Source organism: Clupea harengus, chromosome 9 (assembly GCF_900700415.2).
Source record: "Clupea harengus chromosome 9, Ch_v2.0.2, whole genome shotgun sequence".
In the NCBI taxonomy this organism is placed as follows: domain Eukaryota; kingdom Metazoa; phylum Chordata; class Actinopteri; order Clupeiformes; family Clupeidae; genus Clupea; species Clupea harengus.
The window spans coordinates 1367845-1512023 of record NC_045160.1 but is presented as its reverse complement, the minus strand read 5'-3'; the positions used below and the strand labels follow the sequence as shown (position 1 = coordinate 1512023).

General features: G+C 45.6%; 3 protein-coding genes across 4 annotated transcripts; 2 read left to right on the top strand and 1 right to left on the bottom strand.

The window, feature by feature from the left end:
* Positions 1-23539: 23539 nt before the first annotated feature.
* Positions 23540-62520, bottom strand: cog6 (component of oligomeric golgi complex 6). The gene is made up of 19 exons (XM_031573007.2): positions 62319-62520; positions 61769-61912; positions 60697-60768; positions 60510-60568; positions 46172-46283; positions 45484-45566; positions 44007-44077; positions 42782-42875; positions 39666-39794; positions 38481-38572; positions 38105-38169; positions 37711-37802; positions 35510-35627; positions 33272-33403; positions 32817-32984; positions 31616-31723; positions 27547-27600; positions 27082-27161; positions 23540-24562 (listed from the first exon to the last, which is right to left on the bottom strand). The coding sequence occupies exons 1-19, from the start codon at positions 62451-62453 to the stop codon at positions 24415-24417; spliced, it is 1956 nt and encodes a 651-aa protein (XP_031428867.1). The 5' UTR covers positions 62454-62520; the 3' UTR covers positions 23540-24414.
* Positions 62521-64801: 2281 nt separating this feature from the next.
* Positions 64802-119485, top strand: lhfpl6 (LHFPL tetraspan subfamily member 6). The gene is made up of 4 exons (XM_012830966.3): positions 64802-65552; positions 66255-66840; positions 114688-114786; positions 118434-119485. Exons 2-4 carry the CDS (start codon positions 66456-66458, stop codon positions 118550-118552), a joined length of 603 nt encoding a protein of 200 aa, XP_012686420.1. The 5' UTR covers positions 64802-65552; positions 66255-66455; the 3' UTR covers positions 118553-119485.
* Positions 119486-127419: 7934 nt separating this feature from the next.
* Positions 127420-139363, top strand: nek3 (NIMA related kinase 3). 2 transcript variants are annotated; one of them, XM_031573006.2, is made up of 14 exons: positions 127420-127518; positions 127873-128003; positions 128108-128204; positions 129230-129327; positions 129473-129556; positions 130006-130073; positions 130184-130270; positions 130470-130524; positions 130766-130966; positions 131449-131551; positions 133449-133610; positions 133939-134073; positions 138375-138489; positions 138749-139363. In XM_031573006.2, the coding sequence occupies exons 2-14, from the start codon at positions 127893-127895 to the stop codon at positions 138813-138815; spliced, it is 1383 nt and encodes a 460-aa protein (XP_031428866.1). In that variant the 5' UTR covers positions 127420-127518; positions 127873-127892; the 3' UTR covers positions 138816-139363. The 2 variants fall into 2 exon arrangements, with proteins under 2 accessions (XP_031428866.1, XP_012686385.2); XM_012830931.3 differs by having other exon boundaries at positions 127421-127518; positions 128111-128204.
* The last annotated feature ends 4816 nt before the right edge of the window (positions 139364-144179 follow it).

The following is a 144179-nucleotide window of genomic DNA, read 5'->3' as shown; positions in this document are numbered from 1 at the left end:
AAATGTTATTGTTGCAATCAGCAGATATGATAAATTGGTTGTGTGAGAGATTTAACATTGTTTACTACACTTCTTAGCATGATTTAACACGTCGTATTCATTCAGTATTTCTCTGAATATAGAGTCATGTGTGTCATTTTGTGGTGGAAACAACATCACTATGATTAACAAACAATTGGCACCTGTTTTAGCACCATATATTATAAACTGTGACATGTCTGTTGACTGCCAAGTGTTACAGAGAGAGTTTCAAATGCAGAGTTAGAGAAGTCATCAGCTATCAGTAATATTTGGTGAGAGATGCTCAGATGTAAAAGATCTATTTCATTAACAGACCTTTACAAACTGGAACCAAATCTCCATTTTTCAGTAAAGCTGATGTAAGTGATAATTACAGTCATGGCCAAAAGTTTTGGCAGTGACACAAATTTTGTGTTTCGCAAACTTTGCCACTTCAGTATGTTTTGATTATGTTTCTATGGAATACTGAAGAACAATTATAAGCATTTCATATACATATACATCAAATTTGTGAAAGAAGTCAATATTCACAGTGTTGACTGCAATTCGCTATGGCATGCTGGATATCAGCTTCTGGGCCAAATCTTGACTGATGGCGATCCATTCTTGCCTCATTAGTGCTCGGAGTTGATCACAATTTGTGGGCTTCTGCTTGTCCGCCCGCTTTTTGAGGATTGACCACAGGTTCTCGGTGGGATTAAGATCTGGGGAGTTTCCTGGCCACGGATGCAAAATGTAATGATCTCCGAGCCACTTCATTATCACTTTTGCCTTGTGACATGGTGCTCCATCATGCTGGAAAATGCACAGATCATCACCAAATTGCTCCCGGATCATTGGGAGAAGTTGCTCTTGGAGGATGTTTTGATACCATTCTTTATTCATGGCAGTGTTTTTGGACAGAATAGTGAGTGAGTCCACTCCCTTGGATGAGACGCAACCCCATGGATGATCTCAGGATGCTTCACTGTTGGCACGACATAAGACTCGTGGTAGCGTTAACCTTTTCTTCTCCGGACGATTCATTTTCCAGGTGTCCCAAACAGTCGGAAAGGGGCGTCATGCAAAGCGATTATGGTTGAACGTGTTTTCTTCTTTGGAGGTAACCATTGCTAACACAAGTAGACAATGATTTCAAGCACTTCTTCCATCCTTTTATAGCAATCAGTCTGCTCTTATAATCCAATCCGAATGACAGAGGGATTTCACCTGACTTCTCACGTTCTCTCTTCCTCTTGTTCACACTTCCCCCTGTGCTGATGATATGATTACTGAAATGACGATGGCTGGTCATTTTGTGCTAGGGTCAAAATACAGTGAAGGGTTTTCGTGATAAAGTTATTTTTATGGCAATGAAGCTCTTAATGAAAATGCATCTGATCACTCTGCACAATAATCTAGAAATAATGTGAATCACCACTTCGAAAACTGAATCAGCCGAGTTTGCTGACACTGACTAAACTTTTGTCCACGACTGTACACTAATCATCTCATAACTCATGAGGGTCTGTCATTTGCATCTAAAATGGCAACTGTCTGGCTGTCCCAACCAATCAGGAAGCCTCCGAGGAGACAGGCATCCCTGCATGCCAATTATTTAGAATGCACACATCACCTTTAATGGAAGGGGTGGACGCAGCAGTGTCCCAAGTGTGCAAAACCTTTAAACATCACTTAGGTGTTGTTCTTCTACGTTAATACAGTTTGTCTGGCATCAGAGCCTTCTCTAGGCTGCATCTATGTGTTATGTTTACTGTATCTGTTGTAAGTTCCTGTATGTGTTGTCCTGCCAAGCTTTAGCAGACTCTGGAGCAGCTCTAGCCCTGATCTGGGATCAGCGATCTCTCCTTCATCTCCTCAGCTGGTGGCAGTCGGGCCTAACCAAAAGGGCGTGGGCTGAATCCATAGGAGCTGCAGGCGGCGCATACCACAAGCCCCTCAGCTGGAGCCCCTGCTTGGCTTCCAGTCGGCAGGGTGGGCCGCACGGCCCATGTGTGTGTGTGTGTGTGTGTGTGTGTGCGCCGGTCCTCTGTCTCTCTCTCTGCACCCACCCACCCACCCCTAAAAGCACGGGCTGGCTTTCATTACTGAGATCTTATGTCATGCTGGCAGTCATTAGAATGCTGAGAAGAGAGCATCTTGGAGGGAGAGGAGAGGGAAACGTTTTCAGGGAGGACGAAAGAAGATAGAGAAAGAGCAGGGGAAAGACAGAGATAGAGAGAGACCGAGATAGAGAGAGAGAGAGAGAGAGAGAGAGAGAACAAAAGCAGGCAGAATGGCAGAAAAATGAGGTAGACTGAATAAGCACTTAACCTCTCTAAGGCTCTCTTGGTGGAGAGCACCAATTCTGTGAGTCAAGGCAGGAGTAATTAATATGCTGCACTGATAAAAACTCATTCAGTCATTCAGGTGTCTCAGCTGACAAAGGAGCAGACAAAATGGAAACGGACGGAGCAGGTTTTATGAAATATGGCTGAAGAGGGAGGCCAGCATGTACGAGCAAGAGCTCTAAATAATCAGTGAAGTCTATGCCATGCTATATATACTGTCTGTGTATGTGTGGATGTGTTTATTGGTCTTGTCAATCCATTGTTTTTTGCTTGTTTGTATGATCCGTCTGTTTAGATAATGTGAGATAAGAATGTGGGGATTAATTACTTTAGGCAACAAAATCTAATTTAGATGACATAATATGTCTGTGGAGAGTGTATTTACCCGTTTACAGGTTACATAGACTGCACAGTCACTGAGGAGCAAGGTCACCATGTTCAGAGTCATGCTCCACTGAGTTTTGGAGGAAGGTTTCCTTTCCTTCATTTTTAGACCTATAAAATGTCTGACTTGCCATTCACCCACCTTCTGTAGTACAAAATGCTCTGAGATGTAGTGAAGATTCAAAAAATGTATGTGTGTGCATATGCACGTGAGTGTCTGTGTCTGTGTCTGTGTCTGTGTCTGTGTCTGTGTCTGTGTCTGTGTCTGTGTCTGTGTCTGTGTCTGTGTCTGTGTCTGTGTCTGTGTAAAATAAAACACTCCGCCCACTCAGCAGGTAGTCTGCCAATGTGCGAATACCAAACAAAAGTATATTGAGAATAAAACAGTGCTCTTTTACTTGCACTTTCCCCCACCCCCCACCCCGTCCTTGATGCTTTGAGCTGTAATTGTCACTTCAGGGAAGCACTTTAATATGGTGTAAAGCTGTATGCAATTAGGAGTCAGAGCAGGAAATATGTTCTGCTTGAGTTGGAGTGACTTATCAGTGGGGCACGATGATTATACATGTTGGCAGGGGGGGGCGGTACTAAGAGAGGGCAAAGCTTGGCAATACCAGGAACCACGGGTATGTGTGTGTGTGTGTGTGCGTGTGTGTGTGTGTGAGTGAGAGAGAGAGAGGGACTGGCAACAAGACATGGCACACATGGAACCATGGGTGGTGCCCATGCATCTTGTGACTGTGTGCTATCTATTTTTAAACAAACTCGAGAGTTCTTCCTAAGTTTTGTGTGTGTGCGTGTGTGTGTGTGTATGTATGTGTGTGTGTGTGTGCGTGTGTGTGCGTGTTCTTGTGCATGTGTGCGTGTGCGTGTGGACTAGAAATGGACAAGACTAGCGCTTATTTTTCTCCACGTATGCTCAGAGTTGCGACTTCAAAGAGAGAAGAAAAGAGGAAGATAGAAAGACCAAGAGAAAGGCCAAGACAGGGAAAGAGAGTTAGGGGGAGAAAGAGAAAAAGAGGGAGAGGAAACAGGTAATTAGCCATCATAACCATTTGTTTCCTTCTCTCTGTCACTTACCCATCCGTTGAAAAAAAAAAGAAGAGACCTGTTTGTTTACGGGCTGTGGCTGACGTGGGTTCCTTGGATCAGTGTGTCTGCAGCTTCATATGGATGCGTCCCCCTGCAGTTATTAATGAGGGCATTAGATTCTGTTCCTGGCGCAGGTCAGCAGCGCGGGCCAGCACCCTGTGAGGCCGCTCGCCTCGCCACGCTTGTTTTTCTATTAATGATGAACACATGGAGGATACCTGAGCCGTGTTCTGACACATCAGCCCCTCCACGTAGGTGGCGTGGACCAAAAACAACAGCATGCCGAGGGCTCAGGGAAAACAACAATACTGGAGAAGAGTGTGTATCGCGCTCTCATTCTACCTTTCCCTCTCTCTCTCTCTATCTCTCTCTCTCCCACTCAAGCACACAAACACACGTATAAACTGTCACGAACACAAATACAAAGGCGAATACTCTCTCTCGCTCTCTCTCTTTCTCTCTCTCTGTTTGACTGTCTCTCTCTGTCCCTCACACATCCACACAAACACACATGTATAAACCATCTAATACACACACTGGCACAGAAACCCACTATATCTCTCGTTGTTTGGCTGTCTCCTCTCTCTCTCTCTCTCTCTCTCTCTCTCTCTCTCTCTCTCTCTCTCTCTCCAGCTCTCTCTCTCTGTTACACACGCATATGTTTGGCCCCATGCTTCCTTCCTTGCCTGTGTGTGTTTTTTCTCCCTCGCTCTGTTCCATTGAGTGGAAGAAAAGCCATCTCTTCAGCGAGCGATAACAACAGCAGCCAACAACAACTTCACTTGCTCATAACAGCAGACCCTTCTGTTAATAAACTGATTCATATTTTTCAGAGCCCTTATTGTCCTGAAAACCTTCATGGAAAATAAAGCACGTCCACACAGTGTTTCTTGTTTTTAGATTCCTGCTGAGCTTTCCAGTCCAACAGCCTTGTCAACAGTCCTCAAGTTACGTTGTTCTTGATGATTAATCTCACCTATTCTCTTCCGATCTATTCTTCTCTAGTCTAACTACAACACATCAGGCACAAACGGGCACAAGATGGCCTTAAGATGATTATGCCTGTTTTTGACTGCTGAATTAATGCAATGTGTGCCGTCGATACTCTGGAAAGTCAAATATCGGGTGAAACACAAAAAGGTTCTTAGGTGTTATTCTGAATCATTCCTTGTTTTATGTTTTTTAAACGAAGGAAAAGGAAAAAACTTGCCTGGAACAAAGAAACTACACTCAAAGACTGGGAAGGAATACTATCATACCTTAAGGATGACATTGTTTTTGTATATACATAAAACATCATGTCGAGGCATTTCTGTTTTTGTCAAGCAAAATGTATTATTTTCATTTACAGCCACTGTTCACAACCAGAATGTTGCTATTCAATAGAAGCCCCCTGATCACAGCGGATATATGGGAATTGCAAAAGTAAAGTTCAACCAAGCATTCATTCCTAGGATGTTTTGTTTTCCTGGGCATAGTCATCCCCTTGGTTGTGAGGACAATTCATCATCATTTATCGTGTACCACCTCCAAAATCTGAGGTGCTACATTAGAGCTGTTAAAATGGCCTGCTTGGAATACTCAGTCTCTACAATGGCTTTACTTCAGCTGTGGTTAATCCCTGAAACTTCTATATGCCAGACGTAACAAGAGGTACACTATGAATCATTTTCACATTTATCGCAATCCTTGGAGTTGTGAGGTTTATACAGTTATTCCGTGTAAGCCCCTGTGCTTCAGGGCAGAGGACAAGGATGGTACAGTATTTAAGTGCCGATGCTCTAGAAGTTGAAGAGTATGAGATGGGTGGAAAGACAGCAGGGGAACTGCCCCATTAGACGTTCTCTGAAATATGCTTTGCTGGGATGCAGTCAGCCCATCTGTTAAGGGAAAGTTTGCCATCTCAGCAGATTTTGCTCGTGAGGGGAAAGAGGAAGCTTTAGCCGAGTTCACCAGAGATTCGCCTGAAAAACAGGCACAGGTGTCTCCCAGGAGGAATGGACTGCGTATGTGGGACACAACTTTTTGATAGCGGTTATCAGTTTCGGAGGTTGAAACTGCGTGAAATTCAGTTTCAATCTATTCCCAAAATCTGTGGTTCAGTGTCTATGTGATGGAAGTGCTCCTTCTTGTTACAGTAAAAATGAGAGTAGGCCTACTATAAGCTCTGCTGTCTAAGAGAATTACTGAAGTAGATGTGGTCAGACAGTGCTGGTTACGATATGCACAGATACCTCTCCAAACCGAAGCAACTTACACTAAAACCAGCGGCTTTTACTGTCGACTGTTGGGAAAGACAATCAGTTACTGTGTCTACAAAGAGATACATATGCATACAAAGGCCCAGACGCAAAAAAACAACACATCCTGCTTATGAGCCATAAGTGATGCTCAGCCACCTTGCGTTCAGTGCGCTGAACGGCCACTAAATGGTCCAGCGTATTGACACAGGCCTTAGCTGTGAACCTGTGTCGATCAGCACGCCTCGCGGCGCAGGTTGCCCAGCGGGAGGGGGGTCTGTGGGTAATTTACGGGATAGAAGGAGGCATCCTGCCAGGGAATTAGAGAGCTGGGCTGTGGGGGACATTTTAATTTGTGCTGCCATGTGCAAAGGCATGTACCCCCAAGTCTGGGTCTGCTCTGATGATTAGCAGCAGCCTGGCGTATTCTTAGAACAGGGCCATGGGTAGAACAACACAACATACCAGGGGGATTTGGATCGATTGACTTCACATCGGTTGGCCAGCCGCTGTGATGCTAGTGCCGAGGAAAAAACTGTAAAGAATATGGAACACAGAGTTTAGAACATACTGGTGCTGAAATGGTGGGAGAAACTTGTTGATGGGTTACAGTTTGAATCAATAACCAGCATCTTGAGGATAAGACCAGGAGACAATGGGAAGAACCCAAACAAAGCCGTAGTTGTAGTATACAAGTGGCCAATGTGTTGTCTGAAATGAAGGTGAATGTCTGGGTGTCCATGGATGTTTGTTTTAGTGGACAACATAACAGTATTTGTACTGCTGCCAACATGCGCTTTCACTATAAACCAGCGACAAAAACAGACAATATTTTATTGACTTAGACTAAGCCGTGGAAAGTGACTCAATCATTTGTTACATTAAGCATATCTACTGTTTCAGCATGCCAGGCTGCAAAGGAGGAAGTTGACTTAAGCGGAGGATGAGGAAACAAAATGAAACAATCAGCCCAAATCATTTTACCCGGAAATGACAGGCGGACAAAGCAAAATAGGGTACATGTTCAAGAAAAGACAGGCAAACTAGATAAGATATATTAACTAACACACAGATAACATCCTTTAGAAAAAAACACAGATTTGAGACATAATATTGTGGTTATGCTGTGAAATGGATTTGAAGAAAATAATTAGAAAAAAACATTAAAAAACATTGCTGTATTATAAATAGTTAGAGAAAATAAACACAGGCCTTTCAAGGGGAAGGTGGTCATTTTAAATTGAATAACCGTCACAACTATTACCCTTAATTTCCAAAATAAGAATGTTTTATTTAAAAGTAGATTGCTTAGCTGGAGAATATGGCTTCTCATTAGAAGCCTCGGTGCAATCTTTACTCTATGGGATCCACTTTAGAACAGACTCTGTTACTTGGCTGTCATTGGGAATAGGGTTGCACAGTGACTGATTCCCATGAAAGAGGAACCGCCATTCCTCTAAGCTGACTGCGGCATCATATGAGCGTGTGGTGTGCACTGCACAGATCATGCCCGTAAAAACCATGCGTTGAAAAAAGGAGAAGAACCCACAGCCACAATTCACCTGTGAAGTTGACTTGTCTTCTCTCCATCTTGTACTAAGCATGAACATATGTGTCCAAAAGCTTTGTTCTGATTTAAAAGTAACTTGAGTATAATAATAATGGTCCTCAATCAACCCAGGGAAAATATATTTCACATGGTTCTCGCGCTTTAATTAGCTTAGAGTAAAGTCTTTTTTACAATGTCATTACTTTCCAATCACCAAGCTTGAAAGCATTTATGAACAAAGACCAACAGCAATGCGTGAGAACACAAAGAAGAAGTGAGATGACAAAACAGCATCATCTCTTGATTCAAAGTCTAACTCCACATCACACACGCGCACACACACACACACACACACACACACACACACACACACACACACACACACACACACACACACACAGCATAACCCATCTCGGTTCACTCTCACGGCTCCATCCTCTATCTCCTATTGGCCTCAGGACATTTCATTCTGCGTTTCCACGGTGAGGAGTTCTGTCAGGTGCTGTGGCAGCACCTTGGAAAGTGTGGAGAGAAGGGGAGAAGGCCTGAGGCCCTAATTAGTGAACAGGGGAAAAGATGGCAATTAGCATTGAGAGGACCCCAAGGGAGGGGAGAGCCAGGACGCTCACTGGGACTTGTTAAGCACGAGGTGGGGAGCAGGAGGAGGAGGAGGAGGAGGAGGAGGAAGAGAAGGAGAGAGAGAAGGAGGCGCAGAGTCCCTGGTAATCACATGGTAATCACAGAAGAACTGTCTTGGAGTGGGAGCACCAGTTGAGTGACACACACACACACACACACACACACACACACACACACACACACACACACACACACACTGTGACACACAAGGGGTCATCTTACAACCTGTGATAAGTAGCCAGTCAACTGGATCATCTGAGGAGCCCATGTGCTGTTGTGCTGTGAATGAGTGTAAACTGAACATCTTACTTCAAACTAGAGTTTACACATTATCTTACATATTCCACGCTTATTGAAACAAATGACAAGGCTATGAAATGGTCTTAGGGGCATTAAAGGGAAGGTTACAACACTGACTAACAGCTGTGCCAGTAGTAGTCACATTTGGAGGGCGCAGTATCTAATGCTTAAAGGGGATTTTGGTGCCATGCAGCTTTGAGTCATTGGTTTTGCCACATAAATAAAAGATGAGCTCTTAATGGATGCTTAAGCTTGTGAACAGTTTCTTCAGTATTTTAAAACACAGGTAATGCGCACCACAAAAACTGCTGACGAACACCAGTTCTGTTAGCAAGAAACTCAAGCGGGCATTTCTCTAGCATGCTTGCATAAGGACTTCCCCATGACTTTCCTCTCTTCTGCAATGCTGAATTTGAGGCGAGCATATGAGACAGCAATTTCACCACAAGTGTGATGGTGAATCACACTGCATTTCCGGTGATGACGCCACATGCATTTGGGTTGAGCTCAGGCATTTTTCATGGATAATTATCACATTGCCAAAGCATGGGATCAATTCCCAACACCAGAGGAGATGGGCTCGGCGCTGGATAATTTGGCGTGTGGTTTTTAGCCACTGGAGATGTATTTGTACCCCCCCCCCTCCCCCTCCCCCCCCAAGCCCCTGATGTCAACAGAACCTTGTTCAGTATCATGCTGCTCTACCTCTACACAAAGCCACCCCTCCTACTTCTCAAACACATTAAAAAAACAGATAAGTAGCTGTGATTGTAAATTGATAAAGACAGGGTGAGACTCAGTTAATTTCTTTGTGCATATGTGTATGTGTGTTAGTATGTGTGTATGTGTGTGTGTGTGTGTGTGTGTGTGTGTGTGTGTGTGTGTGTGTGTTGTGTGATTTGACAGCGAGACAGAGATAAAGAAGGCTGAGGGATGGAGGGGGAGAAGGGAGGGGGGTTTGAGCATTGCTAATGTCTGCGTTCCCAGGGGTCTAATCAAAGATTTGTACACCTAATTGCTGTCAAGTCAGCGCTTGCCACCTGCCCTGTCTTACCACACATGTGCTCTCCCCCTCTCTAGGACCCATTCCAGATCCATCTATCATTCCTGGCTGAGAGGAGAGACAACACAACCTGCCGGGCAACCTGCAGATAATGTTCCAGTCGGCCTCATGCACACACACACATTCATGTATATACAAATATACACTGATATACGGACACATGTATAGACACACACGGGCAGACAAAAATGTGTGTATACATACAGATATAGATATATACAGACTCATATTTTTGGCAACACACATCTGACACGATCTTAGAGTAGCCTCCACATCAGTGCCCGTGAATTGCAACTAAAAAATTATTGAAATTAGCCACCTCCACACTCTAAGCACGAGTGACTTTGGGTGTTAGGAAAAACATGGTACAGAAGTCCCCATTTCCCGACACCTCACTGTACGGTGCGGTCCCTTTTGTGTAGAAAGCAGGTCAGCGTATCTCATTTCACCTCACAACCAGCCTTTCATGCCAAACTCCCACAGTCCCTCTCAGAGGAGGGCCACAGGGCTGCCACGAGAGCCCTTCAGCGGTCATTCACGCTACCTGAGTCTGTCTCTCTCTATGGGGAGGTGGCAGGCCCTTTGTCCCCAGGGCTCTCTGTCCTCTCCTGTGGCTAACCCCTCGCTTGTCAGACCCCTGATCAAAGGGTAGCTGTAAACATGGGATAATCAGTGCTGGACTGGACGCTTGCAGAGGTCCCAGGATTTATTAAATGAGATCTGATGTTTTTATTAATGTTATGTTGTGTTTTAATTTTTTCAGATTTAATGTGATAGCTAGAATGCATGTAACATTATATGGATTTTTTTCAGAAGGAGAGAATTGGTGAGTAAGCTACTCCACTGTGTCCATGCATGTGTGCCTATGTGAGTGCGTGCGTGTGTATTTCTCTCCTGCTTGACGCAATTAACTGTGTATTGCTGAAGCACATTGACCGGATATTCTTGCAGTCAATAATTGTCATGGAAACGACAAACATATCCTCCTCCAAACGAGGTCCAGCAACAACAACAAAACACAGCAAAAAAAAAAGACCTTCCATATTTGAAAGCCAGTGTCACAGCGAGGTCAGTCTAGACAAACTGGCACATTGAAAATGGTTTTAACTGCTCAGTGAGCAAATTCAATATGACAATGACTTCCGCAGAATAATTATATTAGCAATTACGCTAGCAGTCAAATATGACTTTCTGACCTTGGCACAGCCTACAAAGACACAGTAGGTATGACTTTTTGTTAAATACTTTTTGTAAAATCCTTCACTTTGACATGTTCTGGATCACCCAGCGCAACGTTCTATTTAGCCGTCATGCTGCAAAGCTTTCGCCGATATATAATTTAGGTGACGTACTGAGTCTACAGCTCTGGGTGACAGCATCTGCTCCAGCAAACATGTATCATCTGCCGCAATTTAAAATCTGTACTCATTAGACGTTACTTAACAACTTACTCTTGATTTCATCATAAACTTTAATTAAATGAAATACAGATTAGCTCCACAGGGAATGTACACCTGGCACACAGACACACACACACACACACACCTTCAGTTGTGAGCATTAGCCCCTGTTTTCAACCAATGAGCTTGGGAGAAAGTTTCACAGAAAGGAAAAAAAAGAACTGAGTCTAACAATAACACATGAGACGACACTGTTACTCCACCACTAATGGGAGGGGAGTCCAATCGCGCTACCAGACTCAATTAGTCCAACTAAAAACAGGCCCGACCTCTCACAGGGGAGTTGGCTCCACTGAACCCCGACAAGTCTAGGCAAGGCCCGATTGCTGCTGCTGCTGCTGCTGCTGCTGTAGGCCTCTGGGGGTCGAAGGCCTCAGTGGCCAGCAGAGAGAGAGAGAGAGAGCAGGTGGATGGTGGGTGGGTGGATGGATGGGTTCACTGAGCTCCAGTGGCAGAGTGGATCAGGAGTTTGGGGGGTGGGGAAGGAGCAGGTGCACTTCTTTATTCCAGGCTGTAGCTGAATTCCTTTCACATTTGCTCTCCTTTGTGCGAGGACATTAGGAGATATTGAAGTGCACTGAAGTGGCAGGTGGATGGACTGTGTGTGGGGAAAAAGACTCTGTGAGCAGAGAGGAAAAGACAGGCTCACCTAATTGCGACTGTCTCTTGGATTGGGTGTCAGAGCCAGAACTATAAAGTCGCAACCACGGTTACTACCTGGGTTGCTATATGCTCACCATGCAGCAAGTTTCCATCTAGCCTTGATCCAATGTCTGCCTTGATTTGCGTTGAGGGACAGATTGGACGTCTCCTTATGTCAAACATCAGCCTTGTAAACTGCATGGAGCGGAAATCTGCGAAAGAGTGTGGAGTAGGAAGAGCGGTGGTAGAAACCAGTGCTAAAATCAGATTAACTCCAACCCCAAATAGAGTTGGAGTATACAGTTTGTATACAGGACAGAGATGCACTAGAGTAAACCCAACAGTCATACAGCTGTCATGGTAACAGAGAAATTAAGGCAGTATCCATTATAGCAACAATCAAGCAAAATGGCTCTGATATTTTCTGCTTTTGTCTTGCTCTCTCCTTCTCTCTTTTTCTGTGGTGATAGATTATGTGAGAGCTTTGCGAGACTGACTCACATGTTCTGGCCATCACACTGAAGACCAAGCTGTGCTAAAATCATACTCTGTTTCCACGACGACCATCTAAAGCCCTAATGTTAATTAAGATGTCTTTTTTCTGTCCTCGTTCTTTTCACTTACCAAAAGTAAGCAGGAAATGTGAGATATGTGCCCACATGTCGAATATTCATGTAAAAATACAGCCCAGCATGGAACCTGTTAGTCTTTTAGTTGCAACTGCTGCTTGTATAACATTCTAATATGGACTTTTACCCAAGCTTTAGGTTCTAATAGGGTTCTTTTCCTGGTAGGACATAATGGCAGTTCTAGTGATGTATGTTTTAAAAACATGAAATAGGCTATGAATCTTACAGAACAACAGGTCATACTAACTTTTAATATGTCAAATCTGCCAGTTATACTGAACTTCATTCAACTCCCAAGATTCCTCCAGATTAACAGCGCAACAGTGTCAATCGCCATCTGATTCCACCGGACCCAGATCGTGTGGAGATTCCCTGGGTCATATTCCATCTGGATTGACAATTACACTGAAGCAGCGCTGTTGTGGTAGGATATGAATCAGTGATGGCTCAGGCGGAGTGTTAAAATGTTGACATGTGATGGCCAAGTGCACAGTCGGATACGCCGATCTTTGAAGGCAAATGGCTCACGATTAAAGAACTATACTGCTCCAGGGTAGCAAAACATGCAGACGATGGGTGGATGGTTTCAAACACATCAATCATTTTAAGTGCAGCACGCAAACTGCTAAGCAAGAGTGTGGAAAAGGTCTGAATAAGCACTACAGTCAGGCTTTTAATGCACCAGCTTTACCCAATTTCCTATTATGATCTTCCATAATTAGCTCAACACATAGCAGTGCTATTGTGTGTTTTCTTTTTTTGCTGCTCCAGATCGTTTACAAAACCAACTTGAGGTCCCTTTCACAGCCAAAAAATCTCTCTGAAAGAAAGTCGAGAGCCCCTTCGGCTGAATGACGGGAAATGACCTTAGGGAGAGTTTATCCGAGGGACGAATTACTTGAAACAATACGTGGCGTTTCTTGGCTGTGTATGTCGTTGTTTTCACGGCCGCTTTGCCTCTTGTAACGTGATTATTTTTGAGCCGCTTTGGAACACTGTTGCACTTGCTTTTGATTATGGGTTGGAGTCAATGGCGAAGTTGCACACAACGAAAAAAAAAACGTACATTTGCCCACGCACCAGGACAAGCCCATTGAAAATATCCCCCACCCCCTTTTCATCCAGCCCGGTGTGAAGCTGGAACTCCTGCGTGTTGAGACAGCTGCCCAAAAGACTTCGCTTCTCTGCGGGTCGCATGATTCATACGGTGAGTAAACATCCACAACTGGACGCACAGAGGGCATGACTCACGACAGACGGCTGCGTTCTGCCTTTGCTTTCCATCCCGGTCCGACATGCGAGCAACAGAGAGAGAAGCAGACGAAGGCGGGAGTCACACTCCAGACGGCTATTGCGGCAACTAGCGCTCATTTTCGCTGCAATTGTGTAGTGTGTCGATTGAGAAGACCGTGGGTCAGTGTAGCTCATTGAGAAACATTTTGGGTTAAGGGGAATGATGATGAGAACTGTCCCGCTGCCACTTTCCATTACTAATGGGCCTGTGGTATAGTTATAATTCCAGAACTTAATCTAAATTGCTGGCCTCAGTATGAAACCACAGGAACTGACCGCTAAAGGAATGGCTCCAAGAATGTCTTTAATCTATGATAGGTTTCACTGACAGCATTAGTAAGATCGAGACTGTCAGTCTGTGTACCACATTTAAGCATATTCTACACCCATACAAAATTATTGTTGGCCCTACACTATAATGAACCAATCTTTTGTGCATCACATGGTGTGAGATGTTTTCCTAATCAAGGTCTAGTATCACCACTGCAGGAAAACAGCACCCTGTAAACTTCAATTAGTGGTGCCAAAGACGAGACAGTTTGGTGCAGTCAGGCTGTGCCATTGATAATGAGTTCTGCTAGCTGGCCATCAAGGGGAGACAAAATGTTTGCATCTTTACTTTTTTACCCAGCTCATTTACAGTCAGATATGACCTACCTAAAAACGTTCTGAAAAGGTGTCTGAACTCAGAGACATATCACAAACATTCTTTACATTAAGAGTCATCCTCCAAGAGCCATATTTCCCACTGAGTCAGTCCAGCAGGTATTGTTTTAATGAATGGATAATGGATATGGTTTAGCCACTACACCACTACATTCCCCATACACAGACTCATTCATGACTAAACTAATTTTATTATCTTTCGATCCCCTTACCAAGGGACCCTTGCCAAGCTAGATCAACGCTCTTGAGTTTCATTAAAAAGGGGGCAATCCTTCTTTATGATGATAGTACAGAAAGGTCTCGTTCAAGAGCAAGATGAAGTTGAGAAAGCTTGGGCCTTGTTTTCCTGAGAGAGTGAGTGTGAGAGAGCACAGTATGTGGCTGCTGCTGTGCTGTCTTGACGGCCAACATCCCATACCGGTCACGCCCTTCCCAACCTCACGGCAACTGAGGGAGGTTTACGCTGGGGTCGGACCGGATCGGTCTGGTTCTCCTCTGCAACTAGGCCTGAATTAGCACAGCATCTTTCACCACCTCCTTTGCCAGTCTGGACATGTGTGAGAGTGCGTGTGCGAGAGTGAGAGGGTGTGTGCGTGTGTGTGAGAGAGAGTGTGTGTGTGTGTGTTTTAAGCCATGTGGGATTAGTGGTGATGTCATACTGGGTGCAGTTTTTTTTTTTTGTCGCAGCACAGACTGCCTTTCCCATACTCTTCACGAGTCACTGAAGGCTCTCTAGGTCTGCCACCTCCGCCATCCCCTCTGAGGCCTGCCACAATCTCCAGTACCGTAGGCTTCTCGTGCTCTGACTCTGGGCCGGGCTCATACCAGATCTGGGCCAGATCTGTTCCAGAGAATTCTACCACCTGGGAGTGAAGTAACCCACATAGATTTCAGGTATTATGTGGTTCTGTGTTGTCCTGTATGATCTCAGAACCAGCTCCCCTTTAATCTCTCATCTTACGAAATACACCTTTGAGTCACTCACAGCACAACTCCAAGGTTGGATGGGGACACGCAGGTCTGTATAAGGTAACATCGTGGCCCATAATCAGCAGAAATGATCTCAATTCTAATTGCTTCTGCATTCCCCCCGAGGAGGTTTCAGTCTCTCTATGACGCACCGACTCTCAGTTTGTAGCTGTAGGATGAAGAAAAAACGCTAACCCTCGTTTTCTTTTAAATACCATTTCCTGCTTGTCTTGAGTCTGCTGTGTTGGTTCTCCGTGGTGTGTAAGTTCTGAGTTGAATTTACATGTGAGTTCAGAGATATGGTGCGGAGGTGTCAGTTTGTGTATTTGTGTGTGTGTGTGTGTATGTGAGTGTGTGTGTATGTGAGTGTGTGTGCGTGTTTCCGTCTACTATGTGGGTGGGTGTTTGTCTATATGAGTTTATATAAACAAGAGTCAGTGTCTGTGTCTATGTGTACAGTACAGAAAAAGAGGCTTCAGTGTCTTTGAATGTGTGAGTTTTGTGTGTGTGCAGCCTTTTGGCGGGGTGTCAGTGTATGTATGTGAGCGGTGTGGTGTGGTGTGTTCGATGTGTGTGTGTGTGAGCAGCACAGCGAGGGGTGTCAGCGTGCAGCCGTTCTTCACGTGGTCCTGGAGGTGAGGGGGGTATTAGGGGAAAGGTGAGTGGCGAGCCTGTTGCCCTGGGTTACTGAGTAACCAGAGTGCTTGCTTGCTTTTTCTCTCCTCTCCTCTCATCGGCAAAGCCTCTTCTGCTCTGCTACCCCTCACCACCAGCCCCCCCTCCCCATCCCCCTTCTTATCTTCTTCCTCTCCTCATCTTCATCAGTGCTGACGCTCTCGACTGTGTTGCTCAGCACCGCGCGGAGTGGCCCGGCTCTCGCTCGGCCGAGGGGGGAAAAAACAATCTGATCAAACATGTGGGGGAGAGGTCAGCCTGTGGACCACGGCATGGCCCGCCACTCTCTCTCTGCAGAGCAGCCGGTTCTGGGAACTCAGAGTCATCACATTTCCTCCGCCGCCTGGGAGAAGGCCCTCCAACACCCTCAAAGCAGAGGGGAAGAGTCACTGGCAGATTTGATCAAGAGATTCAAGACGGTTTTTTTCATGTTCATGTGGATTGGGTTTTCTGTGAAAGTACAAGAATCGTGCGTAACTTAATACACTACTATTGGCATGGATACCATTTTCTTTATGCTTACCTGTGCAATTTGTCCTTCAGTTGTGATCTAGACTGAAGAGCGTAAGCACGACTTGACAATATTTAGTTTAATTTTTTCCTTTATTCCCATATAAAGTTTAAGTTTGGCCATTTGTTTCCATCAGATACAATTCTGAATTTTGTTATGGTTTGACATGAAAATGTAAAACTAACCATATTGAAAATATACTACAATTGAACAAAGTGATTTAGCCACAATAAGTTCAATTCTTTTTTGGGATTAATAAAGCTGTGTGTGGTGAGTACCTCATACTCAGTCAGGTTACATTGTTTACACCATACATCATCCCTGCACAGTGCTGCATCCACCTCTCTGGCACGTGATGCGAGAAGTCCAGTCCGGGGCAGATCCGGTGACCTCTGTGGGGCACTTTCTTCCCCCGCACTGACTGACTGACTGTCTGTCTGTTTACCAGGTGGCCTTGAAAGTGCTGGAGCCCAACAAAGACCGGTGAGCAGGCCCCCTCGGCCGTGACCCTGGGTGAAACTCTCTCCCCCCCTCTCTGTTCCTCGAAATCAAAACAAACTTGAGAAAAAAACGCCATGACTCACCACTCAAACTTACCAGGCCTGGCTGACTGACCTCTTGCTTTCTGGAAGACCTGGATCTGCCTCCCGATGTAGAGAACCCGAGGTGTAATGACCGACAGCAGCAGAATTATCTATAGGATGGCCCAATCAAGGCCAGTGACAATGGACAGTGGGAGGATGAGTGAAGGGGAATTTCACACTTCAGAGCTGCTTCATTTTATGGTGGGGGGAATTCCGTGTAAGAACATCCACTTTTGTATTGCCACGAACCTCCACCTGTACAATTTTGACACGTGAAACCACTTCACGCGTACATAAATACACGTGAACCTGGCTTAGAAAGTACCCAAAGAAGGAAGTAAGTCAACGCTAAAATATCCTAGTAACTTTCTACACTGACCAGGGATCTTTTTTTTATGGGCTCATAATAGCTGTAGGTCAGTATTATAAAAGCAATGGAGGTCAGTCATGTTCCCAAAGCACTGACCTACTAAACTGTCTAAGGCCTACTTGCCTCTAAAAAGTTGGGGCCTGCTGTTCATTTTAAGAGCTGGTACTGCTTCCAAAAACGTCCTCTCCCTCCCTCCCTCCCTCCCTCACACGCACGCACGCACACACGCACACACGCACACACACACACACACACACACACACACACCACTAAAACCAATCAAAACAATAAGTATGTCTCTGGCCAGCCACAGCAAGGGGGAGCTGGAGTTTAGAGTGGCACTGTTTGGAAATGATGTAACCTATTTTGTGTATGTTCCAGGAATCAGTACAAAGTGTTCACATTAGCAAAGCAAACACTTTTCTGCAGAGTTGGGGGGGGGGAGGCTTGCACAATAGGCATCACAGCCACACGCAATACTGTACTCGCTTACGAGGCTACTGAGAAGGAGGGAGGACTGGCCTAATGCTAACCGCCTCGATCAGCCGGCCGACGTACTAGCTTGTTTACATCCAGATACACGTAAACACAGGGGCAGCTATGTTTGTGATGTGACCACCTGACCTGCTGAATTGTACAAGTGTTGAATGACCATGAATAAAAATGGGGGTAAAAAGAAATCCCACACACACCCGTTTGAATTTTTAGATGTTTGTCACACGACACGTGGGTTACTACGGACACCATTTGAGTATCATGGCCGTCCCAGTGTTCTTGGATTGCTGACAAATTGATGAATACTCTGATAGCGGAGCCAGAGGAAGCTGCACTGCTCCAAGGGGCCAAATAACAGCCTTTCTGTTTTCAGTGCGCTCTGTCAACAGCACAAAATGTCCCCTTTTCAACGCATTAGATAATCTTCTCCAGTTACCATTAAACGACTCATCAAACATGCCTGGTTACAAATAGATTTCATGCTGTGTGCTTCAGTGGTGGATTAAACACTTTTTTTTCTTCTTCAGTGAGCCACATTTGTGGACAGCGAATTATAATGCAATTTACAACTCCTGTGGACCCCATTTCAAAAACCCATTTTAATAACTAATTTTGAAGTAAAACGACCTTTATCAATGAACAGCAAAGTCTATCCAAATCTGCTGTTCAGTTTTCCCCATGTACCAATCTGCTCTGAGGGGGCCGACGTGGGAAATGGCCACTTATCTAAAGCATGAGCACCAGTTTGGCACTTGGGGCCCCAGCAAGTCAAGCGGTCTAAATCCCGCTCCCGCAGACACATTGTAAGGCATCATTAAGAGGCCCGAGCCCACGGGGTGAACTGCAGTAAGCGGTAGCATGCCCGCGCCTTTTATTCTAATAGGATCTGAATCCGAGAGGAGAGGTAACGGGTGGGTTTGGGGGTGGGAGGGACGAAAGCAACGAGATTAGCAGAACAAAAGTGGTCTAAGAATTTGTCCAATGTGCTGAATTCCAGGAGACTGGGGCCCCCTCAATCCAGCGGGTTAGTGAGGTATGTTGGGAAATCCACCGAGCCGCAAAAGATTATGCTCGATTACCTTATCGCCGCTAAAATCAGAGACAGGGCTGAGCACTTCGCATCTCTTATATACGTCAGCACTAGGAAAACATTGATATAGAGACAAAAAAATAAATGAAAAGACGTCAAACTTGACAGATGTGACTCACCCCAGTTTTCCACTGCAATGAAGATCAGAGGGTAAGGTGAATATGAGGAGCCAAAGATGGGTGGAGTCACTGCATCACAAATGGGGGTCCCAAAGTCCAGCCACAGTGGTCATTAGTGAATTTATGGGCACTTCCTATCATGGCTGCTTTTACCACAAGTATGGTAAAGAGTGACTGAAGTCACTACACATAAATCATCACACACACACACAGTAGGTATGACCCCTGGCCTATGACCTGAGACCTGTGCAGTGCCATGGATGATTCAGTGAATGTCTCACTTATGTCACCCCCTTACCCTGTAACTTCAACTTCAAGGTCAGGATTCTTCACTGGGTAGGTGGGGGCCAGTCAGGGCAGGGTGGAGACTTATCTTGACCCGTTTACATCACCAGAAAGAAAACCACCTCAGACTATAACTTAAAGATAGATTAAAGGGTATACTTACACAACAACTCACCTTTGGACCTAGGTCAGCGTTTACCTTGTTGGTGATTCCAGTTGTTAAGACTGCCGTTAAACCGCAGGGCAGTCGTATAGTGTTTATATATATACTTTTCCTTACATTTTGTTTGTTTGTTGATGCTGATGTTTTTCACCGATTATTTGGTCGACCATATATACTTAAATATCACCCATCCACAAGAAACTTGGCATGATTGTAGCCCCAAATGGCTGATACGGAATATAAGGTTTGTGTCCCTCTGTGCTAGAACCCCCTGCAGTGTGGTGGGCTCAAAGCGCTTTTTGCAGCAAGTTGGCCTCTAGGAGGCACATGACCTTAACTAATCACGACTCATTTGTGGAATAGCGCCACCTAGTGAATAATGTTTCATGTAAAAGCTAGCGCTTAGCTAACCATTATCTTGGTTCAAAGTTCACGAAATTGGACACTCTGCAACGCTTAACACAATTGCTAGATTCTATTATGAATTATATCCAGGCTATTGCTTCATTGTAGTGTTGAAGCTTTTAGATGAAAATGAATTTCAGGCTCTATTGAAGATTCTATTTGGGCTATTGCTCTATGGTCCTTTATTCGGTGTTCCAAAAGAAATGAACAGTCAGGTGTACTCCCACAATGTTTTTCTATTTTATGTACTTTGTATGTTCTTTTAATTATGTTATTTACTTTCACTTGTCTTAATATTTCCTTTTGCCCTTTATGTCAAGAACACTGAATTGCCTGTGTATGAAATTCATGAATTTTGTCCATAACTGACACATTTCAATATCTCAATAAAAATTTGGTATGGTTATATTCTGCTACATTCTTTAGATGCTCGCCAAATTTCGTGACACTTCAGTTCAGTTTTAATTCAATTCCATTTGGCTTGCTTAACAAAATGGCCACCAACAGCCAATAAAAAATAAGCAGCCAATACATACCTGTGTGAGTGGCCAATTGTTTGTAGGCTCATTCATATTGGCATATAGGAGCTATTTACCCAATTTCAAACACATTAGCCATGAGATGTCACTACAACAAGCTAAAAAATGTTTATCTTCTTTTTAATTGTTTCACTTTACTCTTATTTTTTTTATTCTTTATTGTCTTTATATGTAAAGCACATTGAGATGCACATGTGTATGAAATACGTTATATAAATAAATTGCCTTGCCTTCTTCTGTTCCTCTCATGGTTTGGTCCATAAACTCATCTAGTCTTTAAATTCTTACGTATCATTTACAAAATTCAAATGGTCCTTTTTCACTTCTTGAAGCGGCAAACCATTCAACCTTTCACTACTTGGGGCAGTATGCACATTCTGCTTGGACCCACATGATTGCTGCTACATTTAAACGTATTATGATCGTGAAACATATTCTTGCCTTCACAAAATACTCACATTTACGACAAGAATAAATCTATTAAAGTCATACCCATCCTCATATTCACTAGACAGGTCTCAAAACCGCAGAACGTAACTCACACCCTATCAGTGTGCAGCCACCACGTCCAAACTAATGTTCCCTACATTTTCACTCGGAATAAGATATACAACAAACGTTTTAGTCTATTTCTACAAAAATGTAATCATTAAATCAGTCATTCAAAGTAATTTAGTCTATTATCAGAAATGTAATCATTCAATCATTCAGATTCAAGAAGATCCCTCAAAAAATGTCTTAATTCTATCACTTTCTGCGGTGGTCATATTACGCACTGCTATGCATTATGTCTTGTTTCCTAAACATAAGAAAGTAGTTCGAGTGAACTACTACCATTTTTCTAGCCTTGTTTTTCAAGGGTATCATCATGTACATGACACAATTATCTATTGCAAAATGCATGTTTGAAAAACAATCAGCACAGGTATATTTGGTGACGAATACGTCTAAAATAAAAAAATAAAAAAGGCAAAACCAGTACCACACCCATATGAAGCAACCCCAGAATACATACCAGACAATTACACAGTTCAGATCTTTATCTGTCATCCTCTTTCTGCTCACGCCTGAGGCCATCTATCTACTAATCTCTACCTGGCCCATAGAGGTCAAATGCGTCTGCAACAGTTTTGTAACACAACAGCATTCAATGGTATTCAGCCTGAGGGGTTGTATGATGACACAGTGTTGGTTCACTCCGGGGGGGGGGGGGGGGGATCTGGTTCTGGTTCTGGTTCTAGGGCCGAGCAGATGCTGGCGTTACCTGCGCAATGCCTGGGTGGGACCAGCAGCCCTTCACACACAGCCAGTGGACTGAAAGGGTCTTCAGAGCGTCTGTTTCTTTTTTTTCTCCAGCAATTGGTCAACTGAACAGATTTACTGTGATTCACAATCAGCCACCATGCAGTCCATGAGCCCTAATTTGAATGCTCTTTTGTTCCATTTAGTGACTGGGGCTGAGGTCAAATGGTTAAATTGCAGAACAGTGTTGTGCTAATCCAAAACCACACATGCAAAAGTCTAAAAGTGCATTCCTAGAAAGTGACCTTTAGACATTACTTATTGAAGCACGTCTCAGGGCAATTCAATTGTACAATGATTTTTTTACGCAAAATGGTCTATAATGTATTTATTGCAACTCATTTAATTAATGTATTGGTCCATGAGAGCAAAGACGGACATTGCACCAAACATTCTTTTACAGGACAAAGCCTTAATGGGTAAAATTTGTTATGATCAATTGAGAATGATCTGCAATGATAACCATTAAAGCAAAAAAGCCTAAAATGGCACTAAAATGGAAATGAAAATTGCATTCCTAATAATACAGGGCATCACTGCAGCAGTCAGGACTGAATGTCCTGAGCAGTGACATCTGAGCTACATCCAGTTAAGCGTAGGGCAATCCTGGGCTGCCAGCCCATGGAGCCAGGCCCTATTCCAGCAGGCCTTCTAGGATCCAGAGCCATGATGTCATCCAAGATTCCAGAGGAGAGAGGCAAATGCTGCCTCTCGTAAATGGGATACACAAAGCGAAGTCACCTCATTGGTCAGTTCGGCTGTCACTTTCACGTTTGGAGCAGTCATTTGGTACACACCTTCCATGTTTAATGACACATAAATAAGACAAACTCAAACACAGGACACTGGACTGGCCCCAGACCTGGCAATACACATACAGTCGGAAACTTACAGTCAACCGGCTTTCCAGATGTAGCCCTACTTAAAACACTCACTGCATACTGTGGCAAGGCTTCAAACAGTAGGGCCAGTTTGCTTTCTGGAGCAGAGAGCAGGGAGAACGGAGCTGGCTTTCGCTCACGAGTGCTCTATGTGGGCCAGTGGGGGTGGGGGGGTGGGGGGGTGGAGGCCCTGTCTGGAGTAGGACTGTCACACTTGTGGGCATGGCCGTGGGTGATTTCACACGCCTGAAAGAACCCAATGTGATCCATGTGAGGGGAGCTACGGGGGGCGGCTCGGGAGAGTCCCCTTACTAGAGGCATGTGACAGGCTCAAAATATTTCCCCCGGGGGGCTCAAAAGGCTGCGTCCGCCTGCACCACGTCAACACATTCAGCAGCCTGTGCTCTCGTCTCCACTACGCCCACACTCAGTGTCGGCCCCTCGCTCTGCTCAGTGTGGATAAGAAGAATCACAGTTTGGAGTGTTTTTTTTTTTTCCTTCTTTTTTTCCCCCCTTATTCTCTTTAACTCTAAATAGCTATTAAAGGCCCGGTGAGTGGCAATACTCTGTTTTTCATCTCTCCCCCGTGTTTTTTTTTTCCCCTCTCTCATTGTGAGCCCCAAATATAGCTGACGAACGAGGGCTGGCAGGCATTTTTTTCCCCCGCAATTAAAAGATGGCGTGACTGGCCATCGGGCCGATGACATGAAAGCGCCATTGTCTGCGAGAAAAGCATCCAGCCGCTCCGCGATTAGCCCTCGTCTTGGGCGGCCGCGAAATTGGGCTTAACCATCTCTTGCTCTTCAAAAGGGGGAGATGGAGAAGGAGTCACAGACACATCAGCACATTTGGGTGTCTTTTAATGGAGTTGAAGAAACTTAACTGAGAGAACGAAAGAGAGAAAGAGGGGAAAGACAGATGAGAGAGGAAAAAGATTTAACAAGAAGAAAGACGGAGCTGTTTCTGATTATGGGTTGGACTGGAGTCAGACCCTAGTGTGTGTGTCTGAGGGTGTGTGTGTGCCTGAATGAGTGTGTGTGTGTGTGTGTGGGCCTGAGTGAGTGTGTGTGTATGTGCGTGCGTGAGTGAGTGAGAGTTAGATAAAAAGGAAAAGCGATCTGAGGGTCAATATCTTGCTCTTTTCCTTGCCTACTTGTGGGAATCTCTTGTTCATGTGGAGAGAGAAAAAATAAATATCTCTTTTTCTTGTTCTTTTACCCCCCCCCCCCCCCCAACCCCAAAGTGCTAGCAGTTCTCTCCAGCCCTGGCAAACAGCAGCCGCCATGCAGAGATGTTGGAGCTGGAGAGACACACACACACACACACTCTCACACACACACACACACACACACACACACACACACACCGGTTCAAACACACACATATACACAACCCTCCTCTTGATTTAACTTGCAGCCACTCTGCTCTTCTTCGTGTACCCCAGCAAACAAACAGAAGAGTACCCAATCCCATTCAATAAAAAAAACTTCTCCCAGCACCAAGGCAGTCACTCAGTCAGTCAGTCAGTAACACAGTGTGGTCCTATTAACCACATGCGTTTTTGTTTTTCTCTCTCACTCTTCTTCCTGCAGGGGCCAAACGTGGTCTCCAGAGGCCGCAGACACCTGGGCCTGTGTGTGCGGGGGCTCCGGTGCGGGGCCCCGTCGCGGCGCTGATGGTCTGTGGTTAGGCCTCTGGCGGCCTGGGCTGGAGGCCCCTCAAGACAGCAGGCTCTGCACCTGCTGTGGGGAGCGAAGCAGCAGGCTCTCGGGCTCCTTGTAGCCGTTGGCGGGGTTGGTCACGGCCGAGTGCACCTCCACGTAGGCCCGGCACACCAGCTCCGTGGACTGCCTGAAGATCTGCTCCCTGATGGAGGGTAAAGACAGGGGGGGAGGAGGAGAGAGATGAGACCCCCAAATCAACTGACGAAAACGGTAGACGAGGGGGAAGTGCAAATACGGATATGAAAACGCGAAACAACAGCTTTATATGTCCCCATGGGGTTATTCAGTTATGCGAAATGATGATGCACACAACATAAACATATAAGACAATATTCGAGCCATAAGGGAGAAGCACATGGTGTGAAATGTTAACACTGATGCCACATCTTACAGATGCAGACAAAACACACGGTCTCTCTCAGACACAAACACACAATATCAATATTTCTTAACGAAACAAATAAATAGATATAAGATGCTCTGCTTTGGGATCTCTGGACCATTCTGCAGGTTATTCACACCTTCAATGTGAAATAGGGTGCAGTGATATGAAACCCACTCCAATCATATCTGTCAGATTAAGTTTAAATTTAAAGAACATATGAAAACCCAAAAAATGCCTCATGGGTACGAGCAGGCCTGCAGACTGCAGCCCACAGCGCCATCTACAGGTGCAGTTCCTCCAGCACAACAACATCTCCCAGCAACTCTACTACGCATGTGCCCTCGTAGTAAACACTGTGGCCAGAAGGAGTCACGCATGCAATCCTAGGGGCATGTCAACATTTATGTCCCTCTGTAGAAAGAGCACACCCTCCCAGCCATTTATGAAGTTATGTTGAAATAACACATACGTTTGTATGGGACCGCAGAACAGTACAAAGTATTTGATTGCCATAGTTGTCTGTCTGTTAATATACATATGAGTGTGTGGTTGTGTTTATGTGTGACTGGATCAAACTCTGATTGCCTCCAAGGAGAGCTTCCAAATAGAATTAAATATTCAAGCTTTTTACAATCAAACATTCCACGATCAAGCAAACGCATTTTGAACTGACTTGTTGCCCTTTGATGCTTCTTTATCAGCAGACACAGCCTTCACATAATTAGCCTGAACGCTCACAGTTAGCTACTTACCAGGCAGGCTTTGTTCCTAATTCCAGACCGTTTTACCGTATTTTGGCTTACTCGGTGAAGACATCTCAAAAATATGCGTACATGGCCACAAGTGACAGTATAAAATAATCGTATTCTTTCCTTCCTTTGATCTATGATAGAAAACTCGTGTATGGATATATGTCACTTTCCCTCACTGTCAGCCCCTTGCTCCAGGTCTGTGGTAAACATTACCTTAACAGTAGTTGGTTAAAAGTTGCTGTTTTTTTGGGACAAACACCTGCTTTGGATATTGGATGGGATGTGTCCCACTCGTCACCCCCATGAAAAACGCATATGTATCAAGGCATATACATGCGTGTTTTTGTGGATACATGAGAGTGAGTGAGTGTGTGCGTGTGCGTGTGCGTGCGCGTGCGCGTGAGAGTGTGTGTGTGCGTGTGCGTGCGCGTGCGTGTGTGTGTGCGTGTGCGTGTGTGTGTGTTTGTGTGTGTGCGTGTGTGTGTGTGTGTGTTTGTGTGTGTGCGTGTGTGTGTGTGTGTGTTTCTGTGTGTGTGTGTGTGTGTGTGCGTGTGTGTGTGTGCGTGTGTGCGTGTGTGCGTGTGTGTGTGTGCGTGTGTGTGCATGTTTATGGGGCTGGTGGAGAGTTTTCCCATCAAGCGGGCCACGTGTGTTTATTCGTCTTGAGTGGCGAGGCGGGAAGGGACTCACGTGTTGCTTGTGTTTATGTGTGGGAGCGAGAGAGAGAGAGAGAGAGAGAGAGTGAGAGAAAGAGAGAGAGAGAGAGAGAGAGAGGAGCAGTACACAAAGACAGAGGGAGGGAGAGGGTACTGGCTGGAGAGATGATGATGATGATGATGAGAGAAGGGGAGTGAAAGAGGTGGAGAGACAGAAATAGGCAGAGTGTGAGGAAGAGTGAGTGAGTGAGTGGTAGAGAAATCGAGCAGGAGCTAATTAATGGCGTCGTGCACATGAGCCGCAGCCTCGTCTCCATTAACGGGAGGGGGGGAACATTAACCTGAGGTACAGCGAGTACAGCTTCTCATGATGGCTCCACTTCCCGTAAATGTGACTCACCCCAAAACCCCTCCTCCCTCCCTCCATCTCCCTCTCTCCCATCTCCCTCTCTCCCATCCCCCTCTCCTCTCCTCTGCTCCACTCCCATCACTACTGCCTAAAAGCACCTGCATGTACATGTTCCTTTCTCATCCTCCTAATGCGTCAACAGTGTGTGGAATTTAAGTGCAGCCTCCGACTGGCACACGGATGTGTGCCAAAGCCTTTAGGCCTGTGTCACGCAGCAGTGAGAACAGAAACCGCCAAAGAGCCTTAATGGAGAAGCCGCTGAAGGAATGATGGGAAATGTAAGTGGACAAGTGTGAGTGTGTCGAGGGTTGGGGTCTTTTAAAAAATAAAATAATAATAATAATTATCTTAAACTTTTGGAGAGCTTTTGGTGAGTCTCTCTTTATGTGGGGCATGAATGGACACTAATAGGAAGGTGCGTGTGGGGGTGGACACGAGTGTGTCACGTGGTGGACTTACTTGATGGCCGCACTGAGGAGGAAGTTGAGCTGCGGCATCATCAGGGTGTCTGGTGAAGACAGGTAGCGGTCAAACTGCACCTGAATGGGAAAGACGAGGGGGCAACAGATCACTTCAGTTCAATATCATTAACGTCAGTCCTGTTTCATTCAATTCTGCTTACTCTTCAGGTTCAATTATAAACCACCTGTGAGGTAAGTGAAACTGGGGGATAATTAAGAAAACATAAGGAAACTGAATTTACACTGAATGCTACCAATAGCTGACTTTATTTTTTTTTTTTTAAACTTGACAAATTGAAATATGCCAACATACCACCTCCATAGTCAAACCTACTCAAGCTTTTCATCTCTGACAGATGGACCAGGCCTCCACCGTTAGCAGATGTGCACAAGAGTGGCTGAACATGTTTGTGTTGCTGCACACTCGCACACCTGCTTCCTGAGTGAGAGAAAGGGAACTCACCATCGAGCCTTTGACTGAGGAACTGTCCATGCTGGGGAGATTCGCCAAAGGACCCTGAAACGTGAGCAAGAGACGCATGAATGAGAGAATGAGAGAGACAGACAGACAGACAGACAGACAGACAGACAGACAGACAGATGGATAGAGAGAGAATCAGACGATATAAAAGAGGAGCAGGGTAGAAAGAGACAGAGAGAAAGGGTATGAGAGACAGACAGACAGGCAGTCAGACAGACAGAGAAAAGGTATGAGAGACAAACAGACAGAGCGAAAAGGCATGAGAGAAAGACAGACAGACAGACAGAAAATGCATGAGAGAGACAGACAGACAGACAGACAGACAGACAGGCAAACAGAGAAAAGGCATGAGAGACAGACAGAGAGAGAAAAGGCATGAGAGAAAGACAGACAGAGAGAAAATGCATGAGAGAGACAGACAGACAGAGAGACGGAGAAAAGGCATGGCAGACAGACAGAAAGACAGACAGACGGGCAGACCGACCGAGAAAAGGCATGAGAGACAGACAGACAGACAGACCGAGATAGACAGATAGAGAGAAAAAGCATGAGAGACAGACAGAGAGAGACAGAGAGAGAGAGAAAAGGCAGGAGAGACAGATATTTTGAGTCTCCTTTTGATGCTAGTGTAGTTATTAATGGCGTTGAGTCATTAAGTGGGGTATTGGGTCTCATAATGCCGATGCCAGGAATGGAAACCGCACACTACGAATGGGTCTCCGACAGACCAACTCGCTCTGGCTCGTGCCCTAGGGGAGCCGTTTCCAAGTGTGCCTCCATCATCTCCCATCACCCATGTCAATTAAAAGCCATCCCAGCACGCAGTTGTGGCTCTTTCGGCGTCTAAAGACAGAGTCCTGCTCTCAGGGTGTGCTGCTCACTAACCTCCGCCTCTCTGGAGGTCAAAGTCGAACTCTTGCTGCGTGCCCCGCAACCGGGGGCAAATTACAGAGGTGGCACGGAGATGGCAAAGGGATGGCACGCCAGCACGGCCAAAAAATAAATAAAGAAAACACATGGGAAGCATCAGCGGCTTGAAATAAAGAGGAGGAAAATGAGGAGAAAAGGAGAAGAAAATGAGAAGAAAATGAGTAGCTTTCACGGTGTTGAGACCTTAGCTTCTCTAGACGTGACCAAGAGGCTCCACACTGACAGACCGACCCAGAAGAGACTGGACGAGATAAGGAATGTCACAACAATTTTAACACATCTTGTGTCCAGAAATCGGCTAAATACTTCAGGTCTTCAAACTTAGCACAAGTTCTGGTCTGACGTACTTATGGTTGAGGTGGTCACCATACTGCGGCCACAAAATGTGACAGAGGGTTTTGTTGTGCTGTGACAAAAATGTAGAACACTTTCTAAAAATAAAGCAATCTCCTTGACCCACAAGGCACCATTCCACTGATGATCTAGCCAATATCCTTGAGCTTTCGAACTTAACGGACAACAACAAACGCAGGCAGCCGTGGCACACTTTTCAGAGGCGTCTCAGAGGTCGCGCTGGGGAGAGCGAGGGCACTGGAGGCCAAGTCTGGGTCTGTTTAGAGTTCAACACAAGCAGCCGCGGGTGGCCTTCAGCTCTTACTCATGCCCACAAACACTAAACACTTGTGAGAAGAGAGCAGAGGAGATAAAGGAGGGAGGGGGGGGGAGGGGGACGGCAAGAGAGAGATGAGATTGTACCCCCCCCCCCCAGCAGCTGTCTCTTAGTTTGACGATAACTGTGCTGAGCAGTCCTTTATGGTGCCAGTGCGGTTAGTACGTAATTTCCTGTTCATTTATCTCTGGCAAAATCTGTGTCTTTTTATGTTTTGTAACTTGTAAAATGTATTTATTTAACATTAATGTACCATTTATTTATTTACTTATCTGTGTCTCTTTACAAGTGTTTGTAATCCCCCCCCAGCAGCTTAGTTTGACGATGACCGTGCTGAGTAGTCCTTTACGGTGCCAGTGCGGTTAGTACATTTATTTTATTTTATTTATTTATCTCTTGAAAATCTGTGTGTTTTTTTTACAAGTGTTTGTAACCCCCCCCCTTTTCTTTCCTACTGTGAGGCGCATTGTGTTACTTCCTTGTATGAAATGCGCCGTACAAATAAAGTTTGATTTGATTTGATTTGAGAGAATGAGAGGGAATAATTAAAAGAAAGGGGGTAAAAAAAAGGACAGGAAAAAAACGAATAGAGGCTATACGGAGAGCAGCTCTAGGCATAGCAGAGAGAGTAGAGAAGAAAGAAAGAATAGGGGATTGATTTTGAGATAGAGATGATGAGAAGACACAGGGCAGGGGAGTAGAGAGGAGTGAAAGGAGGGAGGTAGGGTGGCATGAAAAGAATGCCAAAGCCCAGAGTGCCCAGCTATGCCCACAAGCCGCTCACCACACCAGAGGAGTCAGGAAAGTCACACACACATTATAAACAAGACCTCACACACCCCGTTCCCTCACACACATTATAAACAAGACCTAACACACCCTACATCCTACTCATGACCTGAATACCTAACTTTCTTTCCCAATTTCTTTTTTCTTTGTAAAGTTTAAAAACGGAAAATACTGAATTTGTGTTTTGACTTTGACATTGACTTTTTTTTGGTTCAGGCCTGCGATGACTAACCGGGGGAGTACTGATGGACTTGAAAAGCCCTCAGTCTTCACCAGGCCAATTTATTAATGAAAGTCTAACCACAGGCGTTACCATGGTGACCACAGCTCTCATAAACAATGGAGGCTATTCTTGTGATATGAAAAGTGAGCTATTAGTGTAGGGATGAGCAAGTCTATAGTGCAATCTGTAATAGGCATAAAAGCACCTTGGCTATACAAAAATACCCCCCCCCCCCCCCCAACCCTTAAAAACAGCGAGTTCTCTTTGGCCACTCAAAAGCCCTAAGCACATGACTGCTTTCTTTCATCCATCTCTCTTACTTTTGAGAAGACGAAGACGTAAGTGCTCTTCTTTTGTTTTCTATAGGTCTTCGCTTAACAAAGGACTCGCGGAAGGCACATCGGCTTAAAAATACCCTCAAAAACATATTCTATATATTACACATAATTGATGGGAGACAGTGCTACCGCTACCACCACCACACAATGGTGTTCATTCCTCCTGGGCACAGTCAGTGAGTCAGTGTTCAGGTTTGCCTGAATTAATGCGAACCATCTGTGGAGAGTAGAATCCAAAAACATCTTCTCCTGAAAGTGTGTTGGCAAAAAAAATAATTCACTTTCTTGTTTGGATTAACCATATATTTAGCCCAGACGGTCAGGATGCCAGGACAGGTTCCCAGAATTACGTCTTTGCTCTTCAGCTTGTGCCCCAGTGGGTCTGTCTCTGCACGGCTACGATTAGCTGGTTCTGGTGTTTGTCTATTGCAGTGGTCATCACTAATTACACTGATGTAGGTGTGAATGGAGCACCGCACGTTATGTTGCTATGTAAATGTGATTGCTTTCAGACAACGTCTGCCAAGCTAATATTAATCCATAACAATGGCCTCCATTAATCTCTTCTGACATCTATCTTATCGTACCCCCTGCTGTTCCATTATTCGGCCCTAGTGATATCTATTTGCTTCTGATTGCTCCACGTGTATTCCCGAGGCTCACTCCAGTACCACCATGGTTAAAGGCTTATAGGCTAAAATCACCGATACTGGTTAAACAACTTCCTTCTCTGTCAGTTTATATTCAAAAAGTATCTCCAGTCACGTTTTAGACTGCTATCGTAACGGTGTTAATTATAGGACGGTAGTGTCATGTGTTATGTGTTATCGGCAAACGTACGCGTTGTCATATTAACCCATTATTAAACTGAGCATATCGATTGTTGATCCATTATTAAACTTAGCATTTTTTATTGTTTATCAGAATGGCCGATGTTTGACACTGTTCGATAACTGACATAGCTACACTACTTATACTGTGTCCTAAAGAACCTTAAGTGTTGAGAGTTGGCGCGTGTTCACGTTTCATGTAGTTTTTAGGCTGACTAGTTTTCGCTGTGATGTGTGTGTGTGTGTGTGTGAGTGTGAGCTGGGGTCTCACCTGCTCGGGGCTGTGCTGCTGAAGGGTGCTGTACAGGTAGCTCAGGCCGGCCCTGGTCAGCACGTAAGACGCCTGCTCGTTGATCAGGGTGTCCAGGTGAGCCTCAATCTGAGGTGACGGAGTTACAACAGACAATCAAACACATAAACAAACACCTGGTGGAGGTGGGGGATATCTGACAGAAGGGATAAACAAAGACCACTACAGTTAGCGTCAAAACAGGAAAAGTGTTAAGTGCTTTCCGTCTGACAAAGACATTCTCCTGGTACTTGTGCGAGGAACTGAGGCAGCCTTCGCTGTACTTTTCAGGATCACTCGTTGAGAGCCACCGTTTCCTCCCTCCGTGTGAATACAGGCCTCCATAATGCACGGGGCGCGTCTACGGGGCCGAGCGGCTTCATCCAACAGTGATGAATAATAAAGCTCCATTTACAGCAGCAGATTGATTTTGCGTTTGTCTATCGGTAATGTTTATTCCTCTACATCCGCCAAGAGATATTTCTCAAACAGAGTGACATTTATTTTTTTCATTACAGACAAGAGCTGTAGCACTGGTGTACATAAAAGCTAGTGTAGCTGAAGAGAGCAGTTTAATTCTCTCTGCCAAAGGTGAAGGCTACACAGTGGAGACATGATGCACTGTATTGACAGAGGATGTCTGCAGGCTGGTGTTATATCGTTTCTAACAGCTTGTTGGTGGCAGAAAGAGGATTTAATTGAATTTAGTCTCCGCAGAACAAGCTGTTAGACACAAGAGCAACTGTGGATTTCTGAAAAATAGCCCCAGAAAGGTAAAAACAGAGGGAAGTGTGTGTTGTTTGGTGCCACCATACTCCGTCACGGCTGAGGTAGCAGATCAACGGTAAAAGTGTTTTGCATGCCAGTCTGACCGCATGCTATTCTTTACAAAGAGGGGGGGGGGGGGGGGGGGGGGGGGGGGGGGGGGGGGGATGATGAGGCATTCAGGTCTCTGGCAGAACAAGAACATTGAGGAACCACAGAAACCTTAAAAATCAATCCACAAAGAGAACAATGCCTCGTCACTGACAGGCCTCCCCATTAAACATAGATTCCAAAGTAATGCATTACATTAGGTTTCCCTTAATTAACTAACTATTCAGAGCATGACATTATATCATACATATCAGCGACTCAAAGACCATGTGACTGCCAGAATGACCCGAGAAGAAACCCAACTTGCCTGGAACTCCAGCATCTCCAGACGTTTGTCTGTGAACTCAAACAGAGCCAGGGAGGTCTTCATCATGTACAGGCAGTTCACCATGTAGGTGGCCATGTCTGCGGTACCCAGGTTACTGGCTGACACCGTGCACAGCTGCAGCAGAGGGTCCAGGATACAGGACAACACCTGAAACAACAGGACACTTGGGCATCAGACACAGTGCGCTGATACAAGACAGCAGAATACTGTCCATTTTACTGTTCATTTAACAGGAAGTCTAGGAAAAAGTTGTTTTTGTTGTTTCGTTCTTTTGGGAGAGGATTGACGAATGAGACAACAAAAGACAGATCCTGACTAAGACAGAAAGAAAAGAAAGAGATACATTAGAGTTCAATAGTGACAGTTTTCAACGGACAGACAAATGCCCGGTCTGCTAGGCAGACACTGACAGTACGACAAAACCGATATTTCACCTGGGCAAAATCGGCCTGCCGGGCGTCGAGCGGGACCACTGAAGAGTCGTGGGAGGCCAGCACCTCCCGGAGCAGGGACAGCGTCTGGGTGAGCGAGGAGGTGGGGCCCAGGTCTGGAGGGGGCAGCTCCACCTGCCAGCACAGGAGAGAGAGCCATCAATACCGGATCAATACTCCGGCTGGATCCTCATTACGGACAGGTGAGAGGCAGAGAGGAAAAACAAACGCCGCCTGTCTCTCTGTGTCTTTCACAAAGAGACTGATTGGGCGATCCTTGGGTTAAGGCAGGCTGTCTCTCTGTGTCTTTCACAAAGAGACTGATTGGGCGATCCTTGGGTTAAGGCAGGCTGTCGATACAGTGGGGACAGGGGGGATGGAGAGCAGGGGCTGCCAGCGCTTCAGTCAGCTCACAGAGAGAGAGAGAGAGAGAGAGAGAGAGAGAGAGAGAGAGAGAGAGAGAGTGTTTACTATACTTCTACTATTCTGTGCTAGCTGATAGAGTACACCTGCTGGGGGGGAGAGAAAGTGGCGGTCACTCACACACACACAAGTGGCGGTCACTCACACACACACAAGTGGCGGTCACTCACACACACACACACACACACACACACTCACACTCACACTCACACTCACACTCACACACACACACACACACACACACACACACACACACACACACACACACACACACACACACACACACTGACCAGGGAGGTGAGCTGATGTGTGGTCCGGTCAGGGTGGCACGTGTAAAGCATCAGCACGATGGCCGTCTAATGAAGGTGATTAGAGGAAGCTCGAATTTCAGGCATCGACTGCGCTGCTCCGTGGTGATAAGCAACGTCTCTAAACCCTGGGCAATTTGATTAGCTTGCCGCTAAGGGGATAATTCCCTCTCGAGTGGAGTGTTGGCGAGAGAGACAGCGAGGGGGAAAAGGGGGGGGGGGGGGGTCGTGCTACCGCCCCCCTCCGCTTATATCGACCGGCCCCTCAACGAGACAGGACCTCCGTGTCCAGGGATATTTTGGATTCAATTTGCAGGTTCCCGAGAAGCACGGATGATGTTTTGGAAGGCCGGGTCCCCGCCTCGCAGCCACTAGGAACGGGCGCACAGAGTTCCCAGAGTGTTTACAAGGCACTTGGCCTTGGGGTAATAGCCTTGTTGATGTTAACAGATTCACTGAATGCATGGGGGAGGGGGGGGAGGTAGCGCGAAGGGTCTTAGAACATATCAGGAGGTCCTTAACAGGATCTGTTCCCAATAAAAGGGCACGGTGTCCTGACCGAATGTGTAAAGAGGCTGTAACAGTTGGTTCCCTATAGCTTGGCTAGTTGTTCATGCTGTTGGCACGGCCGGGGTCGGAGAGGGTCAGAGAGCCCACATGCTAGAAAAATTTGGAAAATCTCATTATTTATTGAGCCGCGACTAGCATACACGGACTGCGAGACATTAGCCGCTCTGGCGCAAAACATGCTACACATTTTTAATAAGTAACACTGTGCAGTAACCAACTTGGTTACAGGCTCCCAGCCCTTAAAAAGTGTTAAATGTTAATACCGCGGGTCGTGACAGAGGGGGTTGTGCTTCGCGGCCTGATTGTATGTGGCCTCCAGCAAGCTGCCAGTGCTAAAAGAGCTCATTGTAAGGGAGGCCTCCAAAGGGACATTTTCCTCATATTTTCATATTTCTTTTCTTTTTTTTTCTCTTCTCTTCCCTTCACACCCACAAATCTTTTGTTTTTCGGCTCACAAGATAACCAAAGATATCTCCGGTTCCAACTCTGGCAAAAGTAACAGCTACTTATCTAGCAGACGGTTTTAGCCCAGGAATGCGCTTCAAAACACTCAGCGGAATGAGCAGTTCCCATTGTCAGTGTGAGAAACCTCAGCACTTCTGTGCTACTTCTGTTTAAAGTGCTGCATATCTGATGCCGGCTAATCCAGTGTTATTGGCCACTATTTAATAGCAACAAACTGAAGATCAGATTCACTAAACAACATTGATAACTTTAGTGAAAAACAAGAACATGCTTAGCTTAGCATTCAGAAGTTATTTAAAAAAAGTGTCCTTCATCTCTTAGAAGGCCTTGCCCTATGTCCTAGCTTGACAACCTACCCAACCATATGCTATCTCACCCCAGTGTTGACACACTGTTGTCACAAATCTGGTGTCAAGTTTAGAGAAGCTTAGCCTCATGTTCAAAGGGCACAACGTGAACAACCTCTTGGTCTCACCTTGTCCATGAGTCTGCTGGCGTGGAGACTGAGGCTGTTGAAGAACATCTTCTTGCTGAGGATGTGCATCTCCTCCATGGTCATCAGGAGGGCAGCTACGCTGGTGCCCACGATGACACTGAGAAGGGAACACGACACGCAGGAGGCTGAGCTAGTGCAGCTACTGCAGAACATATCAAACACCATTAAAGGTCACCAGCCCCGTGTGTGGATATTAAGATTGTCATTTATGAGGCTCTATGGTAAAAGGGTTAGATCTGTTGGTGTTGGTGGGTTAAATAAACATTTGGGTCACAGCAGGGGTTGTCATACCACAAAGCCTCGAAAGTACCACAGAACTTCCCCTACACTTCAGTGTGTATCAGGGATGCAAACACATGTATGGTCAAAAAAGAGAGAGGTAATTGAAGCCCTCGCCCCGCGGCAAATATCCATATACTTACATTGCCACCAACCCCCCGACATCCCCGGCCCACCCCTATAGGCACATAGAGTCAAATGAAATTCTGAAAATTCTTCTTCCTCTTCTTCCTGGCCACCTCGTGCAACGTATCCATGGCCTTCTGTCTGGCTGCATTCATTTTCTTACCATGTTTGAGACGTGTCTGCCTCTCTTTGGCCAGAGCAGTAGTCTTGGCCTTCTCGGCACTTTCACATGTAGCACTGCAGCCATACTCCACCTGCCTCTTCTGCTTTGCCTCCGTCCTCTTCCCTCTGTCGGTCTTGTCCCTTCTCCCTCCCTGCAGCCCTAATGTTCTGGCAGAGAGTTTTATCAACTGGCCCCATGTTGATGTCATCTCTTTTAAACATGCCAATGCCAGTCTTGCCCCTAGAACTCAGCACATATTTCACAGTCTGCACTGCATCAAAGGTGGAGATCTTCATGTTAGATCTTTTAGTGCCAGTTAGATCTTTTAGTGTCAATCACATCTCCCATGAGACTAAAGGAGGACTCTACCAGTGGCCCATGAAAGATGGAGAGGGCACCTCTGATAACCTGGCTGAGAGCTGGATATTTCCCCAAACTCATGACATGGGCCCACCACTTCACAATGCAGTCCCCCCAGGATTTTGCGGGCCTTTTTTGTGATAGTTGCGGCCTAAAATTCATGATTTCGCAGGAGCTTTTCCAAAAAGTTGAGGTATTGTTTAGGTGTTTGTTGCGATGCAAGTGGAAGTTGCGTAGAGTTGCGAATTTCCCTCTTTGTAATTATAATTGAGTTATTTGTTGAAAAATAAGTTATTAATAAACAAACATTCATTAAGGAACAAAACCATTGAGAAATGGTCCTCTAAATAACCTTACCAACATGCCAAACAAAAGAATAACGGGACTACAAAAATGTAGCAAAATAGGCTGTTCTGCCCTCTGCTTATTCAGGTCAGCAAATGTATATTGCTTGTATTGTTGTTATGGAAACGAACACAGTATAGTATTGGACTTTTACTTTGACATCATTCAAATGTTCGTCTTGTGGGAATGGCAACAGCTGTTATCTAGAAATATAGTTATGCTATGTTATGCTAAACACGTAGTGAGAACAGTACATAGGCTTTACTTATCCACAACGAAGTGCACCTGTTGGTATTACAAAAGGACCACCAGTAAGACTGAATAAAATGTTATGAGTATCTCAGCATTCACATAAAACAAACAAAAAAAAAAACAGCCGGTGTCACTGATCTGTCTCGTCGTCTGACGTCCTGCCTGCCTTTCTGCCATTCTATGCTTATCAATCGGTTTTGCTATCCTTGTTGATTTATTTGATCTGTATAGGTGTTTATGTTGTTCAATTTCATATATTAATTTAAAGTCATCCAATTTCAAGTAACCCATTCTTCAACACTATCTGCTACCTTATCTTCAAACAGAAACGTTAAATCTCCATTGCAACAGCTTTCGAGGGTTTGGGAAATAATCGCTGCTGATTTGCTTATTTTTTATTTACTTGTTTGGTGGAGGCAATCCAGAATTACTGTTGACAAAATTATAATCAGCCCCCCCCCCCCCCCCCCCCTTAAAAAAATAACTCTTCGGATCTGCACGATTCACACAAGTCACCCAAACTGACGTGAAAAAAGCGGGAGGCGCCGAAAAGCGCGCTGTTTGCATCCCTGGTGTATGCATCACTTCTTTTTTTAATAACCCATAACCCAATAACCCATGGTTTTTGGTGACCGTATTTAGTGTTTAATGTTACCTAATTGTGTGATGGTAGAATTTCAGCAGGTTGGAGAGCTTATAGAGCAGCACGGATCCTGGCTCTGCAACAATCACCTGCTCAATACGCATCTGAAAAATCAGCCACACACACACATACGCGCGCACGCACACACACACACACACGCACGCGCACGCGCACACGCACACGCACACGCACACACACACACACACACAGACACAGACACAGACAATTTAAGTTAGTTCCACAGAGGCAAATGTACTTTCAAATGTCTCAAAGTGTGACAGACACATGCAAGTTGAAGGGAGTGCTTTGTATTTCAAATGTAGGCAAACGCAGACCAGCCATTACAAGATCAAGACAAAGCAATGCCTGATCAGTGCTTTTGCCTCCTTCTCTCCTCTCCTCTCACCTTGAGCGGCCTGCAGACCCCCTCAGTGATGTGACCCACCACCTCCTGCATGTTCTCCTCCACCCCTACACACACACACACACACACACACACACACACACACACACACAATTAACATTTGAGAGACAGTGAGAATTTCATTGTTTTTATGAACTGCTTTCCAACACACATGCAGAAACAGAGCGTCACAAACATCAAAAACTATGACACCAGTAACTCAGAATAATAAATCATTTGTTTTTAACCAAAAGCCAACATCTCCTAAAAAAAAACCAGACTGTGTCATAACACAATGTATACAATCCTCTTAAGAAGGTACTACTCCAGAGTGAGATACCAGAGTGGGTAACATACTGCACCTGCCATCTTCACCCACCTTGAATGGTGACCTGCTTCAGTAAGGCTTCCATGTGCTCCTTCTCTGATGCTGTAGCTTGGTGGAGCCAGGCCAACATGTCCCCTACATACCTGAAGGACACACAGGGTCACATTACAGATGCCAACCCAAGAACTCACTTCTGGCCATTGGAAACAGGTAGCACCAGGATCCTGCACGCCCACAGGTCAAAAATAATAAGCCTTTGCGAGATGAAGAGAAATCAATCGTGACCACCGTGTTCAAAAGAGGAAGAAGCAAGACAAGCCAATGATGCAACATTTGAGTGTTAGCCTAGTTAAAGTACACGGAAGGAGACTGACAGAAATAGAATATTGAGATGGACAGATAGAGGGAGTTACAGAATGGAGGAAAAGAGCAGAGCAGAAGTAAAACGGGGTCCGGGAAGGGAACAGGTGAACAAGTGATGAACACAATCACTACACACACACACACACACACAATTACTACACACACACTACACACACACACACTACACACTGTCCCCAGCTGGGCATCATCCACACCAAATATTCCTAGAACCTCTAGCAGCCACAGTGCGGGGAAAAGGTGCTTAACGACACACACACACACACACACACAGAGTCCCTAGAACCCCCCTCACCCCGCCCTTTCCCTGAACCTGCTCTCACCCGTTCCCTGGAGCGAAAAGATTCCCTGAAAAGAGAGAGATAGAGAGAGAGAGATAGAAGAAAGAGAAGCTCCCTATTTAATAAGTCTAGGAGCGTAATTTGGTTTTTGGAGGCCCTTAAAGCCCGAAGCAGGAAGGACAAGGGGAGATTTACAGTATGGCCATTGTGTCCAGGCCACGCCAAGAGACAGCTGTTAGGGGCTGATGCGTTTAGCTCTGTGGCTGGTGGTAATGGGTGCTATAGCTGCTCATGTCTGGGTGTGTGGAGGGTGAGGGGATGGGTGAGTGGGTGGGTGCATGAGTGACTAAGTCGGAATCAGTGAGTATGTGGGTGTGAGTGAAAGCATGTGTCTGTATTTATGAGTGACATTGGAGTGGAAGGAAAGATAGGGTTAATGGCCGAATGAATCAGTGTGAATCTGACTGTATGAGCATCACCGAGTGTCTCTGTGTGTGTGTGTGTGTGTGTGTGTGTGTGTGTGTGTGTGTGTGTGTCTTTGTGTGCTTGTGTGCGTGAGTGAATGAGCTGGTACCTCATGGGATCATGAGAGTGCATCTCGATGGGGCGCGGTGTGCCTCCAGATCCTCCTCGTGTAAGAGCATCAATAAAGCCCCGCACCACTGCACTCCTCCTCGCTGTGCCAAACTCATCCAAAGTGTACCTGAGAGAGAGAGAGAGAGAGAGAGAGAGAGAGAGAGAGAGAAAGAGAGAGAGAGAGAGGGAGGGAGGGAGGGAGAGGGAGAGAGAGGGAGGGAGGGAGAGGGAGAGAGAGGGAGAGAGAGGGAGAGAGAGAGAGAGAGAGGGAATTGCATAGAAAAGAGAGGGAGAAAGAAACAAACCATAAGAGACAGACGAGAGAAAAAGAGGTAGAGAAGGTAGAGTTAGAGAAGAGAGGATGAGGGAACACAAGGTAAAAAGGGACAGCAACTCAATCAGTATGACCTGAACTTAAAGTTCTTCAATACATTTTTTTTTTTTTTTTTTTAAACCTCTGCGTGCATGTGTGCGAAAGTGAGGACAGAAACAAAGACAGGCAGACACGCAGACACGCACACGCATATACACACACACAAGCACAAAAACAATAGTGGCCGTCCAAGAAGCGAGGAAGTCCCGTCTTGGTCTGTTTTTGAGTCATTGGCTGTGAATGACCTGTGTCAGACTAAACACCAGCCTCCAGTGGCGGGCAAGGAGGGGGCAGGAACCCAGCAGGATCACAGCTGCACCAAAGCCAACAACAAGCCCCCCCCCCCCTCGCCAAAACCCCCTTTCTTCACCTTGAGTTCCTAAATGACCTTGGGCTACCTACTGCTAGTAGATAAGGGAAACAAAGGATGAATAAAGGGGAGAAAGGAAGCGGTGTGGAGAGAAAGAAATGGAAAGAGAAGGATAGAAGATCTCTGCACCAGTGGATGGGGTGCAAACATTAGACTAGCTTCCTTACAAACACATATGACACACAGACACACAGACACACAGACACACAGACACACACACACACACACAAACACACACACACACACACAGTGCATTCCCAATGCGAAAAATTCCAAGCATACAAAAAAGTTTGGGTATTTTTTGAAGGAAGGAAGACTGAAAAGGAAAGAGAGAGAAAGAGAGAGTGAAAAAACCCAAATACTCTCTCGTTTCCCATAAACGCAGCAGTAGACAGGAATGTTCTGTATGGCAACTTCTGATAACAGCTGCGGCTATCTGCTGCCCACACAATAACCTTACAATAACGTCTTCACTCAGCCAAAACTATAGACTGTATCTCCACAGACGGGCGCACAAGCAGACAGCCCTCCAGTTGCACAAACAAATAGTGAACCGGCTCTCACAAGCCCAACTGGAGATGCCTGATAAGTGTCTGATAATCGACCTGAGGCAATGTGCTTGTATGGCAACTGATCATAGGTTAGGGGTGCCCCCTTGTGATGATATCCGGGAAGTGCCCTAAATGTGTCAGATATATTCTGTGTCAAGAATTTAAATGTTTAGGTTTGTGTGTGATTTTATGAACCAGATATTTGTGTGTGGGGGATTTACTACAGTGCTGAGATCAGTTTTTCAGTCGTGGGGTAGAGAGAGCCGCATGGAGATTGTGTGTGTGATGTTACTCGCCAGAGAATGTGCAGGTGCTGCAAGGTTACCCGTTTCAGAGACGACAGACCCATGTCAGAGTTAAATTCAATTCCATTCCATTCCATTTTATTTATATAGCACCAAAACAATAAAATTGTGTCAAGGCGCTTTACAGAGCCCAGTGCCTGAACCCCCTTAGAGCAAGCACACACACACACACACACACACACACACACACACACACACACACACACACACACACACACACACACACACACACACACACACACACACACACACACACACACACACACACACACTTTACAGAGCCCAGTGCCTGAACCCCCTTAGAGCAAGCACACACACACACACACACACACACACACACACACACTTTACAGAGCCCAGTGCCTGAACCCCCTTAGAGTAAGCACAATGGCGACAGGGGCCAGGAAAAACTCCCTGTTAATCAGGAAGGAACCTTAAGCAGAACCACAGCACATAAGGGGGGACCCATCTGCTTTGAGGCCGGAAAGTTGAGTGCAATGTGTATGTATATGTAATGCATACTACTAAACACATTCAGTCTGATTCAGTCTTCGGAACGAGGTGAGAGACCAAGTTCCAACAATGAGCACAACCATGCCTATATTCTCTGACTACACAATCCCAAAAGTGATGTTGCTTTCCCACAACACATATTCAAGCTCTTGAATAAAAAAAAAAAACGCATTTGAAGTTAAATGTTTTTGTACATGTCTCTGAGCCACACAAACTGAACGAACAGAAACAGCAATAATGTGTTCAAAAACTAAAAAGTTGGATTCATGCAATACACACAAATTATGCTCAAGGAAGTAACTGTTTGATAACACGTGTGTGTGTGTGTGTGTGTGTGTGTGTGTGTGTGTGATTGTGTGTGATTGTGTGTGTATGTGTGTGTATGTGTGTGTATGTGTGTGTGTGTGTGTGTGTGTGTGTGTGTGTGTGATTGTGTGTGATTGTGTGTGATTGTGTGTGTATGTGTGTGTGTGTGTGTGTGTGTGTGTGTGTGATTGTGTGTGATTGTGTGTGTATGTGTGTGTATGTGTGTGTATGTGTGTGTATGTGTGTGTATGTGTGTGTGTTTGTAGTATGTAATGTGAGGTATGGCTGGGGGGTAGGGGACATCAGTGGATGGATGCATGTGTAGTTACTCACTTGCAAAGGACAGGCCTGTGTCAGAGTATGTGCTTGGTTCTGTGAGCGATCGAGTGTGTGTGTGTGTGTGTGTGTGTGTGTGTGTGTGTGTGTGTGTGTGTGTCTTTGCTTGGTTACTCACTTGCAAAGGACAGGCCTGTGTCAGAGTGTGTGCTTGGTTCTGTGAGCGATCGAGTGATTTAGAGATTGAGTGGTTGTGCGTGTGTGAGTGCTAGTCTGGTTACTCACTTGTAAGCACGGGCCTGTGTCAGAGTATGTGCATGGTACTGTGAGTGACGTGTGTGTGTGTGTGTGTGTGTGTGTGTGTGTGTGTGTGTGTGTGTGCGTGTGTGCGTGTGTGTGTGTCTTTGCTTGGTTACTCACTTGTAAAGGACAGGCCGGTCCTGCAGCGCTTCCATGGCCTGACTCAGCACAGGGGTGATGTCACATGTCTCCTGGGTCAAGCCTCTGCACTCATCTACGGGGACGGATGGATGGATGGATGGAGGGATGGAGGGACAGAGAGAGTAAGAGACAGTGAGGGGGGAGGGAGAACGAGTGAAAGGGGGAATTAAGAGGACAGAGGTAGGGGGGTGGTGAGGGAGAGAGATGGTGAGGAGAGGAGTGGAGAGGGAAAATGAGAGCAAATGCTTTTCTAATGTTCAATCTGCAGTAAGACATCAGTATTCAGTGTGTGTCAATGTTCACTATTCCTCTACACTCCTATGCCCCCCCCCCCCCCCCCCCCCTCCACTCACTATCATGCTGACCCATACATTTCTATACGACAAAGAAATCTACGTTTATCTCTTTAGAATGGCACAGAAGCCAACAATGCACACTATATGAAAAAAAAGAATTTGCAAGAATGTTTCATGCTTTTGGCAACAGATATTTTAATCCATTTCGTTTTGGCATGTATGGTTTGATCACATGCATCCACAGTGAATTACATTTGAATATATTTTTGTATTGGATTGGAATTCTATGGATGAATTGTGTGCTGACACATAAATACATTGTTTTAATTCATCTTATATTTACTCTTTTATATAATCTCTATATACTCTCAGATTGAAGGAAAAATATAGTCTGGTGTATAGTATCAATACTACACTACCCATAAGCACTGTGAAGATAATATTTCACCCACATAAAGCTGTGAGTGATGCAACTCCTCCTCTGTAGGAGAGAACCAACAACAATCTGCCTGTTAAGATCGGGAAAACCTCTCCTCCGATGTTCCCATTAAATCTGACATATCAAATGTAAATTCTGGTGCTCATCATGATCTTGGAAGTTTCCCCGTTCCAAGAATAATCTATAAAGCTACAAATTAGTATCCTCTAATTTCATCACGTCCTCTCACAAAAAAGCTGCTATGATCTAACTACGTGTTTGCATCCTTATCTCTATCATGAGAGAACAGTGCTGCTTCTAAATGAGTGTGTGACAGCATGTGTATTATGAACACGGGTGTGTGTGGGAGTGCGAGTAGGCGTGTGGACGTTACTGCATACGTGTGTGGGAGTGAGCAGGTTCGTGAGAGTGTGTGTGAGTGTATGGAGTGAGTGTGTGTGTGTGTGTGTGTGTGTCTATCGGTTCTCACTCTGTGCCCAGCGGTAGAGCTGTTCGTAGGATGCCTCCTGCAACACTGCCATCTGTTCCATGATCTCCAGTCTGCACACACAGCACAGCAACACTAAACACCCAATACACACACCACTTCACACTTTTTCACGAAACATACAGTATAACAACGCCACAATTACAATACACACATCACTGTCAACTCTACCAAACTATATACAGCACACAACACTCACAACACACAGAGCACAACGATAAAAATATGCATAATAACACTATGAAAACAATACTATAACACAACACATACAGCACTTTATACTTCAACATTATACACATAAAGCAACAACACTACACTCCCAATATAAAATGCAATAGCACTTCACACTTCAACAAAGCAAATGACCTAACAATGCAAACCTCACAGAAAAACACAACAAAGCTTAGGTAATAGAAAAAGAAAAGAGAAAGGTGTTGACAACGTGAAAAATGGTGTGAAGAAATAAATGAAGCTAAATAGTGGAACAATGGGTTCATTTCATCAAATAAGCTTGCAATTCTTCATATTTAGATTGATGAAAGACTATTATACATGTGACAATAAAGTGTTCATGAACACCATTTTTACTGCAATGGGTTAGGGTCATGTTTGATTTCAAGACTAACTGAACGTTAGGTTTCTTTGTACCATATCATCATTTTGATATTCATTTTTGGTTCATCGTTATATATAACATGGTGGGCATTGAAGCTAGAATTCTGGTATTATGACAGCATGGCCAAAATCAAGCATTCATCTCTAATTCTGCCTATAATTCACAACACCTACGCCATGTTTTCCTTTGCAACGCTTCCTTATAAAAACATGAAGGACACCCATCCATTTGTTTTGTTGCTTTAATACCACCTAACTCAATGTGATTGATCCTTTCATACAGGCATCTCTCTCCAGGCGGGGGTTTCTGTGGCAGACTGACATCCTCTGAATGGGAAAAGCGCGCCTCTCACCTAATTGTGCCTAATATACAGTTCCATCACATACCGCGAGCTGTCACGCATATCGAGGACGGACGCCACGCAAAAAAACATTGAGAGATGATTGAAAATCATCAAAATTCACTAAAAGCAACCTGACGGTGAGAGTGACGCACAGCTGTAGGAGTGCATAATGGATTTGGGTGAATGTGTTGTGCTTACTTTGTGGCCATGTGAGTGCGAGCATGAGTGTGTGTGTGTTTGTGTGTGTGTGTGTGTGTGTGTGTGTTTGTGTTTGTGTCTGTGTGTGTGAGTGCGAGCATGAGTGTGTGTGTGTGTGTGTGTGTGTGTGTGTGTGTGTGTGTGTGTGTGTGTGTGTGTGTGTGTGTGCGTTTGTGTCTGTGTTTGTAAATGCGAGCATGAGTATGTGTGTTTGTGTCTGTGAGTGTTTGTGCTTGTGTGTGTGTGAATGAGTGTGAGCATGAGCATGAGCGTGTGTGTTTGTGTCTGTGTCTGTGTCTCACCCTGCTGTCTGCTGGTTGGTCCGCAGGAGGACTTTGACATCTTCGTGGATTTGCTTCACCCGATTCAACGCCTTGAAAAAGTCCTGAAAGAAAAATAGATATAATAAATAACTATTGATGAAACTATAAAAGCACTGTGATTTCAGCTGATTTCCTCATTAAAACTCACTGAATGAGAGTGAGGGGTCGCACAGACATCACAGTGCAACCCCACACTCCATTAAGGCCCACTGTAATAGTGCCTCTAATGGATTTCGCTCTTCATCTTGCGCTGTGAACGTAGGTGGGCGAATGCCACGATTTGGAGTCGTGTTACACAGTCATACACAGAGATGCTACAGTAGGACGTTTTGTTCTCTTTTTTCGGGGGGGGGGGGGGGGGGGATTTGAAAGCATGATGCTGGATGAGGAATGGGTTTGTAATTTGGTCATGATGAATGATGTTTGGTAGAAATGTGGGAGGATGTGGGATGAAACGGGAGTAACTGGCATCTAATGTTTGACATGTTTGTTAGTGTTTGTGTTTATCTTTGTTTCCTTGGTGGTTGTGGTGGTGGCGGTGGAGGTTAAATCCTATAGGGGGCGACGAGCAATTTGATCAGGGTCTGAAAGGTGACTGTGGTCTGATAAACTGAGGAGTTAAATAAATGTAGTGATGGTGGTAGTGATGTAGTGTGTTAACAGCTACCTCAGTGACAGGTCCGTCTCTGGCCGTGCGGAGGGTCGCCATCTCCTCGCTGGACAGCTGGAACTTGCCGAGGAAGGCCTGCGCCACATGGGCCCGCACCTCCAGACGATGACTAGAGAGAGAGAGAGAGAGAGAGAGAGAGAGAGAGAGAGAGAGAGAGAAATATGAAGACATTATTTATCTGTGAGCTTCCACATTTGAAACACACATACAGTCACTGGACCAGGAAGACCTTCAGGAAGTGAACTGGTGAGAAAAAGAATGGGTTAACAGCAATAATAATGCACATTTGTGTGAGAGTGGGTTTGATAATGGTGAACAATGCACTTTGTGAATATAAATGTGTGTGCATTGGTGTAGGTGTTTGTGTGAGTGTGTGCGCACATTCACAAGTCACTAGGTGGCAGCCACGCTCCCCTGCCATGCTTGAGTTGGCCACATTTAGATTCTGTGCACTTCCTGAGTAAACTGGAGATTATAATGTTCAGAGCGGGATATCAGTCACACAGAGGAGAACGAGAGAAAGAGAGGCAAGAGAAACCAAGGAAAGAGAGAGAGAGCGAGAGAAAGAGAAAAAGAACATATAAATCAACAGCGCCAGAGAGAGGTGCATCAAACGAGAAAAAAAAAAACTAAAAGAGAAAAAGAGAGAGGAGATAAAGAGAGAGGAGGGAAGGCAAAAAAGGACAGACAAAAAAAAGATAAGAGGAGAAAGAAAGGGAGAGGGGAAGAAAAAGGAGAGGAGGATAGAAAGAATGTGCTGTATACAAGCAAGAGCCAGAACAAGAGCAAGGGGCCTCTGGAACCTCCCGAGATAGAAGCACATCTGTCACCACCTCCATCAGCCGCTGCCTCACCACCACAATAGTGGCCATGGCAACAGCACTCCTCCGGGGGAGAACTCACAGTGCGGCCCCTGAAAAAAGTACCACACAGGGAGGGGCCCCTTCCTTTCACTTCTATGGTTCTTTCTACCCAATTCTCTCTTAATCCATACTTTCCATTCGTCCCAACTCCCTGCTGTATGATCTCTATGGTTCAGGAGTGAGGGTTCAGTGCTGAGCCTGGGTCTCAGCACGTGGCTCCCTCAAGCAAAAGCACGAGACGCTTGAAGGTTTCCCACACCTGGGTGTCTGTGTCTTGTCTTGGGGCAGAAAGGAACCGCCCATAAGTTGTTGAGAAGATGGAGAAGGCCACGTTTCTCTTGTGTGAGGAACCCTCAGATGTGTACCTGCCTGTCTGCCTGTCTGCCTGTCTGTCTGCCTGCCTGTCTGCCTGCCTGTCTGTTTGCCTGCCTGTCTACCTGCCTGTCTGCTTGCCTGTCTGCTTGCCTGTCTGCTTGCCTGTCTGTTTGCCTGCCTGCCTGTCTGCCTGCCTGTCTGCCTGTTTGCCTGCCTGTCTGTCTGTCTGCCTGCCTGTCTGCCTGCCTGCCTGTCTGACTGGGCTTTTCCTTCTGTTCATGCGTTTCGTTCCCTGGCCCTCGGACGCACGGCTGAAAGCCATCTGGTCCCATAGATACGAACCCCGTCATGGAGACTGGACCGGTGACTCGTGCGAACAACTCACTCCTCACCGGTAGATGTGGCCGAACTGTGTCCGCCCACTCATGCACTTCTTAGCCCTTCCTTTTAACCTCTGTGTGATTCACTCACCACAGGACATGAGGGAGACCTAAGGGGAGACGCCAACTCCGCCACAGCATCACACACAGCACGTGCTATCATCTGCACATCATTACAACGTATGACGCATCAAGCTGCTGCGCCTCTGTAGAGAAGAGTGTGAGAGTGTGTCTCACAGGATGTACTATGCAAGAGGGCATACATCTGTCTGTGGTTTTTGTATGTGTGCGTGTGCGTGTCTTTTGTGTGTGTGTGCGTGTGCGTGTGTTTTGTGTGTGTGTGCGTGTTTGTGTGTGCGTGTTTGTGTATGTTTTGTGTGTGTGTGCGTGTGCGTGTGTTTTGTGTGTGTGTGCGTGTTTACATGCCTGTCTCCATATTGCTGGTTCACTTAAGTTGGACGTGATGCAATTTACGCCACAGCCCATCAGGCCATTAAGGGATTTCTAAGTGAAACTGATAAGGGAAACAGCCTGACTAACATAGCTATATAGGAGCCTGTACTACCTCACAAGTCATTACAGTGTGCTGTTCAATTAGCCCTCAGGCAGTTCCCATGAGCATGCAGTCCAAACGTCCAACTTAAATAGGCTCCGTCAGCCTCGTTGGAATTCCCCTCACACTCTCGCCGTGTGTTGGCGATGACTAAACTTACAGCCCAATGCGCTTGCACGCCATTATCAGTAGATTGTCTAGTTGGGGTGGGGGGATGGATGGAAGAGGCTATCCGTTTGTGTGGCATGCTACTCTTTTGTTTGTCAGAAATGTTTCCATTCTCTTCAACACTTGAGGGGGGGGGGGGGGGGGGGGAGTGTGTGCGCACGTGTTGTGAGTGTGTGTGAGTGTGTGTGAGTATATGTGTGTTCACATGTTTAGGGGGAAGGATAGGGGCGTGTTCATGTAGTTAATCTTTTGTTCCCTGACACATGGCCTAGTGTCTTGTGTTTCAGGATGCATTCTTCTCCAAGGGGGTCATATGGTGGGTAATGAAAATCTGGAGGATGCAGCAGGCACAATCTAGTGAACACACACACTCACACACACCCTCTCACACACACCCTCTCTCACACACACACACACACACACACACACACACTCCTCCTCGGCTCTCCTGACACTCCATATCACCTGAGGTCATCTGAGTAACAACCGGTTCCTCTATGCACGAGTATTGTATATACACCCAAACGCTCCCTTCTTCCATGGAAAGGGCCTCTGGCGTCGAGGCCTGATGCTGGATCAGTTTGGCTTCACCTCATCAAGACTCTTTCCCATGTGCAGCCACCTGTGGATGCTGACTCCAAGAGTCATGTTAGAGCTGATAAATAACTAATCTCCCCAGGTTGAAGAGGGAGAGGGAGGAAGTCTCACACCGTTGAAGGTAAATCAAGGCTCGAGAGACAGTTCCCATTTACCATCTGTAAAGTGTGTGTGTGTGTGTGTGTGTGTGTGTGTGTGTGTGTGTGTGTGTGTGTGTGTGTGTGTGTGTGTAAGTAAGTCTGAGTAAGACTGTACGCCTCAGGTGTATGAGAACACTCTCACACCACCACGTGTTTAGGTGGAGGAACAAACGAAAAGCAACCTTTTCTGGTACGATATCGAAATAGCTGACTGAGACCACGTCAGGAAGCAAAATTACCCTCTGACAAGTCCATTTTCAAAACCCAAACAAAGACAAATGAGCTACTGCCCGCCTTAATTATATTTTGCTTATAAACATAAGGGTGCCTTTGATCACATTACAAATTGCACTCGCCTCGAGTATATTATCGGCACGTCACTTAATCCAAAAAAAAAATACTTCTGACTCCGAAATGATGAGCTATTTGCCAACAGCACAGGCCGACCACGATTAGCCACAGCATACGGAGCTTGTCAAGGGCTGTTTGGGTGTGGCCTAATGAAAACATATGGGAGTGTGCGAGAGGGCCTGATCAGCATGTTAGGGGGCTTTAAACTTGCCTTCTCCATTTGGCATGTTCCATGTCTGTCTGATGAGAGGAAACCACACTCGGTGTGCAATGATATTAAGGTTACCTTCATGATACAGTCTTTTGACTCTGTATTGCTGTGTATTGACCGGCCTAATTTCTGATGCAGCTCCATGCCCATAGAGGACTCATATTATTCATATCACCATCCGTTTCTTGCGCACATAAATTCAACAAGTCATCAAGTAGCTTTAATGGCTTTGTGAATTACAAGAGGATTTATGGCAAGGGAGGGAATCGTCCCATCTCAATCACCTCAAGGGAATCATCTCATTTCTGGATAAACACTGAAAAACATAAAAAAAAAAAACATCCACAATATTTATATACATCTATTTTCTAATCTGAAACCTTCTCGCCCCAATCACATCACAGCGCCACAAATCAGACCTGTGCGCAATTCCAGCCAATGAGAGGGAGGAAGGTTAATCAACTCGTGTACCTGTAAAATCAAACTCAAGAGCATTTGAATCGAATAGACTGGGGCATTCTAAAGTCCTTAATCAACGACTGTCAATTATAACGGTGGATGTATTGCTGTACAAGTGTGTGTGTGTGTGTGTGTGTGTGTGTGTGTGTTTCACATAGCTTTGAGGTCCCAACCTAATTAACAGCAACAGATAACGTGAGGCTGCGTGCTTCCCCATACTGAGAGCCTGACTAATGTTCAGTTCCCCAGACACCGCTCCCAATATGGGACTCTGGCTCGGTTCTGGCCCTTATCTGAAGCCGCCACATCTGGGTCACATCAGGGCCAAACCTGGCTATCGCTATCTAGCCAGGCTCCTTATCTCCATGTGTGAGTAGACTTCACAGGCTGGCGGATAAACACATCATCGCCTCCCATGCTACAGTTTTTTTTTCATTTGGCTCTGGCTTTAAAAAAAAAATAAATACAAAAAAACACCATTTGGACACAGACTGGCAAAATCTTTTTTGGCTGTCGGGGAACTGTGGTAGCAGAGATAGGCCCAGCCGCTCCCTGTAAAAATTGCACAAAGCACATTCTGTGCGAAAAAATTTAAATCCAAATGGAAACATGTTGGGGGCCTGAGGGGAGAGCAGCACGTCAGTCTTAAAAAACTTCATACAACAGAATCTTTAAAAAAATCCCATACAGCAGAACCAAATCCTCTTCTACTGTCTGTCCTCCTCTACACAAGTGTCCACAGAGCCCATTAATGTCCATTCACTGGGTCTGCTGAGGAAACCTGGCGTTTGTTAAACGATTGGTTAGCCATGTGTGCAGCCAGCATATTTTCTCTCCTGCTTCCTCGTCTCTTTGAAGAGCATCAGACAAAGGCTCATCCAGAGAGATGCTCTGTGGTTCTGAACAAGTCGAGTCTTTTTGTTTGTTTCTACTCTGGCCTAGTTATTAATTGAGATCTGAAGGCTTGGCAATATTTTTAGAAGTCTCGTTAATGACGCTTTCCTGCTAATCTGAACTGCGGTTGAACTTTTGAGGACTGTCAAAGAGGAAATTAGGGGGAAGGGAAAGAGACAGAGAGAGAACAACAACTGCAGTAAGAGAATGCTAGACAAAGATACAGAGAGAGAGAGAGAGGGAGAGAGAGGGAGAGGGAGAGGGAGAGGGAGAGGGAGAGGGAGAGAGAGAGCGCAAAACAGAGGGAAAATGACCCCAAACTAAACAACAGCGGGCAATTAAAAGTCCATGGCTTTGTCGAGTCCTTCGGTGCGCTCTGCTGAACACTGCACTTTCCCCTGACTCCGGCGCTGCCCTGCTGAACGGACGGACGCCTGGCTGGATGGAGAGAGCAGCAGCAAGGCACCCTGGGATAGCGGGCAAGACCCCGGTATGCATTTCCACTCCCCTCTTCATGCCTCGCTGACTTGAACCCTTTGGTGTACCCCCCCAAACTGTCTCCGACTCCCCCACACTACATGTCGAGCGCTGTCGCTCAGGGACCTGGCTTGGCCATTCCCCCTTAAAAAGCATGATGAAATTGGCCCCGAAGCACTCATCCCTGCACTGAACAAACGTATCCTCCCGCAAACAGTGTTTTTTTCTCTCTCTCACACACACACATGCACGCAGACACACAGACACACAGACACACACACACACACACACACACACACACACTTGTCACTTCTTCCCTATAATTTGCCTGACAAGCCTAAGCACGTCCCTGATGGAATCCTCATACTATGTGTCGGTAAAGAGTTGGCCGAGCCTCTAACAGGTTCAGAGACCTGTTTGACCACTATGGGAGAGTGGGAAATGACAGAAAGAAAGAGAAGAGATCAAAAGAGTCTAATAATCCTGGAAAATTCCAAAAGAGAGAAAAAGGGAGAGAGAGAGAAAGATAGCATCAGTATTTGTCACATATCCCTTGCAGGCTGAGTTATACACACCTATTGTGGCATTCTGAGCAGAGAGCAGAGAGGAGAGGGATCTCAACTGAGCATGCTCCCGTGAGGCCCTGGGGGGCTGCAGCCCTTAGTGCCCAGCATACAGATCAGGGCCAGCTGTACAGTGTCACCTTTCCAACGCACACACACACACAAACCACACACACACACAAAAAACGCACACGCACACACACGCGCACGCACACACACACACACACACACACACACACACACACACACACACACACACGCACACGCACACGCACAAACCACACACACACACAAACACACGCACACGCACACACACACAAACACAGAAACACACACACACACATTAACACACACACATTAACACCCACACACAAACACCCACACACAAACACCCACACACAGACACACACAAAAGGAGCGACACTTCTAATTTTCTGTTGCCGACAATTCCTGTCCTCCAGTCGGTAGGGGCCGAGCCCACGTGTTTCCCCCCCCAAAACAAAAGCTGAAAAGGGGAAGGGCAGACGACAGGGAGAGCTGGACAAACACAGCCGCTCCCAGACCTAGTTTGTTTGTGTCACGGTGACATTTGCGTGTCGTGCTCATCCCTTTTGTCGAGCTCTTCACTCGAGACTTGCTGTTTACCTTTCCAGAGCGCTGGCGTCAATGTTAGCAAACCTCGCCGGGGAGACACTGACACATTGATGGATGGATGGATGAATGGATGGATGGATGGGATGGAGGGAAAAAAACTGATCAGAGAGCAGAGTGATTTGAACCTGTCAGCAGGGCAGACGATTGGTTCTCATCAAATTCTTGGGGGCGTCTGAGGAGCGCTCGTGGACGGGCGAGCGAAACTGACAGGGCGCTTCTTTCCCCTTCAAGGGGGGGAAATAGCTTCTGACACATGAGGCTTTCGCAACTAATGCGCTCTAAATGTCTGAGAGGAGCCGGTGCTGCCGTCATCATAAAAAAAGTAATGGCATCAAAAAGTAGGCTGATCGAGATTTCATTACCTCCGGCGCTGCAGCGAGGCTGCACCCAGACATCCTGACAACAATAATATCTTAAGTTGTAACAATGACGGGCATTTCAGAAAATTAGATCTTGACATATCCAATGGTAAAACTGCTTTGAAACTTACATCCAAACATCCACTTTCACACATACATTTAACAACTTTGATGCTAAACTATATCCTCTTGAATTTTCCCCTCAGTTTTATCACAATAAGGTAACAGCTACAGTATTTGACTAGAACCTTCTACTAGTAACCTTATGCCTTATATTAGTATAAATGAGCAGAAGCCCCCCCATAACTAATTCATTCCACCAAAGGTCATCGTTGTATCCTTCTCAACACAGTAATACATCGCAAATTGTTAGTAGAGAGTGGTCCTGACTGAACGAAACAATTTATAACCACAATGACTGAAAGCGCTCCAGACATACCACTACGTTCTACCTCCATAAACCGACTAATAAATGACAGATGATGTCTTCCCTGTTCTTCTATGACGGTCACTGTAGCTTTGACTACACAGTCACCTTAGTTGAAACGTAACCCTGCCGTCCCATTGCTGGTCTCAGCGGTCGCCCCGTGTGTTTGCCAGAGCGGCTCCAGCCTGATGGTGTGTTATGTCTGAGTGTGACAGCGAGAGCCAGCATGGCCGACCCCAAGGGGTCGTGGCGACAGAGAACTGTCTCAGAGAGAGAGAGAGAGAGCGGCAGCTGCCGGCTGTTAATATTTAAGAGGCCGGGGACCTGCAGCAGGGAGGCGCTGAGAGTGGAGGCCGCGACCTGCACTGGAGAGGCTCCTCTGGGACTGAAGAGGAGGTATGGAGGGGTCAGAGCCAAGACAGAGAGAGAGAGCAGGGGGAGGAGAGAGGGAAGAGAAAGCACTGAGGCAGTAGAGAGAGAGAGAGAGAGAGAGAGAGAGAGAGATAGATAGAGACAGGGAGGGAATGAGCGGTAGAGAGACAAAATGACACAAGGAGGGAGGTGGAGAGAAAGAGGGACATACAGAGACAGAAGGAGGGAGAGAGAAAGAGGGAGGGAGGGAGGGTGTGTGTGACAGGAACAGAGGTCGTACTGCCATCTGGCCAGAAGCATGAGTCTACTTGATGCTGATGAAATTGTCACCTGTGAGGTGAGACTCCCTGATGTGACATACAAAATTCACGAGGGCAGGGGAGGCGTAAACTCCCCACCCCTGCGACACACACGGACACACGGACACACACACACACACACACAGGTCAAGGACTGGCGAGCAGAAGCACATATGACCAAAATGGCCAGTGCCAAGTCAGCACACTTGGCGTGGTTTCTGTCCGCAACATTAGCTCTCTGTGCCACCTCCTGCATTCATATACTCACTATGCCCTCCCATGCTCTCAGACACAGACACACAGACACACAGACACACAGACACACACACACACACACACACACACACACACGCACACACACACACACACACGCGCACACACGCACACACCCTCCCATGCTCTCAGACACAGACAGACACACACACAACTGTTCGCCATTTGTCAACATGAAAAGGTGACTGTAACAGCAGTAAGGCCAGTTCAATGGACTGTGTGAGGTCCTAGTTCCTGATGTTGTTTCTCCTCCATAAGGATCCCACCCTTTCTCTCGCTCTCTCTTTTTCCCTCACACTCTCTCTCACACACACACACACACACACACACACTTCAAATGCACACACGCCATTGCCAACCCCTCTGTCGATGTCACCTTCTCTAGTAGCAGGGTCTGTGCGTTGGTGCCAGTGGAGCATGGAATTGCCAACTGTACATCACAGCTGTCAGCCTCGCCCTTGTGCCAGCTCTTACACCTCCCTCATGCTCGCACACACACACACAAGCGCGTGCACTCACACACACAACCTGCCGCCCGCCCGCCACAACCCCCCCCCCCCCCCCCCCCCCCCTTCCTTCTCTCCGGCTCTGCCAAGGTCACAGCGCTGACGAACCCCTACTGCTCAAACAAGCAGAGCAAGATCCCCAATCAGTCTTTCACTAAATCTTCCGAACGTTCTCTCCATCTCCCTGCCTTTCTGTCCCTTCCTCTCCTCTTCATTCACTTTTTCCAACTCCTCTCCTTCCAACACCTCTCTCTCTCTCTGTTCTCTTTCTCTGTGCACTCTCTCTCTCTCTCTCTTTTCCCATCACTTCATCCAGCACCTTTCCCTCTTCCTTTTCTCATCTCCCTCCTTTCCTCGATCACTTCATAATGAAATCACTCTCTTGCATTTCTTATGGCCCTCTAGTCTGTCTTCTCTGTATTTCAATCGCTTTCCTGTCCTCTCCGTTTCTCAGCCTCTGCTTTCCTTGCGTGTCAGCGGTGCATCGCTGCTGTCACCTCCTCGTCACTGGCCCTCGCCAATCAATTCCGCCCAGATGACTTTTATTGGCATTCTCTCAATGGTCATAAACAACAATGAGCCACCAACCAGAGCTGTAAAAAGCCAGACTCCCGTGTGGCGCACCGGCGAGTGGAGACGGAGAGAGAGGGAGAGAGAGAGAGACACTGCGAGTGTGTGTGAGTGTGTGTGTCTGTGTGTGTGTGTGTGTGTGTGTGTGTGTGTGTGCGTGTGTGTGTGTGTGTGAGTGTGCGTGTGCATGCGTGCAAGCCGGAGAGGAATCAATTCATCACTCGGTGCTTTTGTGCCCCTTTTGTGTCTGTACTCCTGGCGGGAGGCCTCCTCCCACCACCGATTGGGAGTGTCATAATCAAGTGCATCGACTCACTGCCTACGACTTCAAACAGCCTCTCTTTTCATTCCCTTCTTATTCTCAGGCAAGACTCAAGCGCCACCTGACACCGCCAGTCTGTATCTGGGACTCGCCTTTGTTCGCAATCTTGACTTGGCCGCCGCCCGACTTACAAATGAGTGGAAATGTGAAGGCATTAATTAGGACGACACCTCTCTTTGGTGACGTGCAAAAGAAAGGAATGGATAACCTGCGCTTTTCATGCACAGGGTAGTGAGAGAGGAAGAGCCAGAAGTCTAAGGCCAAAACCCCTCTTTATTATTATTATTATTATTATTATTCAACAGAAATTGCGGCTAGCGAAAAAAAAAAAAAAAACACACAGCTTGGGTTAAGCTCATTTCACACTGCCTTTAAATGGCGTCTCACATGGAAGAGGTAAATGAGGTTATATAAAACTGCCCTCTTTCACTTCTTCATTCCCTTTGATTATTTATTCAATATAAAGACATTTTGATGCCGAATATTTAAGAAAGAAAAACACCACTACGTGTGATGTATATTTAAAGATTCAGTTCCACTATTTAAATCACTGCAATGATTCATTTAGAGAAACAAGTTGTTCTGTTTGACTCCAACCACTTCCCTTTTGAGTTCAATATCAAACCTTTGGGCAGAGCTCCTCAGACAAAGAAAGAAGAAGAAAGAAGAATGAAGAAGTTAGGGCTGCATTCTACAAGGATCCATTTCAATTTGGATCTTGGTCTTTAAGAGAAAACCGGAAGTTTGAGAGCTAAAAGAAAGGAACTAAAGGAGAATTTTCAACTGGTACATAGTGACAATCAGAAGCATGTGGAACTCATTTTACCAGTTGGCCTCCTCCACTTGGCCCAAGCGGTTGTGCATTGTGCAAGGGCTGCATCTGCATCTGGCCCTAAGGGGGTACCTGATGCTTTGAGGTTTAGGGTGATTGTATGTAAAAAAAGGAACAATTCCAAGGGTGTGGTGTCGAAGGAGAGATCTTCTTGGTAGCAAGGAGGTTGATAGATATTTCTGTGCAGAAAGCAGGAATCCCAGGATTATCTGAATGTTTGGAACAGTCAGATGCATCAAATACAGGCAGCAAGGAGAGAAGTCAGAGACCTCCATGTGACATTTTTGGACGAAGGTTGGGGAAGGTATTCAGGTACTTTCAGGACCCTGTGAATAGTTCAGCGTTGGTCAAAGCATTGTTTTGAAGATATTCAGTTGTGCTTCACCTACACCACATCCTGGCAGCATTTGGAGATTAGCATCATGGCTGGATGCACCATTTCACCGTTGCCTTTCACCATAGCAATGGAGGTTATTATAAAGACATCTAAATGGATTGTTGGTGGTGAGAGGTCCATTCTACACTGATGTACCCGTCGGCTGTTAGCCAAGTTGAATTAACTTGGCTAACTTGGCTGTTAGCCAATCTGAAATTGACAAAGACGAAAGGCAAACCTAGCAAATGTAAATGGTATCTATCAGTAAGGGAAACTGGTGGAAGAGAGGTTTTATATTGATGGGGAAGTGATTCCTTTTATTGTAAATAAACCTGTGAAGAGTTTAGGCAAGTGGTACAATTCCACATTGAATAACCGAGGACAGGTTGAAGAGCTTGTTATCATGGCTACCAATACCATTGATAAGCATACATTTAATTTATAAGTGCCTGCAGTTTGGGCTTTTGTCACACATATGGTGGCCGTTGACTGTGTATGAAGTTGAATTTCAGAGGTGGAGAAATTTGAGAGGATCATGTATAAGCTAGCAAGAAAATGGCTTGGGGTGCCATGTTGTACTAAGTACCGTAGCTTTGTATGGAAAGGGAATTTTGGAGTTGCCAATGACTAGCTTGGTAGAGAAGTTCAAATGTGCCAGACCAGCTTGGAGATGACTTTGTTAGTCCAAGGATCCAGCAGTCAAGAACACTGCTCCAACGGTGAAAACAGAGAAGTGGATTCCACGAGAAGCGGCTCAACATGCACAAGGCACATTACAGCACAGGGATATCACTTGGCAGTACAGAGTGGAAGATCAGGGTTTTGGGTTTGGGGTTGGGTTTGGGTTTGGGTTGGAAAGCATGGGGTAAGGCTACATTGTTGAAGATTGTTGAGGAGGAGGCAGATGGTAACCAGCTTGATTTACAAGTAAGAAGAGGAATCTAGATGAGCAGCAGTGGCTTCACAGGCAAGGCAATGGCAATGGATGAACTGGCACAAAGTTGAGAAGAGGAATCAGCTGGAGAGAATAATGCACTGCTATGAGACCAGACATGATGTTGTATTCTAAATGTGAGTGCATTGTTTACTTTATTGAGTTAACGATTCCCTTTGAAGATGCAACTGAGGAAACCTTTGAAAGGAAGAATCTAAAGTATGTACAACTTGTAGCGAAAGCGTGAACAAGGTTGGTAAGGACACACAAAGTCAATGGAAACAGGAGTTAGAGCAGTGGTTCTTAACCTTATTGGAGGTACTGAACCCTGCGAGCTTCATCAGTGCATTCACCGAACCCTTCGTAATTGGAAAAATAAAATATGATTTCTTCAAAACATAGGTATGTATAAAAACGGCCTGACATTGCTAGTGTGAACCGGGCTATACTGTGTGTGTCTTGACCCCTGCCGAACCCCTGAGAGTGACTCAACGAACCCCTGGGGTTCGATCGAACCCAGGTTAAGAACCACTGAGTTAGAGGCTTTGTAGCTAAAGCAACCACAGCGCTTCTGCTGGATTCTGTTTTTTGAGGACGGTCAAATGAGCCAGAGGCTGCTGAAAAGCGAGCCAGTGGTTACGGCTGAGGCTCTCACAGACTACTTTGGGACAACCCTGTTTGTATCCAATTCCTACCCTCACCCTTACCTGGGTTCTTACTACCCAGGGGGCCTAATTAATAATAAGCTAAACACTGACGAAGGAAGGTGCCCAATTGACAACCCCAGTGAAAACAGTTCCTGTTGTTTGTTGTTAAAGCCCCATTATGCGAGAATTTGTATTTTTTGCTACTAAGCACCACCTAAAGTTGTGGAGTGTAGTTCACTTTTACACCACTGCCGTAAATCGAACTTTGAGACCACCTAAAAGACAGTGGTACACATATATTTGTTGACAAGCTGAAGGATATGGAACCAGCAAAGATAACGCCAGAAGCCAAAGAAGCATGTCAACTGACAAGGTAGAGTAATATTACGAGGTTTTAAACAAATATGACTTCGCAGTTTAATTTATTGTGACATTGGAGATGAACGCTAACATAACTAAAATTTGTCGATTTTTGGTTTTCCTGAAATACTGCTCAAATTTTCAGCCTATACACATTGTTTTTATAAGCGTTTGAATGTGGCGTATGTGTAATCTAATAAAATGTTGTTGGTGACATGATAAAGGCACATTTTGTGCACAACATACTTTGGACAGTGTAATGTATTACAAGCTACTTGAGTTATGTTTTCAAGGTTGCAAACTTCCAAGGCTTATTTGGTCTGAGATAGACGAAGACTGATCAAACTTTTTGGCTCGAGATCAATTCATTTGAAAGCTAGCCTGAGAGGGGACTGTGGTCGATGACTACAAATCATCACATTCTTTCATAAATAAAATTGGCAGGGATATTTATGATGAAAAACTAGCGAGTCAACAACTTTCCAAACACAGCCAAACATCAAGCAAGCGCAACACAAGACATAGTTAGTCCAACAGAAAGAAGGCCAGGTCGGCATCTGACTTGCATCCTTTTGTCTATTTTAGCTCTCGCCAATGAGGCCCTTGCTTGACTACTCTCTCTTTTTCTCTTCCTCACTTCCACCAACAACGTCTTCCTCAGTTTCTTCATCACCTCTGTCATGATGTCCATACAGAGAAGACTGCACTCACTTCTTCTTATAGCTAGCAGGATGGTCTAGTTGTTGTTGTGTAAGATGGTGCCATAAAGCATTATATAGTTCTTGCAAGAGGTGTCACACCCTGTCCACCAAGGTTACATACTGCAATACCAGGCGTGCTGTGGCAGTGGCACAGACGCCATTTTCCATATACAAGTCAGTGTACCACCAAAATGATTTTGAAACTGTTATTTTAAGGTAAAATTGTTAAATAATGTAGCTATAAGTATTACTAAGTATCGGTATGATGGTTGTAGTGCACCCTGTTGTGTTATATTTCTTGGGCAGGATTGTTAGGTAGGAGTGCTTGCATATGACAGTGAGAAGTTTGGCCTCTGTGGGAAGTCCCCATACATAGCACAAGGAATTTAACATCTTTTCCTGTGTAGTATAACCAAAACGAAACATCTCTTCTGGAATTCTGAAGATTGCTGCAGTTCACAGCAAAAACTTTCTAAGTCAGAAGAGAGCATAAAGCTGCTAATGTAATCTAAAGAATAACCTGGCCAACAATTTTGCCATTTCAAATTATTCATCAAGTCTTTTAGTGTGTGGCTAAAGTTCCAGTTGATTAATAAATCAAAATCCTGAATCTGACAAAACCTCACTTGACCTCAGAGTAATTATGTAACAATCAATACACTCTCCACAGTTTCCGTCTTGAAACACAACCTTGCAGTGCACTCTGCACATACACTCCAATAATTCACTCACTTTTCGCCCTGGAGCGCGTTGGTTTTCACAATCAGGTCCTGAGTTTGCTCCTTAGCAGCCTAGAAGCAAACAGGAAGAGAACCACGGCATGATTCAAACCAGAATAATAGGAAGGTTGGAGAAGGAAAGGAATGCCCCTAGTGAATATGACTGGAGGTGTTGATGTGTCAAGTGAATTAAAGCTTACCTTCAATCTGTTGGTCATTTCATCACAGCAGGTACTCATAGCATGAACATCTTCATGCACACTCTCAAGCTCCTATATGAGGCGAAAAGGAACAACAGGTTGCAATGACCATGAGCACAAAAGTCTGCATTCTAAAAAACAACTGATACCAATGGGAGTAAAACATTAGCGAACATATTATTGCTCTGTAGCGTATCTATACTGAGAGTACATTCCTTAGCTAAAAGAAACAAGCAGTTTTTTCTTAAACAATGTGCCTATATAAAACATAGATACACCAACATATTTTGCATATGCATAAGACACACAACTTATGTAATCATATGTCATCATGGGATGGCTTTCTTTTGCTTCTCTTAAAGGTAGGGTCAGTGATTTTAAAAACACTCTCTTAATTCCTTTGTCTAGAGTTACTCATATGATCAAATAGATGTTAGACAGTCTTCTATGACTGACCCATGCTTGCATTATTTTCTATGCAATCTAGGCCTAGTTCCAAATGTCTTTTCATTGAGTTTAAAGCAAGCCTTTCAAAAAGCAGAACTGCTGGATTATCTGGTTATACAAACTGAATAAAACCGGAAAAGATCCATTTAATTTGACTGCAAGAGATATATTTGAGTAGTAATATTTGGTGGCTCAGCAAATAGGTACATAGCCTAATGTTTTCTCTTCGAATATGTTTATTCTTATCTGCTCTGAACTCTTACACTGTATCTATGAAGTTATCGTCTTGTCCTGAAAAACAGTACATTTGAGCCTTGTGGTATTTTTGTTTAAGAACTAACAGATCATTCTTACTTCTAAATATAACATGTTTCCTAGACAATGTGTCCATCTGACTCGGACCTCTTTTGTATAACGCTGTTTACTGTAATAATCCTAAATATTTCTGGGGGCATTTAAGACTTGAAGTTACTTGTTAAGTTGTCGACCTGGTTCCTGACGTCAGAACACCTGTAATAGTCATGATGAGCGACCCACTCCAATAAGGTGCAGACAGACAGACGCAAAATGTCAGAGACAAGAACACTTGCCTCTTGCTTATGACCAATGGTTTAAGTTGTCTCACCTCTTTAACGTCTTTAAATATACGGACAAATTCCTCGTTAATTGACAAGCTGCGCCGCTCTATGTCCCCGCGTAGATTTCTTCGTGTCCGTAGACTGTTTTCCGTGAAGAACACCGACAGCGCCTTCAAAGCTTCCAGCATCTCCTGCCAATCAAAACGGTGTTTTCGAAATTGTGATGTAATGTGCATCTCAGCATAATCAAGTTGTGCCACTGTGTAACAGCACCTATAGAGCAAAAGCTCCAGGGTCGGAAACGATGAAATTGCTATAAGCCTAACTATGTAGTCTAGTCTCCCTGCAAGTTTACTGGCTAGCTGGGTAAGCTAGTAGGCTAAGGTGTGCTAGCTCGGTTCGCCAGTATCTTTATTCATATCTAAGTATTCCAAGGGGTAGACAGCAGAACAAATAATGCATAATCATCAAAACTTCCCATGCATTATGATTAACTGTCTGTCTACAAATCTGTCAAGCGTCCCTTAGCTGCCGAGATAGATATATAGCTAGCTAGCTGCTTTCGAATAGAGATCATACTTTGAAGAAAAACTGTACCTTGTCATTGTCCAACCTGGTTTCCAAAATTTTATTAAGCTTCCTTGACAAAGGGTTATTGGGCTGGTGAGCGACATTGCTACTGTTTTGAACTAGAGGGCTGTCACCTGCTAGCTCTACCTTAGTGTCTGCCATCCTAGTTGGCTTACCACCAACACGTCAACGTCAACAAGGAAGCTTCCAGTGCGTCTACAAAAATGCCCCCAGTGAAACAAGGGTTGAATAGTTATGGTTCTACAATGGAATCGGTGGTCGTATACTATACTACATACTATACTATAGTAGCCATAATCGATATAGTCTTAAAATAGTAGATACCATATTATTTAGATATTTTTTGGAATAAACTAACATTTACGAATGTGCATGACAATATGTCCACTTATTGAACATTTAAAGACATGCTTCAAAATTACTGCCAGGCAGTGCCAGCAATACATTTAGCAAAGTGGCAGAAAGAGAACAGACAGATTTTTAAATCAGTTTACAGGATGGGTGCATGATGCTCTGGTGTGTGGGAGTTAGGTTACTGGCAGTGGCTTGAGGCAGCAATAATATATAATTCTCAGTATTTGAGAGCTGAAAATTGGCTGAAGATTACAACTTTGTGTGTGTGTGTGTGTGTGTGTGTGTGTGTGTGTGTGTGTGTGTGTGTGTGTGTGTGTGTGTGTGTGTGTGTGTGTGTTTGTCTGTCTGTCTCTGTGTTATTTTTTAGGGAGCTGTTTAAGAGTTTGAGTCACGCTGTCAAGAGGAGAAGCTTTCATGTTGAGAACAAACAAGACGTGTATGTGGTATTTGCATAATGATCAGCATTTCGGTATAATGAAACTAGTGTTCCTGTCTCAATTTTATTGTTTTACCAAGAATGTGATAGTGGCTTAAGTTTGTTCTGAAGACTTAGTGAAGGAGATGGATTGTAATATCAAATTGTATTACCATTTATAAATCAAAAAGATGCTGAAAAACTGATTAATGCCTTTATTTCAAGCCGGCTCGATTATTGTAATCCAATTCTAACTGGCCTCCTGAAAAAAAACACTGAGAGACTTCAGCTCATTCAAAACTCTGCAGCTCGGCTATTAACCAGAACCAAAAGGAGAGAGCACATTAGTCCAGTTTTAGCTGCTCTGCACTGGCTTCCAGTAATATTTAGAATTGATTTTAAGGTCCTTCTCCTTATATACAAACCCCTTAATTGGCTAGGACCAAGTTATATTGCAAACTCCCTAGTCAAATACTTGCCCCCTAGAACACTGCGATCTTCAAATGCTGGTTTATTGGAGGTCCCCAGCAACAGCCAAAAGAAAATCGGCGATGCAGTCTTTCTCAATTACGCCTCAAAGCTATGAACACAATGCCTTTAGATATCAAGCTAGCTCGATAAACATTTTTAAAAGAAAGCTAAAAACTCATCTCTTCACCTTAATCTTTAACTAGATACAACGATATAATGTGATATTAAGGGGATAGATAAACTATATCTCTGCAGTTCTATTCATTTTCTGTCTTATGTTATGCAATTTATTAATTCTAGCTTTGCACTCCATCCCTGTTTTTATCTTTATCTTTATGTTTTTATGTTAACTTTATGTATCTATTTATGTTTATGCACTTTATCCCAGTTTGTATGTTGATGTTTCATGTTTAATGTTTATTTTATGTGGATCACTGTATATGTAATTTCTCTACACGTAATTTCTTTGCTGTTAAGCACTTTGAGCTACATTGTTTTGTATGAAAGGTGCTATACAAATGAAGTTTATTATTAAATTAAAGCTCATCAAAATGACACTTGACAAATCACACTTTGACTATACCTTGAGGGGGGAGTGTGACAAAACACATTAGGCCTATGTGTTTAGAAGATAACGTTACAATAGCCTAATGTTCCCTATTTGTGAACTCTTACCAACCTGATGTTTTTAATAGAAACAGCAACTCTGTTCTAAGCTTCATGGCCTGACTGTAACCAGATAGAACAACGCGCTAGCCTCTGCACCTACAGCTGTGACCTTGTGACTGGGAATGTCAGCTAGGCTAGGCTACATTGACAGTGAATAATATCACCCCCGGTTATTATTGCATCACACAAGAAGGGAAGGCTACAGGGATGGTGGAAAGGAGAGAAAAAAAAAACAATTGAATTCAGAACCCTTAATCCACCCGTGGGGACAGATGGCAGAGGGGAACCACAAGGTTATGCCTTCCTCTTGTATTCCCCACCACGAAGTGTGTGTGAATAATTCACAAACGTGATCTCTGGGTAAACTTTACTCTGCCGCGCACTTTCCCCTATTCTTTATCTAAGGTGTCTTGACTAACAGAAGGCACCTCCTTCTATGTACTGTTGGTTTTCCCCTCCCAGACACAATTGGGCGGCGTGGGAGTGGGACTCACCGGCAGTTTAGGTGGTCCACAAGGGGGCAAAACACAGTGACAGGGAGAAGGGGGGGTTGCAGGTTATAGCCTAGTTGTGATTTAGTGCAGTGCTGATAGCTCCACGGGAAGAAATGAAGAAGAAACCATGTGCCAATGGAGCATGGGTGTTTTCCAAATAACCACATCCCCAGAGCGGTGAGCTATTTGGTAGTTATTACATGACATTGTCAAATGGGTAAAAATGATTGCACGTATAGGGATTTGAAAATAGCACACAAACTTAAATATCCCGGAAACATTAGGTAACCCTAGGTAAAATGGTAGCCTGTTTATTAAAATGTGTCAGTTGATAGCGGTGATGAGACATGAACTTAAAGGAGAGAGAGAGAGAGAGAGGAGAGAGAGTGAGATTATGCTGTGGCACTGTGATAGCGGAGTAGAGAGTCCAACCCCTGGGTGGAGATTTGTGTGATTGATGGTCCCCCTGTGCGCTCACTCGCACACTCTCGCCCCCTGCAACCTTCCCAATTTCACCAGCACAACCAGGAATGTGGATGCACAGCTGGTCCCGTCGCTGAGCGGATTGGGAAGTCTCTCATTCGCGACAATAGACTCATACCGAAGCACTGATTTCGTGAACGCCGGAGTCAACTTCTATTCCAGCGTCCGCTACCGTGGGACTGAAGTCACTGCATTCCCTGCACATTCTTTCCACAGAAGGCGATCCTCCTTCAGAGAACGTGGACCCACCGTCGGCTCAACCGAAAAGTTTCGCTTTTGACCAATACATCGGACCACAATGCAAAACATCAGATGGAGATTACACAAATAACACAACAGGAGGCGAATGATCACGTAAGTCTAAATGTAATGCTCTTACACAGTATGAATTTCTGTACTGAGTGACATAGTTCCTCCGTATGAGGTTGCGATGCCCGCTTGACTTGTCCCCGCTTGTCTGTCTGCCCCTAGGTTTCTCAGCCTCTAACAGCGGACACTGAGCCGTGCATTTTCTGTGCCGACGCTCCTCTAAAACCAACGTTATTTATTCATAGCCCTACATATTTTGCCATCATGAAAGACAAGTTTGTCATCATAAAACCTAGTGATGCAGAAACAATATTCCCGTACTATTTTAAGCCTCCTAATCTGTGCTGTAAGAAACCTGGGCTGCGATTCTCTGTGGTGATTTTGTGCTTGCTCTAACATAACTTTTGTTGCGTGATTTTATGTGATTAATTTAATCTGTAATAGGCTTACAGCTGTGGTAATAAAAACCCTCCTTTGTTCCATGGTAGTGTTATTTACGGTTAATAATATCTCTCGTTATAAAAAAAATCCCTAGGCGTTCCAGACTTCATTTACTTGGGTGCATTTGCACTTCATCGGGCAATAACGTTATTTTGCTATATTCACTATTCTGCTATCACCCCGAGTGAATATATTCTATAGTCTTCACAAAACCCTCATTAAAAAGCTCTTTGTTTTGTATTTTTCATATCCCAAATCCAACTAGTTTCATGCAATCTAAAACTTCCTTTCTCTTTCTCTTCCCAGGGCACGAGAGACAGCATGGAGGAGGCAATCACTAGCGACCTGTAACTCTGTGAATCACAATTAATTTGGAGTTCAAAGATCCCAGTTCGGATACTTCACAGTCACATTTGTTCCAGGAGGGGGGCAAAAAAAAAAACCTCCCAACCACAATTCACACACATCCTTCTGTGTAAAGTGGGCCAGAAGATTGCCCATCCCAGCATGGCGTCCAGCCTGACGTGTGTGGGGCTGCTGTGGGCCTTCCTGTCGCTGCTCAGCGCCGCCGCCTCCTGCGTGGGCTTCTTCATGCCCTACTGGCTGTTGGGCCAGCAGATGGACAAGCCAGTGTCGTTCGGCACGTTCCGCCGCTGCTCGTACCCAGTGCGCGATGAGGAGCGGCAGGCCACAGTGATGGTGGAGCAGTGCGGCCGGTACGCGTCCTTCCAGGGCATCCCTAGCCTGGAGTGGCGCATCTGCACGGTGGTGACGGGCGTGGGCTGCGGCCTGCTGCTGCTGGTGGGGCTCACGGCGCTCATGGGCTGCTGCATCTCCGAGCTCATCTCCCGCACCATTGGACGGGTGGCCGGGGGCATCCAATTCGTGGGAGGTGAGTTGGGCCAGACAGGCCAATGCTGGGGATCTGGGGGTGGGGGTGGGGGTGGGGAAAAGGGGGGTGATGTATGGATTCTGAAGTGATTCAGGGGTATGTTGAGGTGGATTCAAGTCTGGCAGTGCTGCTACTGCTGCTGGGGGTGTGCGTGTGCAGATGGTCAGAAGGGTGGAGGTATGATCACATTTAGTTTGTCCAAGGTGATTTGAAACTGGGCTGTGCACAGTGGAGCTGATCAGTGTGTGTGTGTGTGTGTGTGTGTGTGTGTGTGTGTGTGTGTGTGTGTGTGTGTGTGTACGGTTCAGGTTTACAGACATCTTTCCTGTCTATTGTCCTCTGAAACTCTCCTCTAACTTTGTTGGGGTTTTTGAGGCGCCGCCTGGGTTTGGAGTAATTCAGGATGCCCTTCTGTGTGGATCCGCCAGATCGGATTAAGACAATGCAATTGTGTGTGTGTGTGTTGGGGGGGGGCTGGTTCAAATGAAGCACTGGCACCGGAGAGATCTGTAAATAGAGCCAGGTTTAATACATTCCTGCCCTTCAGGGTGGCGCAGATGCCTTTATTCTGATGTTCGTCTACCCAGCGGTTGTTTGGAGCTTTGCCACGCTGACAGCACAGGGTGTCTGGGTAAATGGGAAGGAGGAGGAGGGGAAGGGGAAGGGGAAATGGAGGGGGGCTGGCCATCACTCCTTTGCCTGCCAGCAGTGGACGTGCCTGGGAAAAAGGAGCTGGAGTTTGCCAGCCTGCTTCACAGGGGGCCTTTGCTGAAGGAGGACAGCGGGACGCGATGTGTAAGCGCAAGTGCGGGCTACGCGCAGTAGCCCCATGTAAAGTTTGCAAAACTTGTGATCTCACCGCTCCCTCATTAACTTGAGACTTGCAGTGCACACACACACACACACACACACACACACACACACACACACACACACACACACACACACACACACACACACACACACACACACACTCGCTGTGGTTCACCACTCTGCTATTAAGCAGTCACTGTACACTGTGTGAAGCAGAGGCAAATGGGTGCTGACAGCCCCCTGCTCTATCTGCGGGCCGCTAAGGGCTGCTTTTCGAACTTTAATCTGCTCGTATGATTATTCTGGCAGTGTCCTGGCAGGACAGGGTGTATCTAAAGTGAGTTGGCGAGTTGATTGCACCTGCAGTAGACTCCACAGCATCGCATCTTAGCGAGGGTGCTGAATAGGATCTGACACTGTGGCGGAGGTGCAGGAAGGGTTTGTCCAGCAAAGGATGTTGATCTCACCGAGGACAAGACACTCTGTCCTAGCGTAGTGATAGAACTGCTTCTTTATCATGGAAAAGCGCAGCGACTGACATGTTGGATGGCAACTTGGCAGATGTAAGGAAATGTTATCTGGCTGTGAAGGTGCACAATATGCATTTTTAACTGGTAACAAATGGTTTGATGAGAGCACCTGCTGGGGTTGCTTTGACACATGCTGGTTTTTGGACGTGTCTCCGCTATGTTTGGAAGCCTTTTTTGTCGCCACTTTGAAGCCCGTGAAATAAAATGATTTTGAGAAGTAGAAAAAAAAAGCAAGTTCTTTCCATGCACAGAAGGGCACACACAGATGCACGGTCATGCACACACTCACACACACACACACACACACACACACACACACAGACCGAGGTGCTGTCTTGTCTGTGATGTTTTCAACCCAAAGGACGAAGATCTCTGCAGACACGCGTACGCCAAAGTAATTGGGAATGACCCAGTCGCGTGGCCCCCGTGCGCATTGCAGTGAGCTTCTCTTGTCAATTGAACTTTCTCCAGGGAATGGACGAGAGGAGAGCGGGAGAGACAAAGTGGACGAACAAATGACAAAAGTAAATGTACTTAGAGGGAGGACAGGGGAAAGATGGAGAGACAGGCACCGCCGCTGAATGTCAAAGACAACTCGAGCTTTGGGCATGAGAAGGGGGAGTGGGGGAAAGGTTGTGAAGGAGAAGCAGTGGGGGTGGATAGGCTGGAAATCTTTAAAGGACTCCTAATTACATGGACATTGATGCGGTATGGGCCATAGGCTCCCGAACAGAGAGAAGCGTGGAGAGCGAGAGATGAGCTCAGTCATGCAGAGAGTGAGGGAGGTTAAAAAAAGAGGGAAAAGGTGGTGGTGTGGGGAGGTAGTAATGGAAAGCAGGAGAGCGATAGCGAGCAGGGGCAGGGGAGAGAGAGGGGGAAAGTGAGAGAGGCTCGAAGGAAAGAATAAATAGACAGAGAGAGAGAGAGTGAGGGGTAGAATGAGGGGAAGAGAGAGTTGGCCCCAGCGCTCCCTCGTCTGAACGCCTGTGTCCTCCTCCATTGTGCCGAAGCTCATTTCCATTGTTGAGCCGTAATGAGGGCTGTCTGGTTAGTGGGGGCCCGGCTGCCTCCGGGTCTCTTGGCGCTGAAAAGAGACTCCCCCAGATCAACCATTCATGGATCTGGCCCTCATTTGGCTCCATAATGACTCCGATAACTCCATGCGAAAAAAGAAAGTTGGCCGCTCGCGTGACTGCCAGGCACCTCCTGAGCTTTAAAGGTCACTTGTTTCTCTCTCTCTCTCTCTCTCTCTCTCTCTCTCTCTCTCTCTCTTTTCTGGAGGGGGGGGGGGACTTTTTTTCATTTGCTACTGTTCGTTCCATCCCTGACAGGCGCGGAGTGGTCGATCACATGTGGTGTGCTGGAGATAAATTGCGCTGCTCTTTCGCGACAACACAATTTCCGTGTCGCTCGTTTTAAGAATTAATCAGGCCCCTTCTTTCTTGGACTGTGTACCCCCATCCCCCCCCCCTAAAAAAAATAATGCTGCTGCCTCCAGACCAGGCTGTACATTCTGGCCATGTGCATAAATCACATGTGGAATGCTGCTCTGCTTTACTGTGGACCATGATATTCAACCTGAGGCTGACTTGCAGAAAGGTACACTATCCTCCTGGAGAAGCATGATGCTTCAGCCCTTGGCTTTTGTTTATGCTACTATTTTGTGTGTTTGAGGCACTATTCTGTGTTTGTGTGTGTGTGTGTGTGTGTGTGTGTGTGTGTGTGTGTGTGTGTGTGTGTGTGTGTGTGTGTGTGTGTGTTTACGAGAACGTATGTGTGTCTGTGTGAGTGCACATATGTATATTTTGTGCTCTCTTGCCAGTTGGACTTGGCCCAACACTGCAAAAATAGGATTCCAGTCCCCTTTTAGCCACAGGAACCATTTTGCTGAAGTGCCTGAACTTGGGATGAGATCCATTTTAATCCTGCTTCCCACACATAGCAAGGGACCCTTGAAATAAAGTGCTCTCCGAAAGTCTAAACCCCACCCCTCATCCTTGCACTGTTCTCCAAGGCTAAGTGTTGCGTTGCCCTTGCCTGTGACTGTTTTTTCCCCTTATGTTGCAAAAGAACAAAAGCACAACATCAACAACAACAACAACAAAAAGCTGCTTCGGGAGCCAGGCTGGAACGCTCTCTGTGTTTCCACTCAATAAGAGACACAGATCAGAGTGACTTCCGGTGCTTACTTGTATTGATCGTCACATACTGTATTCCACTGCTGCCGTGGATCGATAAAGGTTGTCAGTACACCGTGCTACTTAAGGACAGACGCTTTATCACCACTAATTACATATTTCTCGCTGATTAGTGATTGGCTGGTGATTAGTGCTCGCTTTTAATTGCACCCTTCGCTGTCGAAAACAGTTATTAGCCCCTAGCTAGTCACAGTGTTGTATTTTTCATTACCCCGGTGGCACCCGGTGGCCTGTATTTTGACAGCTGTGTCGCGTGTCGGCGGCTGTGTGAAACTTTCTGAGCTTATTCTCAGCCGCTCCGATTTCCTCGCTGAATTATTCATTGGTGACCCGTCATGTCGTGAATGGCACGGATCTAAGAGTCTGCAAATCCTTCTGCTAGTTTTGAGGGATTCGCTTCAACTTAACCGGCTGTCTCTGTGTTTGTAATCTGAGGATGGCTCAGTACCCCCCTCCCATCCCCTCCATCCCCAGTATCCATGAGCCCATGGGCCCTGATCTGTCCCTGAGCTGGTATGGACCCTGAAGGAGTACTTTGTTCCTCAGATGGAGCTCCATTGTCTAGACTACCCCGGACATTTCATGTGAAATCAATGAAATCCAACCTGAAGCCATATGTTTGTGAGCAATTCGATTGGACTGGGTTAGTATGATGGAGCCCCATCCGGGGGCTGAGGATCCGTCTTGCTGTCCTGTTGCTCCAGGCGCTGGGGGTGAGCGGAAGGCTTGGCTCTGGTCTGGTCTGCTGCAATGATCACATGAGATTACTATGCAGTAGAGGCACTCACTTTATGTGCTTATTTTGGCTGTCAGCTGTTTTCACAAGGTGAAGAGAGAGCATTAATAAGTCTCTCAACACATGATTGCACACACACACAAACACACACACACACACACACACACACACACAAACACACGCTCTCTCACCCACACACATATGCGCACACACCCTGACACATCTTCAGGCCCTATTTGGGTAGCAACCTCAAACCAATCTTTCCACACATGAATTTCAGAAATAATCTTGAAACGGGATAGGCTGTCATTTCAGCTGGTGTACAGGGTGTCTTTACTGGAGAAGAGAGTGAATCCAACACTCGCACAGTCCCAAACCGTCTCCATGGGCACAGTCCCAAACCGTCTCCATGGGCACAGTCCCAAACCGTCTCCATGGGCACACTCCCAAACCGTCTCCATGGGCACAGTCCCAACCCGTCTCCATGGGCACAGTCCCAAACCGTCTCCATGGGTTGTTTACTCTTTTTTCTCACCTTCTCCTTCTTCCCTCCTCTATTATTTTGTGTTAGTAGGGGTGTTATTGCTGTCTGTCTTAATCTGACCCTCTCTATTTTAGTTTGGCTGGCTTCACCTTTCCCCCACTTTACTTCTCCGCTCAGGCTCTCTCTCTCTCTCTCACTCTCTCACTCTCTCTCTCTCTCTTCACGTCCTCCTCCTCCTCCTTGCTCTGCTCTTGGGCTGCATTGCTGTCCGCTGAGAGAATAGAAACTCAGCGGGCCAGTGCTCAGTGACCCGAGGGTCGGGTCTGCCAGACAGGAAAGGGAGGGAGGAAGGGAAAAAAGAGAGAAAAAGTGTGTGTGAGCAAAGGAGAGTGGGTGAAAGAGAGAGAGCGGGAGCGAAAGTGCGAGATGCGAGAGAAAGAGAAAGAGAAAGAGAGAGAGAGGAGAGAAAAAAGAAAGAGTAAGCACGAGGGGGCGGAAAGCCTGGCTTCAGCAGGGATTTATCCCTAGCCAAACAGGAAGTCTGGAGAGCAAAAGGGACAGACAGGAAGTGTTGTTTCAGTCTGTTGAGCTGTTAAGTCTGTGTTATTACTGCAGCCACACGGGTCCGGCACGCTATAGAGCCGCACCTCACCAAACTGGACCAGGAGTGCGCCTAAACACAACCTCAAAGACAACCCCACGAAGAGTCTCCTCAGTTTGTCTGCTATTTTAATGAAGTAGGCCTGCTCTCTCTATCTAAAACCAACATTGCCAGCAGGGGCAAGACATTTTTGCCGATTCACCCCCCATTTTTCCCTCATTATTGTTGATATTGGGGTTAAGTAATGGGAATTATTAAGCAGCCAGACTGTGTACCGAGAGGGGATTTCTGGGAGGCGGATAATGTCTGGGTGGCTGGTGGTGGCTGTGCTTGCTCCTCCGTCTGCAAGTTGCTTGAGTTGTCTGGGGGTATTTGGTTGGAGTGGAGGGAGTGCGAACAGAAGTGTGTGTGAATCATTAAACATCCTGTGGCATTTCTGCTGACTTAGGGTTCAACACCATTTATTCTGCATCATAAAAAAAAAACGAAATAAGAAAAGAAGTAAAAAAAAAACTGTGGGAGTCATGACAGTGGGTGTGGGATGACTTGACATTTATGCAGATACCGAGTTGGGTGGGCCGGTTGGCATGGTGTGGGCACAAGCAGGCGTTCACAACAACACCAACGTGGCCATATTGCAGGTATTTCCTTGCTGACACAGATACAACCTGGTGCCTTGAGTCTATTACACACACACACACACACACACACACACACACACACATATATAAACGTAGGCTATGATAAAATACGGTGCTGTCAGCTGAGTTGGCTGGAGATCTCCTGCCGGTCTGTCAGTTGTCACCCATCTCGCTGCTTTATTGTGGCAGCCTCTGCCTGTCTGTACTTCGCTATCTCCCTCTCCTCTCTCTCCTCTCTCTTTCTCTCTCTCTCTCTCTCTTTCTCTCTCTCCCTCTCCTCTCTCTCCCTCTCTTTCCCTCTCTCACTCTCTCTCTCTTTCTCTCTCCTCTCTCTCCCTCTCTCTCTCTCTCTCTCTTTCTCTCTCTCCTCTCTCTCCCTCCCAGCAGCCATGGCCCTCTGGGCAAACACTCACCGGCTGACTCACAGCCATGCCTCAGCAAACAATAGACAAAACGAACTTATTATTCAACTGAAAACAAAGAAGCCAGCAACAATAAATTGTGTCTTTTTTGCAGTGAGTGTGTAAAGAATGATAACTTGTTGTTTTATTTTATTGTTATGTCTTCTGTCAAGAGACCTGTGGACAGGTTTTGGTGATAAATGAGAGCCTTGTCTTTGATCTGCTGTGAGGATTGGTTCAGTGATGGGGGAAGTGTGGTGTTGGTGTCATTCGTTTAGCAGTCATTAGAGCGGGGCTGGAGGACGTGCTGCTGTGTGTCCAGACGGCCAAACAGTGGAGAGCAGAGGAGAGGAGAGCAGTGGAGAGCAGTGGAGAGCAGAGGAGAGGAGAGGAGATGAGAGCAGAGGAGACGAGAGGAGGGCAGTGGAGAGCAGAGGAGAGGAGAGGAGAGGAGTGGAGGGGAGAGGAGAGGAGAGGAAAGGAGGAGAGAGGAGAGCAGAGGAGTCGGGGGGTCTGGGATGCAGCTGTATTTGGCCAGAGCCCAGCTGTTCCGTCACCCCCGTCCGCCGCACTAATTGTCCCTTTGGCCAGGGAGTGCCAGACTGGGTGTGTGTGTTTGTGTGTGTGTGTGTGTGTGTGTGTGTGTGTGTGTGTGTGTGTGTGTATGTGTGTATGTGTGTGTGAGAGAGAGAGAGAGAGAGAGAGAATCAGGTGAACAAACAAATGAAGGCTTGCTGAGAGCCCACTCTTGGAGACTAAGCCAAGAGGGCCCTGTTGGCAGTCCTACTCACCCCCACTCCAATGACCTAGAGAGAGGGATTTCTCTTCTCTCCATCCCCTTTTTTTTCTGTCTGTGTAATCCCTTTCTCTGACGCACCTCTGTTTCATTCCCCCTCTCTCTCCTCCCCCACCCCCCTCTTTATTTTCTTTGGAGCTTTTCTTCACCTAGATATCATTCTGGCATACTCTATGCATATTAGAGCTGCAAACTCTGGTAACATTGTGAATTATTTGTAAACATTATGCTGTTCCTGTTTATGGTGGTGAATGTGTATGTGTGCGTTTGTTTGTGTGTCAAACACTGAAAAAATTCCTTCCTATCCCCAAAACACATGCACACACACACACACACACACACACACACACACACACACACACACACACAAACACACACACTTTCTTGAGATATTAACTTGTCATCAGCCATTCAGAACACGGAGGCAATGCCAGTTCCCAACGATCTGCCCTGCCAACAAGGCTCCTTTACCATGAGTAACGATGTATGGGATTGAGTTTGGCATAAATTTTCCAAGCCGAGAGCTGCGTCGACAGTTGGATCCTTCTGGGAGAGGGGATGGGGTGCGGTGGGATGGGATGGGATGTGTGTGTGTGTGGTGGTGGGGGGGGGGGGGGGGGTTCATAAACACACAGCGTACAGCACTCCCATCTGCCTTGGGTAAGGATGCGTGGAATTCAATTGGACATGTGTGTGTGTGGGCATGCGTATGTGTGTGTGTGTGTGGGGGGCGTCGCTGAGGTTTTGCTGTTGATGTCTTCACCGGGGTGGAGTGGCTGGAAACGTCCCCAGGGTTTGTGACACTGTGCTGAAACGTGTGTGTGTGGTGCCCGTTTTTAAGTGACCCTTAGTGACCCGCTCCCTCAGTGTGTGTGTGTGTGTGTGTGTTGGTGTGTGTGTGTGTGTGTGTAGTGGTTTGGGTTAGAGCTGGAGCCACGGTTCAGGCTGAGGTGCAGGAATAGGCGGATGAGAGGGAACAGCTGCTGCACAGATTTAAAAACAGTGTTTCGTTTGCTGTGCTCTGGGCTAGGGATTTTACACACACTCCTGCTGGATGTATGTGTGTAAATGAGTGTGCGTGCATGTGTGTGTGTGTCTGCGTAGCTGTGCAGTAATATGCGTGCAAACGTGTGCCTTTGTACACTACTGCCACACTGTGTACGGTCTCACCAATGGCGTAATCATACATGACATGTGTGCATGTCAACTCTCTGGGCCCTGGCGCAGTGTGTCAGGGGGGCTAAGTCATCTGTCTCTAGCATCAGCATGCTGGGAGTTTTGAATGATTCATGGAGTCAGCCGGGTGTTCAGATCAACTGCCTTCCCCACAGCCTCAGTACTTCTTTGCATAATAAAGCCTGTGTTTTGCCGAGCTGACATCAAACGCCCTTCGTTGTTTGCTCAAACCTCACCCTAAATAAGAATAGACTCTTCTGTGAGAAGTGGTGAGGTATTCAACCCCACCCCACCCCACCTGTCATACCATCAGCTTTGAAGGTATGGAGGCTGTGTGGATGAATTTTCAGTGGATGCAGTCAAAAGCGCTGCCGTGACCTTACGTTTTCACGCTTGCAGACACCTCTCGCACGAGTCAGTCGGGTTTGAATGACAGGATGCTGAGTTATTTCACGACCAGTCTGTGAAATGAAAGTCTCTGAAAAATTGGTTAGCTGCCCTTGCCCCCTCTGTGTCCTTTGGCATACGTTTCTGTGATGAAAGGACTTTCCGTGTGTTCTAGCAACACTTTACTGCCTTGAGGGTGTGTAGGCAAGGACACTGCAAGTACCGTCTTGCTTTCATTTGTTCCAGGGGATGAATCCGAATGTGCGGTGCCGGTGTGTGGTGTTGATGAAACTGGTCTCTACAAATGGCAGCTGCCAGCGGTCTCCTCTAAGTCATCATGAATCCCTGTTAAAATACACACTGCATAGATTTCTACTCACACATGATTGACTGCTGCCTACCATTTAATGGCCAGGCTGTGATTATTGTATAAATCATGGCTGCCTAATCTCCGCCATGTGAAAGATATTGTTCCTTCAAATTTATTTCAGCCACCCAGTGGAACTTGGTGCCGATGTGGACACGGCTATTCAATTTCTCACTATCCTTTGGGAGAGCCATTTGACTGAGTCAAGCTAAAAAATATATATTGATATCTCCCTGCTAATCCCTTCCATAAATGGCTACAGTGTGACTTGGTTGTGTGCAGTATAATGTCTTTTTCTCACGCTTCCCTGTTCTTATTTATTTATTTGCTTTCCCTTGCTGCAAGCTCTCCAACTTCTAATCACACTTGGACAGCAGTTGGGTGGGCTTCTGGGTATTACTGGATGCCGTTTCCAAGGCAGCAGGGGAGCCAGGTCCTTGGTGGGGTGTGCAACAGTTGTGGTCGGGCTAAGGCTTAGCGTGATCCAGCATGGTAGTCGTGGCAGTCATGGGCCTGGGTTTGATATCGCCTCCCCGCCCCCTGCCTCTCTCTCTGGGTTTAAGGGTTTTTCAAATACAGCCAGCTTCCAGCCCACCGCTATCTAAGTGTAGCAGACCAGCATTCTCTCTCATCCGAAGATGGTTCCAGGCTCCAGATATTACATGAAATGAAAATGTGGTGTTGAAACTGTGAGTTATTTCCACCTGCATATCAGATGAGTGTAGGAGGAGGTCTTATCAAGAACATCTTTCCCAATGCAGTTCCCACCTCAGGGATTGGGGGAAATGAATGCTATAAACCAAACGAATATAAACCATGACAAACCTGAGAATGTTCAGAGCGGTGACCGACGGGGAGGAGAGATAAAAGGGAAACAAGGAGGAAGGAAGGAAAAATCCACCGATGAAAAGCTTAAAATGTGTCAGGGGACTGAGAAGCGAGAAGCGGAGGAAGTTGGTTAATAGTGGAGGAGAGGTGTGAGTGTGTGTGCACGTGTGTGAGTGTGTGTGCACGTGTGTGAGTTGGAGGGGCTGTTTGGTTGAGAAGAACAAAGACTCAGAGCCTTTTGCATTTGCTGTGCCTGTGGTAGGTAAAATCCAGAGCTCCTCTCCCTGAGATCAGGAGGGATTTCTTTCTTTCCCCGACTCATCTTCCTCCCAGCCGCACGGGGATCAGCCCTCATTGACCCCAAGCTGCGGCCACCCATTGAGACGGGCAGATGGGTATTTAGTGCTGGCGGTGAGCGGGCATATATATCTCAACAGCCACCTTTCAGCGAGACCGGCCCAAATGTAACGCAAGCCTCATGGAATGCACTGGGGGGGGGGGGGTTGGCCTGGCCGTAGAGAGAGGATCTATAAACAAGGACACAGTGGGTTTTGAGCTCTCACCGTTCAGTCATGCTTGTGTTTAGATATCTCTGTTTATACTGTACATCTCCACTGTCAGCTCCACAGCCCATCTCCATGTATAGCAAAAGAAAGAAAGAAAGAAAAACACTACAAGAGAAGCATCAGCACAAGCATCCCTTTCAAAGCAGAAATGGAGGCACAGAGGCAGCTTGCCGAAGAGAACTTCATATGACAGTCTTCGGCTGTGGATTCCCCCCAACTCCATCCCACCCTCCCCATATATTCCATATCCTCTCTGGCTTTGATATGCTAATGAAGCTGGCCCCGTTCCCACATGGCGGTCTCATGTTGCTCTTTCCCTCTGCTTTTTTTCTTTCTTATACATTACACGCTCTGCATCATAGTCTGACACATAGCCTCCATAAGGGATGGTAAATTATAGCTGCATAATTTATGCATATTAATTAAAATATATGAAAACACATAATGTATTGAATATTATGCTAACGTGATGAGACGTCGCTCATGAGGTTCTAATTTGAACATTGATATGACCTAGATGATGAAATGGGACATCACCAGTTTCAAATTGTTGGCGCAATTTGCTCCTCATCAGCTTTTGTGCTGACAGTTTGTGTGAATATTGAAAAAATACTTTCCCCCCAACCTGCAACACACTCTTCTCTCAGGAACTCAAAGATTGAGGGAGCTGAATTGATTCAGTCGTTAAAAGTTTCAACTTTACTTCAGATAGTTTCCATCCACCCTCCTCTCTCTCTCTTTCTTTCTTTCTTTCTTTCTGTGAGATTCCTCTCTTCTATGAATTTCTGCCCTTATTTCCTCTGTCCCCAAACTGCATAGATCAAATGCTTTGAGTCTCTCTTTCACTAGCACTACCATGAAGCATTCCTTTACTCCACTCTGCTGGAATCTCTCCCTCCCCCCCCCCTCTGGTTGAGAGTCAGCTGACAGAGTTTCTGCATTTTTGCATAGATAAAAAGGCCGAGATGCAGAGTCATTAAGAGGGTGAGAGGGGGGAGAGAACAAAGGAAGGCGTTGTGGAAAGAGTGAGAGCAAAGAACGGAGAGAGAGAGAAATAGAGAGGGAGGCATTTCAGAAGCTCCTTGTGGGCCAAGGCCCTGCCGACTCTCTTCTCATGTCCTGCTGGGTTGCTACGGGCAACCCAATGGGAGGCAGAACTTTTGAAAATGTGTAATCCAACTTTGTCTAAATTCTAAAATTGAAACTCTCTCTTTTTAGTTTTTTTTTTCGACTCAGAAATTTGTGCCCTGGGTATTTTTGTCTCCTTGGCTGACCTCAGTTATACATCAAGTACAGCCCTTCTGAACAGATCAAACATTACTCCTCCTCAAACAAAGTGTCAAGAGCCCTCGGAGACATGAAGCCTCCGTAGTGTGCTGTTTTTTTTCAGGACGGAACAATTACAAGGCTTCTTTTTTTTGTCTGCTTGAAGTGCATCTCAATAGAGCGCTTCAAACAAACGCTTGATTGGCTCCTACAATACCGCTGCATAATTCGCTAAGACTTGTTTGCACAGCGCCCATTTGCGTGGCCTTCCAGCAGCTGCTTTGGAGGTCTTGACAGCTCCTTCACGTTGAGCTTTCGTGTGTCTTTTAATATGCGCTCCTTTGTCTTGTCTCATGCCAATCGAAATAGAAAACAGCAGCTTTGAATTTGTTACTTCATTGAAGATGAACGGGAGGGGGGGGAAAACTGGCAAACTGGTGGGCTCTCTGCGTGTCTGCTGTGGGCTGGCTGGAAGTGGAGGCGCTTAGATTTTGCGTTTGTAATTTAAAGCTGCTTTATATTATGTATATTACAATCGTATCATTAAAGTTGTGTGTATTTACAGCCCTGGGGAACCTCAGTGTGAGCGCAAGCCATTCTATCCACATTCTGTCGCACCCACCTACCAACTACTGCCTGCATTTCCACACTGCTATCTCTATCCCCGAGTTACTATGTGGATGACACCACCAGCGCCCAGAAATAGCGCACGTCTTTTAACTTACAGGGGAGGGGTTGTGGGGGGTGGAGGGGGGGTGGGGGGGTCAGAAAATAGCTGACTCTGTGATGACAAGGAGGGAAGTTGGAGGAGTGGGGGAAGGGGAAGAGTGTCCCACGCAAGGTGAAGTGCAATGGTATAATTACCAAGTCGTTAGCTACAGAGATGAGCCTGCTGATAGAGTGGGGACGTGGAGACGCCATTGCACTGGTGTCAGCATGCTTTCTCACTTAACTCTCTGTCCTTCTGTCTGGCTTTATTTCACTAACCATCCCCCTATTTTTCTGTCAGCATCTCTTTCTCTCCCTATCTATCACTAACATTCTCTCGCTTTTTCATTCTCATTAACACCCTTTCAATCACCTCCCTTCCTCCCAGCTCACTAAGTCTTACTCTTAGGATTTTGTCCTCTCTGTCCCCCTGTTTCTCTCCTCTTCTCCCTCTCTTTTTACTCTCTCCGTCCTATTCTCTCATCCGCCCCTCCTCTCCATCATTAGCCAGGCTGCCTCTGTGATGAGCACCCATTAGGGGGCTGCGTTAGCTCCGCTCGTTTGGCATTCCGATCAGGCCCCGGTGTTCCCACTGTCCTCTGCTCCCAGCCACAGGCACTCCCATCCATCATCTGACCGAAGGGCGACGACGTTCCCACAAGGAGGCGGAGACCAAGCCGGGATCAGAACGGTTGTTGAAGAAGGCAAGGCAATGTTTTCTGACCTGATTTTCAATTGAGAAGTGAATAAGGCCATTGTGATCTAACCCGTCAAACGAAAAGGTTGTGGAAAGGAGCCACGACAAGACACCTTTCATTTGTCAGTGTTCAAGCTCATTTGGAGTGGGAGGGGGATGAACTGTCGCTTATGTTTTCTTAAGAAGCCATAACTGTTTTTATCAGGGAGCTGCGACATGACAAGCAACGAATTTTCATTGACCGTTATGACAAAGTGCTATTTAAGCACCTTCATAACTCCACCGCCGGCTTGGTTCATCTAATGCATTCCTCTGCTGTCACTACAGCTATGATTGGTATTCTCCGGGAGGGGCAAGTGGAAGTTGGTAAATGTGCGAGTCGTCCCCATAATGAGTTGCTTCATCGGTGCCAGTGTGCACATGTTTTGGTGACAATGTCATCTGATGTGGTGCCAGCATCTCGCACAGGCTGCGAATTAGGATAAAGTGGCGGAGCGATGCACTTGAAGACAAGGCGGCTGGTGTAATTTATGGCAGGCAAGAAAGAAATAAATTTTCAGGCAAATGTATATACGTGCCATGGTGCTTAGACCACGGCTGTGTGTGATGTGAATCCCAATGCGAGCAATCTCCATCGTCGATGAGAGGAGAAATGCTTAGTTCCCCCATCAACCAACAGATGCACCATAAAAGCTCCATTGCATATTATTAAATTACGCACCGCATACATAATCAGTAACAGACACACGTACGATTTACCGACAACATATCTGATTGGATTCATTCTGTCTTTGTAGTTCTGTCTAATTTGTAACGTGAATGCAAAAATTCTAGGCTATATTAAAACCACCTCCGTTGCCTTTCTCTCCGTTTTGGGGACTGCTCGGACATCTTTTTTGAGGTCATCCGAGGACACAAACGGTTGACCATGATTGCTTCAGTGTGACCATGTGTACCACTGTCCACCCATGCATATTATGGCTTTGTGTTTGCACTGATCTCCATGGAGCTTCCCCTTGGTAGCAGGGCACACCTTCTGACAACAGTAGATAAGCACAGGCTGGGAGCCACCGGCCAGAACAGGGGCCAGAGGCTCTTACTAGGCAGTGAAAACCCCTCTCACCCACCCTTCTCCTCCTCTACCCAAACCACCATCCACTTCACCACCACACACTCTCTCAGCAATGGACAGTTTAATGGCTAACAGTGTGCTAAGAGCCCGATAATGAGCACTAAGGCGGCACTCTGGATCTGGGACCGTTGATAGCGCTCGGGTTTGGCCTCTTGGGCTCGGCAACGGCAAATCGTCTCATTATGGGATGGGGTGGGTGGAGGGTTGGGTGGCGGGGACCTGTAACCCTTTGCCCCCCCCCCCCCCCCCCCATACACTATTCTGAATTCAAGAGCAGCCAAGAGCTCTACAGCTCTGTAGGAGTCATTGAATCGCCCCTCCAAATAGCCCGTTTCCACCTTGTTTTCTATTCATAGGAAAGCAGGGTTATGGTTTTCATTTCTCCACTAAATGGGCTGTATTTACCAGCCCTTTGCCATAGTAAACATGTGTGCATCATGCTCAGCGACTTGGAAATAGATGCGTTCAGCAAACTGCCATGATTTTTGCTGGCAGCCAGTCCTCTGGTTTGAGCCTGTCGACCCCCACTCACTCTGAAGGCATTAAAACGGGCAAGGAGAAGGACATTTTTGCATGAGGCTGCATATAAATTACCACAAGGCATATTTAGGCTGGTGCTATCTCAGCATGCATGCCTCTGTGTGTGTGTGTGTGTGTGTGTGTGTGTGTGTGTGTGTGTGTGTGTGTGTGGGTGTGGGTGTGGGTGTGGGTGTGGGTGTGTGAGAGTTGAAGCTTGTGAGTGAGAGAGGGATGGGCTCCAGTTGGATGGCATGTACAGCAGACCCTCTATCTCCCCCAGGGGGCATGTGCAAACGGGCTGTAAATACCTGTATCTGAAAGCCTCCACATAGTCTGGCCTCCCAAGCTCTGCCTCTCCTCTTTTCTTCCTCTTCCTCTATCTCCCTCTCCTCCCGACCTCTACCTCTCTCTTTCAAAGCACTCTGCTAGGAAAGAGTCGTCATCCATTATTGAGTTTGTCCCAAAGAGCAGAATGCTGGAGAACAGAACAAGACAAGAGAGAAAGAGTGAGAGAAGCCTTGTGGAGGTAAAGAATGTTTCCCTCTTTCGAGGCTGGCATTTCTTCGGTTACGTCCGTTTCTTTAAGACCACATCCTTAGCTCTTGAATAACAGTTCTAGAATCGCATTACCTCTCCACCCACCTCTCGTCTTTCGTCCTCTTAGTAGATGTAAACAGTACGATAGCAACGTGATTTATGTGGTGCAGTGCCGTCGTTGACTAATGAGGGGAAGCATTGATATGACTCATTTTAAGAATTAATGCGACCTTTCCGGGCCTACAGTTTCCACTTTCAGAAGTGATCTGTGATTTAATGAGTGAGAGAGAGAAAGAGAGCGAGGAAGATGAAAGGAACAAAACACAAATGAAATGTCAAAGGATTCATGGGGGGAGTGTGACAGGCTTATTATTTCAAAGGCTCCCACCCCTTGTAGTCAAGAGCTGCAATGGTACCACTGCTCTTGCTCAAGGATTCTTGTCATTCTTTCAGACTTGAGCAAGCACTGGTGTAATCAGAGGTGACTGAGCTATTCCTTCCAACCTGTTTCAATACTCTGTTTAAAATGCGCGACTGTTGGACCCCCACATTCCTATTTGGTGTGTGTGTGTGTGTGTGTGTGTGTGTGTGTGTGTGTGTTTTTACATTCCCTTCAGGGACTCATAACTCCCTGTGCATTTAACCAGCGGTCCAGGGATATGAGTTTGCCAGTTCTGAACAATCACTCCCTTTGTTCATTGTGGTCACATTAGAGCACGGAGTCCACCAGCGGCCGGAAAGAGGGAGAAATGAGAGACGGGAAGGAGCGGAACGCCTTTGACTGCACTTATTTCCCCAGTGTTTCCACGTTTGATTTGAGCAAAATACACCTATCTGGGCGTGTGCGCCAGCAAAACAAAAAAAAAAAAAGAAGAAAGATCTGATTTGTTTCTTCGACATCGGCCATTTGGGAGATGCAACCGAATAGGTCGAGCTGGTCTGTAGCTAGCCGTACAAAACCCGAATGCGAAGCCAAAGTATGCTGATGACAAGACCAGATGCTGTGCAGGAGGATTTGTGGTGAGAGGTGTGGTTGTATATAGGCTCCTATGGGCATCTCAGCTATGCAATGGGTTTTCCTTTTTGCGAGGCAGGACGCTGGTAGGTGCCCATTATGGGTTTGCAGTGGGGAAAGCCAACCATCCATTTTGATTAACGTGATTAGAAGCTGTACCGATCGGGACACAAATAGTTTTTTAAAATGGTCTCTCAGACAGAGTGTGTTTAAGTGGCAGGGTTCAGCTTCCTTCCTACGTACCTCGAATAGAAACGGCTTAGCCGTCAGTTGTTCCTTGGCCGTTCACAGTGAATGAATACTTGAGTGAAGGCAGAGTAGACTTGGTCGTGTAGGACTGAGGCAGAGCCAGTGTTGAAACACTCCCTGAGTGTCTGTCACCATAGGGTTTCAGTCACACGCTGTTGTCTTGGATAAGGGAGACTCCCATATAGGCTTAGGGCTTTGAAAAAGGACACATTGTGGGATCCAGAAGACTGGCGGTCTTTGATAGTGATTACATAACCCGGCATTGACACGCCCGGGTGCTTTGATCGCTCGCCGGTCTTACCTGCAGGCACCCCTGGGGACGATCAATGGCTAGGATCCCCCGGGTTTGGAAACACAAAGACACAGTCCTTTGTCCCAGCTCTCTCCATGTGATGCTGGAAGTAAATGCATTTTCAGGGTCCACTAATCTTTGGAGAAAAGGATATACATCCAAGGCTAAGTCCTGGACACTGTCCATTTGTCAAGCCCTGGTTCTCCACACCCTCGCTCAGAGGAGAACATTGGTAAGTTATTCTCCCGACCACTTGCAGTGCTGCGATACCCACTTCCTCCATCCTTATGAGGCATAGCCTGAAACCCTCTCATCGAAATTCAGGGTGTCAAGCAACACCACAACCTCTCACCCACCCTTAATGTTCGTGCCGTTGTTTACGTGCAGGTGCATTGTTTGGGCTTGTTTTTTTTGTCCTCCTTTCCTGGCACCTTACACAGCCAATTAATCTCTCTCCTGCCACCACCACACACTGACTGCTCAACCTTCCCAGCCACCTAATTGGCCCGCCCGCGTCCTTAACCTCAATCGATTAGCTAAGAGCAACATGTCGCGGGACAGACAATGCGTTACACGCTGCGGACCACGCTGTTTTTATGACAGGGTCCTTGGGGCCAATTAACAACGTTGTCGGCCACTTCTAGCCCAAGAGCTTTTTCTCGGGGGGTGGGTCAAGGGCATAAAGTCATCTGTAAATCAGGGCCATGATTTACCATTGTGCAGCTGAGTGGTTTAGCTGTGTTGAACGGGGGAGGAGGTGGACCATTGGATCGAATCTATGAAGGTGGAAAATATCTAATGGTATATCAGTTAGAAAGATAATAGGGTTGGGTTCAAGGGTAATGTGAAACGTTGCGAAGAGAGAAGAAAGGTGATGCTATTCAATACCATCTAATATGGAGCTGAGCTAACCGGTGGAGACTGATGCATCAAGAAAGCGGCACCAGCTGTGTTTTTTTTGGTGGGTGGTAGATATCTGCACGGTGCCGTGTGGTTCGGAAATGAAAACTTAGCCCAGGCAATTTTTAGGCCCCTTCTATTTATTCCAGTCAGATCTCTGACACCCAGCCAAGTCACTAGGTGGGGGAGGTGGGGGGGCAGTGAAGGTGTTTGATTGCATATGGTACCGGGTTTCCCCCCACCTCAATTTCGGGTGGAGATGGTGCTCCCCCCCCCTCACCATCCTCTGGGATGTCAACTGTGATCCACCCCTAATCCACCAGCCTCGTGCCCAGGGTCCCCAAGGAGGTTGGCGGGCAGTGTGGCCCCCTTTAGATACCACCCCATTACCATTTATCTCTGCTGGGGAAACAGGGGGGATAAAGGGGGCGGGGGTGGAGTGCTGTAGGGAGCAATGGCCCCAATCATGTCGAAGTCTCCTTTATCCTCCCCAGGGGGTGTTCGGCGGTGGGGCTCCTGTTCAGCAGGTGGAGGCCGAGTGGAAACACAGATGGGCGCTCCTCAGAAGGAGAACTAGCAAGGTGTGTGTGTCGGGGGGGGGGGGGGGGGGGGCAGGGCAGTGGTCGCGGTCACTGTCATGTTATTTTTTTTAAGAATTTCTCTTTCTGTCTCTCCTTTGCTAGGTCTTGCACTCTGTCTTGCTGTGTGTCTGTCTAATGTCTCTCAAGGTCTCCCTCTCTACTGTTAAACTGTGTTCTCTTTTTCTCTCTTTCTCTCTCTCTCTGTCTTCCTTCTTCAGTCTTTGTGTCTTTCCTGATTACTGCCGACTGTGGCCCAGATCTGGGCCAGAGCGTCTAGGTTAGACCTCCTCCTTCATCTCCCCTTTCACTCTCTCTCAAAGCCTGCTATGGCAGTCCTTCGAGTGTGGTTTTGGCCCACTCATTCTGTCTGTGTTTCCTCTATGCCTCTTTCCCTCTGTCAGTCTTTGTAGACTTTTCCCGCTTGGCGTTCAATAATGTATGATAGCAAGTTATTCTATTTTATGAGGTCTAATATTTCTCTCACTCCCCCCGCCTCCTGCTAAATTCAATAGCGTCTGATTCAATAGCGTCACACTCTGTGTTCTATTTATTTGTGTAGTCTCTCTCTCTTTTTCTCTCTCTCTGTCTCACTCTCACACACACACACACACACACACACACCTGTCCCCTGTTTGCAGCTGTCTGGGTGTGGGCTGTCATCCTGAGTAATGACAGTCCTATGTGTCTGGTTGGCCCTGTGGAAGACTCACAACCAAACTGAGGCAGGCCTTCCCCATCTGTTTGTTATCCATTATGGTGGGGGGGTGTGGGAAGAAAGTCTATTAGGCAGACTGTTTACTCACATCACTGTGCTTGTTTGTGTGTGTGTGTCTCTGTGTGTGTGTGTTTGTGTGTGTGTGTGTGTGTGTGTGTGTGTGTGTGTGTGAGAGAGTTTGTGTGTGAGTGTGTGTGTGTGTGTGTGTGTGTGTGTGTTTGTGTGTGCACGCGTGTATGGCTTTGCATACTCTTACACACAATAGCATGTTCTAGACCCCATTGTGGTCAAATGGTTTTATCAGAACTTTGGTCACATCAGAAATCCTTTGCTAGCAAAAATGGTTCTTTTAAACTGAAAGGTTCTCTTTCAGGCTGAAAATAACTACAAAGGTGAATGCATCAAAAAGGATTGTATGAAGAACCTAGTTCCTAACTCCATAGGCATTCTCTGTGGGGACAAGATGATTGGATCTTTGGAGAGTATATGTGACAGATGTTCATCTTTTGTCACATGGAAGCTTTATTTAACGGTGACCTAAGTCAAACCCAAACAGCGCCTGAATACCCATGACGCGGAACACAAGGATCTGATAATTTTGTTAATTTTTTTTTGCCATTACGGTTGAGAAGCTCGGCATCTGCACTCCTCAGCCCCTTGCCCTGAAAGCACACAGCTCTGGTGCTGGTGTTTGTGCTTTAGCAAGCTGTTTAAACTGCTGGCACTCTGTCAGGTCTGATGAACTGATTAATAATTTCTGCCGGCTCAACTTTGCAGGGTAGAAAGTTTTTTAGTTTGTGGTCACCTCAGTGCAGTTCTGATTTATTGTTTTGGTCCGAGAGAAACACTGAGAGCGAGAGAGGAAATGCACAGAAATGCACACTCAGGCACACACACACACACACACACACACACAGATTACACACTCATAGATAAAGCACACACAGTCACATACCATGGTTTTCAGCTTAACACACACTTAGACACACACACACAGATTACAAACTCACAGGTAAAGCACACACACTCAGTCCCACATGACCATACCTTTTCACCTATACACACACACTCTCAGTGAACTAAACTGTCGACACACACACACACATACACACACAAATGCACACACAGTGACCTGCACTCACACACACACACACACACACAGAGACCTGCACTCACACACACACACACACAGACACACACACACACACACACACACACACACAGAGGCCCATGTGGCTGGCCGTTTGCCAAGCAAGTATGCTCAGAGGGTCTTGTGTTAGTGACAAATGAATGACACGTTCCCTGAGATGGACTGCGGGCCTGTTTATTCCTGTAGAGAAAAGCTGTGTCAACCACTAGAGCGAGGTCATCCTTCACTGAGGGGCTGAGAACAAGATGGAGTGCCCTATCTGATTGAATGATAGAGAGGGAGACAGAGAGAGAGAGAGAGGGATAGAGAAGGAGAGGAAAGAGGGAGAGCAAAGAGAAAAGGGAGAAGAGTGAGACAGAACCAGGTCATAGCTAAGCACACACATGAAGAAAGCCCCCCTCACTGAGTACTGGACAGGCCTCACACCAACTCCCTCACACCATAAACCATTTAGCAACTCTGTCTCTTACCGTTATCTTTAATATTTCATGTCCATCTGTCTGCACAAGGGCGCCCCATTTGTGTCAATGAAGGTCAGTGCCACAGAGTATCCCCCTCCAGCACAGCAGGGCCAGGGTGCTGCAGCGGGACTTTGTGAGTGTGAGCAGGGAAATAGGGTGGCTAATCTTCAGTGGGCCAGGACAGAGGAGGTCATGAGCTGGTCCCCCCCCCCCAGAGCCACAGCTAATCATCCCTCCAAATGAAAGACTCCTGGGGGTGTGGGGGTGTGAGTCCTGCTGGCTGGCTGGGTTCCCACTCATCTCCTCCTGAGTGCAGGCACTCACACAAGCCCCCTGTGCTCAGGCAGGCATGCACACCCGTGGAAACACATGCACACAAACGCATACATATGTATATCATCACTCGGTGGAAGGCAAAACTGCACACACTCAAACACACACACACATACAGATAATATTCCCACTCTGAGGGGAAGGCATAAACACACACACTCACACATACTGGGGCTGGGAAGAAAATTCAGCCCTGGTCATTTTTGTCTGGACAGGCCCCTTTTTTCCCCAACGTACACTCCGCAGTATCAGGATATTTATAACATTATAGGCTAAACAGTGGATATTAAGGCTGTGTTCACATGTACCGTCAGAGCACTTTTTCATTTAGAATAATGCAGCATCTTTTGTTACCATAACAATTTAGGCTAATCTAGAGTTAACTTAGTTAACAGGCTAATTTTGCTATCGACTGCAATAAACAAATACTAACCAGAAACTTTTGGAAGCTGTTGTTTCAGACCTATGGACCATCTTCTTGACAAGTGTATTTTTTTGTGTTCTGGTTTGTATGATATTTTAAAATGTGTTTGGTTTTGGGCTTGCATAATAGTTCATGGCAGGCTACGTTTGATATACCCCCTCTGGCCTAGCTCCATCAACACTGTCACTTCATGTAGCGTCACCTGCGAGGGTGTCATGTCGCTTGTCTTCAGCAGCGGCCTCCTCTACTTGCCCCTGCTCTCCACTGGAATCACACCATGTTCAGACTCTGTCCTCCTCCTCTTCATTTAGCACCGGTGGACTGTTAACACTACTGTTAACGTTTACGTTTTGCCTGACACTGGCATCGATAACTATATTTTTTTGTTTTAAACCTTTCTGTTCCACCTTTCTTTTCTTGGGACCTTTATCCATTTGTACCAGCGGGTCAAATGTTTTTCCCACTATTTCTTGCCTCCATATTACTGGTGGCCTTTGCTGGCATTTGCCAGATTGCCAATCCGCGCCTACACACATCATTCCTCTCTCTCTCACTTCCCTTCCCTGTCTCTCCCCACCCCCAACTGCAGACAGAGGGAAGAATGCATTTAGAGAAATGAGGTAATTGTGGGGCAAGACAAGCCCAGAAAATCTGAATTAAATGTCAATGCCTTCTAAACGCAGTGCTGATAAATGATGTCGTGACCTGACAGCTGTGAAAGGTCAAGCGGGCAACGGTGACAAGACAGGACGCCTTCAACTCTTTAAATCACTGCAATTTTCCTTCTAGCCCTGTGGCCGTTTGCTTCTTTCCCTCCCTTTACTTTCACAGATAGGTCATTCATAACTGGGTTTGACGCAAGGTGCAAACAAAATAAATGTTTTCCTGACTACCCCTGCTGGCACTCATCTGAAATCACAGTACACAGTCGCAATGACGGCTTGTTCTCATGCCAAATAGAGTGCGTAAGCGTCAGGCGTCATTTTGTATGCTGCAGACTGGCATGTTTGCAAGTTCAGGTATGTCAAAAAAATATCTATGAGAAAATGAATGGGGTAGCTAGCTTAACCGATCAGGGGGTCACAACCACACAGTTAACTTAAGTAAACACATCGATTACCTATGGATTTGATACAAGGGCGTAACCACGCATTCTTTGGGGGGGGGTCGTGTCCCCCCCAATATTGAGAAAGTACCAACCTGTCCCCCCCAATATACAGCAGAAAATATGTAAAATATATGTTCTCCTTTTATGAACCCTGTCAATGGATCGGTCTCTTGTCATGTCTTATTTATTTTCAATTTATTTCCGTTTGTCAAGAAAAACATAAGTGTGTGAATCCCCCCTCCTAATTGTACACTTGTGTGGTTTCGTTTGAAACCACTTCGCGTCGTTCTGCGTTGGCATGGTTTACCTAACACTTTTTCGTCAGTCAGTTGAGCGCAAAGAAAGTAAGGTAGAGTAATGGAGGCTTTGAGGTTACCTAAAAAGCAGAGAAAACTGGACCAGCAGCCAAGCATACGCGGTTTTTTTCAGACAGTAAGTAACTTGATACCGAGCTAAATGTGTAAGCAAATAAAACGAGTTTGTTATTGTTGTCAATATGCCTTTGAAGCTCCGTGAGTTTTTGTCCGAGTGTCATAAAAAGAACATCCCCAGAAACATTGAATCTTCTTCTTTAAAGATATATACAGTTCGAAAAATAATAATAATTAGCACTTTGTAAGGAGAATGTTAAATGCATGGTAAAGAAGGCGGTGATGACAAACGTATCCACTTTGAGCTGGTTGCTATGGTTACCTAGTTATGCTAGCTAACAACTAGCTAGCTAAGGAAACTTGTAATAAACTTAAACGATTTAAATGGAAGAGTTCCATTTACATGAAATGTTATAGTCTCCTCGATTTAACTGATCAAATTATAATAGGAAAAGGTAGAAACCCTCAGGGTGCCTGTGCAACTTTGTATGAACGAGTTCATATTCATGAGTTCATATTCATGAGTTCATATTCATAAGAGTTCAGCGCATGTAATTGGTAGGTGTGTTTAAGGTCAGTAAACAGTAAGTAACTCACCAAAACAAAGTGGAGGGGCAGTCACTGTCTCGGAGAAAAGGTCAATGTAGTCCTCAAAACTATGTTCTAAATCTGCAAATTTTCATATATAAATATATATATATATAAAAAATTGGACCCCCCCCCCCAATGTCTAAACCATGGTTACGCCCTTGATTTGATAGCTGTAAGCTGTTGCATAGAATAAGTCATATGTTTTAGGCACTAGAACTGTAGCGTTAAGTTTCATAAGAAACCGCGGGGAGTGAGTTAGGAGTTGTCTGTAACCATGGATACCACTCTAGAGTCCCACATGCTGCTTAAAGCAAGCAACATGATGTAGTCCGTCTTTTTCTGTTTTAGCATATTGGTAGCCACATCTTTATTTTCATGAGGTAGGACAACAGTTAGTTAGTTACAAAACACTGACTACATTTTAACTCACCAAATGGTTTACCGAGGTTTTCTACTGGCATTGTTTCGCTTACACCTTTTTTTCGCCGATTTTGCGAAAACCCATACATTTTTCCATGGGTTTTTTCTTCTTTGGAACCAGGAAGTGTTAAAATGCTAACACTAAAAACCAGTGGCGGCTGGTGATTTATTTTTTTGGGGGGGGGCGCAATCATAGACATATATATAGACTATGGGCGCAGTTGGGCAGTGCGGTTTAAATAGCACTCCACAATGAGAAAACAAAAACACAAGAGAGGTTTTGAGTAGAATATATTAAAAAACAAAGATTTATTTCATGAAAACACAGTGCTCAACACTGTCCACTAACAACTCTCAACAAACTGTAAAATTGGGCATGAGAGGTTTAGAGCAGAATGGTTTAAGAAACATTGGGTTGGGTTCCAGAGGTTTAAATATTGGGTAGTAGAGGTTTAGAGTAGACTAGATTCAGAAACATTGTGTACAAGAAGTTTAAAACAGACTAGATAATTATTTTTTTTTCAAACACAGGGTGTAGAGGTTTAGAGCAGAATAGAGTGAGAAAGACTGAATGATACCAGTAGTTTAGAGCAGAATAGATTCAGAAATACTTGATTATACTAGAGGTTTAGAGCAGAATAGATTCAGAAACACTGGATGATACTACATGTTTTCGAATGCCAATTCGGTACCCTTCGTCCAACTGCTCTGCAATACTCAGTCTTCCAAAGAGGCTTAGCTTCAGGCTGTTAGTTAGATGGCTGCGGCAAGATTCGTGCTTCTTACATTTATCGTTGAAGTGCTTTAGATCCCTCATCCCCGTTGCAGTCCAGATTGTTTCAGTCCCAGGACTTTGTAACAACAGGCAGGGAAAACAAAAATCGCATCACTCACTGAACAACCAGCTAACCAGCTCCGGTTAGCATACAGGCTTGAGGAGAAGCTACGGGTGTATGTCCTCCCGTGGTCGATGCTCTGCTGCTGCATTTTCAAATCCGGACGTTCGGGTCCCATGTCTTTCAGTCTCTTCTTATCGACATCTGATCGTCGATTCGAAAGTTTTCAGTCGGCATACTCACAGAATCAAAGTCTCTGCTAGCTATGTTGCTCTCGTAGATACGTGAGATTTATATGGGATGTGAGGGAATGATAAAGGTCTCTGATTCGACGAATAGTCCAGTCGCGTTGAAATAAGAAACGATGTCATTGGTCAGGGCGCAAAATTTTGCACCCCAGGATCGAACTTTCATCCGCCAATGAGAAGCTGTCCTTGCTCAAATGTTTCAGAAAAGTATGAGAGCTCCCATTGACTTCCATTTGGCCGGCGCCCCTCCAGGGAGGAGGGGCTTATCTCAGTGATAACGAATGGCAATATATTATATTTGGTCACATTTAAGTGGTTGTTGACAGGGGCTTACGGGCTCCCACACACATTTAACGCGTTAACACAGTAAATTTCCTATTTTAATTGTTTGGTATATAATGTTTTTTTACTTTTTTTTTTTTTTCCATCTCAAAATTTTAGGAGGGGCGGCGCCCTTGCGCCCTGTATTGACGCACCGCCACTGCTAAAAACTACAAACCTCCAGTCGACTTGCATTATCTATATTGTTCTTTTCCACGCGCTATGGTAACTCCCTGCAAAGATGAAAGGGGTATAAAGTGGCCCGTAGCCTGCGGGTGTGGAGGTGATTTTAATTAACCCTCATACACTCCCACCCTGCCGAAGCAGAAAAGTGTCTCCTCCTAACCGCTCCTTCACCACTGCATTGTCTGGCAAGCAGCATGCCTGCTGAGATGCAATAAAGACAAGACACTTCTGGAACTGTACAATACCTTTGAAGGGCTCTTCACTTCTGAAATCGCCCAACCTTTCATTGCCTTACACCCTAGAAAGATTCAACTTTGGAGCGGAACTTCAACGCTTCATCAGAAGGCACATGATGGGTCTCTTGTCTCTAACTGGAGATAAGCCACAAGACCCTTATAGTGATGCAGAAGTTTGTTTTATGCAGATTATGGCTGTGAAACAAATAGATGTTAGTGGAGTAGAGCAAGAACATCTCTGTTGTCCCTGAAGCAGTGCCAGCAGCTACTGAGATCGGTCACACATGGACTTAAATCAAGGTTAGGAACACATAAATCGTAATGTTTTTCTAGGAACACGGAGGAGTGTATGTCTCCATTCAAGCAGATTGTCAGATTGCCTTGCTCTAGATATTTTATAAGCACAGTTTGGGCGTGGGTGGGTAGGTGGCTGGCTGGCTGGAGGGGGGGGGGGGTCCTTTTTAAGTATTTTTTCGCGCCTACCACACATGCAGGCAGAGACGCTCATGTGCGTTTAAATCGCTGCGTTAATTGAACCGTGTCTGCCATCCTGTCTGAAATAGCCTGCCAGACAAGGGGCTTTCAACCAACTCTCTCTCACTCTTTGTCTCTTTCTCTTCCTCTGAGTCCCTCTTTCGGTCTCTTTTTCTCTGTCTGCCTCTCTCCCTCACTCTTTCTGCTTCAGGCTCTCAAACACATGTCTGTAGCTTGTTCACTTAAAACACACATGAATACACACTCATGCCAGCCAGCTTGTGTGCAGGCAAGATTGGAAGGGAGCAGTGACACTCGGCTATATCCCTTTATCTTCTGGGACTGAGGCGGGAGGGAGGGAAGGAGGGAGGGAGTGAAAGCACAGGAGAGAAGGGAAAAGGACAGAGAGAGAGCGAGAGAGAGAGAGAGAGGGAGTGAAAGCACAGGAGAGAAGGGAAAAGGACAGAGAGAGAGCGAGAGAGAGAGAGAGAGAGGGAGTGAAAGCACAGGAGAGAAGGGAAAAGGACATGTGCTCGTGCCCACTGAGAGAGGGACCAGATGGACCGATTCTAAATGAGGCTCCCGAGTTATAAATATGCCGGGAAAAACATACGGAAGAAAGCGTGAAAACTGGAAAAAGAGCTACGCAGACATGCACACTCTGGCCAAAGGCCGCGGCCGAGCACAAGCGAGACATTCCACCGCACTTTGCATTTCGGCTCCGATGTCAAGTGTGAAAACAGCATAAAAAAAAGAAATAAAAGAGAGGAAAACCAGCACACATATTAAAAAAAACACGTGCAGACTCTTTTTTAGCACTCGTTACCGCGGCTTCTTCTTGAGCCGGACGACAACACCAGTGTTATTTAACAGTCTCACACCAAAGAGAGGCAATAAGAAGTGCATGAAATGGAAAAGAATGAAGGGAAGCAGAGAAGAGAAGAGAAGAGAAGAGAAGAGAAGAGAAGAGAAGAGAAGAGAATAAGGCCAGTGGGGGAGTTGAGTTGAGTTGTGCACCCACGCGCCGGTGATTGAGTGCCGAATAGACACACAAGGGTGGACCACGTTATTGCTTTGTTGGGCTTATCAGCAGATGAAATCTCTTTAATGAAACGAATCGTTTTTCACCGGCCCGAGAGGGGTCTCTTCCTCATGGCACCGGCCCCTCGACACGACCAGTCGCCGGTGTCAGCCGGTTGGGGGGAGGGGGGAGGGGGTGAAGATCAATTAAGGCGTCAGGAGAGAAGCGCTAAAAAGACGTGTAATGGAGAGACAGGGTCCCGGAGGGGAAGGGCGTTTAATTTATCACTCGGCCTGCTGCACCCCAATTTATCACCGACACATTAAGAACCCTTATCAGTCAGCCATGCTCGGAGTCCTCCCCAAACTCACACACACTCCACAGGCACAGAGGGGAAGAGGCCAGGACAGGCGTATAACAGCCACATTCAGTATACAGTCATACAGTGAAGGTAAACATGCATGTGGTTTCACACACGATTACAAACAAAACGTGTATACATTTGGATGTGCTCACAAACAAAAAAAAAACCTTGTTTACCCGAAGTCTTAGATGAGCATCTAGAAACACAGAATCTTGCTCACATAATCCACACCCTCCTAAGCTCAAACGTGCACAAAGACTTTATCATCTGCACAAGCTCAAATGTACACATGCCGGCAGACACACACACACACACACACTAACGCACACACACAGTGAAACACCCCTAAGCATTTTACACATGTACCGCAGGAGACTGCGTGCCTCGCAGAGTCGCTCTGAGCCAGCGCTGACAGTTCAAAGCATTCTCTCTCTCTCTCTCTCTCTCTCTCTTTCTCTCTCTGTCTGTCTGGAGCTGCTGTTCTTCCTCCCTCTCTCTCAGCATGACAGAGTGGCTGTGGTCGTGTCAGTTACACCTGCTCATCGGGGATGGAGGCCGGGAGGAGAGAGAGAGAGAGAGAGAGGCGGGGGGGTGAGCGGGAAGGGAAGCCGAGGTGATTTGTCGTGCCGAAATGAGAGCGTTGGCACACCAAGCACCCGTACTGGCAGAAGGACAGCCGCGTCAGATCTGGAAAGGCTCCCAGATGCCAACATGCCCTCTACCACGTTGCTCACCCACCCCCTCCTCTACCTCCCCCGAGCACTTTTACTGTAGCTGGAGCGGAGGATGAGGGGCAGGAGGGGGTGTGAAACACACAAAAGAGAGAGGGAAAACAGGAAGGATGATGGATGTGATTGCTGTGCAGTTGAGGGAAGAGGGCTAAAGACTAGGGAGGGAGAACAGGAGACGGTGTACAGTGAAAGAGAAAGAGAGAGCAAAAGAGGTTATGTGAAGTACAGTGAGGTATGGAGAGAGAAAGGTAGAGAGAGAGAGAGAGAGAGAGAGAGAGAGAGAGGTAGAGGGAAAGTAAATGTAAGCAAAAGCTCCTGGGAGCCTGGCGGAGCTGGGTGGACTGCAGCCATGCCATATGGCAGCAGGTAGCCTTGCCAGGGCCCGAGGGGGGCACAGCCTTATGGTGGCAGGAAATGTTCTGACATGGCACAACGTCAAAACAGAGAGACCAGCACTGTAGGCCCGGGGACAGACGGAAAAAAAAGAGGAGAGGAGGAGGAGGAGGAGGAGGAGAGCAGCCCTCTTATAAAAGAATGAGTTCAGGGAGAAGAGGAGAGGAGAGGCGAACAGGAGGGAAGGAGCGGGGGGAGGTGGGTGTGGCGCTACAAGGACGAGTATGACCTTCAAGTGTAAATTACAACCATCATAACGTTTCCACTGACCGCTGCCTTTCTCCAGACAAATGGCCTCACATTTCATCCCCCCCACCCCACCCTCCCCTGCCAGCCACCCCCACATCCCCCCTCCTCACTCACCCCCTGCGTGGGTGGCATTTTCAGCTCTCTCCACCCCCCACCTCCCCCACCTTTGATGTAGAGTCCTCACAAAAAGACAGGAATGATAACATCTATTTCCCTCCCCACCCCCACCCCCACACACCCTGCGCTACAAGCATCTTATTGAATTCCGTCTTGTGCCGACACCGCTGCAAAATGATGCCGGCAGCGCCTAACCTGGTTAGACACTCCCCCTCTCAAGCCTCCTCAACGCTCTCTTCTGATAACACACTCTCTCCATCACGAGGTGTACGCAATGAAATATAACAGTTTAGAGATGTTCGATAAAGCGCGGCACTGGTTGCAGGCCGAGAGATGGAGAGGAGAAAGCAGGTTGTCATGGAAGATTCTGGAATATTAAAGAGGCGCCCGAGGACGGGCCGGGGCCTTGCGCTTTGGAATGTGCCCTTTAGCCGGGCACCCAGAGGACCGCGGTGCCATCTGTGCCCAGAGGGTGCCGCTAATCCCCCTGTCACCACACTCAGCAGTAATTGGTGCCCACAACTTGGCAGCACTCCAGAATGCACACACAAACTACACACACCATAAACACACACACCATAAACACACACACAAACTACACACATCAAACACACGCACAAGCTACACACCACACACACACACACACCATAAACACACACACAAACTACACACACCATAAACACACACACCATAAACACACACACACCGGCTACACACATCAAACACACGCACAAGCTACACACCACATACACACACACACACACACAGTGTCTCATCTCATCGCATTGTTTCTCCTTTTCTTCTTTTGTTTCTTTCCCCCGTAACTCTCCCTCACCTCTGCTCAACAGTCTTCTGTTTTTCTCTGCGCTCTTGTTTCTTCTTCTCATTTCTTTTTTTCAGCCTCTTTCATCCTTTATGCTGCCATGGATCGATTGAAAAACAAATCAACAAAAAAACCCGCTGTAATAAGGTTGTAAACCTTGATCCATTTGCTGTCTTTGAAGTTTCAGAGCATCTCCTCTCTTCTCTATGCCTTTTTTCCCATTGGCATTTGCCATGCTGAGTCTTTGGCTAGGCCCTTAGGAGGGCGTGTTGGCACCCTGGTACAGGTGCTTGAGTGCGTGCCCACAGAGAGCACTGCCTGGATTTTGTTTGTTTGCTTTTTGTTCTCTCTTATTTACCATGCTTCTATGAGTGGATTTTGTGTGTGTGTGTGTGTGTGTGTGTGTGTGTGTGTGTGTGTGTGTGTGTGTGTGTGTGTGTGTGTGTGTGTGTGTGTGTGTGTGTGTGTGTGTGTGTGCTATACTTGGCTCCAGGAGAGGAAGCATGTCCCGTTTGAAAGGGGGAAGTGGTTTGGCCCCCCTGCTGAGGGAAATCCTATTTTTGCTTTTGGCTCATCAACACAAGTAAACACGGCGCTCAGGGAAACGGCGCGGAAGGTTCACACCGTGAGCAGCGCTCGACAACAAGACTCCGTTTTAGATTGATACCTAGTCATGACACGCTTCAAATATCATGCCACGGTTCACCATGGCCATATCCGTCCCGTCGCTTTTTCTGCCACCCTGGCACATCTCGACGGCGCCAAACATCTTGACCTGTTCTTTTTTCTGCTGCCTACGGTCCCAGCTGTGGTATTTAGTCCAATCATGTAATCACGCTCGCTCTTGTCCTAGTTTTTACCCGTTGTGTTGTTTTTCTGTCTTTCGGCCTCACGTTTCCCCCCCCCCCCCGCGCGCATCGGCCTCCCTCACGCAGAGGCGAGACTTCCCCTTGCCCTCATTCCTCGCCTTGCCCTGCTTGAGTTCCAGTGTGCGTGATCAAAGACTCCCCTCTCCTTTGGTGTGGATAGGAAAGGACAACTGGGGGGTTGTACTTCTTTAAACGCTTTGTGGGTAGAGTTCAGTGTTTCTCTCTATTCCGTTTTATATGTAACTTTCACCTGCACTGAAAATAAGGCACTTGGAATTAGGCCCATGTGTCCATGTTGTCTTTAGATGAACTCCGTTAAAATGGGTATCATTCGTAAAGTTCCTGTCGTGGAATAGACAAGGATTACGTTCGTGAATGAGACAGGCAAAATATGGCCCTGTCTCACCAATAGCGGCACACTGGCAATAAAGAGCGTTAAGCACCCAAATAACCCAAGCGAATGTCTCTCGCTGCTTCCTGTGACTTATAACCGCATCATCTTCACATCTCGAAGAGCAGCTCACACAGCTTTTTGATGGCCTCAGTACTTCTATTCGAAACAATGACACTGAGTTTAAAAACAACAAAGTCAGGCCCGCAGTTACGTTCAAGCAGCAGCAGCAGCCATCTTGAAGCAGGAAGTGTTGGCTTCTGCCTCAGTGTTGGGGTGCAAGCATACACCTTACAGCCCCTGACCAATTCATCGTCTGATTTATTGGGGGGGGTGCAGCGCTCGAGCAGGACAGCCCCCCCTCCCCCATCGCCCACACTCACCTCCACCCCTGCACGCTCTCCTAGTGGCTTTTATTAAACTGGCTGAAGTGTGTAAAGTGGCTCCTGGAGGAATGATTCATGGGCTGCTTGCGGGGGAGCCGCGTGTGCCCCGCCGCGTAACTTAGGAACCATTAGAGCAGGCGGCGCGCCTTTTCAACAAGGTGTCCCCCTGCCTTCAGGTGCTCATTCATCTCCACATTGATTTGAACCGAGGGGGCAGGGGGGGTAGTGTTGAGGGGGGTCAAGTCCACAGTTCCGCGGGCCTGAAATGGACTGTCGGAGCGAAGCTAACTGGAATCACACTTATAATATTTACGATGCACACGGAGAATAGGCGGCCCTTTTTTTTTTTAAACGCAGAGCCATGCTCATCTGTCGGTGACAGATTGCTCGAGGGGTCCCACAGGGGGGACGTCTAGCGGGAGGAAGAAAAAAACGAGGGAAAATGAGAAAATCAACAGCTAAGAGAAGAGGTGGTGCTCACTCCCCCCCCCCCTCTCCTTCATCTCTGACTGCTTTAGAGGTGTTCGATTTTTTAAGAAGCGATTTCATATCACAACGGAGAAAGCCCCGATAAGCCATGTTTGAGAGAGCACATGCACATGCCGCTGTGCCTACAAAGAGAAACTGACAACACCACCCCAACCCCACCCCACCCCACTACACAAAAATACAGCCGTCTATCTGCAGTGATGGGCTGATGGGATTGCCGCTGAGGCAGTTTGGGCCAGGGTGACATTGAGCTGAAGGATAAGAGGTGTGGCTGTCATTGTCGCCCCTCTCCAGCAACGAGGCAGTATATTCCCCGAGATGGGGGGTGGGGGTGGTGGGGGGAGTAATGATTGCCTAGAATTCTAATGAGACTCCTTCATTTGAGGGGGAGGAGTGGGAGGACAGTTAGAGGCACATATCCTGGCAGATATGAAGGGGGAATTTCCCTTTATGGCCTGGAAAGTTATTGCAGGTTGTAGGGAACAGAGAGAGAGGGAGAAAGAGAGAGAGAGAGAGAGCATTAAGGAAAGAAACAGAGATAGATTGATAGAGAGAGAAAGGGGCGTGTGAACTAGAGGTTAGGGGGAGAGGGAGTAGGAGAGAATAGTTTGGGTGGATATATATTTTTGCATTTTCCAGTGCTTTAACAGGAATCCTCACATGGGCTATTTTTTAATCCAGCTGCTTCTTTGTATGCACAAGAGCTTGTCCGGTTAGGAGGACGCTGACGGTTATCTGCGCCATCAGCGAAAAAAGGTGTAGTGTTTTTATTTCCAGTGCAAGCTCCCTTCAGATCGAGGAAGGCCAACAGGAAGGCCTTTTTCCCAAGGTAGTTCCTCCTTCTCGCTCCCTGTCTCCATCCGTCATATTTCTCTCCTCTCCTCTCCTCTCCTCTCCTCTCCTCTCCTCTCCTCTCCTCTCCTCTCCTCTCCTCTCCTCTCCGCTCCTAACCAGCACATCCATGTCAATGGAGGCGGCGGGCATGACAGGGCGAGAGGGGGTCACGCTCGCTGCAATCTATCAGCATTCAACCGTTCAGCAGCCCCAACAGTTCATAGCCCCACTCACTTATCCCGCGAGCACACTCCCAAATGCCACCATCCATCACAAGAGCCCAGGATTTGCTCAGATGGCTGTTCACTCCGGGGTTGGTTTCCTGCGCTGGGTTTACTCTCCACCACCTCGTTCTCATCCCTCGCTCTCTCCTTCTTCCCTCACATTTGTTCTGTCTGTGTCTGTAGATCTAGCTATTCCCCCTGTTTTGTTCCATTGCCATATTCTCTTTCTTCTCTCTCTCTTTCTGTCTCTCTCTCTCTCTCTCTACCCTAGTGTTTCTCTCTCTCTCTTCTCTGTGAGCGTGTTTGTGTGGGTATGTTTTAATGCTGCCACTCTCAGTCAGCACAGGTTCGGGTGCTGCTTGACGGGGTGCATAATTAGCGGCCCTGTTTCCACTGGGCTCGGGGAGCACTGGAGTGGAAAGGTTGCCTTCTCCATACGTTAATCATATAATGGCCTGCCTTTGATTTCAATCTCCAAGCAAAAATGGGAGAGAGAGAGAGACAAACGCGCACACACACACACACACGCACACACACACACACACACACAAATGAAAACCCATGGAGGGAAACGGGCAGAGGAGAACAATGAGCTTAGTTGTTTGGAGCAGTGATCTAGGCATTGTTCAGTGCCGGGCTCTCATTGAGGCTTTTAATTAGCAGCAGTCAAACACTAGTCTGGAACTTTGAGTTCTTGTTTTTCCTCTCTCTGCTTTTGGAGGCCTGAGTCTGCTGGATTGCGATCTCCAGCCAAGCTCCCTTAGGTGTATGGTGTAATTTTCTAGTTGGATTCGCACGTTGTGAGGCAAGAGTTGCGCTGTGGCTAAATTGCATCCAGATGTTTGTTTTTCCCTTAACAATGCACATAACAGTGAGGTGACATCAGCACTCATTCTGACCAGAAGGGAAAACTCGAGCCTCCCTGCGTATCGCTGAATGTGAAGTCTAGCACTGAGCTCAGAAACGCTTTGGTCTGAATGTGTAGAGTGTGTGAATGTGTGTGTTTATGTATATGTGTGTATGGTATGTGTGTGTGTGTGTGTGTGTGTACACTTTGTGCGTGGGTGTATGTGTGTGTCTGTATCCAGAGGAAAGAATCCAGAGCTAGCTGATGGATAGTAATGAAGCATAATTACCGCTGGAAGTGGACACAGACAGGCAGGAATGCACCTCAGTAAACAGCCAAATGTTTCACGCCACTGTCACAATCTCCATTTTAGGTCACCGTTTCTCATTTGGCGTAAGGCGTCACGTCACTCCAATGTTTGAAAACAAAGGCTAATTGCACTGTTCAAGCCCTCTCCTCTCATAAATAATTCAGATGAAATAAATGCTTCTAGGCTGTGTCTTGCAGATATGACCCAGTCTTTGGCTCGGGCGTATTTCTTGCTTCTGCACTGCTTGTTTAGATGCACACAAACAGTAGCCTGCGGTCTACAGTCTTCAGCTGGGTGCCATGGCGAGTCATAATGAGCTCTACCATTCCACAGCATCGGGGTGAATTCCAGAACATCCAGCAAACATCAAACCACAAGCTGCAGTAGTTACTCGCTTACATCGTCATTAGGCTGGTGAAGTGCGTTCTTCTGAGCCTGGTGTGTGTGTGTGCCTGTTCAGACCTAATGGGGACATTGTAATATGAGGACAGGGTGTGTGTTTTGGGAAGGTTCTCCAATGGACCTGAGGCTATGTTCACACTAACTCTGGCGTTTCCAGAAAAGGGTTGGGTGGTAGGAGTGTGACGAATCAGGGTAGCCTTGAGCCCGCATCCTTGTTAGAATCCATCCAAGGCAACTCCGAGCAGGAGAGGAAAGAGGGGAGGGGAAGAGGAGGAGGAGAGTCTATACTGGGTCAATCTGCAGCGGGATTAATTAGGCGCTTGGACGGGTGGTCTCGGAAGTGTTGAGGCAGCACGAGCGGGGGGGAGGGGTGTTGGGGAGGTGGGTGGTACACAGGGGCTCATGGGCGCTTGATCCACGAGTGAGAATGCTGAGAATGCTGTGAGTGTGTGTGTGTGTGTGTGTGTGTGTGTGTGTGTGTGTGTGTGTGTGTGTGTGTGTGTGTGTGTGTGTGTGTGTGTGTGTGTGTGTGATGGAGAAAGGGAGAGGGAGACATGGGGGAGGGGGGCAGTAACTTCTGCCTGACAGTGAAGGGGTTGATGATGCCAGATCTCTGGAGAGGGAGTCTCATGGAATTGAAATCAACTGAAATATGTCAAATCTGCCGCCTCCCTTACCATTCGCTCCTACTCTTGCTCTTCGCCTGTCTCCAAGACTCTGTCTCTCCCTCTTTCTCTCTCTACTCGTTTTGCCTCATCACTGACTTGGAAAACAATTATATGTATTGAAGCAGTCAGTTATTATTAGTCGCCGGTATTCTTTTTAGCAGTTCTAGAATTCTCAGATCTTTGTTCCCGCTCCCCTGCCCAGGTCGGTTTGCATATTGGAAGCAATTATGCCGGCTTCACCAAAGGACTTTGTGGGGTGAATCTCTCAAGCCCTGCCATGCATACCAGCACAATTTTCTTACAAGGTTCAACCATGAAGTGTCCTCAGGTTATGTTTTAAGACTATTCCTTTGAGAGAGAATGTGATTACAGTCTGCATTGGGACATTACAGCAGGAGCTCCCAAACCTCTCTCTCTCTCTCTCTCTCTCTACCTCTCTCTCTACCTCTCTCTCTTTACCTCTCTCTCTCTCCCTTTCTCTCTCTCTCTCTCACAGAGCTCACCTCTAAAAGATTCTGCCACCACCAGCCACATGGCTTGGGGCCTTGCATCTTTATTGTGTCAAAAAACAGTAAGCAGGAGTGGAAAGTTGGTGTGTGTGTGTGTGTGTGTGTGTGTGTGTGTGTGTGTGTGTGTGTGTGAAAGTAATGGTTGTGTCCGATTTATTCTGTTTGACCTATGGAATGTGATGGTTTTCCATGGACTACTCTTCCATCTGGGGTGCAGCAGGTTCTGTGGCCGTCATCAAAATAAAGCCACCATTGCCATGAGCTCCACAGGAATTCACAGACGCTGTTTCAACCTGTTACAGTTCAAACACAACTCTAGCATACAGCGCGATGAGGCATATTCCGTTCCGAGCGTCTTCTCTCTGATGGCTCAGCTCTCTGGTTATCTTTCAGTTGCGATCTTTATTGCCAAACAGACATTTCTGCAGGCATTGTGGCATCCGCGCAATGAAAAAGAAGCTTAGGAAAGCAGAAAGGATTCCGATGGTAATAACTGGCGGAGGCTTTTGGGGGTAAAAAACTTGACTTGGTATGCAGACGTATTGCTAAAGCAAAAAGAATAAAACTCGTTCTACACAATGTGGGGCAAGACATAAGGGTTCAGGGAATTCAACTGGATGCCAAGTCTTTACAAGTTATGCAATCCAGTACAGCTATAACGCTTGAGGCTATCAATTTAAAACAATAAAAACATCTCATTATCCACAGCTTGTTTATTAACCATAGGTTCTTATTTTTTTTAAGAACTTTGTTCTTTGTTTGCTGGGATAAGCTGACATATCAACCCACAGAGGTCCAAAGGCCCATCTGCATATCTGGTGTTTCATAATCAACTCCTCTCCTCCTCTCATCCTCTCCTCTTGTCCTCCTGTCCTTCCAAAACTATTGCTTTGGTCGGAACAGAAGCCAATGCACAGTCACACTCTTCCCGGGGAGTCAAAGGCAGAAACCAGACACTGCCCGAGCACAACCTGTGCTAAACCATCACACCACATTGCTTTGGGTTTCACCGGCTTTCTGTTTTTGCTCTGACAGTCGTAAACGTAAACTCAGACGGCAGAGACAAGTGGCCCAAGGGAGCACACCCCTGCCTGGCTTGCGTCAATGGAAAGTGAAGTTTCAGTCACCGGTGAAAGGCATGCTTTCTGGATGTGCTATTTCACAAGCCTTACAGTCTGAAGCCCCGGTGAGCTAATTATGCCGTCTCGGTGAAGCCATGTCTTACGTACGCCCTCGCACTGACTGGAGTACATTTTCACTGATTCAAGAGAGTGGGAGGCAGAATTGATTGTCGACTGAATGACCTAACGTTACCTTCCGTTTTATTTATTTATTTGTTAATACTGTTGCAAGCTCTGGGAGCTTTAATGAGAGGTGGAGGGCTCAGCTGGCCACGGGGATGGGGTGATTGACCTGTGTGAAAGGTCCTCTGACATGAACCGCATCAGCATTCATGATGCAGAAGTGCACAGCTAAAACCACCAACACAGCAAACACCAGTGAGCTCCAAAGAGTACACACCCTGTAGGTCAGTCACCATGTCAAGAGGATTCTAGAAGGTTCTTCACATTTAAACCCAGAGGTTCTTGAATTATCTGTTTTTACTCTGTTTTCACCTTTGGCAGCAGTCGGGCTGATTTTCCCGACATGATCCCTCTCTCAGACGAGTGATCCGACGGAAGCCCTGCTAAGGGTCATGGGAAATGTGTGGACCTGCTCCCGAAAACCTTCCCTCAGCAAAAGCTAGTGAAAGCGCTTTGAACCATATCTCTTTTGTAAACCTTTCAAGCTTTAAGAGATTTGATGCATTTAAGGCAGATGAAATGACTGGCTGAGGAATAACGTCAGTGTGATAGGCAGAGGCCTTGACTGTGAGTTTTCCCAACTGTGTTGAGGTGTCAATCAAAATAGCTAGGTCGCTACACCAGTTTCTTTTTATGTTGTCCTCATGCAACTGGTGAACTGCACTGTGTAAATATACCATGTTTTTTTTTTTTTCTTCTTTCTCTCATGTTTGTCTCTGTCTTTCTCTCATGTTTGCTGGCATACCCAGACACCGATGTTTTAAAAACGTCAGCCCTGCGAAGGAGTCGTGACTGCATATTTATTTCGGTGGAGAGCAAGAAAAGCAGAAAGGCGGATGTTTCTCACAGGCCCTCCTTACATTCCTCTGTTTTCTTTTTCCCCCCTCGAAAACATTCTTTCGATTCATTCCCATCTGACTTCTCCATTTACCCGGTGAAGAGAGAGAGAGAGAGAGAAAGAGAGAGAGAGAGAGAGAGAGAGAGGTGGGGGTCTGGTCTAGTTTATAAGCTCAAAGGGCAAAAATGAAGGCTAAATTGGCAGGAGAAGAGAGCGAGAGTTTGTTTCTCATGGCTTTTCCGAGTTCTTTAACACACAAGCCGGCTGAACAAGCCCCACAATTGGTCTTTCTTTTTCTTGTTTGTATGGTGTTTTTTTTTTTTTTTTAATCTGTAGGCTGTCAATTGAATCCTACTCGAGCGAGTTGTACTCTCTTTGACATTCCAAGATTATAAACTGTTAGCTATTTTTGTTGTGGCTGTTGTTGTTGTTGCTGTAACTCATTTAGTACACTTTCTGCAGCCCCTTCAGTTGCATCAGTAGTCTATTTTTGTCCACAATCTGCAGAGAATTCAGCAAGCTGAAAGAGCCGTAGCCAACACCTAGTCAAGGCCCTAAATCACTTTGTCAGCACACTCATTTTACAGCTGTCTGCAGTCAGGCGGAAGTTTATTTTCCCACCTTAATTGATGTTTTAATTCATTGCTGGCCCCCACGGCAAACTGGATGATTCATTAAGTATTTGATTAGATAAACCCCGCCATCGACGCAGAGGCCCTGACGAGGTTTTGTACAGGAAGCAGATCGATGCAGACCAGGCAACCAGTGCTTTAGCTCACGGCCCCGCTGGTGGGAGGCTGTAGCTGGGCTTGAGGAGTCGGGGAGGTGGGGTGGAGGGTCTGGAGGTAGTGACAGCAGAACACGGAACAAATTGAGCATGTGTCACCTGGCCATGAACACAGGTCCCTGGAGGAGGCACTGCTGATATTCGCCCGTCCTGGTGCCACGGGTCCCTGGAGGAGGGACTGCCGATATTTGCCCGTCCTGGTGCCACGGGTCCCTGGAGGAGGGACTGCCGATATTTGCCCGTCCTGGTGCCACAGCTCCCTGGAGCCTGAAGAGGAGCTATCAGGGGCAGCCATTATGACACTGGGGGTGTTGAAGAGAGTGGAGACTGAAACAGTTTTCCAAAAGAAGCGCTAAAGAAAAGGGATCGCTTTTTATGCTTCTTTTCTGCACAAAGGTTTGTGTGTGTGTGTGGGGGGGGGGGATGACCACTTTCTTTCGTTTCAACTACTACTCTGTGAAATACAAAGCATGAGGTCAAAGTGATTTGCGTGTTTTTGTTTGGACATTCCAAAGGGTCAGTTGCACGAGTGTGCGGAATCTCGCTAGTTCCAATGCGGAGCTTAACAATTCCCTCTGAAACGAAGACGCATGGTGCACAGTGATATGTTGGTGTTTTGTGTCAGCCTTTCAGCCTTTTGATTGGTGGGGGTATGTCTTTTCTAAAGGGTATCTGGTTTCGTTTAGCAGGCCATGATGACTCCATTCCCAATAGGACTTGGGCCTGCAGGGCAGTGCACAGTGTGACCTGACCTCTTAGACTTCTTTGAGGGTGGGGGTCATGTTGTTCTCATGAATTGATTTGCCAGTCTTTAGCTCAAAATTCCTCGCTGTCATTTGATAGTAAAACCACACGGCTTTTAGCAAACGGGGGAGCATTTTACACTGTCTGGTTTTAACAAATGGAGGCCGAACAGTGAGGAGTTAAAGAGAGAATAAATAATCTGCTGTTTGTATGCCATTGAACCGTGACCTCGCTTTCCAATTCTGGAAGCTGACAGCCCTTTCTCAGACTGGTGTGGACAGCTGTTATCAGTATAAATACACATTTGATCTGTTAGAGAGCGAAAGGGAGCGAGAAAACACCTCACTAGTCCTCAGAGCCAGAGGAGATTAAACACCCCACGCTTTTGACACACTATCATGTTCACAGCTTGCTTTCACGAGGCACCTTCCCACAGCACCCCAAAAACTTTCCCACCGATTTACCCCTCCCTATCTCCACTCTCTTCCCATCAACTCCACCCCCCTTCATCAACCTTCAGATCCTTTTCATCGGGCTCCCAGAATGCTTTGCCTGCTCCCACGGGATTAGAGAAGAGCGTTCAACATCGATAAACGGGCTGCAGTAAAACTCCTTGTGGTGATGCCGCCTTTATCCAGTTAAAACTAGAAAAGGGGAGTAAACGCAGTCATATAAACATCTGGGAATCTGGGAAGCACAGCACGTTGACAAACTTGAATCTGAATCTGATGGACGGCTGAGCTTGGAATGAAATGGGTTTAACAGTACAGGGAAGTGTTGATAAGAAGTCAATTTTCTCTAAACAGATCATTACGGGCTGGCGAGCCACTTACAAAAGTGTGATTGCTTTTTTTTTCACGTCATGATCGTAATCACAGTATGTCAAAAGGAGCAGATGGATAGAATCATGTCTACTATGAGCTAAAGCTTTCTCATTTGAATTTTATTGAGGCTTTCGAACAATACTGGGAATGTTATCTGACACCAGACAAAAAAAAATGAAAATAATAATAACAATAAAGCACCCTCAACCAGATTGCTTGAGACCCAGGGATTCGGGGGAGTTTTAATAGGATTATGGTGGAGGTCAGAGTTTACATTGTGCATGTGACTAACCTCAGAATTCCAAGGATGCAGCTTAAATAGGCTTTGCTTGATGTTCTTTGCAAACTGCCTTTTTCTGCGGGGCGATAGGGGGAATTAAAAAGCTTTTGTTGTGTCTAGACAACTGCATGCATGAATGCATCTTTTTCATATCAGCAATGAAAATATATGAAATATAAAATTGAACAAAGTCTATTTATTATCTGATCAACATCCATTGTTTGTTGAGCTGTTGTCAAATGGCACTCCTGATATACTTTGATATTCATGCAAAGTTTTGATAGTAGGGTGTTTCAATTTTCTTATCTTTCCACACTGTCATTCCCTCTTTCTCGTACGCTCTAACTCCCCTTCTTTTCTCTCTCTCTCTCTCTCTCTCTCTCTCTCTCTATCCTTCATTCCCCCTCTCTCTATCTCTGGAGGATAGACAGAGCTTGTCTGGCTGGTTTATTCAAATCTGACTGTCAATTTGTTTCTCTCTTCCTGCTCTGCCTCATAGGGCTCCTCTCTCTCTCTCTCTGTCTCGTCACTCCACTCTTTCACCAACTCTCCAAAAGCCGGGGTCTCCCTTCGAGCCGGGCACCAACCCGGGACCATTCACGCCGTGCCATTCTCTCATCACCAAAACCTCAGCCAGACCCCTTTTCCTTCCTCTCTTTTTTTGTTCTACTGCCCTTTCTTTTATCCCTCCGGGGCCCTTTGAATAATAAAAACGTGAATGCCTTTGTGTGTGGGGCGTGAATCCGGGGCCCAGAACTCCTGAATCGCCACTGACGAGGACGAGGACGAGGACAAGCAGCGGATGACAAAAGGCACTCCCACTACAGCCCTCTACTAAGGATTTCACACAGGACAGGCTTTTGGCATTCAGACAATGGGGGCCCTTGGCATTGCTGAAAAGGAAGCCCCCACCTGGGCCTAACCATCCCTGAGCTGGATGAAGATCTCACCTGCCTCACAGTTCCTCCCATGTCCCCGTGAGGGGTCGTAAAATAGACACAGTGGGGAAGCCGCGCTCAACGAACATACCGAGTCTAGTTGAAAAAACACTCACTTCGCCCCCAGTATTCGCATTAGGACCGGCAAGCTTAAAAGGAATATTTTCACAGTCAGAAGTCCACCTTAAATAATGATTGTTCATGTTATAGATATTGGTTAATGACGTGTCGTTATTCATGTCATAAAATCGAATTAGCCTAAAATTAGCAGTAGCGCCGGTAAGACATGGCAGCCCGCTCAGGCGCCCGTCTGTAATTATAACAACCCATTCAATCACCTGAGGCTTCTAGCAGGAGAAGCCTGAATTTATCTCCACTGGCCCCCCTAGTGGGAAAGACTGCCCTGATTTGTATTTGCAAAGTGTTTGAGGAGTGTTTAATTACTGGTTGGAGCGGCAGACTCCTGACTCGAGACCGGAGCTGAGTGAACAGAGCAAGGAGAGAGAGAGAGATGGAGGGAGAAGCAATCAAAGAGATCTGAGCAGGAATTAAATGGGAAAAAGGACTCATTAAGGCAGACACTGAAGGAGATATCGAGCCCTGCCTAATGGTGAACAGTAATGGGACCCCCGTTCCCCCCCGTTCCAGATGATGGACCAGTTTTACACTTGCGGCATTGATGTGCATTGAACCCACTCCTCTTGGAAAACTCACTCCAACTTCAGCTGGCAGCCTGGCGCTCGCTCAGCCTATCCTCTCCATCCTCTTCTCTACCCACTCACCCCATTCTTCTGGACAGCTGTCAACCATCTCCTCCGCCAGGCCAGTTACTATGGAAACCGCCTCCGTTAGCCCACGCGCTAAAACTGCCGCCCGCCGCTAAAGTGGACCATGGAACAGTAAGCGGCGCAATAACGGAAATGAATGTAGCAAGCAGCCTCTACATACAATGCTATACAGCCACGGAAACTATCCTAAAACCGAGCCGTTTCGGTCGGCGGATTACATCAATTTTGCTCGATTTACTTTCAAGTGACGTAAGTGCGTAATTCACAGTAGACAATGGCAATTTAGATTATAGCTATTGACGGGAACTCAGCATGAAAGTGTGGGGTTGGTTAAGGCCACATGGTTGCCTTCCAAAGGGTCAGAAATAGAGGGTTTGTGGATCTGTGGTGACCAGCTTTCATTGCCCTGTTTAGGGCTTTACTGAAAACCAAAGCACCTCTTTGCAGTTGTCAAACCCTCTCTGAAACGAACGTATTTCATCTCTGTGTGGGAGTACTAAAGCCAGCAGCTCCGGCTGTCGCCCATTCTAGCACTGTTAATTGCAGCCAGATCTCAGTGTTGATGGGATTGGAATGACTGACTGGAAGACCTTCAGCTGTGTTGTTTTTCGAGCAGATGTGTGAAAACACAACCGCATTCAAATGGAGTTGTGAAGTGGCATTTTAGAGTGGATGCCTCAGAAATCACCCTGCATGATTTTACCTAATGTAATTTCATAATGAAAACTTCAAAACTAGGTTAGTATACTTATAACAGACCTATTGTCCCAAATAATGTTTTCGTTATGTTTCAAAAAGTTCTCAAAAGTGTAGTGTAGTGTGATTGCTATGAACCAGGATCTCTAATTGATGATGCATGATTTCCCTTAGCGTTGACAAATAAAGCATGCTCGGATCATGTCCCATCAAAGCATGATCACTTCAGGGTAATCTCTCGAGCCCTTTCAGAAGCACACAGAGCCTGAAGTGGGCTGCGGGCGAGGAGGGACCGGCTTCGGTGCCAGCACCACATTGTCCACGTTGGCAGTGTAGGCAAAGCAGTCACGGAAGTGGCCTGGAAAAAGGGGGGAAAAAACAGCACGCTTTGCTGCCACTGACCTTGTTCTCACCACCCTCTCGCCCCCTCGTGCCCCTTCCTCTATCCCCCCCCCCCCCCCCCCATCCTCTCCTTTTGGCATGTTGGCATGTAAACATATGTGCGCACGGTGGCTGTTCCCATTCTTGGTAATCTTCTTCCACCTCCCCGCCTGCCACACCACGCCCACCCCTTCATCACTCACCACCACCACCACCTTTTTCCGTCTCTCAATAACCCACATGAGAAGTGTGGAGGATGGGATTTTTTGCAGCTTTAAGAGCGAGCAATAAAGGCTGCTCAAACAAGCAAGCACAGAATAAGACAGCCCGCACGGTATGGCAGCAATGCATTCATTTCACACAGACTCTTTTTTGGTGCCCACATTTTTTGGGTGTAAACCACTACGGCTTTGCTTACACAACGGCACAAGTTTATTTAAGTGCAAAGCTGCGGAGGGGGTTAGCGCGCGCTTCAGACCTATATGGCACAGGAGACACACTGTTTGAGACTTCATCTCCGAGATCCACACGGCTTAGCCGCCATGAGAAACAAAAGACTCTCGGGGGATTACATCATAGCATTCCTTTTGGATACAGCAGCATTTTCCTCTCATCCTTGTGTTTCAGAGTTTGATTTGTATAGCAGATGCTTGACTCATCAGACTTTTGGATGGTGGAAAGTATTCACACAGATATCTGATGTGACAGATTGTTTTATTTTAATTTTTTTTTTCAAACTAATGACTTTAAAAAGTTCTTTCTCAAGTCAGCCGAATGAATAAAGCATGTGGATGATGAGGCAGGGGGAAGGACGGATGAAAGTTCTGGCACGTGATGTTCCATCCTGATGAGCTACCTATCCATCCTTTTCTTCCTCACCTTTCTTCTTAGTGCCTGGCACCATGCAAAAGGGAATGAATGAGTAGGACGTTCTCCTGTGCCACTTGGCTGACATCCTGGAGGGTCTTTTTCTCGCTCTCTGTCTCTCTCTTTCTCTCTCTCTCTCTCTCTCTCTCTCTCTCACTCACTCACTCTCTCACTCTCTCTCTCACTCACTCAATCTCTGTCTATATCTCTCTCTCTCTCTCACTCACTCACTCACTCTCTCAGTCTCTCTCTCTCTCGGTCTGTCTCACTCACTCTCTCAGTCTCTCTCTCTCACTCACTCACTCTCTCTCCCTCACTCTCTCACTCTCTCAGTCTCTCAGTCTCTCTCTCTCTCTGTCTGTCTCACTCACTCTCTCACTCAGTCTCTCTCACTCACTCACTCTCTCTCCCTCACTCACTCACTCACTCTCTCTCTCTCCCTCACTCACTCACTCACTCTCTCATTCTCTCTCTGTCTCTGTGTCCCTCTCTTCCTGAAGGGTGCCGACCCATACTCCCTTTTGCCTTTGTTTCACTTGCACCGCCCTCAGGCATTTCTAGCCGATTAGATGCTTCCTTATCTTCCTGGCATTGCTCAGAACTTAAAAGAGAATCCATGATTTTGTTTAATATTCAGTATGAATACATTACCATCACAACATGCTCTTCTAACAGCTACAAATTCACACTGCAGTATCTCAGCAGACGAACGTATTATATAACCCCCCCAACCCCAACCCCCCCCCCCCCCCCCCCCCCCCAAAAATGATGCCAGAAAAAGTTTTCTTCTCTCACTCAACAGGAAGGCTACAAGCGAGACATAGCCTACATCATCTCACCCAAACCTAGCTTCTCCACTCACTGACACCCCCACCCCAGCCCACACCCCCGGAAAAAAAAACCTAGTCCTTTGATGATGCTTCCTCTTCTGAATCCTCAGTGCAAAAAACCTCCACAGTTCAAAACCAGACCTCCTCAGAGCACTGAGCGCCCAAACAGAGCGCTGATTTTAAGGATGGGGGGATGGCGAAGACAGGGCTTCGCTACATCAAAAAGCGAGAGATCAACAGAAAAAAGAGAGCGAGAGAGAGAGAGAGAGAGAGAGAAACAGAGAGCAGCTATATTCTTTCCTCTGATCCCTTACTCTTAATGACTCAGACCTACATAGAATCCTCCTTGCTGTTCATCAGGAAATGTCAGTGAATTAGAACGCATTGATTTGAATCCACATAGCAGACTGAAAAAAAGGGACGCTGGTGTCAAAAAGAATGAGAGCCATTCATGAGGAAACTTGATTAATGGCTATCGATCCGCCGGCACAGGAGAATGCGTGAATACGATTTGGTCCGACGCGGAGCGCCGCTCTCCAGATGTCAGGAGTCGCAAAGTGTATGTGACAGCGGGTCAACGTCTTGGAGGGACAGAGAGTATACTGGGGATGTCAGTCAACGCTGGGAGTCAGTCACAGCTGTAGTTAGCGGTGTAGCTGTAGTTACCGGTGTAGCTGTTGCAGATTCCACCCAAACAGGCCAGTGTTAGGGAATCACTAAGCTCCTGTCTCAAGGGATTCACAGAACTGTCTTCTTTTTCCCCCCTTCTTTTCGGTGAGAAATAGCAGACTCTGAGATAGTCAGCATTAAAATGTTTGCCACTGTGCAAACATAATTGGGCCCATACCCTATGATTGCTTCTCGCACAAATCCTCAGAGAGTTTAGATGCCTCTTCCTCAAACTCCTCCACAAATAGATGTGGTGTGTGGTTATTTATCTATGCCTGGTGAACCCCCCATGGGATTTGGAGAGCGGTGTTTGTGAATTACCAGGGTTTGCGGATCTGTCGTAGACACTCTCTCACTCTCTTTCTCTCTCGCACGCTCGGAGAGCTGTGCCTGCATTAATTACGGCGCATGGATGTGTGTGTGTGTGTGTGTGTGTGTGTGTGTGTGTGTGTGTGTAGGGTGGGCTTTTAGATGTTTGTGTTTCTAATGAGCGTGTATTTCAGTCTGCATTCAGGATTCAGTGCAAATGAATTCACAGGTGCTGTAAGACACGATGCTTTCACTTTGGCAGGTGTAAAATTGCAAACATTAGGATTGGGAGCATCGCATTCTCGGGTGGTAACTGGTGTGAGGTTGTGTGTGTGTGCATATGTGTGTGTGTGTGTGTGTGTGTGTGTGTGTGTGTGTGTGTGTGTGTGTGTGTGTGTGTGTGTGTGTGTGTGTGCACGCGTGTTAGATGAAATGGAGTTTGTGTGAGAGTTTAAATGAGAGAGTCTGTGTTATCTGTATTTGTACAAGAGACATGGAGAGGTAGAGTGTGTGTGTGTGTGTGTGTGTGTTTCCACGTGTCTAGTAGAAAATGACTGTGGCAAGCGAGTGAAAGAGAGTGTGTGCATATGTATTTATGTATTTGTATTTGGGAGACGGTCCTCTCACAAATTTCCTCATTTACTCCCAGTAGGTCTCACAGATGCCCCCCTCACACACACACACACACACACACACACACTGGCTGAGCCTAGTTGCCCGGCAAAGCGACAGTGGCGATTAATTCCAGCTCGTTATCTTTGACCGGCTGCAGTAAGGCCGCGCCACTGGCTGGCGGGGGTAATCAGTCCACACCCACACCCACCACCAGACACCCCGCCAAAAAGGAAAACACACACACACATACACACACACACACACACACACACACGCATACCTTTCCCCCGAATCCAGCTAACTGTTCCTCTCCTCCAGACTGATAGCCAAGCAAAAGGCAAATTGGCAAGGATTAAGCTAATGTGATCGCAAAGCCACTTACTGTGGGACCCACAGGCCAGCACTGCCCTGCCTCCAGCTGCAGCTGCCGCCCGCCCTGGAAGCGTGTCTCTCCCTCACACACACACACACACACCCACACACACACACACACACACACACACACACACACACACACACACACACAGCCTCTGAAACCTCTGGCTGCCAGTGACAAGTGGAGGGCTCCCCTGGGTCAACCTCCGCGGTGTCACCACAGTCTTGTGTTTGTGGGCAATGAAAGGGCCAGTTTATTGGCCCCGGCCGTCTGGCTCTAAGACATAATGCTGTAATGAAAAAGATGACAGGCATTGCATCAGCGCAATGCCAAGATGCAAAGAACAGGGGCGGAATGCGTGTGCCAGGGTTCACAGAGGTGCCACTGGCACAGGTCTGAAGTTATCCATCATCTCGGGCATCTGAAGTCACGGGTTGTGCAAAGTTGAGCTCTGGCTTGGAGATAAATGGCTTTTTTTGGTGTGTTTGTGTGTGTGTGTGTGGGGGGGGGGGGGGGTCTGAGATCTGCCAGAGATCACACTTTGTCTCAAAGGCATTTACTAGAGCTTTTGCATAATTTACCTATATCTTCACAACTAAGGCCATAACTCTCTTTCTCTCTCTCTCTCTCTCTCTCTCTCTCTCTCTCTCTCTCTCTCTCTCTCTCTCTCTCTCTCGCAGGACTCTTAATCGGCTCTGGGTGTGCTCTCTATCCGCTGGGTTGGGACAGTGAGGAGGTCCGGCAGACGTGCGACAACAAATCCGACCAGTTTCTGCTCGGTAAGACCACCACCACACTTCATCTCAGCGGATGAACAACAAAAGACAACAAACAAAAAACAACAAACAACAAACCACCCGAGTCAGTCTGACCACAGGCATTCACGCATCAAACGAATATCCAGTATGACTGCACTGAACAAATGATCCAAATAAAGAGTGATCAAGGCCTACAACAGTGATCAAGTGCAGAGGGATGAAAGGGATTCTACAAGACAACAAGAGAGAGGCAGGGAAATAGAGAAACTAATGGGCTTCTTCTCAATCAGTACGTGTACTGAAAATCATTTAAGGTGCTTATATTAGAGGAGAACACTTACCTCCAGCTATCTGTAGTTTCCAGCATGTGCGAGAACCATACACGAACACCCAGGCTTCCCATTGTGTAAAAGTATTACAATGGTGTTGTCCAATTTTCAGTCAATTCCTTCTCTTGAGAGAGAATGGCCTGGTGCTTCAGGCAAGTGGTCCTCGTGGATGATCTTATTATTATGGCAACACGTCATATAGTCCATAGAGTTCTTCCCTGCATACTGTGCCCAAAGGCTCCGTCGGAAAGAGGAGCAGGAGTTAGACAGGATTCAGTGAGATTGAATAGAGGGCTGTGAACAATCAAACACACAGAAACATCTTGACAATCTTTGGGGGGAAAAAAGAAAACTACAGGAACAATGAAATTGTGTGATTTAGTTATTTTTAATACCACTATATTCAGACTTTATACTCCTCTATGAACACCAGTATCCACCAGTAATTGTCTAATTAAAAAATTAGATGTACACTAATAGTACACTAATGATTTAGATGACACACTAAATAAATGATACACTAATTGCCCAGTGTATCATCATGGGCTCTTCACAACAACAGAAACTTAACAGGCTTGACAAGGCAGATTATGTTATGATTAGAATGGCTCTTCAGTAGCAATCTGGTCCAGTCTGTCCCCCTCTGAATGAAACTCTGCCACTGGCCCATATATGGCCTTGCTCTTTGTGTGTGTGTGTCTGTGTGTGTGTGTGTGTGTGTGTGTGTGTGTGTGTGTGTGTGTGTGTGTGTGTCTGTGTGTGTGTGTGTGTGTGTGTGTGTCTGTGTGTGTGTGTCTGTGTGTGTGTGTGTGTGTCTGTGTGTGTGTCTGTGTGTGTGTCTGTGTGTCTGTGTGTCTGTGTGTGTGTCTGTGTCTGTGTGTGTATGTGTGTGTGTGTGTGTGCCTGAGTGTGTGTGTGTGTGTGTGTGTGTGTGTGTGTGCCTGAGTGTGTGTGTGTGTGTGTGTGTTTAGGCTCATATCTGTATGCGTCACATGTGTGCTGCAGATGTTGTCTGTGTATGTGGCATTGAAATCCAAATAAGAAAAATGGAAATAACGTGAACCTGTGTGCATACATGTGTCTGCACATTTGCATGTAAAGTATGTGTGTGTCTGTGTGTGTGTGTGTGTCTGTGTGTCTGTGTGTCTGTGTGTGTGTGTCTGTGTGTGTGTGTGTGTGTGTGTGTGTGTGTGTGTGTGTGTGTGTGTGTGTGTGTGTGTGTGTGTGTGTGTGTGTGTGTGTGTGTGTGTGTGTATGTGTGTGTGTGAGTGGGAAAGTGCGTCTGGGTGGAATAATACTTACAAAGGAAACTCTGCCATGCCCTGATGCTGGGCTCACATCTTGGGAAAGTCCTTTGATCTTTTTCAGTATGAAACCCTGTGGAAATAGACCCAGAGGTGCCTTGTTTCTCTTCCTCTTCCTCTTCTCCTTCTTCTTCTTCTTCTTCTCATTCCTTTCATGCATGCAACCAGGTGAAAAAAGACATTTGCCCTGTGACAGTTATTCTTGGCGCAGCGAGAAATGAAGGCATCAATCTTTTTCATAGGTCTATTCTGTTACCAGGAAGGAAGGATAGCTGTGTTTTAAATATTCATAAAAATGTTTCAGAGAAAATAAAGTAGTACTATCATTTAAAGGAAGAAAATGGGGTGGCGTGGGGGGGATAATCAGTTTTCACCACTTGCTTATTGCATCATGAATAGAACAATTGAAATTTTAGAAAGCAGTTGTGACTTCGAATTTACGTTCTGAGGGAGGGAAATAGTCCTTTATGAAAGGTGATTTATTTCAGGGCACACTTTCCATCTTTGTATTTATTCGTTCCTTTCAACTACCTGCATTCATACAAAATGCATTTTCTCAGTGGAAACGTCCTGGTGTGGGCCCCTTGCCAATGCACGGACAGGCTCTATCAATCCTCCTGGCACGCAAAGCACTGTGCCGCAATGACAAATATCAGCCTCTTTATCAACATTGTACACTCCCTTTAAAAAGAACTTGGTGGTTTTCTTGAGCCGAACAGCCAACTAAAAGGGCCACTGAAAGTCAGGCATCCCTCTAAGAGCTGGACTTAAGAGAGGGGCATTAACAGTCAGTTTGAACCCCCCAGAGAACAGCTGTAATTGCAGGCCTCAGAGTTGGCGTGAGCGCAGAGAGAACCAACCATCAGGGAAGATCTAACTGGCTTGTCATTTTGTCTTCGAGCCAGATGGCTGGATAGGCAGTCACAACAAAACCTGTGGGGACTGCATGCATGGACATTTCGTGGAAGAATGAAAGTAATAACATTTAAGATCATTTTCTGTTTGTTAAGCTTTTGTTTATTTCATCCATGGCAACGCCGGGTGTGTTAGCGTCTCCATAGTCTCGCAATTGAAAACTTGAAGACTTACCCCGGGTAAATTCCATGGCACAATTCTCTTTGAAAAGTGTGTATATATATTCTCATTCCTCTCATAGTGGCAGTGGTGCAGTGAGTTGAGAGCTAATCCCTCCCCCCTCTCTCTATTTCACTGTCTCTCTCTCTCTCTTTCTCTCCCTCTGTTTATCTATTGTTCCTTCTCCCTCTGGGAAGAGCAGAAGCTGAAAGCTTGTGACAAATTTAGCTAAAGTCTCTGGTATGTGTGCGAACCTCCAGGACTGTAAACATATGTTATACACTGTTAAGTAATACACGTCAACTCTACAGTCCGTCTCTTCCCGTGAGCCACACTGCTGTTTTGTTTAGTGGCATCTGGTTAGACAGCCTCACATGAGGCAGAGAACATCCAGAGCCCTGGAATAAAAATACAAAGTTCAGTGTGTGTGTGTTTGTGTGTGTGTGTGTGTGTGTGTGTGTGTGTGTGTGTGTGTGTGTGTGTGTGTGTGTGTGTGTGCGTGTGCGCGCGTGCGTGCGTGCGTGCGTGCGTGTGTGCGTGTGTGTGTGCGCGCGTGCACATGTGTATGTATACATTTGTGTGTGCACATGTATTTTCCATTAGCATTACCATGAAACCAGTTACTCTAAAGGAGGCTGTGGCAATTCCAGATCCGGTCATAAATGCCTGCACACAATGCAGCAGGTAATACATATAAATCCCCCAAAACACATTTAGCTCACAGAGCCGTCTAATGCCAGCACATATACATCCAAATGCCCTGCACATGAACAAGAAATGACATACATGCTCCGCTGCCACCGGAGAGGCAGGTTTTCAATGAAATATAGATTCGGCCACACTTTATAATCCATTTGAAATGAATCATGAATCTGAGCTGCCTCTCTCTCTCTCTTCCTCTCACTTTCCCTCTCTCCCTCCCTCTCTGGATCCCTCCCTCCCTCTCTCTCTCTCTCACCAGGATCCTGTCAGATCGGCTGGGCATACTACTGCACGGGAGCGGGGGCAGCCTCGGCCATGCTGCTGTGTACTTGGCTGGCCTGCTTTGCTGGGAAGAAGCAGAAGCAGTACCCATATTAGAGCCGCCATCCGGGGAGAGAGAGGCTGTGAAGTGACAAAACACAGCCATGGCACGGCACTGAGGCAGAGCTAGCAAGCACGAGAGGCACAACTCAAAAGGCGTGTATGTGTGTTTGTGTGGGTGTCTGTCTGTCTGTCTGTCTGTCTGTCTGTCTCTTTTTGTGTATGTGTGTTTGAGAGAATCTGTGTGTCAGACAAACGGGAGAGGTGAGAGTGAGGGAGAAAAAAAGAGTGTGAGTGTGTGTTTGTTTGTTGTATAAATCAGGGACACACACTAAAGGCAAGATTCTCCACAGCCCTGCCTGTCACAAGGCTCCTTGCATATGACGACGCCTAGGCTGCCTCCAACGAGTACGAGAAGGAGCCGCGCGGCAACACAACAATGTGTCGTCTGAACAGACTGCCTATTAAAGCAGTTCAACTTTAAGGACAACCACTTCAGCAACAAAACAAAAGAAAAAAACGAAAAAATGTAAAAGGACCAATTTTTTCTTTTCTGTATCACTGTCAAGTAACTCTTTTGAACTAGTGTTTTTTTTTCGTTTGACTTTCATCTTGCTGGTTGGTGAAGTTCTAGTGGTAGTGTGCCCTGTGACAAAGAGAAAAGAAAAATGACTTTGTTGTTGTTGTGGAGTGCCCCCCCCCCTTTATATACCCTACACATATATTTTATTTTTAGCATATATCTGCCTTACGTGCATCATTAAAATGCAATAATCTCCATAGTATACAACCCAGATGTAGGTCCATAACACCTAATCATAATGTTTATCGGTTGATGTATGCTATAGGTATGTATATGTTGTGTTTGACAATGTATGTATCATATGAGCATACACATTTTTGTACAAAGTAAATGAAAAAATATGAAGCCATCTATTGTTTTGTTTTTTTTTGTTGTGTTTGTAAATAAACACTGTTTATTATGGTTGACTTTGCCATGTTATTTAGCTTTGATTGACTGTCCACTCCTGTTCCACTGTAGGATATGCAAATCCTGCTTTGCACGAAGGGAATATATATCGCCTTGACAACAAGAGCATTTCTCTCATTAGGTTATGGAGCAGCTTAGATCTGAGAAGCAAATATGGTAGTGCTGATTTGCTCTCACAAAAAGGGTTTCACCGGAGTGATGGGGGAGCTGAAATAATGTCCCCAATTCAGTTTCAGATTCTTCTGAGATCCAAGTTGACTAAGATCAAATTTATGAGATACATTTATGTCCTTTTGCAGGATGTTGCTTGGATATATTATAAACACAGCCTGGTAAGCCAGCAGTGATCCTGTGAATGATAAGTATGCTGCAGCAGCCTATATATTAACTACAGTGGCTTGCAAAAGTGTTCAACCCCCATAAAAATCACCATTGTCACAATTACAAAAGATACTTACACATCGTTTCCCAATTAGTATTTTTATTGTTAACATTTATGCTCTAGTATATTTAAAGCAAATAAGTGATTTGTCTGATAACATTAAAAATAAATGAATTAAAAACTGAAATATACTACATGCAAAAGTAGTCAAACCCCTGTACTTTTGATTTTCTAGATTAAGGTAGATGACAAACTATTCATAAATGATACAAAGGTGCCACTTATCTGTCCATAACTGATCATAATTAGGAACTACCTTTGAGTGATTAAAGAGAGATCATCTTCTGGACATAAAAACCACTCACTTATCTAAGGGTCCTCAGCCAGAATGTGAAGTAACAGAGGGAATGAAGACTAAAGATTCAAATGCTTAAGTGAGGGGAAAAACTCGAAAGTATCCAAGTGTTTTGATGTCCAAATGAGCACCACTGGATCTGTTTGAATAACGTGGAAGTTACCTCACACCACCTAGATGCTTTGTAGAAAAGTCTGTCCCCCAAACCTTACATTTACATTTAGTCATTTAGCAGACGCTTTTATCCAAAGTGTATACACATTTTACATTTATGGCACAATATGGAGCAATTAGGGATTCAATGTCTTGCTCAAGGACGCTTCGACAGGGAATCTAACTAGCAACCTTCTGATTACTAAACGACTTATCTACCTCCTGTACCACTGTTGCCCCAAACTAATCATCCAAGGAAAATATTAGCTGGTGGCAGAGGGTGCCACTGTCCACACTTCACCCCCAAACAATCTACAAAGTTCAGTGTCTTGAAATGGGGTGCAGCAAGAGATATCCATAACATTGGACTCTACTGAAGGGTGGCTAAGAAAATATCATCATAGAAGATCCACATTGAAGCATGTTTAGAGGTTGCCTAAGATATGGGGAAAGGTTTATGGTCACATGAGACCTAAATAAAGCTTTTCAGCCAATCCTCAAAGTGCTATATGTGACAACAGGAGCTGGGAAGCCTTTTAGAATTTAAGGGACGATGAATGGAAATAAGATGTCCACAATGTGACAAGAAAAACTGTTGGAGTCTGATGTAAAACTACGTCTGGGAGAGGGATAGCCAGCCAGTAGGACAATTACCCAGGGCACAAAGCTAAAGCAACACTGAAGTGGCTCAAAATCAGCTAAGTGAACACTACAACGGCTCAGTCAAAGCCCTGATAAAAATCCTACTAAGAATCTGTGGCACTACAGTCCAGGACTGCCACCCCATCAACCTAGAAGTTTTTTCATAAATTCTACCCAAAACACTGGGGAAAAACACAGCAGAGCAATGTACATAACGGATGCTATCACACTTCAGAAGACTTAAGGCTTTTATTGCAACAGAGGGGTTCCTCACCAGGTATTAATGGTAGGTACTTACCAGGTACTTATGTAAGCAGAATATTTAAGTTATTATTTTATTTATTTCTCATTTTAGTAGACAAAGAACTTATTGAAGAAATGTACTACAGCATATGTGTTCAAATACTGATAAGGAAAATATGTGCAAGTATCTTTTGTAAAATAGAAAATTGTGATGACTTTCAGGGGGGTTGAATACTTTTGCAAGTCACTGTCCAGAATGCAAAGTGTTAACCACTGTGATGGATATGCACACGACCCATCTCTAGCTGTGATTCATCCTGAATGAAGTTCACTCCAGCTCCAAATAAGAGTTTGCAAACCTGCCTAGACAAATTCTACTCTTAGGCCTATGATGTAGTGATTGCAACACTGACATTATAAAGCAACAATGGCAGCATTGTATCTGTTGTAGAGTACAATATGAGGAACTTCTGCTCCTCTATTAGATATATTCTCTTTAGCCAAATGTTGCCTCACCTTCCGTGCAATGCTTCAGAAGTTCCCTAATGCTCCCCATGTACTCCAGACTTGAAGGTTGAAGTGTCCCCCCCCCCCACCACCATCACCACCACCCTCCATACCCCACACCTCACAGGGTCTGCAGGCGCCTTCTCTGGTCCCCTCCGTCGGTTGATGTGACACACGACTGTTCCTGAGTCCCGGGAAAATATGTCATCAACATGTGCTGACACATTTGGGTCAAGTGCGAGAGGGAAAGAGAGAGGATGAAAAAGAACGAGTGACAGAGCGAGGAAGTGGAGAGGAGGAGATAGAGAGAGGCACTTTCCGGTGCAGTTGTTTGCTCATTGTGGGAATGGTGAGAGCAGTGCAGCTATGGTCGGGTGGAAAAGGTCTGGTAGGCCATTCACAACAAACGGCAGGAAGTCAGTGCACAAATGTGCCCAACAATGGTGTGTGGCTCCATCTACCTAATGTCATGTGTTGCCCATTATGCTGTGTAAGTGAAGGACATGTGACTGCTGCTACAACAGTGTATCAGGAGGAATCACTGCCATGACAGCGTCTGTGTAGGAAACCACAATGGCAGTGTGGTCCACACACTGACAGGAGTGTCAGTTTAATTGCTGGTGGGCTATCAGACACTGAAAAGTCCTTCAAGACTACTTAAAGCACCTTGCACCGCATGATATCTTGGCTGTACTGCTTGTGTTTCAGAAGTTAACTGTCAATTTGACCTGAGATAGGATTTTCTGGCTTGTAGAGTGTGTTCGCACCACCTGCCGATGTAGGAAAATATATGTTATTTATTTATTTCACGTATGACATCTGCTGTTGTAAGTCTGGGGTTCCCAAGAAGTAAGCAGGGTGAACAGTGATGAGTCTGCATGAGACAGGTTAATGACTCATGTAGAAGTAGCTTACATGTGATATCCTTAGGTGTCATCTTGTCTGGTGTTGGTTGCTGAGAGGCAATGGACTCTATGGGCTGAATCATTTTGCTTAATCAATACCATGAGCAAAATCCTTAGCGCAAACATGGGTGGGTCAGCGCAATATAACCACTCACCACAGTATAGCTTTTATTCATGCACAACAGACGTTGAATGAAATTAGGGCCTATCGTGTATAACTTATTCATATTTAACTCAAGTGAAGCTTTTTTGTACCTCTTATGTATAATTCAATACATAACATCTTCCACTGTGTCTTAAATTGTGGCTTTGATGTCCTCTTGAGCTTTATAAAAGCACCTCTTATCAGTTACTGCCACTTCATATAGGGAAGGAGTAGGCAGGCTGGTGTGCAACTTTACAGCTTGAGAAGACTTTAAGGTTTTTAATGCACTTCAAGATGCTCATTGAAAGTGTTTTTGACTTTGATCTTGTATTACTGATGGGAGCGCTGTGTTGATGGAGTGTGATGGAGAATGTTTAAGTGCGTTTAAGGAAGTACAGCTTCTCCATCCACTTTCTGTTCACACTCCATAGAGGTTTGTCTGAGGTTTTATTCATCAAATGTCTGACTCCTTTGCCTTTGGTGCTCCTGCTATAGCCTAATGCACCATAGCCATTGACTGTTGATCCCTGAGGATAGAGCCAGTCCAGAAAAGTTTTAATATTTTTGGCGGAAACTTGAATATTCCACTACTCATCACTTGAAATTCAGAACACACCTGAATCTCCCTCGGTGATGTGAATACCTGAGTCATGCGCTGTGGACCGTGCTCTCAGGCACCAAAAATACCAGCTTATGCCGACAAACATGCTCAGTTTTGACGATAATGAATAAGCATGTAGAGCAGCCTCAGAAAGTAAACCACTGCTGTGTTTCTGAACATCAACACAGGTCCCATTTCCAGAGCTCTGCTGCTGTCATTTGTGACGGTGTGGTCATCAGTTTAGAGAACACCTGTTAGGTCTCTCCATTCTCCCAAAGCAGAAGAAGGCATATGTCTGTTTCATACAAGTGTAAACTACATAGATGGCCAAAGGGCTGGTATCAGAAACCGTGTTTGAGGTTGACTAAAGACTATAAAATGACACAAAAACCACTTCCAGTAAGTCATTAACAGAATCCTAAGCTCGCAAACTGTCAGTTCATCAAACGTTGAAGATGCTCAGAATTCCGATGTATTGTCCGAGCTATTTCTGCTATTAGGCATAAACATCAAAGCAGCTCAGTTTTCCATGCTGACTAGGAACAGCCCACACAAGTTCAGTGCTAGTCTTTCTGGTGCTCTGAAGAGGTCTGTTTTCTGTGCACGGACGATTTGCCAAATGTTTATAGGCAGATGTCAGCACAATGTTTGGTTTCATAACACTTTAAAATGGGCCAAATGCACCAGTATTCAGGATAATCCCCTAACTTAAAATGAGGTTGGACTGCATCCGTTTCTTTGACATTGAATACTCTTTCCTTCTTTGGTCTGGAAATCTTTATTCATCAGTGAAGTAATCTGTATTTCCTGAAGGCAGTTTGTTTTCCTCAAACTAACTTCATACCGTTTTTAGTTATTTAATAACTTAGACTGGAAAAAATGTGTGGGTGGCTAAGAACAATTGGTATTATTAAAATGTGTCACTGGAATACCCCACTGGCATAACAAAAGGATTCGATTCACTCAAGGTTGCGGGTATATCCAGTTCTACCGCCGAAGGGGAGGAAGAGGTAATACAGAAAAGCCTTTAGTGTAATGACTGCATAATGTAGTAAGATGAACCTCTACGAATCATTATATTACATTTCCACATAATATCCCTATCAGTTAGACATCTATTTTGGGACCAATCGTGTGCATTGGCCAGATACATGTGGTATTCCTCAGGCTATTTGCTGCACACAGAGGGAGTCAGTTTTAGAGAGAGAGACAAAGAAAGATAGAGAGACAGATTGTACTGTGTACACACTGTGTTCCAGATGTCTTGTCCTTGTATATGCAACAGTTAAGGGAGTTTATTTGTTGCACTTGTGCTCAAGAATAAATCGTACATAGTTCACAGTTCCACGATTAAGGAATGCAAGGGCATTCTCATCCACGGTGGGATCACAGTGAGACAGGAGGTGTCACAATAACAAAAACGTACAGGATCATTTCCAGACGACATTTTTGTGAACATGAACGTTCCTTTCAAAACAACCATGATGGATTTCTGCTACCCTCTCTCACATCACGCTGCATGTTTGAACAATCTGAGAGTAGAACACGCTCTCTTGACAGTCACTACACTGTGTAATTGCACATCAGTGGAGAGCCTTTGTAATTTAGCATTTTTTGAATTGATGGAGATGGCAAGAGGAGGTTTAACAATGTTACTCTCCGAAAGCCATCGCAGTGTTTCTGAAGGTGTCTGTCGAGAAGCCAGATCAGGCAGCATTTCTTCGCACTGTTACGATGGAAGGAGCGACGGTGTTGAAAAAAACTGTTTGAAATCAAAGGGCCTTGAGAGACAACTGGCTAAATGAAATGGCACAGAAAACAATCAATTCACAATGCAGGAGGACCTGCTCACTTAGCTCCCTTTGCGTCTGGCAAGCCCAAATTCAAAGACCCGATCCCAGCCAGGGGTGCTGTGTGAACGGGAAACACTTCTAAACCCTGTTCCCACTTTTTACTAGCCAGCAACCCCCCACACCCCCAAACAAAACACATACAGAAACAAACAAACACACACACACATGCAAACACACCAACACACAAGCAGATTGTGGGGAGGATGTTGACTGAGTGGAGGGTGTGGCGCTCTAATAAAGTGTGTGGAGGGGGGGGGGGGGGGGGGCAGGGGCAGGGGTGCGGGGGGATGGGACCCCAGAACAAACACAGCTGGGTAGACCCTATGCCCTTCCGTGCGAGAGCAGAGAGCTGCAGTAATATATCTCCTTTGGCAACCACCTCCCTGTGGCCAATGTGCTTTGAGTTAGTTCAGAGAGAAGAGCAAAGTGATGAAAGCCCCCTGCCCCAATCAAAACCAGAGCATCTATCGAGCATGTCTGCTTTCAGTCTGCTTTGCACTAGTGAAGCAGAACACGTGCCACCGTCAAATGAGAAGCGAATGCCATTGAATCAGGTCATGATAACCCAACAAAACACATTTCCCATCACTTCGGTCCACTGTTTTTAAAAACCAAAGCCATCAGAATTTAATAACATGCAATTACGGCAGGATGGACCATAAAAAGATCCCGCCTGCTGGTATTTTAAGCACATTTAATTTCCCCATGCATCATGATAATGGATGGCTCTGTTCATGTCAGGTAACACACAGTCAATCAGAGGACCCTTTAAAGACAACGGGGAACGAAGAAGCGATAACACTGATAAAGTTAACACAGTAACTGAATATAAATATGGCTGTGTTGGCTTTTCATCCATTTCCCTGTCACTGCAACTGATTTCTCCATGGGAGGATTAAAACCCAGAAAATAATGAGTTAGTCATGGCAGTAGGCTTGTAATTTCAGGATGCTTGGCATGTCCCCCTTTGTTTTATCAATATCAAACTAGAATGGCTTTTGAGAATATGGAGCATCTTAAATTCTGACTGTAATATTAATCCTCGTTGACTACTGCAGTCTATCCAATGGATTTCAACCCCCCTGGCTCTTATTGAGGCTGTATATGGAGTCACTTTGTTCTATTAATATAAAAGGAGACATTCACCCTGAAATCATTTCTTCAATAAAACATGGAAAGCGTTGTATATAAAAGAGAATATTCACCATGAAATAATTTCTTCAATAAAACATTGAAAGCTTTGTACTGTGTTATATTCCAAGAATGTTAGTTTTTGACTGCACTGTTGGTTTTCTCCATTATTGTGAGTTTTTAAATTAATGATTCTCCTCTGATATGAGGTATTCCAAATATGTGGTTTATTGACAAACCAGGGTAAATTAACTCAGAGTAAGTGGTAAACCTCTTATTAAAAGAGTCCTGTGACTTTATTTTACTGTGAGAATAAAGCCATAGGGCTCTTCTGTTAGTACAGCTCCCTGCACAACAGGCAGCTGCTATAAACAAACAACATAAACAAACAACCACCATCTTACTACCGCAAACCAGCAAACCTGGTAAATAAATTGTAACTTTTCAACAAATGTAACAATTGTATTGTATTTATTATTAAGTGACATTTCTCTATCACTTTACCGCTGGTGTTTTTCAGCCAGCTTCCACATCAACCATCAGCTTTTATTATCGTCGACCAAACTACTTGTTAATAGGTTTCCATGCAAACATTGCAGCACTCCAGTATTGAATAATGTATGTTAGAGGATGCTGGGTGAGTTTGCTGATTAACCTGACAATTTGGATAAGGATCTCAGACTTAAAAATGACAGCCATGCCGTGCCTTCTGCATTCTGGTGGTTGTTGAACGTGAAAACATGACTTAGTTCGCTCAGATAATATCAAGAGGTCAAGGTGGTGAAATCCTGGGGCTTTAAAGACAGCCCGCTGACCCAGGCCTTTTCTGCCACCTAGTGGTCAAATAATGTGTGATAATCTCCTCTTTCACAAACTGCAGTAACTTTGACGTTCCAGTGTTGGCAACGTAAAAAAAAAAAAAATACGAACAGTTTACATTAACACGACGACGTGTTGTCTCTAAGTATGACTTATGTCCTGTTGTTATGTCTAAAAACAGTAAAAACAACCGTAGTTGTGACTACGAGGATATAAGCTCTGGGTTTGGACAATGACGCACGTATTACGTCACTTATCAACACGGAACAAGCATGCACATTCGACTTTGCCCCAGTGTAAGTGGAAGAGACATTTCATTGTTCTTCTTTAGGCCTACTTATTTCTTTGTATAATTAAAAAAAAGATTCCCACCACTAGGTGCACGTAACTGCGCGTATTCCATGTGTTTACTCCGTGTGTGTGTTTCAAGTTGAGCTTTTTAATGTGTTCTAAATAGAGTACGGTTAACGTTCGCCTAGACTACAAAGAAAGAGAACCACCTCTGTTCTGTATCTCGGATGTGAAGTGGTCGATAATATTGATGTTATGTGATAACATCAATTATCGTTTTCTTCATTGTTCGTCAGAGCAGTAGATTTCAGCCACTACCTCGCCTTTCTAATTTGGATATGTTTAATATCCCATCTCAGCGACTTAAGGGATCGTCAGTATGGATGGCTACAGAATCCTGAAAGTGATTGGGGAGGGGTCCTTTGGCCGTGCTCTATTGGTCCAACCTGAAGAATGTGACTCAAAATGTGTACTGAAAGAAATACGAAAGGTACAGTAGCCTACATGCTGTACTACCTTCAACAATACGTGTTCAAGGCTTGTTGCTCTGAGGGCAGATGGTGAGTCTGTGCATGTGTGTGATTTCTTTCGGAGAAGGCTCGAAGTGGAGCAGAACAGTCCCGAAGAGAAGCTGTGCTCCTGGCCAGAATGAATCATCCAAATATTGTGGCCTTTAAGGATTCATTTGAAGGTCTGTTTGGGCTATTCCCCTCCTTACACTAAAAAGGGGAGCTGTGGAAGTGACCTTTACATAATGTTATTCTGCTGTATGCATTGTACAATAGGCTACAAAAAAGATCAACCTCAAACTGGAAAGTCCTTCAGATCACATCCTCTTAGCGTCTTTAACAGCACAACATATTCACACGATCTTCTTGCCCAACTGATAGAAAGAATGGGTAACATTGATGTTCTCACATTATGAGTTCAATTCCCAGGGAACGCACACATTCTAACTGGCCTATACTTTACTCTCACTTTAGAAAGAAACCTCTCAATTGAGTAGGCCTATGTACATATTCTTCCTTTCAATTCACAACTGATGTGGTGTTAAAACCAGTCAACCAACAACACTGTATAGGAGCGACAAATGCCATTTAAAGATATGGAAGTGGAAAATCTACAAAACAATTCTCGAAAAATGATGTGCACACACCTGTGTCATCTACACAGGGAGGTACCTCATGATGGTCATAGAAAAAGAAATGCAGTGCCCTCCTTAGGGCTGAAACACACCAAACGCGTTTTCAAAACGGCAGACGCTTGAAAAACGTCTTGGCAAAGTGTGGCGGGCAAAACAGCCACAGGGGCACCAGGCTGTTTTGCCCGGCGCCTAGGAAGCGGAGCTGCGTGCGCAACCTGCCTGGGCCGAGTGTGACATTGATGAGCGGTGCGCCTCCGCGCCTTGCGCTGGAAAGTTGAGAATAGTTCAACTTTTAAGCGCATCTAAAAAACGCTAGAAAGACGCAACGCGTGACGGAGAAAAGGCGCACACGCAAGGCGCGCCGTACCATAGGAAACAATGCATTTGCTAGCGTCCCGTTTTTAAAAACGCGTTTGGTGTGTTTCGGCCCTTACCTTAGTCCCTTCACTATGGCCCATACCTGCAGAGATAGAAGAGGGACAACTGAATTATTGAGGTCTAAACATGTAAAAACAACAAGTTGTTAAACATGAATCATCATCAGTCGTTCTCCTCCTTTTGTCTCCTCTAAGCTGACGGCCATCTGTACATTGCCATGGAGTTCTGCGGCGGAGGCGACCTACTTCAGAGGATCCGTCAGCAAAAGAGCTCGCATTTCTCCCAGGACGTTGTAAGACAAAAAGGATGACAAATGCAGCCATCTGTCAGCTAACCTTTCCACCCAAGCACTTCTGATAAGTCAGCAGCCTCTTGAGGGGAATTCACACCTTTGCTTTCTCTGCCCTCACCCCCCACCCCCCGCCCCCCTCCTTCAGGTCCTGAAATGGTTTGCCCAGATGTGCTCAGGTGCCAAACACATCCACGACAAGCGGGTGTTGCATCGGGATTTGAAAGCCAAGGTAAAACGATTTTGAACAGACAATTCAATGTGACTTTCATTGAGAGCGCTGTGAAATAACAGCCCAGGACTTGTAGAGGTCAAGGCCTCGTTTATTACAGCAGTTGGATGCAAGGGCTCAGTTTTTTGCCGTTAAATGCATGAGTAATTCTCTGGTCGCCCTCAGTTTCATTGACCGGTGTGAGAGGAGGCGGTGGTCCCATGGGGGGGAGGCGGGGTGGAATTGAGAGGCCACCCAGCAGTCTATATTTTATGAGTCAGTCTTTTCAAGGGGCGGAAAAACAATCAGCATTGTGCTCTCAGATAAACTTCTGCTGACAGACACTTTTATATTAGTGCCTCCTTTTTTTCGGAGGTGGCCCGGCACCTTTTGACACTGGGTGATTTTTATATTGTGATAATGAAAAAAAAAATATGATATTATTCATTTCCCTCTCATTCCCTTGGCAGAACATTTTCCTGACAGACAATGGAATAGTCAAGCTGGGAGACTTCGGGTCGGCCTGTGTTCTAAGCAGGTAGCGGAAAGGCGGGCGCAGCAGGTTCTCTTTCTTTTAAAGTGGATCATTAGTAATGACCACAAGCCTGGTTATGTTTGACTCATTTCATGTTTTTTCTTTTGGTGCAGTGCTCAAGGCTATGCTCAGACATACGTTGGTACACCATATTACGTGTCTCCAGAAATCTGGGACAATAAACCATACAACAACAAGAGGTATGGCACCACTGCCTAATGTAAAACATCACAGGGAACCCCTCTAAACATCTACCCTTGTTCTTCTTTTGTCTGTTTGTGTCACCAAATGCTTTTTCTTTTTATTGTTATTGACAGGATTTACAGTTTAATTTAAGAGTAGTTTGTTGGCTGGTCCACATAAGCTGTTGTTCCTCACCTTCTTTTTTGTGTTTTGCAGTGATGTGTGGTCACTGGGTTGTGTGTTATATGAACTCTGCACTCTTCGGCATCCGGTAGTGTATCCTCCTTGTCTCACTCATTTTCACCTCGACTGATATAAATAAATGTATCAGGCCTTCAGCTCTCTGAATCCAAGCGATTGTTCTAACGTTTTTTTATATGTCCTTGACATCTTTTCCTCCTTTCCCATCTTATGTTCCACATTTGTCTCTCCACTCTTTGCCTGCCATATCTTCCCCTCTCTTGTCGTCTCCATGCCTCTCTTACAACTCCTCTCGTTCCTCTTGCTTTTAGTTCCAGGCCCAAAGCTGGAAGAGCCTGATCCTAAGAGTGTGTAGAGGAGCCTATGACCCCCTGCCCAAACACCTCCCTTATGAGCTCCACTACCTGATCAAGCACATGTTCAAGACCAACCCCAGGGACCGGCCCTCTATCCAGACCATCCTGACCTCTCACCGAATCTCCAGGCTGCTGCAGAAACATCTGCCTACAGAGGTTTGCCAGCATCTTGGCCCTCAGCCTCCAAGTGTCATCAGTTTGTGTAGATGCTTAGAACACTCCAGGCGCTTCCCGCTAGAAATAAAAATCCTCCAATCCAGGAGTGGTGTCACATTACAGAGCTCAACACAAGATAGCTTCTATGCCCAAACACAGTTTCAGGTTTGAAGCTGTTTTTCTATTTTGTGTGTTTATGTTGACTTGTTTGTTAGTGTGAAACATTACCTAGTCTACCCCTAAAACACTGCAGTCAATCGCCTAGTGCTGTGGCATTCGAATGGCTGCTTATATGTAACCCGTTGCCTGATAGGCGCCCCTGCGGAGATGCTCCCTCTCTGACATTCTCTGTATCCCTGTATGTATTCACGCATTCTGTTGTTTGTTGACTCTCTGATGTTGGCAAGTACTACGCTGTGTGTTCTGCAAGGTTTCGATGTGGTCAAAATGGAAATTCAGTCGGTTTCACTGACTCTCTGTAGAAACCACAGACGGCGAGGGTACACCGCTGGAGGAGAGAAGAAGGAGAAATGGTAGCCGCACTCATGGGCCAGAAGACGCTTCTGACTGCCTCAACAGTGGAGAGTACGTACAGTGAAACTCATTGTGGCATTTCTACCTAACAGCCAAATGAGTGCTGTTTTTGATGTGAGAAGCTGTCTACCTACAGATTGTTGTGGCAATATGGTGACACTTTATGGAGAATAGTTTCAAAATTCACATATAAATGTCACGGGATTCATACATTTACTGATCCACGTATAAATGTCCAGTGATTCACAAATGTAAACGCTGTTATATTTATTTACAGACTGACGAATGTGCATTTACAACCCGCTCGCTATTTGGTAACATCCCTGCATTTATTTGTGTCTCTCACAATTTAAAGTAAATTTGAGGGTATGATTGAACGTGACCACACTGCGCTATATCTGCACAGTGTCTATTTATGTGGACTACTAGCTACGCCATAACGGACATCATACAACTGATTCCACAAAGAGGAAAGAATGGTCATGATGTTTGAAAGAATGGTCAATCATCCGACCTGCCATCTTGAGCAGGTTGCTTTCCCGAAATAGAGCAGCTGTTCTTGTGATTAGCTGAAATTGTAAGAGACATCTGATAGGCTACAGAGAATGTCCTTTTGAAAAAAAATGAATTTGTGAATCCCCTATTAGAAATGATCATGATGATCAATGATCATCAGGAAAGTAAAAAAATAAAATCCACAAAAAAATGCAGGGATGTTCACAAATGGCGAGCCGTTTGTAAATGCACATTTGTTACACATTTGTATGTTAATCAGTAAATAGATTTGAGAATTGCTTGACATATTGTGTGATCGTGTGAAATTTATTTGTGAAATAATTGTTGCTATAACTCCATAACACTCCGCAGCTGTCAAAGTAGATTGCTCTACTTTGTGCAATGGTGCAATGATTTAGAGAGCAAACACGTGCGCTTGCAATTATGTCAGAAGCAGTTATAGCTCAAACTGGACAGTCTTGAGACCGTGTGCTAATACTGGCAAGTACCAGTAGGGGGAGCTCCAGAGACTGTTCCATGACCGGTCAATGCCTCCGGCACCTTGCACTAACTGCTGGGGGCCCTGGCATACAGAACAACTAAGTTGGTCTGTTAAAACACTAAATGCTGTGACTTGAAAAAGCCAATGCAATGTTAATGGCACATATAATTAAAAACAGATAGACTGCCATACACATTGCAGTATTGAATAAGGAAAACAAAATGTGGAAATAAAGTATTCATATATTTTCATATACCTTACTTCAGTCTAGAAAGTTTTATACATTTAAATTGATGTAGTCTTTGGTTGAAGTCTATTTTATGTGTTACCTTGTGGTAGTAGACTAAATCAGCTAGCCCACCATATAACCAACTGCCGGCTATCCGGTAGTTACTGACAAGAGTAGGTTCGCCTGTCAGCTAGCTCAAGTGCTTAAATGAAGATAAACATGGGTCTGTTTTCCTTGACTAAGTTAAACCAACATAGAAACAACAATTAGTTTAGGTGTAAACACTAATGGTCGCCTAGTCATCTTTCATTCATATAAAAGTGTTTATGTTATATGTAGCCTTAGCTTCCACCATTCCTGTAATTACTAGCAAGTTAGCGGTTAGCCTTTCAGCTAGCTCAAATGTTCAAGTGCTTAGATGAGGACAGTGACTTGGTACTAGCCAGTATTAGCGCACGGCCACAAGAACGACCAGTTTGAGCTACAACCCCTCTTAATTATGTTATTGTTGAAAACTCAGACCTGCATGAAGTCTGTTCCAATCTATATACGCCCAGCAGTATATTTTGACTGTGTCCGGCAAACAGTTTTCACAATCGAACACCCTTGGAAAATATTAATGAAGAGCCTCATCATTTGGCATGGGAGTTGGGAGGGGAATGTGGAAGTCTGCTGTCTCAGGCTTTGTTGTATGTCCACAGAGAGTGTGTGTTTTTGATCAGGCCCTTTTGGGGAGAACTCAGACTCAGAGAGCCACGAAGGAGAGCCGGGGCCTCGCCGGAGGTGGGCTGCAGGCCCCTCCGAGACGGTCCTGAAGGTCCTGAGAGACGCTGATGTAATTTGCTCTGACAGCATGCCTATCAGTGAGCTCGAAGCAAGTTCAGGTAATTGTCTCGCCAGCATTAAGCGCATCTCTCATGCAGTCATACACTCTTTCCTTCACCAACCAACCATAATCAGCTTGTATAATCAAGGCCAGGCATTGATATTGCATACCAAGAAACAGTATACACCCAATGCACTAAAGTAATTAAATGATTAAGCAATGACAAATTTGTGGTAAGAACCTATTACCATATTCCATGGAGATAATTTCCATTGATGATTGAATGGTTGCCATAAAAAGGGGATGTCCTTGAAATGTCCCTGAAGCTGTAGCTACTGAATATAAGAAAGTGAGATGAAATGAAGGTTTTTATTTCTGGTCTGTAGAGGCTCTTCCCTGTGAGGCCCAGCAGAAGAGAGAGAGGAGACAGTGGGATCGGGAGCCTCCAGAGCGTCTTCTGAGCCTGCTAGAGAAAGCCAGCCTCGACTCCGCATTCAAAACCTACACTATACACAGAAAAGGTGTGTGTGTTGTGTGTGTGTGTGTGTGTGTGTGTGTGTGTACACTATCGTTCAAAAGTTTGTAATCACCCACAAAATGACGCAGGAAAACCCATATTTTATCCATCAAATGAGGTGAAAAATAAAAAAATATTCAAGACATTACCAAAGTTAGAAATAATGATTTCTGCTTGAAAAATAGTTTTTTGCTTGATTATTGGCTTTCATCAAATGATCCTCCATTTATAGCAATTACAAACTTTGCAGCATTACAGCTTGAGTGCTTCTTCACTAAACAAGTAATTTGGAGCGATGCTTTGGGTCTCTGTCTTGTAGGATCAAATTGGCTCCATCCACACGGTATGGCTTGGTGATGGAGTCATGGTAAAATGGAGTTATAGCCTATAGATTCCTTTTACTCCGTACAAATGACACTTTACAAGCACCAAAGCACCCCCCGACCATCACATCTCTACTGTGCCTGAGAGATGGTGTCAAGCTCTCCTTTAACATCTTTTTATTCGTTCTGTGCCTTACAAAGTTTCTTCTCTGTGATCCAAGCACCTCAACTAAGATTTATCTGTCTATAACATATTTTCAGGATTATTATAATTTTTTGCTATGGGCCCCCATTTGCATTAGTCTGTGCAGCACAGAAACAACCTTTCATATCCTGAGAAGTACTGAGAAGGTAAAGCGGTATGTGCCATGTCATATCCTGAGAAGTTCTGAGAAGGTAAAGCGGTATGTGCCATGTAGGTGTGAAAGGTGTTATCATAACACCACAACTTAGAGATGTATCTGGTAGCTGGCAGGAACCACGTGAGTCGCCCACAAGGCATGTTCATAACACTGGAGAAGTTGGGCCAAGAAGCACTTCTTTAACCAGTAGGCCTAACCCAACAGCTTTAAACAAAGACTCTTTCAGCTTCTTATCATCTGATGTGAGACTAATCGAATAGTGATCTGTGCAACTTTGTTATTCAGGAAGTTTGTATCAAACAAGTAGCCCTTCGTACTACTCAGTACCCTTGAAGTAGCTCTCAGTTTCCAAAAGGTTGGTGACCCCTGGTCTATAACATATTCTCAATCATCTTCCACACGGCATCTTTATCCGTTTGCCCATGTTAGTCTTGTCCTTTCATTGGCCAGTCTTGGATATGTTTTATTCTTTGAGCCTCTGTTTTAGTTCTAATGCTGATACTGATCAAGAAGCCCAGAGAAGGCCGGTTTTATTGTTTCCCTAAACGGCACAACAATCTTTAGTCACACAAATGTAATTGCAAACGGGTTTTTTGTAATGATTCGTTTTTAAACATGATTATTTAGGATTAGCATTAACATAATGTGCTATTGAAACACAGGAATAACTTTTACTTTTACGCCTATGTAGATATTCAATTCAAAATTAGCCATTAACAATGTCTATACTACAACCCGAATTCCGGAAAAGTTGGGACGTTTTTTAAATTTGAATAAAATGAAAACTAAAATACTTTCAAATCACATGAGCCAATATTTTATTCACAATAGAACATAGATAACATAACAAATGTTTAAACGGAAAAATTTTACACTTTTATCCACTAAATGAGCTCATTTCAAATTTGATGCCTGCTACAGGTCTCAAAAAAGTTGGCACGGGGGCAACAAATGACTGAAAAAGCAAGGAATTTGGAAAAGATTCAGCTGGGAGAACATCTAGCAACTAATTAAGTTAATTTATATCAGGTCTGTAACATTATTAGCTATAAAAAGGATGTCTTAGAGAGGCAGAGTCTCTCAGAAGTAAAGATGGGCAGAGGCTCTCCAATCTGTGAAAGAGTGTGTAAAAAGATTGTGGAATACTTTAAAAACAATGTTCGTCAACGTGAAATTGCAAAGGCTTTGCAAATCTCATCATCTACAGTGCATAACATCATCAAAAGATTCAGAGAAACTGGAGAAATCACTGCGTAAGGGACAAGGCCGAAGACCTTTATTGGATGCCCGTGGTCTTGGGCCCTCAGACGACACTGCATCACTCATCGGCATGATTGTGTCAATGACATTACTAAATGGGCCCAGGAATACTTCCAGAAACCACTGTCGGTATACACAATCCGCCGTGTCATCTGCAGGTGCCAACTAAAGCTCTATCATGCAAAAAGGAAGCCATATGTGAACATGGTCCAGAAGCGCCGTCGTGTCCTGTGGGCCAAGGCTCATTTAAAATGGACTATTTCGAAGTGGAATAGTGTTCTATGGTCCGAGGAGTCCAAATTTGACATTCTTGTTGGAAATCACGGACACCGTGTCCTCCGGGCAAAAGAGGAGGGAGACCTTCCATCGTGTTATCAGCGTTCAGTTCAAAAGCCAGCATCTCTGATGGTATGGGGGTGCATAAGTGCATACGGTATGGGCAGCTTGCATGTATTGGAAGGCACTATGAATGCTGAAAGGTATATACAGGTTTTAGAGCAACATATGCTCCCCTCCAGACAACGTCTATTTCAGGGAAGGCCTTGTGTATTTCAGCAGGACAATGCAAAACCACATACTGCAGCTATTACAACAGCATGGCTTCGTCGTAGAAGAGTTCGGGTGCTGAATTGGCCTACCTGCAGTCCAGATCTTTCACCTATAGAGAACATTTGGCGCATCATTAAACGAAAAATACATCAAAGACGACCACGAACACTTCAGCAGCTGGAAACCTATATAAGGCAAGAATGGGACCAAATTCCCACACCAAAACTCCAGACACTCATAACCTTGATGCCCAGACGTCTTCAAACTGTTTTGAAAAGAAGAGGAGATGTTACACCATGGTAAACATGCCCCCGTCCCAACTATTTTGAGACCTGTAGCAGGAATCAAATTTGAAATGAGCTCATTTTGTACATAAAATTGTAAAATTTCTCTGTTGAAACATTTGTTATGTTATCTATGTTCTATTGTGAATAAAATATTGGCTCATGTGATTTGAAAGTCATTTAGTTTTCATTTAATTCAAATTTAAAAAACGTCCCAACTTTTCCGGAATTCGGGTTGTATATTGCTATCAATTTTAGGTTATTTGGATAGAAAAAAGTGTGATTTCTCAGTAAATCCAAACTTTTGACAGTAGTGTATGTGGGAAAGAGAGATAGTGTGGGTATATCTGTGTGTGTTGTCTGCATTTGTGTGTGACTGAGGCCTCTTTTCCCCAAACGTATGGTGATTAAAAATGTTCCACTTCCCAAAAATGAATACCAGTGATGGGGAGGGGAGGGAAGGGAGCGGGGTTTCTCTTCTGCTCAGCTTCCTCCAGAGATCTTTGTAAAGTTTCTTCACTAACTATGTGTGTCTAACTTCCCTGTTTACTTCCACTTTCACAGAGCTGTCAACAGTGACAGTGATTGTGGTCTTCTCTCAGATGAAGTTTCTGTACGTCAGCAGTATAGTTTATCCTCCATCACCAACTCTCGTCATTAATCTCTCCAAACGCACTCAGACTTGCTGTTGAAACATCATTCAAACATTTTCAAAAAATGATCCCTTGTGGATTTAATGACATGCCTGATATAGACTGGGCTCTTTTGACATACTTTTAATGGTGAAATATTTCAGTGGGAAAGAGAATCAAATTCTGTTCATAGCAGCAATATTCATTTTGCTGGAAGCTAGAAGGGGTAATAATTGAGATGTCACCCCTAAGAGGAAAGACGTTTTTAAACACTTCTTTGTCTCACTCACCGAGAAAAGTTCATAGTTGTTTTTTAAAGAAACGGGGAAACTAAAGCCCTGGTTGTTTTAAATGAATACTAACTGCCTTTATGACCTTGCACAGACGAGTCATACTTTTAACGGTGCAAATGCATTTCTGTGATGACAGTTGGCACTATGTGAAAGGCTGGTAGCTTTAATTAGTGCAAGAGACAACCATTTTTGCTGTGAGGAAATGAGTCATCTTGAAACCAGCTTCCTCGCTCTGCCTTGAAAGCACCACTCCCCATCGTTGTACTTTGTTCTGTGATTCTTCTGGTGTGTTATCCCTGTACCCCTTTGTCTTTGGTTCCAGGGCTCGCTGCATTTTTAAGACATTCTGTGTTCTCCACTCATGGCAGTGAACCTGATAACTATTATAAATCCATTACCCATACATTAGTGGAGCTGATTCTGATTCCCAGTGAAGCTGATTTTGATTGACAATGGCTCTGATTTGGATCAAAGTCTGAACGTTTTATGACCCCAATAAGTCTTATGCTGATGCTAATTCCCAGAGAAGCTGATTCTGATTCCTAGTGAAGCTCATTCCGATTCTCAGTGATGCTGTCTCTAACTCTGGCTCCGCCCCCCAGGTGAAGGCCCTCCAATGGGCCCGCTGGCAGATGGAAAAGATGATGCTGTTGACGGCCCTGAGGATGACATCATTGACGAGAGCAGGCTGGACCCCCGCTCCGATGATGAAGATACGTGAGTGTAACACCCCCTGAAAGAATACCCCATGGCTTAAATACCCAGTGACCTCCAAAGTCAACATCCCATACCCCATAAAATAGCCATAAAAGGTCTGAGAGTGGACTAATTCCTGTTACTTTCACTAATTCATGAATTAATTCATATTCATATTTTTTGTAATTTATATTTATTAGCAACAAACTGCATACTGCACCATTCAAAGTATGTCACTTTCACTCAGGTCCATGTGCATGTTTTTGTTCTTTGTCTGCAGGGACTTCGAGGAAGAAGCTCATTTTGACTTGCTGGATGGACTTGAAAGAATAACTACTGATTACTAATATTTTATCACTATTTTCTACAAACACTACCTTTATCTCATCACCCTTTTATGTAAATGTATAAAGAATGGCAAGCGGTAGCAGATGTCCTAACGGCTTAGCTTTTCAGATGACTGGTAGGCTATGAGTCATATTGTGGTTATGACCATACATTTTTGGTCTTGAAATGTATAGTCATGTGAAACCCTAGCCTTGCATTAACCTGTTGAGGCTTCAGTGATGACTGCTATGTGTTGACACGGGGTGTTTTGTGGTCAGTGTGCCACAGATACTGTGCCCCACAATCACACATCACTATAGAGACCACATCAAGTCGATGCCTGAGTTCTATGCTGTTGTCTGGTGATACGCTTGCTAGCATGCCGGCTTGAAGTCTAAGAACAGGTCCAGTTGTACCCGCTTGCTCATCTGTCAGCTGTTCCATGTCATTTCACCCTTGTGGTAGGCATTTCATTTGGTGGACTCTACTGCCAAACATCTGTGTTGAAGGCCAAGTTGCCAATTGGTAACATTCCTGTTGTGGTATTAAAGAGATTTTTCCCTTTTCAGCAAGACCCCACTGTGACTGTTTTTTTTTTGCCATCAGCTATTCTTGTGGAATGTTAAACATCAGGAATGTTACGGTCAACATCCGGCCTAAAATGAATCAGGAGATCTCTCTTTAAATGGTCCATCTCTCCGGCCCAATCTGCCAAAGCCATGGTGGAGTCTGGAATTGATCATCTGCTGTGTTTTCAAGCGCTATCGAAACCAGACGGTGACTGAACATGGGAAGCAGAGAGAATGTGGAATAATACACACGAGAGCCCAGCTGGGGTCTCCTGGGTCAAATTTCATCTCTCCTCATTTCCTTCTCAATAATATATAAACAGGTGTTCCCTTCACAGCCTTTCTTTTTCTCTCTTTTTCCCAAGTACCCCTTATTGTTTGATCAAAGCCTCTCACATGGTTCCTCCACTCCTCTCCCAGATGTGTTCGGAACACATCTGAAAGCCATTACAAGCGAGTTGTGAAACTTGAACGTGAAATATATTTGTCCCTTCACCCTTCACCCCCCCCCCCCCCCTTCAAGTGGTGACCCCGTGCTGCTCTCACTCTGTTGTCCACTAGATGGGGTCAACATCACCCCACCCAGTGGAGGTCGTCTTCAGTGCATGGGCTCTGGTGAGGTGTCCTCTGATTGGCTGCTTCTGCCCTTTGCATGCCTGAGGGACTAGATCCCTGCCGCATGGACGCTGTAATGGGAGGGGAGGTAGCACAATCCAAGGGTCCTGCGCAGACAGGTGATTAAATACTGACACCCAGTGCTGAAGAAGTAATAGCAGGGTATATAGTGGGTCTATGTCTTCTGTGACTGCATTTTACAGTGATGTTTAAGGCATTATTAGCATTTGACAAATTGTACAGGACTACATTTGACCAATACTTCAATTACTATTAGATTTCATTCCTTAAAATTGATTGATTCATTTCTTCTTCCTAGAAAATAACACTAGAGAGATGTCCCACATGTACTTCTGACCCACCATACATCATTGGTCAATGACAGTAGGCTAAGTATTATGTAGTTAATGCCAGAATACACTTGAGATACCAGCCTGCAAAGGTCATCAACCTTTGGTCGGTTACATAGTTATATATAGGCAATATAATATTCTTTCACAACAGCACCCCTGCCCTGCACAAACACACACACACAGCTGAGCTTGTCTAACAGGAGGCAACATATAAAAAACAACTGTTTGTCGTTTGTCATGTTCATTTACTTGCTCAATGAGAAAGGTGGTGATGCACATTGATTCGAGTCAGTTTCAAAGTCTGACTGAAGACATACACCTTTTTCCATCAGTCACAGATTGAGAAGAATTGAATTTACAGAATTTAAAAAATACACCTACACCTTTGCCACAATGTTTGGTGTGAAAACATTTTGATTCATGTTTGATGAGCTCTCACTCTCTGACTCTGTGTTGTTGTTGTCCTACGCCTACAAGCTTCTTAGGGAGTATAGGCTGACGTCTATGATATTATGGTGATTGTAACAACTTGTGGTTATTACCACATTTGAGAGACACATGCATTTATTGCGGCGTGTCGACGTCATGTTTGCTTTTTTTAGTCCTGTCTGGAGTCATTTGGGGTTTGTGGTTGAACTTTGTGTTGCTCCACTTGTGAGACAAGTACAATTGTTTGTGATGCAGAAAGTGAAATCAAACAGAGACATTTCAATGTCTGTTGGGTTGGTTGGGTTGTTTCCAGATTGAATATACTTACCCCCTCTCCTTTGTGCTTCTCCGAATTTCTGATCTGCGTACATTGTCCCAACTTCAGTTGCTAACCTGAACAGTATTTGGAGACTGCAGACAGGGCCAGTATGTGTTTTTTTCTCTATAATGTGCTGTACTTGCTGTGGAACGACAATGTGGGGTAACGAGAGGACTCTACTCACCCACTGATAAGACCCCATGGCTATGTTACTGAGGAAATGCTAGACTGCAGTTCAAGGCCTTATCTTTAAGACACACAGGGTCCCCCAGGGACCCGCACTTGGCACCCCCGCTTTTCCATCTCCTTCTCTTACCTCAGCAGAAGCCCATTGTCTTGTGAGGGTCAAAGATAAACATATAAAAAAAACGTATCAGAAAATACTGCTGTTCCAAAGATGGTCTGTATGTCTGATTGTGTGTGTGTGTGGGGGGGGGGGGGAGTACTTGTCCAAACGATTCCTCCCTTAGCTACTTTTTTTTTTTTATATATTAGAAAACACAAAGTGGTGTGCGGGAAGAAGGAGGCGAAAGTTATTACATCAGACTTTGCTGGGAAGGGTCTGGTAGTGATCAGCCATGGGGCCTAATTCAAAGTGTAGTGAGATCCCAGTCCTAACAAAGTTAGGGAGGTGAAGTTCATGTGTAGCCCTCTTATCATTTGATTTGGCCCTTTGCCATACGGAGATGACAAGCCAGACACTGTGCACATTATCTTTTGAGTCTGTGTGACTTGCTGGTATCTACTTCTGTGCTGTATATCAGTATTCAAACTGAACTCACTTAAATGCGTATAATTGACAACTAGTGGACTTACTCAAGGGGCAGAGAAGCTGGAATAAGAAAAAAAAAAGTGATTATGTTAACATGTTTGTGTCTGAGCATCATAATGACCAGTATTTACCAGAAGCGATCAAACACTTGCACACACAGACATAGACACAGTGAAACTAGAAAACAGAACCCCCACACCCACCCACTCACCCACCCATCCCTTCACACACACACACACACACACACACACACACACACACACAGGAAACCATGAAGTAATGTCTGGTCCTGGCTGTCTCCTGAATAATAAACAAAGCGGGAGAAAATGTCACATTGTAATGATTGTTTCAACAGCACAATGGGTGCACATGGGGCCACAACAATGAAGCATTCCACACAAACAGGAGCTTTTTTTTTTTTTTTTTTTGCTATGGGCCCCCATTTGCGTTAGTCTGTGCAGCACAGAAACAACCTTTCATATCCTGAGAGGTTCTGAGAAGGTCTAGCGGTATGTGCCGCGTAGGTGTGAAACGTGTGAAAGGTGCGTGCATTTAAATTTTTGCACGGGTGATCGTCGCCTTTGCTGCTCTCACAGTTCTTGCTCTCTTTCTGTGCAACAAACAGGAACTGCTGTTGCTACTTCACAACCGTAATGAGCCAGGCATTAACACACACTCAGCGGAGGATATCCGCAACCCTCTCACATGCACATGCAGATCTCGACGCTAAGTTAACTTCCCCCCCCCCCCCCCCATACCCCGAACATCACTGATGCTCCCTCCGCTGAAACATAGCCTTGCAACCATGGCAATGTCAGCAACACTGTTTTTGTTTGTGGTGACAAGTAACAGGCCAAAAGCCTCCTGTGGCTCTTTTTATCTACTCTGATTGTTTTCTGGAGCCCTATCAAGTGTCTGAACAGCTCTTGTTGCCCTCTTATCTGTCCGAGAGGAAGTCCTTTCATTTCAGGGGTTGAGGGGACGTACACCCCCTTCCCTTCCCTTCCCGTTTCCTCATTTGATATCCCACATTAGCACCAACTGTCACCAGGGTCTCACCTTTTGGTGCTCATCTTTTTCAAGTCCTCATCTCTCTCTCTCTCTCTCTCTCTGCCCCTTTTTGTCTTCTTCGCTCTTGTTCATGTCACTGTTCAGTTGCTGGGACTTGCTGATGTCCCACCCACCACACCCTCTCCCTTTCTGTCATCCATGTCTCTCTGTCTCCCTTTTTTTTTTGTCTTTGTATGTGTGTGTGTGTGTGTGTATCTGACAGTGTCAGGAAGAACCGTACAGATGGAGGATGACCCATTGATCTCTCGGCTACCCAATCTGCTTCGGCTCACTTCATTTACAGTATACTGTGTTCCGTGCAGACACATTATCACAAGCCATTGTCTGCAAGACAGAGAATGAGCCGGAAAATCTCCCCACCACGCCAGTCGGTCATCCCTCTGCTCTGTACATCATTTACTTTCATGCGGAGGAGAATTGGTTGTGTATGTGTGTTACGTGTGTGTTTCTGAGGACTATTTAGCTTTATCTGTGTGAAAGTGTATTTGTTAAGTCTGAGTAGCTGAGTTTTGGCTGGCATTGCAAGAAAAAAAGTTGTTGTAATTTTTCTGGTTTTCATCAGATGTTTCACTTGAAACACCATGTTAACATATTTTAAGGTATTTATTATCGATGTGTATCTGAGAATCGTCATCCACCAATCTACCTGAGATGAATTCTGAAACTTAGTTATGGTGTTATTGGGAAACCCAATGAGTCATCATACTGGTTGTTCATACTTGTTTGCGTACTTTGCATACTTTGTATGTGTGTGTGTGTGTGTGTGTGTGTGTCAGAGAGAGAGAAAGTGTGAGTGTGTAAGTGTGTTAAGTGAGAGTCACTGTGTGTCTGTGTACTGTTGCTATTTGCATCTAAGAAGCTACACCAAATCATTCACCTGCATGATAATCATTCTTATATATGACCATGCCAGAGTCATACTTGTTGTCCCACAAATAATCATTCGTGTTACTGATATTTTTGTAATCTCATTACAGTCAAGTTCAAGACCCAGACTTCAGACTTCCTTTGAAACGATTTAAAAAGATGTTGAAACAGATGTCTTGACAGTGGATATGATGTAAAACCTCGTCTCACTGTTTTTTCGTGCCCACAGCATTTCCCAAAATACAAGGGAACATCTCCTCCCTCCCTTCAACCAAGCAAAATACACACAAGTTCTGTGGTTGAAAGGCATCTTTGGAGCTATTAATACAGGCTTTTATGTTAGTCACTGTTATTCTTATTTTCAGACTGCTTTTCCCATTGTGTTCCCG

Bases quoted from the DNA above. Each gene is read 5' to 3' on its own strand.
- cog6 (XM_031573007.2), bottom strand. From the start codon at position 62,453: ATGGCAGACACTAAGGTAGAGCTAGCAGGTGACAGCCCTCTAGTTCAA. The intron at 61,913-62,318 runs GTACAGTTTTTC...TTTGATTGGCAG, and splicing joins CCAGGTTGGACAATGACAAG to GAGATGCTGGAAGCTTTGAA. The intron at 31,724-32,816 runs GCAAGTTGGGTT...CCGTCACCTCAG, and splicing joins TGGAGATGCTGGAGTTCCAG to ATTGAGGCTCACCTGGACAC.
- lhfpl6 (XM_012830966.3), top strand. From the start codon at position 66,456: ATGGCGTCCAGCCTGACGTGTGTGGGGCTGCTGTGGGCCTTCCTGTCG. The intron at 66,841-114,687 runs GTGAGTTGGGCC...TCTCTCTCGCAG, and splicing joins GGGCATCCAATTCGTGGGAG to GACTCTTAATCGGCTCTGGG. The intron at 114,787-118,433 runs GTAAGACCACCA...CTCTCTCACCAG, and splicing joins ATCCGACCAGTTTCTGCTCG to GATCCTGTCAGATCGGCTGG.
- nek3 (XM_031573006.2), top strand. From the start codon at position 127,893: ATGGATGGCTACAGAATCCTGAAAGTGATTGGGGAGGGGTCCTTTGGC. The intron at 128,004-128,107 runs GTACAGTAGCCT...TTTCTTTCGGAG, and splicing joins TACTGAAAGAAATACGAAAG to AAGGCTCGAAGTGGAGCAGA. The intron at 134,074-138,374 runs GTGTGTGTGTTG...TCCGCCCCCCAG, and splicing joins CTACACTATACACAGAAAAG to GTGAAGGCCCTCCAATGGGC.